Genomic DNA, 115,729 nt, shown 5'->3' on the forward strand with positions numbered 1-115,729 from the left:
AGGCCGGCTGACTTTCATTACTGCACGGAGCGACCTCGGGCCGGGCCTGGGAGCCAGGCCACCTCGTGGGCCCTCAGCTCAGGGTCCGAGGCCGGGACTCTGAGCTGGTGGCCACCAGCCACCAGGAGCTGCCCTCTGCGCCTTGGGAACATGTTTGGAGTCTTTTTAGTGCCATTCACTTAAAAACCGATCACAGATATACTTTTTTTTTTCATAAATAAAATCTGAGGCATATGCATATATTAAAACTTTCACCAGCCAGGGTGCGTGACACGTCAGGTTCCGTCCCTCCAGGTCAGCGCGGGCGCACCTCTCCCCTCGGTCTGCAGAGGCTGCAGCTGCCGCGAGTCACAGAGCACGGTTCGTGCACTTTTCTCTTTGATTTGCCTCTTCCTGGGATAAGCAGTCGCCCCACTAACCAAGGGCCTGACTCCGTCCCCAGAGGGGACTTGGGCGCCAGGCGGAGAAGCGACTCGGTGCGGGTTTGGAGCTGGTCAGCGCCGCCCTCCCGGGGCTGCGTGCCTTTCCCATCAGGGCTTCTCGCCCCCAAAGCGGGCTTTCTGGCCCCCGGGCTCCGACGCCCTTCGGACCAGCCTGGGGGGCGGCCTGGGCCGGTCACCTGCGGTCGCACTGTCTTCCCACACCGGGCCAAACTGGCCTTTGGCGAGCAGGGGCTGCCGGAGCACGCCGGGGGTCTGGGTGGCGCCCTCTTTGCTGCGGGGCGCCAGGGGGGCGCAGGGCTGCGGGCGGCCGGGGCCCAGGCCCGCCTCGTCCGTCCACTCCATGCTGCAGGGCTGCGGGCCCTTGGAGAACGGCTCGGGCAGGAAGCGCCTGGCGCGGGGCTTCAGGTTGAGCACGGCGGTCCCGGCCTCCGTGTCCGAGTCGCTGCTGCCGCCTGCACAGAGGGAAAGCACAGCGTGGGCCGGCTGCAGGCGGAGGTGCCCCGGGCCTGGGCGCAGCTGGCAGGGCCAGAGCTCCCCCGACTGGGGCCGAGAGTGGGCGTTTGCTTCACCTCCTGAGCCTCAGGCCCTTGTGAGTTCACACTGACTGGGAAGGGCTCTGACTATGCTCAGCTCTGTCAGCCGCGTTCACCTGCTGAGCGCGCACAGTCACCTGTTTCAGGGGAAGGAGCCAAGGCGTGGGAGGGGTCAGTGGTGGGGCTGCATTCACACTGAGACAGGAGCCAGGGCTGTGCTCGGACCTGCCCAGGGCCACTACCCCAGGAGGGCTCAGCTGGGGCCCAGGGCACAGGAGGGCTCAGCTGGGGCCCGGGGCACAGGAGGGCTCAGCTGGGGCCCGGGGCACAGGAGGGCTCATCTGGGGCCCGGGGCACAGGAGGGCTCAGCTGGGGCCCGGGGCACAGGAGGGCTCAGCTGGGGCCCGGGGCACAGGAGGGCTCAGCTGGGGATGAGCACACAGGAGGGCTCAGCTGGGGCCCGGGACACAGGAGGGCTCAGCTGGGGCCCGGGGCACAGGAGGGCTCAGCTGGGGCCCGGGGCACAGGAGGGCTCAGCTGGGGCCCGGGGCACAGGAGGGCTCAGCTGGGGCCCGGGGCACAGGAGGGCTCAGCTCAGGCCTGGCACACAGGAGGACACCAAGAGTTAGCTGCCATTAGGAGGGTTCCTGTCTTGATCTGGAATCTCATACACAGCTTTATTTTCTTCATATTTTTATAAAAGGGTCAAAACACCAATGTGCACTTTCCAAAGGAGTCAAGATGAAAACCAGCTCCCTGTCAAAACTGAGGTCCTAGGCCCCTGTGGGCAGGACAGCGGATGGACTTGCCCAGGAGTTGACAGCCTTGGGAACAGCATTTTCGCTGGATGCTCAGTGGTACCATGGCCACTGTTCTGAACACCCCGCATCCCCCTCTCCCCACCTCAGCCTCCACTACCACAGGCCAGCGTCAGACTTTGCTCTTCTTGGTTAAATAAACAGGCAAGGAAAAAAGGGGAGGGGGGTATTGTATTATTGTTATATCTACCTTTTAAGAACATGATATCCTAACACATTTCTGGGGTTTCACAGAAAATGGCTTGGAGTTCCCATGAAGATTATCATCAAATAAAGAAATATCAGACTTTATGTCAAAGCTTAAATGATTACAGAAGTAAATAATATGGCTGCCTTTATGAAAATATATTAGGATTATTGTAAAAAATTAAACCTGCCTTTGCACATTTACAGCTTTCCTGTTTACTTGCTCAATAACCACACAGTGATAATATTTGCTTTGCTATATCAAATAGAGTCATTATGAAGAACAACTTATTGAATTTTGTAATGTGCACAGAACTCCACTCAGAAATGTTGGGGCGCTAACAAAAGGCCCCTGTGTTGTTACTTTAGATCTGCAGGCTATTGAGCTCACTGTGCTTAATGAAGAAGCAGACTAGGGACATCTTTCTGGTCTATGCATGTTAGTAAATACGTTTCAGGTGTTTCTGCTCCAACTGTATTCAGTACCTGTATTAGAAATATTTTTCTTTTGTAGCTTTTCTGGAAGCTTTGTGTTTTTTGGTAAGGACAGGTATCGGGAGGCTGAAGTGGAAGCCTGTAGAAGAAACAGAAAACTTTAGACTATGCCGACGGTATTTATTAGAAGTCTAAAATCTTATGACAAACCTTGCTGAAATTAAAATTTTAATTCTCAATGACAAAATTACTTTGTGAGGGGCTTTAGGGATGGGGAAGAATGTTTCTAGCAATAATTATTTAATTTAAAATCACTAAACTGCTTCTAAAATATAGAAGTGAGGAATAAAGAAAAGGAAATAAAGTGGCACCACCTGGAACAATACCTGGAAACCACTGGGCTTCCTTAAGGAACAGCTACCGAGCCACCTGTTTGTGACAATATTGGTGAAAGAGCCTTAGAACCTTTGTGTATGCAGAAGATAGGTTAAAATTGTAGCATACTTTAGTTTTATTTACTTTAATAAGTCTTGAGAATGATAGAAACTATTACTACAGCTAATTGGACATTTCCATTGCCATTGTCTTTAGTTTCTTAAATTAATTTTTAATCAGTGCTGCCACATTGAACACAAAGAGAAAGATAATTTTGTTCACACGTAAAATTTTGCTCTCTCACAACCAAATACAGAATATTATTAAAGATGCATGACTGCTGAGCTAGATTAAGCAATCAGGACATCATTTTAAAGTGGCTTTTCTGATCTGTTGACAATGCCTGGACCCTGCAAGACGCTGAGCCGACTGCGCGTGAGCACGGCTCCCAGCCCCGCAGCTGGGGGTCAGCACGCGGCCGCCCCTTTGGGCCAGGGCCTGTCCCTGGGAGGCTCAAGTGCTACTTCCCGGAGAAGCCCAGGCCACGCTCTGTCTAAACCTGTGGCTGCCCGAGCCGCCCTGTACTCCCAGCTTCCTTCCTCGGCGATTCCTAACATTCTCCACAGCCCTTTCTGACCTCTTCAAACGGACATTTGCTGATTCTGTCCGCTGGCGGTCACTTTCCCGACGGGAGTGTGAATCCTACAGGGAGAGGAGCCTTTCCGCTTTGCTGCCCGGTGTGTCCCAGGGCCTAGAGCTACGTGCGGATCGTGAGAGGTGCCCAGGGAACACCCAAGAGGCTCTGACACGGGCTCGGTGCCAGAGCTCCTGCGGGCAGCCCTCGGCGGAGCGCCAGCCCAGCGCCTTACCCTGCGGCCCCGCTTCAGGCTGCTGTCCTTCCGGAGGCTCTCCCGCAGGCTGTGCCTGCGGCGGATCAGGATCTCCTTGGCCTGTCTCTCACTCGTGTCGGCCGTCAGGTTGTGTCTGTTGTATGACAGAGTCTGAAATAAAAACACAAGTGACATTTTACAAAACCAACAACAACAGAAAAACTGATCACTGCCCCAGAAATTCCAAAACTTGACTACGTTTCTTTGGCACTGCATCTCAGCGAGGTGCTTAACAACTAATGTGCAGAGAAAAAAAGTATGAAAGTTACCATGCTTTCCCATTTTGAAAGAATTTGTCTTCTAATAAAGCCTGTGAATAAGTACCCCCCTGGGGAAGTGTGATCCTTATCAATGAGAAAAATGATTGAATTCACCGAGTGCCTTTGCCAACCTAGAAGCACCTCGTATGCATTTCCCCATCATTAGTGGGGGGAAAAGACACACCCACTGCATCCATCCTCTGTGGAACAGCAATTACTGGTATAAAAACAAATCACTTTGAGCTACCTGGTGGTGCCATGTGCCTCTGATTAATTAACTAAGAAACATTTCTTCTTTTCAGCTGGTTGTCAAGCTGAGAAAGCCGCCCCCACCAGCAATGAGCATGACGTAGTATTTCAAGCAGTAAGGAGTCTCAAGGTGGGCTGTACAGGCATGTATTATTAGTTTATAAGCTATATAAAAATCCACTTCTTAAAACAAATCGTAATTTGTAATTAGGCTCATTTTCTGATTGAATTAATATCTACTTCTTAGGAATATTCCTGTGTCCAGACAATATTAGGCCTAGTAGAGATACGCAGAAGTAATTCAGAACTGGTTTCCATTCCTGCCTTGAGAAACGTAGCATCGAAGACTAGCGAAATAATACAAAGTCATGAAATGAAGCACTAAGCTTGGGTGGCACAGCGTGAGTTCATTTAAAGACAAGGCTGGGAGTATGTAAGGTGTGGGGGAACCTTAAAAGCAGCGATGGAGACGGGAGGACAGCCCCCAGGCCAGGGGTGCAGACAGAACCCGTACCCTGTTCGGGGTGGGGGAGGGAGGGAGGGAGGGAGGGAGGGAGGCGTGGGATAGGAGGGATAAAGTGGAACTTGGACACAGACATCCCAGATTCTGCAAGAGCAGTTCAGCCTGGAAACCACAACCGCTGTTTTGTTTCATTTCTGATAGAGGAATGCTGCTCTCAAGGGGTGCCTTAGGGAAAAGGGTGGGGGGGGCAGTAACGCAGGATGGAATGAAGGGGGAGGCCTTTGGGGGAACAGCTGAGAAGCGACAGGGATGACCCCAACACGAGTGAGGAGTGAAGGGGACTCCGACAAGCAGCGTGGCCCCTGGACCACTTCACCTCCCTGGGCCTCAATTTCTTCATCTGTAAAACGGAGACAATAGTAACACGTTTACTGGGGGGTTAAATGAGCTAATACGTGCAAGGCACCGAAATGGGGCCAGTTGTACGCATTTGCCAAATGTTGGCTATATTATTAGCACACCATCCGAATAAGGCCTTCACAGTGGAAGTGCAGCTGAAAAAACTCAGGTGACACGTTAAAGAAAGAAACTACAGCACTTTATGAATAACAAGGAAGGTTAAATACATTTTCAAAGTCTTCTAAACTATAAATGTAGTTCATTAAAGAATAAAAAAAAGCAATCAATTATTTTTTCACAATTATTTCACACGCACACACAGGTTTTAAATCTCCAGGCCCAGAGCAGCAGGGCTCCGGAGGGTTCGCGGGGTCCGGAGGGAAGCGGCACCCAGCAAGGCGGCGACCGGGCGCGGCCGGGGACACGTGCCTGGCGGCACCTCCGAGGCCGGCGGGAGGGCGGGACAACATCCCTACAATCCGATGCTACAGAACCGGAAGACCTATTTCCAGTTACGAGCAGTCATTCAGTTAAACAGCAAAAACGCTCGGTTGAGGAAATGGCTCTCACCCGCTGGCGGATCTGGTAGAGGTTCCGCGACAGGAGCTCCCGGATCTCGTCCATTTCGCCGGGCGTGAGCTTCCGTATTTTCTCTTCGCGACAGTCACTGTGAGAAGGTTAGAAAAAGAGCGTTTCACTAGTCAACGAACAGTCTTTCTTAGAGACATATCATCATTTAAGAGGAATCATCTTAAGTTAAAGCATGTCACTTAAGGGATAATTCAACGTTTTAAAGTAATTCCAAATTCTGAACATTTTATCTGAGCGCGAGGTCGCCCGGGCGAGGTTAACCAGGCCCGTGGTTCAACCACAGTGGCTTATGATGCTATCGCTTGATTATTTCTAATACGTCATAAAAAAGTAACATAGGATTGTTTTTCCCCAACAGAAACATAATTAGCTGTATTTTGCTCTTCTGGCCTGGGCTTTAAACATACTTCGTTAGATACATTTGCAAGGACACCACTGGTCATATGTATGTAAACACAGCGCATCCTCACTGAGGGATTGCGGCCAGTTCACCTGGCTGCTAAGGTGTGTTGTAAGCACATGATCAACAGGCCGGGCACTGTCCCGGCCACCCCCAGAGCTGTGCCAAGTGGGGGACAATCTGAGCTGACCGACAGGCAGGTTCCCAAATGCGGACGCACGCAGCGCTGCTGGCCCTCTGGGTAAAACTGTCCTCCTCATGGTCCAGCTAGTGACGGGCTTTTCACAGTTCGGCACTTGTTGTTGGTGACCTTGCTGTCTTAATTGGCCCTCAGCACAGCTCTGAGGCTAAAGAAAGCGTTGGCCAGGCTGCACGTAAGCACACGTTACGGTGCTGGCCACCCGTTCCGTTCTCAGGCAACAAGATATTCAACGAGGTGTTTTTAAACAGAACAAAATTACGCGTTGATTGGCTGATTAAAACATTCAGCGTTTGCAAACCAGCGTTCATGGGCAACCTTATAGAGCCATAAGGACTGCAAACAATGAGAACTGACTTTGTTTATATAGTTCCACTGTGTCTCCTTCAAAAAGACTTTGAGGGGGCTTACAAAAATATAAAGTACAACGAAATAAATAGATAAGAAAATAAATTAAGAAAATAAAGCTGGGATGGCTAATGTACATAAATGCATACAGAAGATGAGCCGAGGACACACAAAATACAGAGGTAGCTCTCTTAAATGCTGTTACTGTAAAGCAACAATCACAGTAATTACTGGAGTACAAACACCTATGCCCAGTGCTGATGGACACACACAAAGGCGTGAAGGAAGAAATGCAAGGCTTGTCAGCACGGACGTCTCTGTAGGTAGACGATTCGCTCGCTATTGCCTCAACCTCCGCTGCTTAGAGGACTTTTTCACAAGCATCTTTTTAGACTGAGATGTTGTTTAGGTAGTTGTCCAACTTTTTAGGTAGGTTTTTTGATCAGCAAATTAATTCACAGATTTTTAAAGTTGAAATGAACAAATAAGGTCAATAAACAACAATCTTTTTGGTGTCTGATTTTCTTGTACAATGTTCCACCAAAGTTTAACTAACATGCGTTTGCATAAGTCCAGTGACAGGTGCACAACTACCTCCCTTGTTTACACTTAAAACACCACTCTGATTATGAAATTCTGTATTTTACTTGTGGCTCTGTCAAGTTTCCGGTCATACATTTGAGGCCATGTTACTTATGTGCTAATTTCGGCTTGTTATGCCTTCTTACAGATTTGAAACTTTATCATTATGAAATGTATTTTTTATCTCTAGCAATATTTTTTCATAATGTTTACATTTTATGGCAATAATGTAATTAGACGAACTTCCTTTTGTTTAGTGCTTTAATGGTATAACCTTTTTTCAGTTTTTATTTGTAACGCTCCTCTGCCCTTACATATAAGTAGTATCTTTTATAAACAACATCTAGTGAGCGGTGTAGGTGTATTTTTATCCATTCTAATCATCTCTCCCTTTTAAATGGAGTATGTTCATATTTAATGTAATTTGAGTTTAAGACTATTCTCTATTTGCATTCTGTTTGTCCCATATGTTCTATGATTGTTTAATCTACTTTGTTGTCCTCTTAAAATTTATTTTCTTTTCTTATTTCATTTCTCTTCTATGTTGCTTGTTAGTTTCTTTTACTATTTTTTTTAGTGGTTACCTGGGATTATAACCTTAATTGTTGACTTATTAAAGTCCAAAATACATTTTTATTTTCACCACTTTCTGGACAATGCAAGGATTTTAGAACACAATAATATCATTCACCTCCCTCTCAATTTATAAGCTATTATTGTTGTTAGTTTTAAGTTGGTATAGATTTAAAACCCCATAGACATTATCATTTTATGCAATTAATACTCATTTACATTTTAGAGATATTTGCCATTTCCATGGTTTTAATTCCTTCCTTCATCTGCAATCTTTTCTATGAAACTCTTTATTTTATTATTATTTTTTAATCCTCATCTGAGGTTATTTTTTCCATTGCTTTTCAGAGAGAGTGGAAGGGACAGAGAGAGAAACATCGATGTGAGAGACACATCTATTGGTTGCCTCCCGCATGAGCCCTGACCAGGGCTGGGGATCGAGCCTGCAGCCGAGGGACGCGCCCTTGGCCGGAACCGGACCCAGGACCCTTCAGTCCGCCGGCCGACACTCTAACTGCTGAGCAAACTGGCTACGGCTCTATGAAATTCTTTTGCTTTTGTCTGAAACCCTTTATCATGTACTGTAATGTGATAGTTTTTATTTATCTGAAAATGATTTTAATCTACTTTTTTGAAGTGTACTTTAGCTCGCTCGATATGAAACTCTAGGTTGTAAGTTACTTCCAGAATTTGGAAGATAACAATGGTTTCCACCATGTTTGTTGAAAAATAATTGTCAGTTTTTTTCTCTTCTAAAGAAAATAGGTCTCTGATTATGTTTAAATTTTCTCTTTGTGTTTTTGATTTTTAGCAACTTTTACTATCATATACCTGCATTTGGTTTTCTTTATAGCTAATCTGCTTGGGGTCTGTCACATTTCATGTCTTTTACCTGTTTGGGGAAATTATAGGTCATTTTGTCTTAAAATATTGCTTTTACCAATTTTTCTCTCACCTCCCTTTGGGACTTTGACTATCTTCCATATGTTTCCTACTTTCTTTTCCACATTTTTCACCCTTCTTTTCACTTTGTGCTTCATTCTGGTTATTTTCTTTTTTCCTATTTCCCAATTAATCAATTATCTCTTCGGCTGTATCTAACCTGTGTTTATACCTATCAAATGAGATCTTAAATTTAGTTACTTTATTTTTAGCTCAAATATTACACTAAGATATTTTTATTCATATAAGCTCCATGACAATGCCAAAATGTCAATGCCATTAAGCATATTATTTTTATTTTAAAGTTCGTGTTTGATAATGCAATGATCTGAATCCCCTTTACCTATTACTACTCTGTTTTTATCTTTTCCTCAGTGTTTTCAGCCATATTTCTTTGTTGACTTGCTTTCTTTTGATTGGTCGCTAAACATTAGATACGAAAAATCATAGAGGTACTTTAGGGCTCTTTATAACCTTACTGTCCTCCAGAGAAGACTTAAATTTACTTCTTTAAAGCAACGGGGATGGGGTACTATCAGCCTCGGGTGTTAAACGGTCAGGGATTAAGATAACCCGAGGCTGGACTTCTCTGATGGGAGGCAAAGAGCAGAACTGTGAGGTAGCCCCTGCGGCCGGGCACAAAAGCTCCTCCTCCTTCGTGGGTCCTGAATTCCCATTTTATTCTCTAAGACCCATCCGTCCATCAGATCCTCTGTTTTAACCTTTTAGACCCCCAGACACCTTCTGTGTCACCAGGGAGACAGACAGCACCAGATGCCAGTTCCATCTTCTTGGACCTCGCTTTTCTCTGGGCTCTTGGCTAAAACAGTTCTTTACCATGTGGGTACTTCCAGCTTTCAGGCATATTTAAAAAACATATTTTGTACTTTTTTCCTAGTTATTCTCAGAAGATGGCCTGGTCTGTAACACTCAGTCCATTATTGTCAGAAACGCAATTCCTCACTGTCTCCCTTTGGCCTCTGCTCTCCCCTGGGTGACACATTTTCGGAGCGGCGGAATGGCCAGCGCGCACTCGCTCAGCCAGCCACGCAGCCGGCCATCAGCTCGGCTACCCGGGTCCTCATCCTAAACACTGCCGTTGCTCTGCCGTCTACTGTCCTCAAAGGAACTGTGAGCAGAGTGTAGAGCTGAGAATTCCCTCCTCTGTGATCCCGAGACAGCGGCCGCCTCTGAAAAACGGGACACCTGAGCTCTCTCTTGCTTCCGCTGCAAACGGCACAGCGCATAGGGAGGATTGTGAAACTGTAAAGCCAGAGGGAAGCTTAGGGAACAAGTGTAGCTTCACTTTGTACTTGCAAAACTCAATCTCAGGGCAATAAATGACCAACTTAAGGTCATACAGAGAGTTATTTGCAGAGTGAGACTATAAGTTAGTCATTTGGCTCAATTCACTGCTGTTTATGATGCAGTAAAATGCCTTTACCTCCAGGCCATTCTGATCACTATTTCTTTTTATTCTGGATTGCATAAACTCCCATAACTTTTATAGGAGACTTAGAGTCCTAGTAAAAATCATGGTTCATATGGTTGGGTGTGATTTGAAGCTTCCTCTCTCATTTAAACTCTCCCACAATTAGAGTTTTAATTAGGTGACATTTAGTTTAAATGAGCTTCAAGCTCATCAGTGAAAGAAGGAGCCAGTGAAACCTGTAATTTCTGTGACAGGAAAGGAGGGATGGTTACGTGATGATGTAACCTCACTTGCCAAGTATTTACTGTCCTGCTGTAATTTTGCTTTAAGACTTCGGTAGATCCCTTCACGGCCTGGAGTATTCACTCCTCTGTTTTATAGCTAAGGAGACAGGCCAGGTCAGTGAGTCTCAGCCCGGCTTCGGTTAGAAACACTGAAGGGCTTGTGAAGCCGCCTGTGTCTGTGCTCAGCACCGAGACTGATCCCGGCGGTGCGGGTGGGCCCGCAGCCGGTGGCCTCACGCCCGGGCTGTCCCCGGGGCCGCCGGGGCCTGCAGCTCTGCGCTGACGCTCTTCCCGAGGGCGGAGCTGCACGCCGCGTGCAAATACGACACATCTGAAAATTTCCGCCTCAGCATGCCTGCTGAACAGACTCTAATTTACTTTCCAAAAGCGCCGGATTGCCCAGAGCAAATGTAATAAAGGCACAACCATCCCACACGGGACAAGGAGCCTCCTGGTTAGTCGATTCTGAAGTAACGCAAGGTGGCGAGACACGACCCGACGTGACATATGTAAGATGCACTTTGCTACACTTTCCCGGTTTAAGCAGAATCTCCTTCTTCTGTGAGATCTTAAGGCATCTCTCTAGGACATCGGTCAAATTTGTTATTATTACTGGTTTCAAAATAACTGAAACTAACTTTAAAGACACTCTCAGCACGATCAGCTTGTACCTGTAAACCAGCACTTACTTCAGGGACGTGAAGGAAGGCATGGCGCTTGTCATGCCGGTCTCGGCCATCTCAATGGCGTGCTTTATCTCCAGCTTTTTGTACAGGGACACGATGCTGGACTTGGGCTGGTTCTCCCGAATCAAAAGCTTCCGCAGGTATTTGTCATCAAACTTTTTAAACCTGGGAATAAAGAACATTAAAGCTTCGATTAACTAATACTACACTGACTAAGAAAAAACTTGTTTCCAGCAATAAAATCATTCCCACTACTCCCAGGGGAGAATGTAGTAGCAGTGTTTACTTGCCTGAGAATTATAATTATTTTTATATATGCAAACCTAAATACATATGTACATAAAATATGTACACGTACCTATAAAAATATATAGCACACACTGATACATTTTTATATAGTCATGCATACATGAGTCTAATATGTGTATTTCTACATTTCTTGTTTCTCTGCTTCCCCTTCCAGCAAAATGATTAAGAGTGTTGTTAATATTCTGTATCTATAATTCCTCTCCTTTAATTCCTCTTGAAAATTCACAAATCAGGCTTTTGCCACAATACTCCATTCCAACTACTCATACTGAAGTAATCAGGGACACCCCCCTTCCCCCAACAACATAAATCTGATGGCCAATTATTTAGCTCTCACCCTTTCTGACCTCTCCTGTTTAAACATTGTCTTCCGGGACACCACACCGCCCTGGGCCCCTGCCTCCCTCCCTCCTCAACCTCTTCTTTAAAATTCTCTTTCTCCTTCCTGCCCTCTTTGCGTAGGAGTGCCTCTGGTTCAGTCTTTGGTCCCCTGTCTGCCGCCACCCACTCTCCTGGTGAGCATGCCTGGTCTCATGGATTTTAATAGCATCTCTCTTCCAGTGACTCTCAGATTGGTATCTCCAGCTCCAACCTCTCTCCCGAACCCCAGAAGTAAATATTCAGCTGCCTCATCAGCATCTGCACTTGGATAGCTAGTAGACATCTCAACTCAAAATGATCCGACTGAAGTCATCTTTTCCTGTAATCTCCCCATTTCCGTTAATGACAGCTCCTCCAGGTCAAAGCCTGATGCCAACTTTGAGTCTCCTTCTCCCACTTCCGTGTTATGACTTGAATGGTGTCCATCTCAGTCTTTAGGTGTTGAAGCCATAACCCCAGGACCTCAGAATGTGGTCATATTTGGAGACAGGGTCTTCAGGAGTGACTATGTGAAAATGAGATCCTTTGAGTGGGCCTGAATCCAATATGTCTGGTGTCTATATAATGAGAAAACTCGGACAGATGTGTACAGAGGGAAGAAGACATGAAGAGGCAGGAGGAAGGCGTCTACAAGCCGAGGAGAGAGGTCCGCAACAGGCCCTTCCCTCACGGCCCTCAGAAGCAGCAACATCTACCAACATGTTGACCTTGGACTTCTAGCACACAGAACTAGAGAATACATTGCTGTTGTTTAAGCCACCCCAACAGGGGCACTTTGTTACAGTACCTCTAGCAAACTAATACTCCCTATCCACTCTATCAGCAATTCCTCTTGGTGCCACCGTCAAAATACTTACAGAACCCAACCACTTCTCACCATCTCTACTGCTATGACCATGGTCCAAGACATCATCATCTCTCAATGAAGTCTTGCAACGGCACCTAATTGGTCTCCCTGCTTCCACCATTGCACCCCTACAGCCTATCCTATTCTCGACACAGAAGCTGAGTGATCCTGTTAAAATGTAAGTCACACAACGAGACTCCTCTGCCTCTCACCTGCGTGGCTGGAGGCCCTGCACAACCTGGAGCTGCACCCCTTAGTGCTCCTTGCACGCGGGTCCCGCCTTACTGGTGTCCTTCCTGTCCTGGATGCTCACCAGCTGTGCTCCCACCTCTGGGCGTTTCTACTGACTATTCCTTCTACTGGGAATACTCCTTTACACGCCTGCAGGTGCATCCTCAGACCCTTCAAGGTGGTCATTTCTCCAAAAGGGCCTTTCCTATCCATCGATGCCCTTAGGATTGCACGTCACCCCCTCCACCAAACTTCCTATTCCACTTCACAGATACACTTTTCTCCATAGAAGTTATTTTCTAACATCTATGAATTTATTCTTTGCGATGCTTTCTGTTCTTTGCACAAGAATGGCCACCGTGGGCACAGGTGGTTGCTGTTTCTGGTATCACCAGTGCCTGCACGCTTGGGAGCACAGACGGGAGAATGGATCATTTGGTCCCAATTCTTTCCCTGTATCCACATTCTCTGCTCTATTACTTGGCAATGTCCTTCCACCACGGCCTAAGTGACCTGCCCTTTCCTGCTTCAATAATGTCACTTGCTTTGGTCAACGGGCGATTAGCAGACATGGTGATGGAAGCAGAGGCTTAAAATGGGCTTGCTCATTACATCCTGCCTCTTGGCTTCCACAGATACCACTAGAAGGATGTGAACAGAGGGACTCATTAGTCCCAAGACAAAGGGGATGCCACATGAAGCAGAGTGAAGTCACCACAGTCACAGAGCAGGCAGTGGGACCAGCTGACAGCCAGACAAACCCAGGCCAGACCCACCAAGCCCAGCCCAGAGCAGCTGGCTCTCAGCCTCTTAACTCAGGCGCTTTAGTAAGAAGTGACTGTAGATTTGAGCAGTTGACTATTGGGCTGTCTTGTTATGTAACATTACTGAGTCAATATGTAAACGAAACAGCATGCAATAAATATTTGTTGAGAAAGAAATAAATTTATTACACTGATCACCACGAGTCCAAGGAGTTTTATAGGCACACCTGTGCTATGGAAACAAACAAACAAAAAACAGTGTTAACCCACATTCTTGGTCCTAAATACTGGAGGGCTATGAACAATTAAAGAGCGTCACCTTAGTGTGCTCTACTAGTGACTGGCCACTACACTAAATACAGGGCCCTATGTTTTTCTAAGTTTGAGCAGGACTCCTGGCAGCAACACATCCTTTTAAACTTCTTTTATTATTATTATTGTTTTAGCTTTTAACTAGAGATAAACAAAATGAAGAATAAATATTAAGAACAATGACATCTGATCTATTTAGTGTAGGAGCTGTGTACTTTCTTAAAAAAAAAGTTTTTGTTGATTTTAGAGAAAGAAGAAGAGAGAGGGAGAGAGCGAGGTCTGCTGCCTCCGGCACACCCCTGCTGAGGGTCACCGAGCCCTGGCTGGTTCCTGGGTGGACGCCTGACCACTGAGCCACACCGCCCGGGCGGAGCTGCGCACTTTCATTTCTCTGCCAAGCTGCACATGGGCAGTTTGTTTCTCCATCGTTAGCTTCCTTCTGCCAAGTCTGAGAAACCTCCCTGCTGCCTTCCCTGTTATGTCTTCCTCAGAGGACCCAATGCCTAAAGGACTCTCTGGCAGGGCCACTAGAAATCCTCAGCATAAGGATTCCAGAAGGAAAGGGGAGGTACACAACACACCTAAAACAATCACTTCTATTTATGTCACTTTCAGCAACATCAACAACTCTTACATACCAGAGAGAGGATCTGAGCAGAACTAAAGCTAAAACGGCTTGTGTCGGTGCCGAATCTCTCCACACCCACCTCCCCGGCACATACAATATCGTGCATGGAAACGCTTAAAGGCTTATGAAGTAACCGAATGAAGCGTGTGCACTGCAGAGAACAGAGTTAGACATTTTAAAACAAGGTTGGCTCTCAGGGGTGAGTCTCTGCCCTTTATCACTCACAGCCCAGTCACCCGGCAGCTTGCAGCGTCGCCTCGAACACACTCACTGCCCGAGAAAAAGAGCCTCCCCTGAGACGGGCGGCCGGGCCCCCGACACCCTTCGCCTGCGCCCCAGACAGCCCACGCCTGGCCGCCATCGCCGCTCTCTGCCCTGCCCAGGGGCTGGCCTGACCCCGTATCCCCTCACATCTATTTCTTAAAAACTTTGATTGACTGATTTTTTTTTAGGGGGAGAAAGAGAGAAAGAAAGTGAGAGGAAGCGACAGACAGGCAGACACAGGTCTGCGCCCACTTTCTCGCGCATTCGGCCGCTGATTCTCACATGGGCCTGGCCAGGGGCCGAGCCTGCGCCGGCGACTGGGCCGCCGCAGGGGCCTCCCACCCCCTTTCCCTCTGGGAGGTGGGGAGTGAGGTGAGTCTTTAGCTTCACTTTTGCAAAGGAAGGAACTGTCCTGGGTTTCCCCTCACCTGCCATCTGCCGCCAGAGGGGAGTCGCAGGATCACAGGGAAGGCAGAGAAATGCTTGGGGTGAGGGGAGCGGCCGGGGGAGCAGCAGGGCCAGGGAAGCAGGGGACAGGAGGGTGGCCACGGAAGCAGGGGACAGGCAGGGTGGCCATGGAAGGAGGGGACGGAGGGTGGCCACGGAAGCAGGGGACAGGCGGGTGGCCACGGAAGCAGGGGACAGGCGGGTGGCCACGGAAGCAGGGGGCCAGGCAGGGTGGCCACGGAAGCAGGGGGACAGGCGGGGTGTCCACGGAAGCAGGGGGACAGGCGGGGTGTCCACGGAAGCAGGGGGACAGGTGGGTGGCCACGGAAGCAGGGGACGGAGGGTGGCCACGGAAGGGGGGACAGGCAGGGTGGCCACGGAAGCAGGGGACAGGCAGGGTGGCCACGGAAGCAGGGGGCAGGAGGGTGGCCACGGAAGCGGGGGACAGGAGGGTGGCCACGGAAGCAGGGGGCAGGAGGGTGGCCACGGAAGCGGGGGACAGGAGGGTGGCCACGGAAGCGGGGGACAGGAGGGTGGCCACGGAAGCGGGGGGCAGGAGGGTGGCCACGGAAGCAGGGGGCAGGAGGGTGGCCACGGAAGCAGGGGGCAGGAGGGTGGTGGTATCACGGCTTGGCACAGGCGGCATCGGTCTTTGTCAGGAGTCCCCAGGAGTTTGTCAAGGGGCTGAGCGGACGGTCACAAGGCAGACACCTGGGGTCCTCCGGGCTACCCCACCTCCAAGAACAGTGCACACTGCCCAAGATAAACGGCCGCTGCTCTCACAGTTTCACAGCGGAGAGTCTGGTGTGTTATTTTATTGCTTTACGTCCTTACGTGACAAGTACAATATTTCCCTTTCTGATGAGCCAGGCTCGGCCCGGCCCTTGCGCACCCGTGAGCGGCGTGGTCGGCCCACCGAGGCTGTCCCCGCACGTGGGGTCCCCGCAGCGCCCACCTACTTTGATTGATTGAAATGCCGGGCAGCCACTTCGGTCTGCGAGGCCACGTGACTGTCTGTCGCCCTCACTGTTCCGCACCATGTCTGAGGCCGAGTCTGCGGCTTCTACGTCTCATGTGGGGCGACGTGAGGCCCGAGCCTCCGCGCCCACGGCGGGCGCCTCAGGCCCCTCCTCAGCACTAAGGGGCAGGCCGGTGGGCTGCAGGGAGTTCGCAGGGCTGGGCTGTTAGTGCGGAAGGACAAGGCGGGAGGGCGAGAGGGTCCGGCAAGGACGGCTCGGAGCCGGTCTCCAGGGACCCGCCCGTCCGCCAGCCAGCGGTTCCGCCTGCCAGCCCACCTTCCACTTCAACCCTAAGGCCCTTGCGGACAGACACCCGATCTGATTTATCCCTTAAAGATAAAAACATTAGATAGATAGATAGACAGATGATAGATGATAGAGAGACAGATGACAGGTAGGTAGGTACATACAAATATAGGCGATAGACTTTTATGTAAGTGCACATAATCTTTCAGCTAAGTGTAGCTTTCAAAATGCGTTATTCCCGTTAGTCTATTTATGTCCTCAGGTGCTCTCGACATATTTGGGAGCACAAATAGTAATGGGCGCCCCAGTTTTTTAACCAAATAGACTGCATTCTTCAGTGTCCCCTGCAGTGAGAAATGTCCTATGACCGAGTCCTGGCTGTGACAGGCCGGGCCGTGTGCTACAACTGAAGAGCTGTGTGGAAAGTTGTGATTTCCCTGTTTAGGAGGAGGCTGGGACATGATCTTTGTCTCCTCATAGTCTTCTTCCTGCGTTCAGCCTGGACCGTGTGCATGTGGCTAATGCTGGGGGCCGTTTTGGTCCATGAGGCAACTTTGGAAATGGATAGTTAGTGGATTAAGTACACAGAAGGGTCCTGGGGCCACGAGGAGACTGTGGAGCAGAGCTCGCGATGGAGCCCACACTGCCTGCCTCTGGCTGTTTATATCAGAGAGAAAGAGCTTCTACCTTGTACAGGCCTCTGCTAGAGTTTCGCTTTATCCTAAGGGACATACTGTGGGAAGCTTAGGAAACACAAGCTCTGAAAAACAACAGAAGTCAGTAAGCGCTCCTTCCGGAGCCACCGTAATGTAATGGCATCAGGCCTTCTTACTTGTCTCTCCAAAAGTTGTGACCCCAGTGTCCACAAACATCTTCAATCCCAGTCTTCACATGATCAAAAAACTAAAATGAAAAAAGCAGGCTCATTGATTAATCTTTACCCAAAGCAGTAATTTCTACTCTATATCACGCCTAAACTTCAAAGACCGACAGCTTACTGAAAGCAATGAAACAAGAATTAATCTTCAAACAAATTGATGAGATGTTTGTCGCATGGATACTAAGCAATTCTTACATTATTTTTCTCATCTTTACCAGTTTATTCATAGTTTTGGAAAATAAGAGATACGGTCATAACTTTCTGGTAGAAACATGTCCAGTTGAAGAAGGTACTGAGGGGGTTCCCTGTCCCTGTATTCTTGGGGAGCTCAGTGGGCTAACTTGCAGAAGCCACTCCCCCAATTCATACCTCTCTCAGCCCCCCCTCTTTTTTACCATCTGCCATTTCCTCTTCTCGGGGTACGAGCACCATGACGTCAAACTGTGACGGAATCCAACAATATATTTAAACTGTTCTACACCAACACCTACCCGGCAGTGGATTTCTTCGCTGACAGCTTGCTGTTTCTTATTGGCCCTCTTGACATCAAGAAACTCCACTAGTGGTCGAATGGTTATTCCCTGCACGTAAAAAAAAGAAAGTGAATTTTCTTCTAAAATAAAATTAAAAATTCAAGAATAACTTTTATTTTCCTAAGTGTTGATAACTAACAAAAGATATCCTGCTCCCAAGACTGAACACAGTGTATGCAACACTGTGCCAGTTTTTCCTTCCTTTTCAACAGCGAGCATCCTCTGAGGGCCATGTCCTAACGTCTGCTACTAGAAACAAACAGTGAACATGATGCAAGAAATCAAAAGTGTGGTTCTAAGAAATTCTAAGAAATAATGAAGTATTATTCAAGTCAGAGGAATCACCCGCTTGTATTATCCATAGAAAACTTTTCAGCGATTCTTTCATTCATTAATTTATTGAAACAATTTTAATTGAGCATCTATTTTACACATGTCAGGAGCTTGGTCATTTAAGACACAAAAATGAATAGTTAAGGACCTCAGCTTAGGACTACAGTCTTACGGGGAGAAAAATACACCCAGACCAGTTGTAGCAGTTGTAGAGCAGGTTCAGGAAGAACAGGACACACAGGGAGTGGGGCAAGGAAGGCGTGGCACAGAGGGAGCACCGGAGAGGAGTCCTCAAACATGTTGGAAACTCAGCACAGCCGAGACCAAACAGGAGCAAAGGACCAGCAGTGAGAAAGGGAGAGAGTGGGTCTAGGCATGTTTCACCATGACCTTGGGGAATGAAGAGAACCACTGGATATTTGGCAAGCAAGGAACAGAAAAAAAATTTCCTTAATGTGATAAAAAATATTTGCCAGGAATCTGTAGTGAACATCTGACTTAATAATGAAACATTAACGGCATTTCCATCACAAGTAGGAAGAACACAAGGATCCTCCCGACCTGCTGTTCGACACGGCTCTGCATGTCCCAGTCAAGCAAATGAGAACACACAGAGGTGGAAGAACAGGCACTGAAAATAAAGTTACAGGATCTTTGTTGCTCATGGATCTCTTGTTTTTTGGTCCTAAAGTATCTAAGGCAATTATTTTTCATTTAAACGTACCAAGAAAGTTTAATAAAGTGATTATACATAAAATCAACATACACAAATCCATCCCATATACTAATTTAAGAAGGAATCAATAAACAGCTATACAATAGCAATGAGAACTATACTTATATCTATTTCTACATCTATATCTATATGTAGAGAAAGAGAATATATAGAATAGCATGTACTAGCATATAGATAATACATTAGATAGATAGTAGTATACTATATAGACATTAAAAATATGTGTGTGTACTTAAATGCTTTCTCTATATATGCGTGTATATATATATTCCTATCACAAAATGCACAAAACATTTACAAAGACAACTATAAAACTTAATATTTGAGTTTTAAAAAGACACAGTTTCTAGATGGAATTAGTTAACAATATTACGATGATAATTTTTATCTCAACATACATGCAATACAATCTCAACAATATATTGCAAAGGATTTTGAACAGCGTGTGAGAGGTCAAGCTGAGGCTGTTTCTAAGTTAGTCTGGAAGAGCAAATGTAACCAGAAAGGTTTAGAAAAAGAGTAACAAGAAACTTAGAGATATCAAAACAAACTAGCAGCTAATATATTTAAAATTAGGTGATACTATCATTAAAATAGGCCAGGCGAGGAGGGGGTGAGAATGTGGGGTCAATAAAGATCCCCAAGTTTCTTGCTTGGCATGAAGAATACATGCATAAGAGGGGTTATTGGATTTTGGGGGGCAGTGGATATGTTCAGATATGTTCCCTGCCATACATTTGATTTCTGTCTCATATTTCCACACTTCTTTAAGTCTTTAAGAATGCTTTTGATGAAACAAATTAACTGTGATAATTTATTAGAGTACTTGGCATCTGTGTCATATTAATTTCCTTAGGTTCGGTGTTATATTCTAGGAGCCTAGGTCTGTAATTGGGAGAGACAGAGGGAAATAAAAGAATACCTTTGAGAAGGCTCACTGGAAAATTTCTAATTTAAGTCACCCGGGGAGCAACCTGATAAGGCCTAGAAAAATAGCTCCCTACCTTGAAATTATCTCACACACACACTTTTTAAAATGAGGCCGTACAATATATTCCATCAATCTGGCTTTAGGTATTTTTCAGCTTAACTTTAACTTTCTGTTATGTTCAGTTCTGAAATGTGAACTGATTATGACCGAATTTGGCTTGACACACCATTCTTTGTATTGGTGTGGCTTTCAAAGTCTGCCGCTTTGAAATAACATAGGAGGTAATAAGTTTTCCAATCAATACATATTCTATAATTTACAAATTATGCAAATGAAAATAGGTGCGAACATGTCTTTTGCAGAGATGGACTTCATTGAGCCCAGATTTCACTAGTTTAATAATAACTCCAGGAAAAAAAATCAAGAAAATCAATGCAATTTTTAAAACTATATAGTGTTCTAAGGACATAAACTGTTGTTTTGTGTGCTGTTTTTGGGTCACTGTTCATTTAGTAAATAATAAGTAGTCCCAAGTATTTGTAAATATGGCACATAAAAATAAAGATGGCACACAGGGCCTACCCTAGTTCCTAGGTTGATTTCTCCCACTGGGGGAATAATCTAGAAATAAATGCACTGTCACTAATAAAACAAAACTGATCAACTACAGGAAGCAAGTGTGGCCTGGTGCCCAGATCAAATCAAGTTTCTAAAACTACAACGTACCTTATAATTAGTGTATAATTAATAAAAAGTATTGGTTATTGGCAATGGGTTGCTAGCACTGATCCCTTTAGCAGCCACCCCTTCTCTCCAAATTATCTGCAGTTGTCACGTCACGCTCAGGAGGAGCTGTTTGCTCAGTTCTGCCTTCCTTCCCTCCCTCCTTTCCTTCCTTCCTTCCTCAACCCTTCTGTTTTGGAACTTGGCATCTGTGAGCGTCATATTAATTTCCTTAGGTTCGGTGTTATATTCTAGGAGCCTAGGTCTGTAGTTGGGAGAGACAGAGGGGAAAAAGAAAGAATACCTTTGAGAAGGCGCACTGGAAAATTTCTAATTTAGGTCACCCGGGGAGCAACCCGATAAGGCCTAGAAAAATAGCTCCCTACCTTGAAAAACAAACGAACACCTTAGGCTTCCACCAGACCGCTGCAGAACATGCCTGCAAAGCCCGAGTAAGCTTTCCACCCGGGCCCTCGGCTTCGGCACAGCAGCTGCGCCACCTGAGAGCGGGGCCGCCGGGAGGGACGCGTGGAGGGGCCCGCGGGCGGCGGGCTGCGAGCCACCGGTCCCGCCGCCGCTCAGGGCCAAACGCCCGCCGCTGTGCTCAGTGCTGAGTGCTGTACTCTTTTGCTTTCTTCCTGTGGAAGAAACTGATTTCTTTGTTTTTCCTTAGAGTTAATTTTTTTTAAAGGAGGTGGAAGGAACTGCCTTATATTTCTTTGCTGCTCTAGCAGGCAATTTTTTGGAAACACTTAACGAAACTATTTTGTTAAAAAATATCAGCACTCTTGCTATGCCAGCCTCTAGAAGCCTTTGTCACTTTCTACGCCTGGTGACAGACCACAGCCCAGTCTGACAGGCAGCGTTTACTACGCGGGAGGGAGCTCCAGAGGAGCGGGAGGCCTCCGTCCCTGCCCTCCTGGGGACGGCTCCTCCCGCCTGCCCGCCAGGCCTCCCGCAGCCGCGTCCCCAGCGCTCCGCCCGGTCCTGTGCCACCAGCGTTCAGAGGAGCTGCTGTGGCTCCTGCCTTTCACAAGCAGACACATATTCCCCTGCTCCTCCCGGTTCCTCCTGCGTCACGCTGGCCTCCTGGCTGGGCCGCAGCCAAGCGGGCTCCCTCCTCGGGCCCACAGTGCCCTTGTGCGGACGCCATCGCCCCGCACCCAGCAGCGCCCTCATGCCCGCCTGGCCTGCCCAGCACCTGCACCTGTGGGGTGGCTGGACCGGCCTCCTCCCCAGCCCTTTCCCCTCCCGCCCCCCCCCCCCGCCTCGGGACGGCCCCTCCTGCTTGTCTTCCCGCTGTTCACCTTCCCGGCTCCTAGGCCGCTCCTCCCCGTGTGCTTGGCCTCTAAACACCGGCATGCCCTCTGCCCCCGCCCCCTGCCCCCTGCCCTCTGCTCTCTGTCCCCTGCCCTCTGCTCTCTGTCCCCTGCCCTCTGCCCCCTGCTCTCTGTCCCCTGCCCTCTGCCCCCTGCCCTCTGCCCCCAGCCCTGCCCCCTGCCCTCTGCCCCCAGCCCTGCCCCCTGCCCCCTGCCCTCTGCCCCCAGCCCTGCCCCCTGCCCCCTGCCCCCTGCCCTCTGCCCCTGCCCCCTGCCCTCTGCTCTCTGTCCCCTGCCCTCTGCCCCCTGCCCCCTGCCCTCTGTCCCCTGCCCCCTGCCCTCTGCCTCCTGCCCCCTGCCCCCTGCCCCCTGCCCTCTGCCCCCAGCCCTGCCTAGCTCTTCCGGCTCCCGCCCTCACGCCCTGTGCACACCCACACGCCTCACGCGTGCCTGTCCCCTCCGGCCTCCCCGCAGAGCCTAGAGCCAGCCCAGCCGCCCAGCCAGCGTGTCCGTGGGCGTCCAAAGGGAAAGGCGCGTGTCCGGGATGTAAACGGAACCCCCGGCCCCCAGCTTCCGGCCGCCGCGGCCCGTGGGGAAGTGTGTCCCGTTCCGTCCGCGGCTCCGTCCACGCCCGGCCTACCTGTCCCTGCTCTTGCTCTCTCACCGGAATCATTCGCCCGCACCTTTCATCTCGCTCATTCTGTCGCAGAGCCAGAATAATTTCTTCCCGGACTTCACAGAACTCTACTTAGTCACGGTCCGCGGGAATGAACTGCAGGAATGTGTCAGTATTACGCTACATACAAATATATAAACACAGGACCCTTTACTTAAGAAATTAAAGCTGCTTCGAAGGTTCCTCGCTGTCTATGAAGGGGTGAACACCGCACCTCAGTGCTGAGAGGCTAGGTCAGCACGCGGCGTGTCCGACTGTGGGGGAGCCCCACCGCAGGTGACAAGTGTCCCCGCGTCCCTACAGAGGGCGCGGGGAACGCAGCCCCGGCTGCTTTCACCTAGGCCATTCCCAAGGCTGCACTTGCAACGAGCTCCCTTAGAGACGAGGTGCTTACCCTCCGGACAGAGTGACAGACCTCAAGCCCGGTGCCTGCCTCCTGCTGCCGGCCCACTGTATGTGGGGACACTCCTCACAGGCTCTGTCACCCCACGGGGACCCGGGGTGTGCAAAACTGACACGAACCAACATTGCTCATGTTACCATCAGTAATAAAGTCCTGCGTGCCTGACCGAGGAGTCAGGCGCCTTCTGCAAGCATCTGGGGAAATTTAACAGGCTGACTTGTCCACCTGCTAGGAAGGTAAAATCCCAGCTGCTTCACAGCTCTGGACAACGACATGCAGGAGACGCAACCTGACCACGCGGTGGAGGCGACGAGACTGCTGTCCCCGGATTCCAGCCAACCTTGCTACCTGACGGGCTTCCAGGCAACCACTGACTGGATTTCCAGAATCCCGAGGCGCTGCTATGTGACCGAAGGGATGAATTAAATAACAACTCTGGGCGCTGATCATTTTTCCTTTCCAAGAAAAGTACATTGAAAGATGTTAAATCTTTCTTTATTTTATGACCATTTTTACTTAATGTTATAATTAACATTGCAAATCATCCAGTTCAATCATCAGGCTAGTAGCTGCATCCGCTACTGTGTTCACATTTCCTCCCTGTCACCTGGGAGGAGGGACCATTGTGCAGATCCTAGAGCTAAGCAAACTGAGGCTCACGGAGGCTGCTGGGAGCGGGGCAGACTATCACCCAGAGCCTGCTCCAACCTCGGTGCTTTCTAAACTGGACTCTACCTACGCCTGATCTTGAGCACAAGTGTAAGACAGGAGAGACAACTTACATTTTATATAACATTATCAGTGTTATTTAAGAGAAAATGAATTTACACGTCCAAGGAATCAGACTGTTCACTCAATTCACTATTCCACGACCAAGGCCGTATCCTGGTGGCACGTTAACATGCTCCAGAAAGAGGCTACTTTCTCTAATTATCAGTGGAATTCAAGGGATGCTCAAACTCTCATTGCAATCTTGGTACCAAGTAAGAAACCAGGTGTCCCACGGAATTCTATTTTAGGAGACCGTGCTAACTCAGCACTCTCAGGACAGAAGAGCTCTCAGAGAAAAACGACTGAAACCAGAGGGAAAGCCAGTTTAAAGTGCAACAAGAGCTCCATCAACATAAAAGCTGTTATTTGAAGAAGAATGCATTGCTCTTAATCAAAAGGCGGCGTTTTATGATTATAATTAATTATTTCTATCATGTTTTTAAACCACTAAGTATCTCCTTTCACGCTTCTTTCCCCAAGTTTCTTAATTATTGATGTATTCAGGGAAAAATACCCTTTGTGGAGAGGGCGTGTGTGTATCTGTACGTGTGGGCATGTGCACTCACGTGTGTAACAGCCTCTTGAGAGCCAGGGGAGGGCAGACAATGGGAGGGAGAGGATGTGCTCAGAGTCAGGGCACCAACAACAGCCACTGGTCTCGAATCCGTGCGCACCGGGGAGCGGGCGGGCGGCAGCCGAGGGGGGGCCGCGGCTGGGGCCACGGTGGTTCCTCTCCCCCATGGGCATCGGAGAGCGTTGCCAGGTTTCCCGGACCGAATCCGAGAGGACTGGCCATGGGGTTATGCTTGCAGGTTCAAATACTGACCCCCAAATACCTCCATCGCTGAAGAGTTCACCGGGTACGTTTACAGTCGCAAATATAGCCAACAGATCTAAACTATTTTGTTTGTTACTTTTGTTTTATCGTTTGTATATTAAAAACTTTCTTAATCAAAGTTAAATATTAATACAGATGGTATTCATTCCAAGTGGGTGTGTCAACTTTGGACATGGGGAATGCAATGGATATGGAACCTCGCTTGTATCTTTCGGTTGAGTCACAATCACAAAAAGCCAAAATATTGTGTCTACAATAGTGACATTGTACATGACTCACCTATGCACATTCGATGAACAATAATATACTTTTTCATAATACTTTTCTTCTTTCCTATGCTGTGTTTGTTCTCACTGTAGGATTGTAATTTTATTCTGTTGAATCTAATAACTAAAAACGGTAAGCTTGTATTTCACATGTCTCCTCCTGAACTACATCTTCCTATTATATTAGGTCATCGTATCGTATTTTACAAACGCACACGCCAGCGGCCTTGTGGGGAGGCTGGTGTTTCGCTGCAGATCCCTGAGAAGCACTGTGGACACCTAACAGCTGGTACGTGCATCTCCTAAAGACCAGTTCCCAGCTGCTCCAGACCCACACGACCAGTTTCCCGGATGACACCAGGGTCCGAGAGGAGGGAGAGGAGTCCCAAGCCCTGGCGGAGCCCTGGCTGCTGTGGGGGGTAGAGCGGGGGGGGGGGGGGGGGGGGGCAGTGAGCCACTCTCCTCGGCCTGACTTCCCCTCAGCACCGTGCCCCTGAGCGCCCCTAAGGGATGAAAATGCTGGGGGCCAGGCGGAGTCACGGATTCAGGGCGCTCTTGCCTCAGGCGCAGTGTGTGAGCCCCAAAATGAAGGGCCCAGCACAGGATCCTGCAAACAGCACGGAGGAGAGACGCGAGGACCCCTGCTTCCTCTCCGCGTGCGGGGAGAGACGGGAGGACCCCTGCTTCCCCTCCGCGTGCAGGGAGAGACGGGAGGACCCCCGCTTCCCCTCCGCGTGCAGGGAGAGACGGGAGGACCCCCGCTTCCCCTCCGCGTGCAGGGAGAGACGGGAGGACCCCCGCTTCCCCTCCGCGTGCAGGGAGAGACGGGAGGACCCCTGCTTCCCCTCCGCGTGCAGGGAGAGACGGGAGGACCCCCGCTTCCCCTCCGCGTGCAGGCGCCTTCCCTCCCGGGACACGCAGGGGCTCAAACCAACCTGCGATGACTGGACGCAAACTGGAAAGCTAACTATACCTGGAGGTGCTCCTCACATCACCTGGCAACTCTGCTCCTCTGAGCGAGGCCACCGCAGCGGCAGCTCCCAGCTGGTCTGCAGCCAGGGCCCCAGGTGCCGCTTCAGCTGCCACCATCTGCTAAGGGCTGTCACTGGCCCGTCTGCCTTCCCTCTCCGAGCCCCGCTGCTCCCTCCCTCGGGGGTTCTGGGCGGACTAGATGATGCCATAGGAGAGCCCGTCTGAGTGCCGCGCTCACCGAAGGGCACTGGGGTGCTGCCTACAAAAGTGCTGATGACAAGGACGGGAACAGGGGTGGCCACGGCTTAATTAGGAGAGGGCCAGGATTCCTTGGGCAGGACAACCCCAGGCCCCAGTGTTGGGAGGTGAGTAAATGAAGAGGAAGCGCTTTTTGGAGAACTGACTAGAAAGACGGAGTTGAAGCTCAGTGAGTTCCAACACTGAGCACTTTCCTCACACTACGCAGTCTACTAGGGACTTTATTTAGAGTTAGGCCCACACCGGTGTACGTTTTACCAGCTGTGTAAACCTAGGGAAAGCACTTACCCTCAGTTTCAGTGTCTCAGTTTCCTCATCTGTGAGATGGGAATGATTAGCGACTGCGCCGAGTTCTGTGCCGTAGAATTGTTGTGAGGATTAAATGAGCTACTGTGAAAGGTGCTTAGACCTGAGTTAGGCACTAGAAAGCATTTTGTGGCTAAACGGTAAACAACAGTTTTTAAAAATAAAATAAAACATCTCCTGTTTTCCTCCTTTGTCACCTATCACTGTCTACAGTCTCCTTGGCTGCTTTTCTCTCCTCCCCAGTGTCTTGACTGTCCCAGAGTCCAGTTTTGGGTCCTCTTTTTTGCTTTCACTACATATAGTTCCACTCCCTTGGCAATTACTTCCAGTTTCATGGCTTCAAATACTAGCTATCTGCTGATGACTGAGCTTTTTCCTGACCCCCAGCCTCACAGTATTTTGCCTATTTATCACCTCCACTTGTAGGCCTAATAGGCATCCTAACCCAGCAAGCTTCTCACTCAACCACCAGCCTCCCACTCTTATCTCCTTGACCCACAGCCCTCCCATTCCCACTGGAGGGCCAGTCTGTCTTTCCAGCTGCTCAGACCAAAACCCTGGTGTCCTCCATGACTCCTCTCTCCTTCACACCCCATGTCTAACCCATCAGGAGATTCTGTAGGTTTCACCTTCAGAATGTATTCAAGGCTCTCAGCTCATCTCACCATCTGTGCAGCCACCACACTGGTCTTGCTTGATGACAGCACTGGACTGAACACTGCATTTCCCATTTCTTCCCATCATCTCAACAGGCTATTCTCACAGTGGCCAGGGTGATCTTTTTACAAAGTAATTCCTCTAAAATCAGGGACAAGACACGATGTCCACTCTCAACACTCCTATTCAGCATGGTTCTGGAAGTCCTGGCCAGAGCAATCAGGTAAGAGAAAGAAATAAAAGGCATCCAAATTGGGAAGAAAGAAGTCAAACTGTCACTTTTGGCAGATGACATGATTCTGTACATAGAAAACCCTAAAGGCTCCACCAAACAACTGTTAGAAATAATAAACAAATACAGTAAAGTTGCAGGATACAAAATCAATGTACAAAAATCCACTGTATTCCTATATACTCACAACAAAATTTCAGAAAAAGAAATGAAAAACACACACCCAATTCCTTTCGCAATTGCAACAAAAAATAAACTTCACAAAGGATGTGAAGGCCCTATTACTGAAAACTGCAAAGCATTATTAAAAGAGATTAAAAAAGATGCAATGAAATAGAAAGATATCCTGTGTTCATGGATTGGAAGAATCAACATAGTTAAAATGGCCATATTACCCAAAGCAATATTCAGATTCAATGCATCTCCATCAAAATCCCAATGCCATTTTTTAAAGAAGTAGAACAAAAAATTGCCAGATTTGTATGGAACCACAAAAGACTCCAAATAGCCAAAGCAATCCTGAGAAAAAACAACAAAGCGGAGGTATCATGCTACCTGACTTCAAATTACACTACAGACCTACGATAACCAAAACAGCATGGTATCGGCACAGAAACAGGCACAGGTCAGTGGGACAGAATACAGAGCCCAGGTGTAAAACCACACGTATATGGGCAGATAATTTTTGACAAAGGAGCCAAAACCACACAATGGAGTAAAGAAAGTCTTTTCAATAAATGGTGCTGGGAAAATTGGAAAGTCACATACCAAAGAATGAAACTAAATTGCTGTTTGTTCCCACATACAAAAATTAATTAAAAATAGATCAAAGACCTAAATATAAGATCTGAAACGGCAAGTTACATAGAGAAAACATAGGTACTAAACTTACGGACCTTAGTCTTAGAGAACATTTTATGAATTTGACCCCAAAGGCAAGGGAAGTAAAGGCAAAAATAAATGAATGGAACTATATCAAACTAAAAAGCTTCTGCACAGCAAAAGAAACCACCAACAAAACAGAAAGGCAACTGACCAAACGGGAGATGATATTTGCAAACAATGGCGCCAACAAGGGGTTAATATCCAAAATATATAAACTCAGTACCAAACAAACAATCCAATTAAAAAATGGGCAGAGGACGTGAACAGACACTGCTCCCAAGAAGATATACAAACGGTCAACAGATACATGATATGATGCTAAACCTCACTAGCAATTAGGGAAATGCAAGTCAAAGCTACACTGAGATCCACCTCACACCTGTTAGAGGGGCTGTTACAATCAAGACAGGTAATAACAAGTGTGGAGAGGGTGTGGAGAAAAGGGAGCCTCATTCGCTGCTGGTGGGAATGTGGACTGGTGCAGCCACTGTGGGACACAGTCTGGCGATTCCTCAAAATTTAAAAGAGAGTTACCGTTATGACACAGTAATCCCACTTCTGGGTATATACCCAAAAAACTTGAAAAAATGTATTCGCAAAGAACTACTGCAGCATTATTCATGGTGGCCAAGACACGGAGACAGCCAGTGTCCTGCTACAGGGGACTGGATAGAGAAGATGTGGGGCATGCACACGATCTCATGCATACTCAGCCATGAGAAAGGCCGTTTGTGACAACACGGGCGGACCTCGAGAATATCATGCTAAGCAAAACAAATCAGCCAGGAAAAGTTAAGAACCATATGATTTCACTCATGTGTGGGATATAAAACTGAAATTCATAGACACAGATAACAGTGTGGTGGTTACTAGAGGAAACGGAGGGGGGTAAAGGGGGCCAAGCATATGGTGATGGAAGATGATTGAACTTTGGGTAGTGGGTACACAATGCAATATACAGATCATGTACCATCAAAATGTATAATTGAAACCTATATGATCTTATTAACCAATGTCATCTCATTAAATTTAATTAAAAAAACAAAAAGTAAGTCAACCCATCAGGTTTCTGCACACAACCTTCTGCCGGCTCCCATTTCTTGGAGGAGAGCTAAGGTCCTGCCAGTGGCCTGCACAGTCCCAGGGGCCTTAGGACTCCAGGTTCCCCCTCACCTAACTCCACCCCACTGCCCTCCAGCCACGCTGGCCAGGAGCGCCATGCTTGCAGACCTCCGTCTGTTAGTCCCATTTGCCTGGAATGTTCTTCAGCTTAGCTATTTCCTTCAACCCCACAAGCCTTTGCTCGTGTCATTTTTTTCATTGTTGCTTCCACAGTGGTTCTACTTAAAATCGTGACCCCCTCACCATGCCTGATTCCCCTCTTATTACACAGCATCTTTCACCGCTACTCTAATTTCCTAACTTACTATGTTTCCCGTCCATGTCTGCCACCCTCCCTGGATGCAAGCTTTGCAGGGGCAGGGATATTTCTGTTAGGTCACTCCTGATCCTAAGCTACCAAAGCATGGTCTGGCACAAAGCAGGAGTCCCGCACGTATTTACTAAGCGGATATCCACCAAATAAAATCTCCTAAGGGCTGGCTTACTCACTTAAAGAGACGGGTGAACTTGCTAAGTCAGGGTCCTGACGCAGGCCCGTGCTCTGCCTGCCATACTTTGCCCTCCCAGCATCAGACTCGGATTAGCCCAGCCCTGTTTCAAAGGACATCTGCTTAGCAGTCAGCTTGTGTCAAATAGCTGTTGAAAGGTTATCACACGCCAAGCATGCAGTGGGTACATGTTCAAGGTCAGAGAGACAAATGAAAGGATCAGCAAATGCAGTTCATACGCTTCAGTAGTAAGTTTAGGTCACGGAGCTGTGTGTCCTTCAATATTATATCCACCGTGAAACATCACTTCCCTGGGACCCTAACTGCCAAAGCCCGCACAGCTTTGGGAGGCCGCGTCCTGTGCAAGTTCCCTGAGACGGTTAAAGATCCCGTCCCCCCGGCGGAGATGGAGGCTCTGGGGGAGAAAAGCCCCCTACTCACCAGGATGAACACGGTGAAGAAGATGACGACGATCGCGGCCGTGATGAAGAGCTTCTTCCGCGGGAACACGGCGGCGGGCAGGAGAAAGACCAGCGCAAAGCAGATGGCGCCCCGGAGCCCCCCGTAGGCAATGATGAACTGGTCCTTGAAGGTCAGGGGGATGGTCCGGAACCAGTTAATGGCCTGAGTCAGGACAAAGACACCTGAGAAGGAAAACAGAGCCCCAAGCCAGACTGTGAGGCCGGGCGTGCAGCTCGGAGGCTAGTTTTCTGTGACTCTGTGACAGGGAAAGGACTTAGGACCCTGTCGCCGTGTCCCTCTGCCCGACTTGTGCTACTAGGCTCCTGGGTGAAAGCTCTTGGGTTAAAAATGGGGACTCAGAGGAGCCCAGAAAGGTTAACTTGGTGTATAACAAAGGCATGAAGATGCTCTCGGAAGAACAGATCAGGAAGAGGGAGAAGGGAAGAAAGAGGGAAAGAGGGGGGAGGGAGGAAAAAGGGGGGGGAACAGGAGCTGCGAGGAGCCGAGGCAGGTGCCGGGAAGGCCGACGCTGGGCGGCAGCGCAGCGGGAGGGCGGGAAGCAAGCCCCGTCTTCCAGGAGCTGACGGGCGGCCAGCTGGGGAAACGCGCTCATTACCCAGTGCTCTCCAGATCAGGCAGAAGGCCAGGGTGAAGCACACGAAGGCCCAGTTCCACTCGTGGTTCTTCCCCACGGTGGACACGCCCATGAAGATGAAGATCAGGGTCTCGCTGACGCTGCTCAGCATCTTCATGAAATACTTGATGGTTGTGTACGATTTCTGAGATACGTTTTCTTCCACATACTTGTTCATAGTCATTGCACAAGTGGTGATTCTGGAAGGAAAGATACAGCATCTGCCTGAACATGACAATGATCCTAATAAGGATAAGAGTTAGCACTTAAGAGCTAAATATGGCCACTCTTCTGCCCATGGCCACAACATTATCAATTTATTTTTTTTACAGGCATTTATTTTTTAATTTTTAATTTATCTTTATAAGTATTACAAAGGTCCTCTTTTTTCCCCTATTGGTCGCCTCCACTCTGTACCCCTACCCCTAAGCCTTCATGACACAATTGTCTGTGTCCATGGGTTATGCATATATGCCCGTAAGTTTTTAGGGTAATCTCTCCTCACCCACCTACCAACCCCCACCTTCCCTCTGAGATCCCTCAGTCTGTTTCATGTTTCTCTGTCTCTGGATCTGTTTTGTTCATCAGTTTATTTTGTTCATTACATTCCACATATGAGTAAGATCATGTGACACTTGTCTTTTTCTAACTGGCTTATTTCACTCAGCATAATACTCTCCAGGTCCCACCACGCTCTCTCAAAGGGTAAGGGACCCTTCGTTTCTGTAGCTGCATAGTATTCCATGGTGTAAATGTCCAAGAAGATGTTTGATATGATTTCAACCTTCTTGAACTTGTAGAGACTTGTTTTGTTTCCTAACATGTGGTCTGTCTTTGAGAATGTCCCATGTGCACTTGAGGACATGCCTACTCTGCAGCTTTGGGGTGCAATGTTCTGTAAATGTCAGTTAAATCCATCTGATCTAGTGCATCATTTAGAGTCACTGTTTCTGTGTTGATTTTTTTGTCTGGAAGATCTATCCAGTGAGGTCAGTGGGGTGTTAAAGTCCCTACTGTGACTGTATTGCTGCTGATCTCCTTTAAAGTCCTCCAGAAGACTGTTTTTTTTTTTCCAGCCTGTGCGAGTCTTTTGTTCTGAGATGGGTCTCTTGTAGGCAGCATATATTTGGGTCTTGTTTTCTTATCCATTCAGCTACCCCATGTCCTTTGAGTGGAGCACTTAATCCATTTATATTTAAGGTTATTATTGATAGGTACTTATCTATTGACATTTTAATTTTTTTAAAAAAATGTATCTTTATTGATTTCAGAGAGAGAAAGGGAGAGGGAGAGAGAAACATCAATGATGAGAGAGTTGTCATTGATCGGCTGCCTCCTGCACACCCCTGACTCTGGGATTGAGCCTGCAATCCGGGCATGTGCCCTGACTGGGAATCTAATGGCGATCTCCTGGATCCTAGGTCGATGCACAACTGCTGAGCCATGCTCAGCCAGGTGCCATTTTAATTCTTTATGCCTATGTTCCTCATTCTCTTTATTTCTTCTTATTACAGCACCTTTAACAGTTCCTTCAGTGCTGGTTTGGTGGTAAACTCTTTTAGCCTTTTTTTGTCTGGGAAGCTCTTTATTTCACCATCTATTTTGAATAATAGCCTTGCTGTATACAGTAGTCTTGGTTTTAGATCCTTGCTTTTCATTACCTTGAATACTTCATGCCATTCCCTTCTGGCCTGTAGAGTTTCTGATGAGAAGTCAGCTGACAGCCTTATGGGAGCTCCTTTGTAGGTAGCAGATTGCTTTTCTGTTGCTGCCTTTAATATTCTTTGTCTTGGATTTTTGGCATTTTAATTATGATGTGTCTGGGTGTGGGCCTCTTTGAGTTCTTCTTGCTTGGGACTCTCTGTGCCTCCTGAACTTGTGTGACTTTTTCCTTCACCAGGTTCCGAAAGTTTTCTGCCATTATTTCTTCAAACAGGTTCTCTAACCCTTGCTTACTTTCATCATTTTCTGGCACTCCTCTGATGTGAATATTGTTACATTTCATGTTGTCCCATAGCTCACTTAGACTGTCCTCCTGTTTTTTAATTGTTTTTTCTTTTTAGTTCTCTGATTGGGTTATTTTTTCTACCCTGCCTTCTAATTTGCTGATCCCATCCTCAGCTTCCCCTAATCTGCTGTCTATTCCTTCCAATGTTTTTTATTTTTATTTTTTATTTCTACTGTCATTCTTAATTTCCTTCATAGTTTCTGTACCTTTTTTCATGCTGTTGAGCATCCTTACAATCAGTATTCTGAACTCTGTATCTGACAGATTGCTTATCTCTGTTTCATTTAGCTCTTCTTCTGGAGAATTTTCTTGTCCTTTCATTTGGGGCTTGTTTTTTGTCTCCCCATTTTGGCTGCCTGTTCGGATTTGTTTCTATGTATTAGGTAGATCTGCTAGGACTCCCATTCTTTTGGATGGTTTCTGGTGCAGGCCAGTGTCACATGCTGTTTGTGACTGGCCTTGAGTGCTCTGTTTGAAGTTTTCTGCACTCCACAGCTTATGGTTTCCTCTGCTGGGGCTGGGTGTCTTTGGACAGGACCAAGATGTGCACCAAGGTCTGCTTTTTCAAACCCTGGGTCCAGAAGTAAATCAGGTGAAGATTCAAAGCACCCAGAGGCTGTTATTCAGTCTCCACAGGGTGGAGTGGATGATTGTTATTTAGTCTCTTAATGAGCCTCAGGCTGTAGAAACTCCACAGGGTGGGGTGAGAGGTTTTACAGCAGGGTGGGGCAGTTTCTTCCCTCCCAGGCAAAGCTGATTGGAAGGTAAGTCTGCCTGAGAGAGATGCCCTCTGCCATCTGGGGGAATGACTCAGCACAGGAATCCAGATGGCTGTCCTCTGAGCTCTTTTCCCCTGAGCCATCAGTCCCAGACTCTCCTCATACAGCTCCAGTGCACTCTGCCCTCTCTCTGCCGGAGCCCAAAGTGAGTGGCTGCACACGAAACTTTGTGCATTGGCTCTTTAAGAGGGTGCCTGTGGCCCAGCCGGGCGTGGCTCAGCGGTCGAGCCTCGATGTAGTATCCAGGAGATCGGGGTTCGATTCCCAGTTGGGGCACATGCCCGGGTTGTGGGCTGCAGTCAATCAATGACTCTCTCATCATTGATGTTTCTGTCCCTCTCTCTCCCTCTCTCTCTGAAATCAATAAAGATATATTAAAAAAAAAAAAAAAAAAAGAGGGTGCCTATGTTTCCAGCCATCTCTCTCTGGCAGATGTAAACCCTGCTGCTTTTCACAGCCAGATGTTATGTGGGAACCTTTCTCAGTTCTGGTGCTCTGGGATGGAGAGCCCAGCTTGGGGTTTAGGCCCAGAGTCCTCAGTGGGAACCTCCCACAGCTGAGATCTTCCTCTGGACCTTCAGGTGCTGCCTGTGGGAGCCCAGCCTGCCCTCTCGTGCCTCTGCACTTCCTACACGTCTCTATGTGGTCTCCACTTTACGTCCTGGGTTATGAGGGTGCTCTCCAGCTAGTCTTCAGTTGATTACAGGATGGTTTTTCTCTATTTTAGTTGTAATTCCAGTTGGTCCTGGGAGAGTGTCAGTGCAACTTCCACTCAATCTACCGCCATCTTGGAATCTCTCAATTGATTTTTATAATAAAATGTGATTTGCATCCTTGGAAACCCTACTATCTCTGGAGGTCTTCATCAGTACCCATGATTTAAACTCTTCGATTTCACTCAGCTTTGTTCCCACCGCTCTCCTTACTCCAGATCCACATTATCCACAGTCTATGGACACTGGCACCATCAGCTATCCTGTCAGCATCACAAAGAAAACAAGTTCCATAGTAAATGCAAAACCCATTATCTTTTTATAAAATCAGTTCCATCTTCTCTTTTACTCTAGTGCCCAAAATGCTAAGCTATTGCCTAAAATCCTCAACTTGAGACTGCCACGCCTCCTCAGTGCCCCCCCACCATCTCATTGGTCACCAGTTGTTTTCTATCCCTCATCCTGAGTATTCCTTTCTCTCCTCCCCCCTCCCGAATGCCTTAGTTCTGGGTCTCATTTTTATTTATCTACTGTATCCTCTTCTGGGCATTTTCTTTTTTTAAACTTAAAAAAAAAAAAATTGTCTTTATCGCTTTCAGAGAGCAGAAAGGAGAGGGGGAGAGAGAGAGAGATAGAAACATCAATGATGAGTCATGGATCGGCTGCCTCCTGCACGCCCCCCACTGGGGATCGAGCCCGAAACCCGGGCATGTGCCCTCACCGGGAATCCAACCTCGATCTCCTGGATCCTAGGTCAATGCTCAATTGCTGAGCCACACCAGCTGGGCCACTTCTGGGCATTTAAATGTTACTAGGCTCTTAGAATTCCCGAAGGAAAGAAACTCTTTAGCTTGTTTCCCCAGCATTTCCAAAACTCTGGGACCGCACGATATCTATTTTAATACAGCATCTTTGCACACTCTGGTAAAGGAAGGGCTCTGGAATCAGCTCCTAAGTTGGGCGCCTAAAGCTCTTCACACACTTTTCTTAGTGGACTATCCCAGTTTCACCTCCTATTCTCTCTCCACCCAGCACATGCCATATGCCTTAGCTGTCTGTAATTTCCCAAACATGCCCTGCTCTCTGCTGTCTTGCCTCACTGTGCACATGCTCCTCTCTTTCTGGAATGATACACCCAAGTCAAATGCCACCGATAGAGGGAAATTTAGTATGAGCTGGATGATATCTTATACCGGGTCCCACATGAACAGCCACAGTTACTGTAAAGTGCCAAAGGCCTGCACCACCAGAGGGTGCTGCAGAATGAAACAGGAGGGCAGGATCTGAGTGAGCTCCCCTCCCACTGAGCGAGGGCCATGCCACAAGCCAGCTGCTGGTCACGAGCTACGAAGCTTTCCACATTCTTACAACTTTAGAGTTATAATGACCCTGCAGGCACCCTCATGCCCAGACACTGCACGTAGTCCTCCTTACCCTGAGAAAATGTCTGATGCTTGAGGAAAATCCTCCTAACTGTGAGCACAAGGATAGGTAGAAGAATGCAAACCTAAGGGCTCTTTGAGTTAAGACATAAACGGGTAACCACAAACATTTCATCTCGAGGAACAAACCCGTTTCTTACATAAAAGACATATATGTTTATTTTTGTGCCCCATATTAAAACAAAACAAAACAAAACTCCCACCAAGCCAAGGACCATGCATTAGCCACAATGTCGCTGCTCCCCAAATGAGCAGGTATTTAGTCTAGATTTATATGCATGAGGAATACATAACTCACGTTGTTCCCAGAAGAAAGTGTGTCTTATTAAATAGGCTCATAAACTTGGCCACCATAAACACATAACAAAGGCTGTGAACAGCTGAGGGCTTGCACAATAATCGCTAGTGTTCACAGCACCTCTGCTCCATCTGCGCCAGGTACTGTGCAAACACCCTGCAGGATCACGTCCGTGAAGCCTCTTCACAAGCCTCTGAGGCGCCTTTCATCATCGCTGTCCTTTCACAGGTGAGAGCAAAGACGGCCGAGGTGCACCTGCTCCAGACCACACGGCTGCTACGCGCGGTGCCGGGCTCTAACCCAGGAACTCTGGCTCAAAGCCAACACTGTTAAGAGCTCAACGCTCACTCTTACAAGCTGTGCTCGGCCACTTATCTCTGATGTGAGGAAGGCCTTCCTCTGCCACGCCCTTGCTCTCTGCTTCTCAGTCACAGCCTGTCTGTATGAGTCTCCTGTGGCCGCTGGAAGAAATTACCAAGTCTTAGTGACTTGCAACAACACAAGTTTATCATCTTGCACTTGCAGAGCTCAGAAGTCCAAAATCACTTTCACTGGACTAAAACCCAGGTCCCACCAAGGCTGTGTTCTTTCCAGAGGCTCCAGGGGAGAATCTGTTCCTCATCTGTTCTGGCTTCTGGAGGCTGCTCACAGTCCTTGGCTTGTGGGTGCATCACTGAGCTCCGCCTTCCTGTTCTCACGTCCTACTGCAACTCTGACCCTCTGCCTTCCTCTCACCAGGACCCTTGTGATATCACTGAGCCCACCCGGATGATCCAGTGTCACCTCCCCATCTCAAGATCCTAACTTAATCACACTGGTGAAGTCCCTTTTGCCAAGTAAGGTAACATATTCCCAGGTTCTGAGGATGAGAATCTGGGAGCCACTATTCAGCTGCACACCCATTGCTGGCATTCACCTGCCTCGTGGTGGTGACCACACCAAATGCACTCCCCCAGGTGAGTGTGGCCAGAGCTGGTCGCGTGTACTTGGTGACAGCTCTGTCACACTGACTTGACAAGAAAGACTGGAACCTCCACCAGCCTGCAGCAGAGACTGGCTGGAGTGGAAAGTGGCGGCCCCAGCCTGCAGGGGGCGCCTCGCAGCCCCGCCCGCACATAAGCCATCGGTTCACTGCAGTTCTGACATCATCATCTATCGTATTTTGGGTTAATTTTTCTTTAACCAGATTTTCAAAAGCCGGATTTACCCAATACAAAATAATGAGGGCAAAATCCAGAATCAATTAAGAATATGAATCATAACGTGTTTCATGAAAAAAGACACAGCGACACAGAGGAGCCTTTCTGAAATGTGGCCAAGTTGAACATTTGTGACAAACAACGGCAATGGCCACACTACTCCTTGAAGTTCTCTAATCCTATGCAAAAGATGCTTCAAAATGACTTTATTATAAAGCATGTAAGCTTAGAGACAAAGATGAAGGAAAGAAACCAAATACCCACTACCCAGCTTTCCCCGGCACTTTTATTTTTTTAAATAAACCGTGAGCTAGAGAATTGAAACCCCTACAACTGTCATACCAACCCTATTCTACTCGCTTGCTCTTGGCTTCAGATTTTTTTATTCTTCAAAAAGTGATTTTTAAATGGCTAACGAATATTGTTTTTGTGAATGTGCTAAAGAGCTCCTTCTGAGATCATGTTCATATCAGCCACTGGATAAAAAGTGAACCAGGCAAAGAGTAATCTTCAGTTCACTGTGTGAGCAATTTAACAGAAATTTCCATTCAGAAATGACTGAAAAAAATATAGCTGTGGTGTAAGAATAAAAAAATGATTGAAAAAAGTTTAATATGTTTTTATTGATTCTAGAGAGAGAGAGGAAGGGCGAGAACCATCGACCGGCTGCCTCCTGCACACCCCTGCTAGGAATCCAGCTGTGACCAGGCCTGTGCCCTGACCGGGAATCGAACCAGCGACCTCTCAGTGCACGAGACGAAGCTCAACCAGCTGAGACACACTGGCCAGGGGTAAAAAAATAAATTTTACATGAATGTCCACAGGATCAATTTCCACTGCTTTGCATCTTTAACATGACACCAGGAGTGAGTCTCATGTCTGCCAGTCACCTCGTTGTAACTTAATTCTGTTTCCTTGAGCCCAGGTGAGACTCTGGAGGGAGAACACCCTTGGCAGGTTCCAGAGGCTTCGGTGCTGGGTGGTGCCCTGTTCGGGAGGTGTGGGCATGTCTATGACATGATGCATCATGTGGGCTGGGGACAGCTGTTCCAAACACCCCTTTCTGGTCTGTCATGTCTCTCAAGCAAAGGCCAGGAGGTGCTTTCACTGCAGTTTTCACTGGAGTGACTGTAGTCATCTCTGACCTCAAGTCAAACCACCTCGCCTCAGTCACACCCGAGGCACAGGAGACTACCAATGAGCTCAGTGCCCTTTCATTCCGGGAGGCAAACATAACACAACCTCCCAGGAAGAGAGAAAAGTCAAACCTTCTCTGTCCCCTTCAGATCATCTAGGGCTGACTGTCCTAAATGTCACCGTAAGTCTGACTCACCTTCACTTTTTTAAAGCACAAGAAACTGACAGTGCCGGGGAAGGGTGCCGTGGTGCCGACTGTCCTCAGCCTTCCTGGGTTTGAACTACGTGGGTGCAGGGCACGTCGCGGCACCCCACAGTCGTGCGCTCGTGGCGGGAGGTGAGACTTCTTTCTCCACCATGTAAACACGGGATTTCACACCTAAAGTGCACAGCCTGTCCCCCTTCTGAACATCAACAGTATGAATGCGACAGTCTGAATAACAAAATAATAACCTAACCGGACTTATTACATTTTAGAAAATTGTAGTTGAATTTCTTAACTCTAAAGATCCTCCCAATGTGAAACGACTGGCCTTCAGTATTCCCAATGAGACCTCACTTTCATCATATCCTCTCCCCTCCCCTCCCACGCATGTCTTTCCTTCAGCCTCTACGTTTAGTTAATATGTTTGGGAAAACGACTCAGTATCAGCCAGCATTTTCTTGGCACCTCCTCTGGGTCCAGCCTGTGCTGAAAGCAGGTAAGACGCAGCCTCTCCTTGCGAGAGTTCCGAGTCCAAGAGGACAAGTCACAAGAGATCATCGCGACAACCCTGCGAGTGCCCCAGGCGGGGTGGCGGTGATGCTCGGACGAGGGAAGGAACCCCCACTCCTGCCTCGCGGGGAGACAAGCGGGAAGCAAGTCAAGGGAGAGGGGAGGCCGCGCAGAGGCCGGGAAGGAGAAGAGGCCGGCGCACCGGGGACTGCGCGGCTGTGCTGCCTGGAGGAGAGGAGCCAGGGGAGAGGAGCTTATGGCCAGACGACGACAGACGATGCTGCTGTGTGTTTAGTTTAAACTTATTCCGTAGGCTGGAGGGAGAAGGAGAGATTATATCTTCGGTCATATAATTAGTATCTATTTTTCCAGCCCAACGGAAGATTCATGAAGGAAAAAGTGCCATCAATGCTTAGCCTCGTGCCATGTGTTTCGGGTCAGTGGCTGCGTGGACACATGCATGGTCAGCAGGAGTGGCAGTAAGAGCTCAGAAGGAGTGCTGAGGGCGGATTTGGGGGACATGAGCCTGGAGGTAGGAGTCATTTGTTTCCTGCAAAGGTTTGTCATTTCGTTTTCAAACCCAATGCAGCACCTGGCCCATGTAACGCCCAAGACGTGCCCATGTTGGACAGGCATCGGGGCCCGCTCCGCGGCACGGGGAGGGGAGGCGTGTACAGAATTCACCGGTGCACCTGCCTTGTCATCTGGCCTCACATTACATTTTAACACAAAAGGATGGTGACTGTCCCCAGTTTAGAGGCAGAGAAGCCGAAGCGCTATAATCAGTGGCTTTTACATTTACCAGCGACTGAGGTTTTCTTCGTCACTCTGTCTAAACTCAGCACAGAAAAACTTCAGGCCAGCGAGTGCCACCTCAGCTAATATGTCGACGGGGTGGGGGGACGTCAGACTTTCTATTTACATGACCTGTCATTTGACTGTTTTCCAAGTAGAAAATTCCAGCCAACACTTTTTCTGTAGTATCCATGCCTGCGTCCCAGCGGCCAGTGAAGCCGGCCTTCCGTGGGGCTCGTGGATGATGCTTTGAGAGCACGGGCGGGCATGCAGCGTGCTGAGCTCGGTTCCCTGCCTGTCCTGGTGCTGAGTGAGTGTTAAACCGCCGCTGGCTGAGCCCAGCTCTGTGATCTGAACTGCTTAGAGCTGAACTGATGGAAGAATGTTGTAAAGTTATTTGGCCCTGCTCCATGTCTGCGTGTGATCGTTAAGAGTATGGACTCGCCCGGCCAGCGTGGCTCAGTGGTTGAGCGTCGACCTAGGATCCAGGGGATCCCAGTTCGATTCCCGGTCAGGGCACATGCCCGGGTTGCGGGTTCCATCCCCAGTCGGGGGCGTGCAGGAGGCAGCTGGTCAATGACTCTCATCATTGACGTTTCTATCTCTCTCTCTGAAGTCAATAAAAAAATATATATATATTTTAAAAAAGGGTGGATTCAACTGCAAGAAAATACAGACCAAATAGTAGCATATGTTCTCCATAAAGACTGAGCCAAAGGCGAGGGTGTGCGCGAAGCACAGGCAGAGAAGCAGCAGGACTGAAAGGCGTCCCGCGCTGAGCCGGCCGGGCCTGGTGGGGACGCAGGCGCGCGGCCCTCTCAGGGCGCAGAACCCGCTCCTGGGGGAGGCCCTTCCCGGGGCACGCACTCCGAGTGCCGCACTGCCTCTTCCAGGTGACTACAGCCAAGAGAGTGAGTGTGACATACGAGAAAATGCAAGAAACAATTGCTTTTAAACGGGGATCCAAGTGTAAGAACTGAACCTTTCTTAAACGATCAAAACTTAAATTCAAACTATGATAAGCGCTCCATTTTTCACGTAGTCTTGCCCGTTGCATGGATTTTCCACATCTTTTGTTGTTTTTTTTTCTCATATGCTCACAATTCAATTCAACTAATGTTTATGAAGAATTTCCTGGAAACTAAAGCAGCCATGTTCTGTGGTGAGAGCAGCTCCTAAAGGACCACAACTCTTGTCAAAAGTGTGATGAGACACAGGCACCCAGGGAGCCGTGGAGCCCCCGCTCCAGCCGGGGTGCTGACCAAGTCCCGAGAGGCGGGGAGACTGACCAGGATCCGATGACGAAATGGAAGGCTCCAGCTGGGGACTCCTGCTGTGCTTCAAGTTGCTAAGAGCGAATGTTGAACTTCTGACCACAGGAAAATGGTAACTACGCGAGGTGACGGATATGTTAACCGCCTATTGTGGTGATCACTTCGATATATGCAATTTGAATTTACACACTGTTATATTTTAATTACAACTCAGTAAACCTTGAAAAAAAGGTTTATAATTTCAAATGTCCTCCTGCCATTTATGCTGCAGTTTAGTTTAGACAAAACTATATAAAGGCAAATAAAAGATGTCAGTCACTATAAAAGATATTAATGAATTTTTTGTTTCTTTGTTTTTTACTTTACTCCTGAACGTCTCCAGAAAATTAAGGGAGTGACGACTTGTTTCCCCATCACTTACTAATTTCCTGCCTTATTTTACTACCCCTCCCAACCCTACCATCTAGCACTTGGGTTTGGGTCTAGGGAGGCATAGAAGATCCTCGTTGGCAGGCGAACAGCTACTCCGGTGCGCTGGCCGCAGGATTAAGACAGTTCTCATGGACTCAGGTCTTTCATGGTCCTTTCTTCTGACCATGAAGAAGGGTGTGTGTGCAGCAGGGGGTGTGGTACTGGGACGGAGGCGGACTGGACGTTTACGTGTTCGGACAGGAACGGGCCGGTGCAGTTGGCTTGCTCTCTGTTCAGAGGGGCTGTGGGCCCGCTGGATGGGCCTGAGGCAGGCAGGGAGCGTGTGCACTGTGCATAGCCGGGCTGCACCCTTCGGACTGTGTTAGAGCTGCAGGCCACGGTCCTGCACTGAGAGACACCCAGCGAGCAGGAGCCAGGTCTGGGGGAGTGAGCGGGAGAAGCCTGTCGTACCCACGCGCGCGTGCGGAGACGCAGCCACACACAAGATGCTCCGTGCGTGCTATGAACTCCTGCGGAGCCACGTGTTCTTTCTGGAAAGACCAGTGCACCTGACAGCCTGCGACCGTGCACAGCTGGCACGCGGGGCTATGACTGTCTATGATCGTTCCTTGAAGAGATGGTCTTCTAACGTTACAGATGCTGGGCACAGCCAGGGGAGCCGGCAGAGCTTCAAAATCACAAGCAAAGGCAGGCTTTCCCACTTTTCTCAGTGCTAAGTATGTGAAAGTGACCCCCAGGCACAAACAAAAGCAGGAAGAAGAAGGAAGGTGCCTGGAAGCTTCAGCAGTGAGCAGCGACTGCCCCAGACCCCAGCACAGCCTGGAAACTCTGCTGAATTCTCACTGTAAAAATTCACGAACATGCACACGTCTGCTTTATAAAGGGGATATTGGGACATATTCTGGACTGGCTGATAACTGGAGACCCAGGGCCCAGGTCTCACCCACCGCCCTGTTTTTTGTCCACCTGGGCCTTGATTTAGTCACTCATAACGTGAGACTAATAATGACCATTTCTTTCTTTGCAATACTTCTAGAATAATTGAAACACCAAATAAACTGTATTTTAAGTACCCTCAAGGGAGGAAAGGCTAGGGAATTATTAATCCATGAAAACAAAACTAAGAAACACCAGTGCCTACTCTCCCATCTGAAGAACTTAGCCAGTTTTTGAGATTCCTGCCACACATCACAGAAAAATCAGCTTTCCTCGCAAGCTACAAGCTGCTGTGGAGACGGAACAGCCCTCTCTTCAGGACACTGTGTGCAGGTCCCATTGACAGCAGCGTGGGGATGTGTGGGGTCAAGGCAGGGACCAGAAAGGGGCCCGAATGTCCCCGAGGAAGAAAGTCTCACTTAGTTCACTGCGGGCGATGAGTTCAGGTGTCACCTGAGACATCTGTCAGTGTCCTTGGGTAAAAAGAGAGGACACGGGGGTCATCAGAGCTCTATTTCTGAGCATTTTTCTGAATGAAGCCAAAAACATGAGATAAGACATAAATTTCTAAAATCAACAACTATTTAGCTACCTCTATGTCCCCTACTACAGTGCTGTGAGGTTCAAAGGTGCTGATGCCACTGAGATGTGAAGTGTCTTGTTTGGGGGACTATAGGATCTTTCCCTTAGCTCTAGCTCCAGTGGAAATGCACCTGACACACACACACACACACACACACATACACACACATACACGCGGGCACATTCAAACACCTCTGCACATTCACACACACCTGCCCACACTCACACACACACCTGGGCACATTCACACACACGTGCACCTTCACACACACGTGCACACCCACACACATGCACACACCTACACACATCTGTGCACATCCACACACACGCGCATTCGCACATACATGCACATCCACACACACATGCGCATTCACACACACATTCGCACACACGTGCACATTCACACACGTGCATCCCCCCACACGTGCACACCCACACCCATGTGCACATTCACACCCATGTGCACATTCACACACATGTGCACATTCACACACACACACTTTCCCTACTGCAAAAAGTATCCCCCCATAGAACTGAGCAGGAGTATATTAGAAACAGGGAATTTCATCTACCCTCTTGGTGCCTGTAGCCAAACCCTCCTGAACACAGGGAGACGTGAGTGTCAATAATGCCTTAGTGTTAGATTAAGCTTAAATCATGAGGAGAACCCACTGAGGGAAACCAAGCCTAAGAATGCCCAAGTCAGCTTCCAGAGAACTGATCAGAAAGAGGAGGAGACGGCTCTAATTCCACCTTGCATAAGTTAAGGTACTTTTGTCATTGAAAATCATATCAAACCACAATTTCATGACAAAAAAATAACCAGCCACAACAGTGACTTCGTGACTGCCCGAGGCGCACTGCTTCTGGCATCTTTCTGGAGAAATTGATGCCTGAGCCCCACCCAGAGCTTTCTTACCAAAACGACCGGCTGCCTGTGAACCCAGACCCGAGCCTCCTGCTATGTAGAGGGACTTTCCTTCTTACCAGGCCTTCGTATTAACCACCCACTCGGTCAATGACCTCCTTCTAGAACAGGCTGCCCAGGGGCCACAGAGCGGAAGCTGGAGCCCAAGGGGCCGGGCACCTAAAGGCAGGCAGGAGAGGGGGGAGCCGAAAGGGAGAGGGGTGGGAAAGGCGGGGAGGGCGGCGGACTGGCGGGCAAAGCTCCGTAGCACGTTTCTGCTCCGCATTTTACAAACCCCGAGAGCGAGAGCGAGGGCGAGAGCGAGCTGACCTTCCTCTCAGGTCACGGCTCCCAACCCCTGGGCCCGCTTTGCTTTCCACGTGGCGCCCATTTCTCTTAGGCCCAAAGAGGGCACCGAGCGCTCAGCACAGCAGGCACATGCCTTGGCTCCCCTTCACCTGGAAATGTCTGTAAGCTGCAAAAGGAAGTGCAGTTAGCATGAGATGATCGGGATCTCTAAGCCCAGCGCGTTCAAATGCGCAATTACTAGTTCTGTAAAAGAGGTGAGCCATTACCCCATTCCCTGGGCCAGCGAACCAGGGAAAGGAAAGGAAAGCGACTATACGGGGCCTGCACACGATGCGCTTCCCGAGCGGGCGGAGCAGCTCTGCTGCAGGCCATGGAGAAGCCTCGACCATGGAGAAGCCTCGACCATGGAGAAGCACTGACCATGGAGAAGCCTCAACCATGGAGAAGCCTCGACCATGGAGAAGCCTCGACCATGGAGAAGCCTCAACCATGGAGAAGCGTCGACCATGGAGAAGCCTTGACCATGGAGAAGCCTCGACCATGGAGAAGCCTCGACCATGGAGAAGCCTTGACCATGGAGAAGCATTGCGTGGGGCACATTCGGACGGTGCGCTAATCACCCACGTGAGAAAATGGGGTCGCTTCTCAGAACAAACTGCAACATGGCTGTGCATGGAATTCTAGATCCAAAAATGATTAAATCTCCCGCGACAGCTTACTTTAGGGCTAGTCTATTATTTCAGTGCACTGTGTACAGTGCCAGCAGCAGTTTAAATGTACCCAGGGTTTTTTCTGTACATTAGATTGTAAAATAAAATTTACTTTGAAGTTGGAAACAAATGTAATGTTTTTCATCCACCCACCAATGTGGCCCTACTTGTTCCTGGTTCCCCAGTTCCCAGAGGGAGGGAACCCATGAGCCCAGAGCCTGCAGTGAATCTCCGGCCTCTGTGCACCCTGGCCTCACGGGCACTTCTAAGCAGAGGCACACCCAGACACCAACCCCATCCACACTCCAACTGTCCCCCACATTCTGGATCGTCCCGTCCCAATTTCTACCCTTAAGCACCAGGCAAAGAGACAACATATTTAGATAACTGTGTGGGTGTTCTAGAACATTTACATATGCACACGGTGAAAATACAGTCAAGGTTCTTACACAAACTGTTGCTAGATTGCTTCTGGGAAACGAGACACAAAGTCCACCCCCTAATTTTTTTAATGACCTTGTTACTAGCTGGTCGTACGCTTTTAGTGGCACTGGTCAGAGAGCGGTGAGGAGCTGGAAGTCACACAAACGATAAGAATAGCAACTGGGAAGATGCAGAACACTTCCCTACTGGGTCACCCTGGATTATAAGTTGCTTTATTTAGGTTCTCTGTGAAACAGAAAACCACGCACTCTTGTAACTCGTGGCTCTCATCACAGTGGTTCCCATCTCCTTGCGGAGAGGCATTCGACTCCCTCCACCACCTGCATCTGCTTCTGACGAAAAGTGTGGCAGGAGGCAGAAAAGACAGTCTTAATCAAAGCATCACCTAAATCAGATGGCAAGAAAGCTTCCAGAACTAGACCTATGTGTACAGCAGCCAAACTAAATACGCACAGCAGGCCCTGGCACAGAGACTAGCATACATTACACTGTAATAAATGTGTCCAAATATAAATGTTTAAAGGCATTCCATTGCTAAGTGGTTCTCAATGACCCTCTGCAGGGTGTGATGACACTATAACAGGCTTGTTTTGGAAGCTACAGAAACATCCTGTCCAGGGAGGAGCCTCCTTCAAAGTGACCCTCCACAGGCCAACACAGGTCCAGGCCCTGTCCTTCTTCAGCCACCTGTGAGAGCTTCGGGAACACCCTCCCAAGGCAGCCGGTGAAGGAGGCACTAACTGTATCTTTAATAAAGAAATAATGTCTTATACACTTCCTGCTTTATAATTGTGCTTCTATCTAAAATCTAAACTATAAGTACATGGTTACATGCCTTATCCATTGAATTTTGCTGTGAATGACATTAATCTATTGATTAAAATAAAATCTATCACCCAGAATGAAGGTTTTCTGCTGCTAAGATGATCCGAATGGCCTCACATAGCTAATTCCAAGACTCCGAATGCAGTTTGGGGATGCAACCTTGGAATAAGCTTACAGCCCCCTACACGGACACCACTAAATGGACATCAAACTCAGAAATTCATGGTACTTGGCAGCAACCCCACAGCTGCACTACTGTATTTCATATGAGACCCAACAGGCAACTTTTAAGTAGTTTTCCAGTTTAGCGCAAGATTGCTTTAGTACAAAGCTGGCCAATGTACATTTTCATTTCTTTGAGACAGAGTAAGGAAAATCTATTTTTAATTGTTCTTTAATTGTTCTACTTTTTATATAACTTATTTAACTTTAAATGTGCTTAACTTAGAATAGATGAATTTGATGAAATGTCATCATTAAGTGCTTTTAAAACGAAGAATTAAATACTTACGCCATGATACCTGAGAGGTGGAACATTTCAGCCGTAATATAGGATAAATAACTGTACAGGAAGACAAAGAGTGGTTCGATCACCCGTATGTTGTGTGTGAACCGAGTAGTAAATGCTGCTATAAATCCCAGGAAGATGCCAATCAACATGCCACCAATCCCCACAACAAAGAAGTTGGCAATCCCAGCGAACACGTCGATGATCTCAATGGTCTTCATCTGGCAGAAAGACTTGAACAAGTTGTACAGGACCTGTGGGAGAAACGGGAGCACGGTCAGCACCTCTTCCAGCCTCCCCATCCTCGCTGTGGCCACGGGACCCTCCACCTGGCCTTCTCAGACGGGCGTTTCTGCTGTGCACCAACGTGGGTGTTCGATGGCAATAACTATGTATTTATTATTTTAATATTATATTCAATAGTTAAACAAAAGGCTTTGATAACAGTGTGTTGTCAGGAAAACTTTCTAAAAGTAAGTGAGAGGAGACTTCAAAATTATTGCACAACTCACTCGTAAAACATCAATTTTTAGATACCATCTAGAAGATTCTTTTGAATGACTTGGTTGCCATCCAACACACCCAGCCTGTATTACTGATGCCTGTCAGTGGCGCTGGGAATTAGTGCCCTTTCCAGGCCCCACTGGGGGTAACACCGCCCGTCAGTACAGGTGCTTGCCTGAGGACATCCACCTCTGGCCACTGAGGTCCTCACACCACAGCCCTCCTCTCCCCGACCGCACACACACGCTTGGTGTAACATGAGACCCAAAGGAATTTTCTCAGAGGCAGCAACCTGCGCTGTGTGAGTGCACACTGTGCATATGTCTGGATGTGTGCTACAGCTTCATGCATATTTTGTGCCTCTAAAGGGCTAAGACTACACTGTTGCTTGGTTTCTACAGTCTTCACATAGTCTTAGTTTAACAGGCTTCAGAGATGCCAGGCACTTCATGTCCGTTGGTAACACGCTGTCCAACCCATTTCTGAGGGCCCTGAGCCAACAGAAGTGAGAAGCGGCGGCTTACACTACCACTATTTTCACAAAACCAGCAAGTGAAATACAAGCGAAGCAGGCGCCTTCCTTCTGTTGACTGAGGTTTACAGTCGGAATCACCAGAAAACCGGCTGACAGGACACTGAAGACACAACTGAGGACACAGGCCTTTTAGAGTACAGGCCATGCTGCCCCTTAGTTGGGTTGTGAGAATCTAAAAATTGAACCCATTTGTCCACAGTCACACAAAATGTCATAGGCGATACCAGAAGCCTGGCCCTGACCTTCTGGCAAGGCTTTCAATGCCGCCCGTGGGAGAGCGAGTCAGATTCTCCCCGTCAATGAGCGCGTCCTGGCAGGAATCCATGTCGCTGTCTCCCACCACGAGGGTCCTTCATAGCTAGCACGCTGCAGGGTTCGTGTCATTTTTTACTCCTTCCTACTGGGTCATAAGCTCCTTGTGGTCAAGGACCACAGCTTATCATGATGTACTTCTTCCAATAAATGTCTGTCGGTCTTGAAAGAACAACAGCGGGTTATTCCTTAGAAAGCGGTGGCCCTTCCTTTCTCCCGATTGTGGGTGTGACACTCAAGAGAATTGGGATAGTGCCGCCAGGAATGACCCGAATAAGAGGAGAAAAAGCAGCTCACTCGCCTGAGGGCTTAAATATCTTGAAGGCATCGTCACTGGCCAGAAAAGAAGCTGGCTTCAAGGAGTAGCCGCTGGCTACTTACAACCAGAGGCCTCTGCACACATCGGATTTCATCGGCATCATCGGCATCAACTGCTTCCTGAGAGGATCAGGGATGAGCTATTTATACTCTGCCGCCGACAGCCAAGGCCAGGAGGTGCGGCCACCTGCTGCCCGCGGAGACGGGCAGCCCTCCGGCCCCCTGCGTATACAGTGGGCGCTGCTTCTGCCCCTGCCTCCAGCCGCCGCAGCAAAGCACAGCGCGCCCTCGCCCAACGCCCTCCAGCGCCCGCAGACTCGTTTATTCCATTTTCACTCAAGTCTTCGACCGCCCGGCTCTGGGAAGGCTCGGCACACCTGGCACTTCTTTGTTTAAATTCTCTCCCACACCCCTCAGTCTGGGAGAGGGTTTCATCGCTGCTGCACAAAACACACCGCCTTATCAATTTTTTTGTCAATCCTCTCATGAGGGGGGCCGCAGAGAGAGGGAGAGAGACAGAGAGCGCCAAGTGAGAGACAGGCGACTGGTGGCCTCCTGCCCAGGCGGGGGCGGGGAGCGAACCCATAACCCCAGTACGTGACCTTGACTGGGAACTGAACCTGCAGCCCTTCGGCAAGGGGCCCATGCTCTAACCACTGCGGACACCGGCTTATCCTCTCCGGCCTCCTTCCTGCGGCTTTTCTTGGTAGAAACCCAGCTCCTAAGTCTAGGAAAACGGTACCTGCCTCCCCTGGCCCCGCTGAAGCTGCTCTTCCTCCGGGGCCTGCCGGCCTCCCACAGCCCCGCAAACCTCCCCCCGCCCTCCTGCAGCACAGATGACCTCCAGCCGCCCAGCGTCCCTGGCAGGCCATCTTGAGTGATGGGTGCCTCCTCCTGAGTGCCAACCTCATTTCCCCAACAGAACTACAAACTCCTGTGCGCAGGGCCCCTGTGTCCTCCCCTCCTCTCTGCCTCTCGCGTCCCACCCACCCCGTTCAGCCTGCTGGTGAGGCCTCCAGAAGGGGCTCAGGGACTCATTTCTAGGGAGCAGCAGGCACACAGTCATACTCTTTCCAGAGCCACTGTCCTGGCAGCTCCACCCACCCACTCTATCAGCGGTGCGCCTGTTTTTCAGATTCCTGTAGCTTTTGCAAAGAGCAACGCCGAGCGCAGGCTCTCCACCCGCAGCGCGGCTCCGGAGGCCAGTGAGACCATCCACCCCTCGGCTGCCAGGGCGACGTTCCCAGGGAGGGCTTAGGCGCAGGCGTTCCCTTGGCGACCGGAAAGCTTTCCATAACCTCCCTCCTGCTTTACACTGAACTTGATACCTACTGATCAGAACAAGATAAAATTCTTCTAGTTACAGCCCGCCATAACCCAGTTGCTTCATTCCAGTAAATCCTTTAATTTTACCGCAAGGGCATCTATAAAGGAAAGCGCTTTGGGAGTTATCACTTCTACCTGTAAATGTATGTGCTTGTGTATGTGGGCTGCAATTAGGCCTAGATGGTCTGTGCAGGGTTGACCTCACTGACAGGTGTATTTTTAGAAGACTGAAATGCCAGGGACGCCTGCTTGCTAGATTCTGAAATGGGCTAATTTGACAGCTGCATACTTCCAAATCTTTCCACTCACTATTATATCTTTAAAACACTTATAATACTAATATCACAAATTATCTAGTTTGATTTCAGATTTAAAATGTTCAATAATGCAGTAAAACCATGACAAAGATGCAAGCAATCCAGAATCCTTTATCAGAATATTTCTGTTCCAGAAAATAGCTTTTAGGTCACTTTTTCTGATGTGAAACACCAAGAATAATCATTTCTGGATAAGGGATTTTATATCTATTCTACTATTTGCAAAAGCAAAATAAAGCGCCAGGTGGTCACTGTGTGCCTTCCGGCTTCCTCAAGTTAAACCCCACCTCACACAGAGTGCACAGTGACTAGGCCATCAGGGCACGTCCCCGGCCTCTTCCCACAGAGCCAGCTCTCCTTAGCCACACCCAGTTATGGTACATTGACGATGTCTGAAGTCTTCTTGGAAAACGTATCAGAATATCCAATGGCTGCATTAACATGTTCTAGAAATGATGTTGGAAATGACCTACTGTGGAAATGGCAGGACTTCTCAGGTAACTGAGAACCTAAACAATCTTTGCCTACTAAGAGAAATTTTAAATGTTTTCCTAAAACATTCATTTTAAGGGAAAGCACAAAAATCCAATGAAAAGCTCACCTTTATTTTTTTGACTGTCATTCCTCCAGTTAATTTCAATCTACTATGACCTTAGACAACAACACAGAGAGCTTGACTGCAGCCATGTGTTATCAATTTATCTTTGCTTTGAGACATTTTATGGTAAGTTTTCCACGCTTCAACTCTTCTGGCTCAATATTTAATTTACCATGACTTGGGGAAGGAGTTAATTGTGCTGACCTACAATTTCACTCACCCTTCAGACTACATTGTTAATATTAATTCTCTCTGTTAATCTCCATCCTAATTGCAACTCATAGTGACTCACCATTTTCACTGTTTGCAGCATGGTCCATATATATATTTTTAAAATTATCTCCAAAATGAAGCAGCATTTTTAAATTTAACTTTTATTGTTATTTATTTATTTTTTAAAATTGATTTTGAGAGAGGAGAAGGGATAGGGAGAGAGAGAAACATTGATGTGAGAGCAAAACATCAATTGCTGCCTCCTGCATGCCTCCCCCCGGGGATTGAGCCTGCAACCAGGGCGTGTGCCCTGACCAGGGATTGAACTGGAGACCTTTCTGTGGATGAGATGATGCCCAACCAACTGAGCCACAGCGGCCAGGACATGGTTCATATTTTTATACCTTTTTCTACTCCATGAGTTCCTTACACCTCTCCTAGAGATAAGACTAGATGAGTGAGTCAAAAAATCTTCCATAAAACACGTCCACCTCTGTACTTTGGGGGCACTTGACTGGGAGACAATTTATAATTTTCATACCATTTTCAAATTCAACCCACTACTCAACCAGTTCAGTGAAAGAAATAGCTTATCCTTCAGCAGTAGGTAGGCAAACCACTGGGCAGGTCCCCTTACCTTGCAGGTGTGGATTTAAGGGGGAGCCCGGGTATGTAACCTACAAGGAAGGCTCTGTCATGTGAGACCGTAACAGTCATTCTGACTTACAGGCACTGGCTTGTGATCAGGCCTCCACACCTAAAGAACAGCCATGCCTGCCCTTTCCCTGCCTTGCCCTCCCCGCTGCATTGGGATTGGGATTGGGATGGAAGGCCTCCACGTGGGCCCTGGACCTCTCTGGGGCAGACCCCCCACCGATAGAACCACATCTGATGGCTCTGCGTCTCTTGATGGGAAGCACAGGATGTGCCTCTGGAAGGCCGGGGCCTTCACACACTTTACATAGCAGTTTCGTTGGATGGTTTCCTGAGACCTGATTCTTCACAAACTCAAAGAAGCGACCACTGAGGCATCTGAGTGAGAAATCTCAGAGAGGAGAAAAGGGCATGGCTCATCCTTCTGAACTGGCCTGACTCCCCTACCCTGTTCTGGAGGGAAGTGGCAAGGGGTGATGACTTCTTTGTAAAGTTTCCTTTACACTAAATCCAAGAATTCCACACTTAACTTCCCAAGTATCCCTCAACACGAGAAAAATCCATATGACCAAACAGAACTACAATGTGGAACCTGATGCCTTCAGAAATTAGACTGAGCCATAAAGGGAGTCAGTGTTATGGCAGTTTCCCCATTAAAATCTAAGGTCGGTCGGTTAATGACTAATCACTGTCAATGACTAATGGAATAAATGGGGTAGATTTTGTTACTTGAGGTAACTTAAAACTCTCTCAGCAGCTATTCTAAAAAACTGGGTTTCCTTATCAATAAATTATTTTCTACAAAATAATATCCACATAGAGTTAATGGACAGTCTTCAAGATGATATTGTATCCAGTTCTGGGGCCTGAATATAGGCTAACAGGGTGTTTGTTCCTATGTTAACTTCTAAATGAATCAGTGATAACATTTTAATAACAGGAATTAAAGGGGGTGATATAAATAAATTACCTAAGTTACTTAAATGCACTTTACTTAATAAGCTTTATCTCAGTTTTATTATTTGGAAAATGGAGCGACTACCTGTCTCATCGGTTGTCATAGAGACCCGAGCACAAGGCAACACTCACAGAAGGAAACGGCTTTGGCTGCAGACCCAGGGCTCGGGTACACAGCGCCACCCACGCTCCCCGACCGCTTGACCACCGCAGCCCTCTCGGCGAGCTCACCGGGTGGGAGGCTCTGCAGGCCTGTGCTCAGAAGGCAGGCCGAGGTAAATCCTGACAACATTAGGATCAGAACTGCCTCTGACCCTAATTATGTGTCAATCAATAAGAATTAAAAATAATTTGCGTTTTCTGAATAAATACCTACCAATGGGAAAATGGTGAAGACCAGAAAAATGTTGGCTGAGTGTCAACAGGAAGTGAGTTGTGTGGTGAAAACCTTGCCCACAATCATGAAATAAACAAACCCTCCCCAGAGTGAGAATGGCACTTAATGGGTATTAGCTCTTTACCTGTATTACACACATCATGTATTGACAGCACTGCCTCTCACAAAGACTTTTGGGACCTGAAGTTCTTTAAATTCTGATCCAAGGCCATCAATTTGAAAATGCTAAAATGAGAAACCTCAGTGACACGACAGTCATAATCACTGTTAGGCTCGTCTGGCCATTGCAGAGCCTGTACCCAGGGATCAGTGACACAGTTTGCATGACCCAGTGCAAAATAAAAACAAGGGGCCCACTGTATAGTAATAAATAAATACTAAACAATAAATAGAAATTTGACTAAGAATTTCAAGACAGAGTCAACAGAGCATCCAACCCTGTGGGGGGCTGTCACTGTCAGAAAGCGGATGTTGGGGGGGCAGCCCCCATGTGTCGGAGCGTACAGGGCGAACTCGTGACTCACCACTGTCACTGCATCATTCAGCAGGGACTCTCCAAAGACCAGGATGTAGAGTTGCTCGTTGACGTGAATGTTCTCAAAGACGGCGAGCACAGCCACGGGGTCCACGGCGGAGATCAAGCTGCCAAAGAGCAGATTCTGGAGCAGAGTGATGTCACTCAGGCCAAAGGCTTCAATCTGGCAGATACCGAACAAGGACACCCCAATGCCGATGGAGTTCCAGAGTGTCCCAACCACCGCATACCAGAAGATGGTGCCGATGTTCTCAAAGAACGGGCGAGTGGGCATGAAATAGCCCGCGTCGAGCACAATGGGTGGGAGGAGATATAAAAAGAACACGTCCGTCTTCATCGCAGGAGGGGACTTTTCATCAACTCCAAAAATAATCCCCCCCAGTAGAAGTCCAACCATTATGAGAAGGCAGCTCTCAGGCACGATTGTGGGCAACTTATGATACAGATGGAAGCCTGTTCCGAAAAAAAAACAAAACATGGAATGTGGTTTACACAGGAATTCTGGAGGAGACAACCTGTTTCTCTTTGACAGAACCAATGGTCCTATTTCAGGATCTCCCAGGTCAGTATAATTGACTATTCCGGACTATGATGGGAAAGTCTGATAACCCCCTTGAAGCTATTCACAAAGTACATTCAGGCACAAATTTAAATTTAAATCAGAAGTAGATTGCTGTAGCTACACAAGATACAGTACCATTTTTGTCTAAGTTCCAACTGTTTTCTTAAATAAGACACTGCCATGTTATATTTGGAGCAATATCGTGATTCCCAACCCCTTTTCTGATGTAGCATCTCGTGTCATCCTCATAAGAACCCGAAGGGGTAGACAGGCAGACACTGCCAACTCTTCTTATTTAAGTGGAATTGGAGGTTCAAAGAGACACAGGGTCTTGCCAAGGCGCCCAGATCACCTGCCAGCTTTCGGATGACTGCTGCCACCTCTGGTACTGAGAAGAGTTTGTAACATCTAATATGCTTACCTTCAGGTTCTTTCACTTGGAGTGTTGAATACATTTAATTTTTCTGATGGCTGCTCCTCTGGAGACAACCAAATCAATCCATCAAAGGAACACGGGTAACCACTACATGAGGGAAGTGAACTCGCACGATCTCCAATCTCAAAGAGCTCCAGTCAAGGCAAAGGACAGACGTGTTTAGGACCTACTGTAACACAGGCACCAGGTGATAAAGCCCCAGGCAGGTGCTGTGGGACAGAGCGGGAGGCTCTGCGAGAACACGCGGAGGACGCTGGGTCTGGAGGGCTTCTCTGCGGGGAGACGGCATGGCACCGAGCTCAGGGAGAAGGCCTGGGAGCCTCCCGGGTGCAGAAGTGCAGACAGGCACCTATCTCCTAACTCAGGGCGGGGCCGAGGCAGGGCTTGAATGCAGGGAGCACGTTAGGGGGGGCCCGCAGCAGCAAGAGAGGAGGGACAGCCGGCTGCACCGGCACATGGGCCACGTGGGCAGTAACTACGCACAAGCGGGCCACCGGCAGGGCTCATGAGGACGCCTCTTATTCGCAAGGCAGCAGAGGGCCATCCCGAAGGCAGGCCACACATTTTAGAGTGAAAGCAGCACATGGAAATGATCTGGGTCATAGGAAGATATCATGAAAATAAGGCAGCAAGTCCTTAAAGACTCACAATTGCAGAGTTTTAATAAGGAAATTCTTGGAAGCCTACAAACCATTCTCTAACTCATAGCATGAAATAGTTTGTGAACCAGAAAAACCACCACAATTTGAAGAGATTTAAAGAACTAATTTCTAAGTGATTAAGTTAACATCTGTTTGGTTATTTGAATCATCCCTCCAGGTTGGATTATTTTATTATTCATATTATAGCAGACTTCAGTAACTGGTGGGGAAAATATATATATTCACCTGGTTCAATAGGTCTTTTCCCATCACCTCTGGCCTGTTGACCTCTCTGTCAAACAGAGAAGTTAAAGATGTCCACCGAAAACCACGTCTTAGTAACCTCTCCTCATCTGACTGACTTCTGCAAGCAGCTTTCCCTGTACAATCAGGATGTCCCTGTAACAGCCTCCCTAGCCCCCTAGGGTCCCTGGCCCACCAGCTCCTTTCTGGGATGCAGACCTGAAGGCCGAACCTGTGTGCTGGGGCCTTTTCAGCTGCCACCAGACAGCTGCCCCTGGCCCTGGGTCCTGCTCCCCCACTCTCTGCCTGTGGCTGTGGGTAAGTTACTAACAGACTGAGGAGCAGTTTGTTCATCTGTAAAATGGGGACAAATGCACCTGCCACATAAAGAACTGTAACAATAACTGAGCTGTGAGCTGCACAGCACTGACCACTGTGCCCGCAATGCCACAGATGCCCCCAAATGCTGGTTTTCTCCCCTCTTGTACATGAAAAAATCAAGAGGAAACAGTTCTAAGGAAATGCTCAGAAGCCAGGAACAGGGTGCTCTGCAGGCAAACTGGGAAGTGGGGGAGGCCTGTTCTTTGGTTGGCCCTACTTTCCCTTTTCCTGCGTGCAGCCTCAGGAACCCAGTGCTCTCGTGTTGGGTGCCATCTGTCCCTGTGTTGAAAGGAGACCCTGATTCCTAAGGATAGAGGGTGGGAAACCAGGGAGATAGAAGAAAGGAGCAGACACTGCTTTGTTGCATCATATAGGCCAACACCTGCCACGCTCAGGTGCATCGCTGATCCTGACCAGGAGCCCAGGCGAGCAGGACACACCAGAGGAGCGAGTGGCATGCAGCAGCATCAATGCGGGATGCGGTGACACAGAGGGGCCACGAGGAAGAGGCCTGGAGGGGGCATGAGGAAGTGAGGCAGAGAAAATCGGGGAATAGCAAAGAGCAGGCAACACAGCAGAAAGAAAACAGTTAAGAAAGCATGTGCTTGTATTTTAAAATGCTGCTCTCCTTTCCTTCAGGAATGCACAGGCCACTCACATGGGTCTGAGTGCCCCTTGCTTGACTTGGACAACAGTCTGAATCTGCCCAGCTGCTCCACAGGGAAGAAGGGATTGAATGAAGGCAGTCACAGGAGATCCCTGCTCGGGGCTTTTGGGGGAACAGAGCAGACAGTGAGTTTTATAACGCTCTCTGCTGGCACAGACGGCTTTGCGCATGACGGTCTATACTTTTATGAATGAAAAGTATCACATCAGCAAGATAATTATTCAAAACAAAGCAAAACAGCCTTCTTAAATTTAATTGTTCACAGAATAAACAGAAAAGGACATTTATAAATAGGTATGCACTTGTGGGCCTGCCCCACCCCACCAAGTACTCCTTGAAAAGGAAATGAACTTGAATAGACAGAATTTGCTTTTCCCGGGTCATTATCCCAACTAATATTATCGAGAAGTATATCAGTTATGGGGGAAAATCAAATAAAGTTTTTCATGATTTTTCAAGGCTGCATATGAGCCACTACAGGCACCACCTGTCGTTTCATCCAGGGCCAGCGGCTGTTTTCTGGAAAGACACAGGTAGCAGGTGTGTTCAGCCCGCAGGCCGTCCTCTGCTCTGCTGTGAGTGAGCAAGGCTGTGCTCCAATAAACGTTACTTATGGGCATGGAACTAGAATACAATTTTATATGTCACAAAATATCATTCTTCTGTAAAAGTTGTTTAATCATTTAAAAATATTTTAAAAGCCATTCTCAACCCACAGGCCATCAGAACCAGGCTGGGGCCGTGTTTGGCCCTCAGGCTCTGGTTCATCTGCTCCAGGTTTAATTTGTTCTTTGTATTTCCTGCTAACTTCTATTAATAGCGTTTGGAACATTTTACTTCTGTCATTCACTTCTGGCTACTAGTACATTAAGTCTGTGAGAATGGATGCTTTAAAATTTATTTTATTTTAAGTGCAATAGAAATTCACTTATGGAGAGAGGAACAAGATTAGAGGTCTCTTGTACAAAATATATAGTTAAGACATTCCTCTCTTGGAGTCAATTTATTTTAATTTCTCTCTGTATATATTTCTGAAATTAAATGATCTAAAACCTAAAGATCTATGCAGAACTAAAGGCAATGCAATTAATTCACAAAATTTCCTCATTTTAAAATAATCTTTGCCAAATTCTGGGAAGGAAGCAAAGTGAGAAACACCAAAAGCTTCCAGATAGCACAATCCACAAATGAGCAACAGTGTAAAAATCTGAATCAGAGACCACCACCACCACCACCAAAAACTATACAAATTAAGTCTCAAAATATACACAGCAGTGAGAGAAAGCGGATACGAGCGAAGGTGATAAGGAGAGGGCACTAATTCTAGCTGAAGCCAAACACTAACTTTCTAGTAGATGCTCCATCTTCTTATAATTTAATTTTTTATTTTTAAAATATATCTTTACTGATTTCAGAGAGAGGAAGGAGAGGGAGAGAGAGAGATAGTAACATCAACGTTGAGAGAGTCGTTGATCCGCTGCCTCCTGCATGCTGGGGATCGAGCCCCCAACCCGGGCCTGTGCCCTGACCGGGAATCGAACCGCGATCTCCTGGATCCTAGGTGGATGCTCAACTGCTGAGCCACACCGGCCGGGCTCCATCTTTTAAGGCAGGTTAGAAATGACATTTATAAGGTCCACAAATATTTGCCACACCTGTGTTGAGCAGGAACAAATCAGTGCTGGCAGCCGCTGACAATGCCTGACCCAGAGCTCGCTCCCTGGGCTGCTCATTCCCAAGGCAACCCTGGGAAACTGGATTTTCAGTGAAGAACGGTCTAGACTAACTCAGGCTTATGTGGCGGGGGAAAATGGTAAATATTTACGAAATACATTAAATTTGTTCTTAAGTATTAAAAGAAATAAACACACTCATTCAGCCCAAAATGCTAATTTCATGTATCTCAAGTCACGTAATAATATATAATTTAAAATTTTTCCTTTTTATTGAATTTATTGGAGTGACACTGGTTAACAGAATTCTACAGGTTTCAGGTGCGCAGTTCCACAACACATCATCTGTACACTGCTGGGTGGTCACCACCCCCAGTCCAGTCTCGGTCCATCACCATTTATTCCCCCTCCCCCCTCCCCTCCCCCAGCCCTCCCCCCGCAATCAGCACACTGTGGTCCCTGTCCACGAGTTTTTTTCTCTTTTTTCCCCCTCAATTCCTCCACAACCCCCACCCAGTCCCACCTTTGAAGCTGTCAAAAGTTCATTTTGTTCATTAGATTCCACATACGAGTGAACTCATGCTACTTGTCTTTCTCTGCCTGGCTTATTTCACCTGACATGACGCTGTCTCGGTCCCTCCATGCTGTGCCAAAGAGTAAAATCTCCTTTTACAGCTGAGTACTAGTCCATTTGGGGTCACTGGGTCATGAGGCAGCTCTATTTTTATTTTTTGAGGAAACTCCACACAGCTTTCCACAGTGGCTGCTCCAGTCTGCATTCCCACCAATAGTAAGACAGGGTCCCCTTCCCCACACCCTCACCAGCACTTGTTGTTTACTGACTTGTTGATGGAGCCATTCTGGCAGGTGTGAGGTGATATCTTATTGTGGTTTTTATTTGCATCTCTCTGAGGATTAGTGACGAGCATTTTTTCATATGTCTATTGGCATCTGCATGTCCTCTTCGGAGAAGTATCTATTCAGATCCTTTACCTATTTGTTAATGGGATTGTTTGTTTTTTTGGTGTTGAGTTTTATAAGTTCTTTATAAATTTTGGATATTAATCCCTTATCAGATATATCAATGGTAAATATGTTCTCCCATGCAGTGGGTTTTTTTTTATTTTGTTGATGGTTTCCTTTGCTGTGCAAAAACTCCAGTTTGATGTAGTCTGATCCGTTTATTTTTGTGTGTGTGTTTTCATAGCCCAGGGCACTATATTAAAAAAAATAATTGCTACAAGAAATGTCCGAGATTTTACTGCCAATGTTTTCTTCTAGGTTTTTTATGGTTTCAAGTCTAACATTTAAGTCTTTAATCCATTTTGAGTTTATTCTTGTACATGGTGTAAGAAGGTGGCCTAGTTTAATTTTTTTGCATGTACCTGTCCAATACACCCAACACCATTTACTGAATAGACTGTCATTACCCCATTGCATGTTTTTGCCTCCTTTTTAAATTATTAATTGACTATAAAGGTGTGGGTTTATTTCTCTGTTCTCTATGCTGTTCCATTTAGTTATATGTCTGTTTTCATGCCAGTACCAGGTTGTTTTGATTACTATAGACTTGTAATATAGTTTGATATTAGGTAGTGTGACTCCTCCAACTCTGTTCTTCTTTCTCAGATTGCTGTGGCTATTTGGTGTCTTTTGTAGTTCCATATATATTTTCAAAATATTTATTCTAGTTCTGTGAAATACGCTATTCATATCTTGATAAGAACTGCATGGAATCCATAGATTTCTTTGGGTAGTATGGGCATTTTAATGATGTTAATTCTTCCAACCCATCAACATGGTATCTTCTTCCACTTATCTGTATCATGTTCAATTTTTTCAGTGTCTTATAATTTTCTGAGTACAGGTCTTTTACATCCTTGGTTAAATTTACTCCTAGGTATTTTGCTATTTTTTAAAAAATTATCTTTATTGATGAAAGTACTACAGATGTCCCCCTTTTTCCTCATTGACCCCTTCTACCCCACACCCACCCCTCGCCCCAGGCCTTCACCACACCATTATCTGTGTCTGTGGGTTTCACAGAAATGCATATAAATTCTTTGGTTAATCTTATTTTATTCTTTTTGAAGCAATTGTGAATGGGATTGTTTTCTTAGTTTCCCTTTCTTACAGTTCATTACTGGTGTATAGAAATGCCATCAATTTCTGGGTGTTAACTTTGTATCCTGCTACTTTACCGAATTCATTGATCAGTTCTAGTAGTTTTTTGGTGGAATCTTTAGAGTTCTCTCTGTATGGTATCATGTCATCTGCAAATAATGATAGTTTTACTTCTTCCATTACAATTTGGATGCCTTTTATGTTTTCCTCCTGTCTGATGGCTGTGTCTAGGACTTCCAGTACTGTGTTGAATAAAGTGGTGAAAGTGGACCACTTTGTTGTTCCTGTTTTTAAGAAAAATGGTTTTAGTTTTTGCCCTTTGAGTATGACGTTGGCTGTGGGTTTTTCATATATGGCCTTAATTATGTTGAGGTATGATCCCTCTATTCCCACTCTGCTGAGAGTTTTTATCAGCAATGGTGTTGGATTTTGTCGAATACTTTTTCTGCATCTATTGATATGATCATATGATTTTTGTCCTTCGTTTTGTTTATGTGATATGTCACACTTATTGATTTACGGATGTTGACCGGCCTTGCATCCCCCGAATAAATCCCTCTTGGTCGTGGTGTATGATCTTTTTAATGTATTGCTGGATCCAGTTTACTAGTATTTTGTTGAGGATTTTAGCATCTATGTTCATCATGGATATTGGCCTATAATTTTTTTCTTTGTAGCGTCTTTATCTGGTTTTGGTATTAGGATAATGCTGGAAGTGTTCCCTCCTCTTGAATTTTTCTGGAATAGTTTGAGAAGGATAGGTGTTAGTTTTTCTTTGAATGTTTGGCAAAATTCACCTGTAAAGCCATCCAGTCCAGGACTTTTGTTTGTTGGGTGTTTTTTGATTACTGCTTCAATTTCACTAGTTGTAATCTGTCTATTCAGATTCTCTGATTCTTCCTGATTCTGTTTTGGAAGACTGTATGTTTCTAGGAATTTATCCATCTTGTCCAAATCGTCCAATTTGTTTGCATATGGTTGTTCATAATCCAAATATACATTTAAAAAAATAGAATTATATGAGTAGTAGACAATCAGAAACAGAGAGAAAATAATAAGAAACACTATTTTGATCAGATACATCAACAAGCTTCTGAGTAATAGAATTTAATTCTAAAAATAAATATAATAAAAATTGAGTAAGGAAATAATAAATAAATAAATAAATAATACACAAAATAATAGCATAGAATCCAATAAATAAAGCTGAAAAAAGCTGAATTAACTGATGTCAATAATTCATTATCTTGGAAATGTAGATTTGTCACAACATTTAGTTCAATGTTGGGAGTGAAAGATACAGTTAATATTTACCCTACCAAAAATAGTGGAACTATGAATACAGAGGTTTTTAAAAATGTTCCATTTACGAGGTTTGCAAGTGACTTTTTCCAAATAACTTAAGCACTATTCTCTCCATGTGACTTGACCACTTGCAAAGAAAAAGAAAAAGAAAAACATAATGAGTTTAGCCTGTCCAAGAAGAACTTTAAAAAGGAACAGAGCTTAACCCTTAATTGGATACTTGTTGAGTACCTTTCCTGTCACAGTTTTGAGACCTAGAATCAGATCATGAAAGTACCATGTCTTCAGTGAGTTATATTTGGTACAGAACATAAGACAAGACCATAAGTATTTATGATACAAGATAGAAAGTGACAGAACTATTCAAGCAAATTATCGAACCTAAGGAGGGAACCATGGGAATCCCATGGGCAGTACTCAGCACACGTGGCAATGTGGGCAGTGTTGTTAGACTCAGCCCTTCACTAGTGGGACCTGGTGCCAACTCCAAGGAGATCATGTCAGAACAGAAATGAACTGTCAGATACCCAGTTTGTGTCCGCAGAGTAGTGGAGAATTGCTTGTTGTGTAAAAGCCTACACACTAGGTGGCCAAAAATAGTCTGTGAGTATATATTTAAAAAAAAAAAAGATTGAATCAAAGATGAATCCAAGGTTTGGGGCTCAAATGAATGGGTGTAGAGAAAAATTATTTACTGAGACAGAGGACAATAGTGTGGGATATTTCAGGGAAGAAAATCAAGATTGTAAACGCCAATTAGAATCTCCTTGAAAAATATCATGGAGTTTTAACAAATTGATAGTAGGATTTAGCTAGAAGAAATGGCAGAAAATTCCTATAGAACAGTATAAAAGAGCTATCACTTCTTAAAGGGTATAATGTCACACCTGTCCTACACCACTGCCCAAAATATTGCCATGTGTTTTTATTAAGCCCATAATGGTTCACACTGATGAAACAGTGAGACCATATAATGGCATATAGCAGTGCAACAGTCACGTGAAGATGCTGAACAACAATGGAAAAAGAGAGTCAAATTTAATCTGTGGTATTGGATGAGATAGGTAAAGAAGAAGAATCTACACACACCCTTAGTTTTTAATTCTGAGACTGTGGAAAATTCCATATAGGTGGAGTTTAGCATTAAAAAATAAAAAAGGAATTAAGAAAACAGAAGGAAATCCTATGCTGTAATCATCTTAGCTACAAAGAAGTGACATAATTAGTGACCAAAAAGTAAAGACTATTAAGATAAAATACAGGTATGCTGAAACCCACCTTTTCAAAGTTTGGCAAAAGAAAAGGTAAGAAAATTAAGATGAAAAAATAAGGTCTGCTTCTGGGAAGATGAAGTATGTATTTTTCTCTATTTCTCCCACTAAGTAAAAAAACCTAAAAAAGTAGAAATTATGTATAAAACAAACATAAGGACACTCTGAAAGGTGGAGAAAAGAAGGAAGACCAGCTAGGGACTTCAAGATCTGAACAACAAGGCAGTGAGTTTTCTAGGTTTCCTTTTTGCCTCTAATATTCCAGATTTGGAGCTGAAAGAGCCAGCAATCTGGAAATAACAACCAAAGCCCCACTGAAAGCCTGCTCTATCTATAGAAATGACTAGGAAAAAGTCAACTTAACAAGACAGAAAACTTTTAAATAATAACTGCTCTACTCCAGCCAAACACACAGAAGAAACTGTGGCCCCAGCCTCCACAGAGTGAGTGGGGAGTCTAGATCCCACCCTCACTGGACTGTAAGGAAATCCCCATCCTACTTTATTGGGGCAGTGTTAAAAATGAAAATGTAGGGAGGTGAGAATTTCTTCACTGCTGGGTGGTAATGACCACCCTCTCTCCCCCAGGGTGCCATGGAACCTGGACTTCTACCATCCTGCAATCACGAGGCACCCCACATCTTCCTCACTGGGGTGGGTCAGAGGATGTTAGTGAAGAGTCAGGACTTTTGCTGACACCCAATGGTGATGAAGCCAACACACCCTTGTGGTGCCAGGGATTCCACCAGGGGAGCTACAAAGAAGCACTCCTACCCCCTCTCAGCCGAGGAGGTATCAGAGAGACATAATAAGGATCTAGAACTCTCGCCCCCTGAGGTAAAAATGAGATCCATCCTCCAGGTAGTCAATGGAAGCAAAATGGGAAACCTAAAAATCTACCCCCAACTGGCAAGAATGATACATCACCTTTATTCCCACCCCTACTGCCAGAGTAGTGTCATAAGAAGTCAAATAAAACAAAAGGTATAAATAAAATCCAGAGTCTCATAACATAATACCCAAAATGTCCATCTTCCAATAGAAAATCACTCATCGTGCCAGGAACCAAGATGTCAAACTGAATTAAAAAACACCACACAATTAATAGATACCTCTATCATAACAACAGAAATGTTAGATTCACCTCACAAAAATTTTAATACAGCCATGATAAAAATGCTTCACAAGCAAATACACTTGGGACAAATAAAAAATAAGAAGTCTGAGCAAAGATAAAAAACCTCAGCAAAAATAGGAGATAAAAAAAGAAGTCTAAGAAATTTTAGAGCTCACAAATATAATAATTTATATTAAAAATTCAGTTGTGTAGTCTCAACAGCAGAATGGAGTAGACAGGAAAGAATTGGTAAACTGGAAGATCAAATGATAGAAATGATCCAATCTGAACAACAGAGAGAAAACAGACTTATAACAAAGCCTGATGGATTTGTGGAACTATAGCAAGAGATCTAACATTTACGTCTTCAGAGTCCCAGAAAGAGAAAAAAAGTAAAAGTACTCAAGGAAATATTTGCTGAAAACTTCCCAAATTTTACATAAGATATAAACCTATAGAATCAAGAAGATGAGCGAGCCTCAGTAAGGATTAACCCAACGAAGTCCACATCAAGATATACCACAAAGTTGTATGTATAAAAGGTGTCCCCCCCAAAATGTATACACACTGTAATAGTTGATAGGTCAATTTTGGAAATGAAATGTATTTTAACAAACACTGCCTTTATAATTATTCAAAGTGTGTGTATACATTTTTTGGGACACCCTGTATATAAACATCTCAATAGCAAAGAGAAAGGACACCGTAACTATAGGAGAGAAAATCAGACAACAGCAGATTTCTCCTCAGAAACCATGGAGTCTATAATGAAGTGACCACAACATTGTTCATGTGCAGAAAGAAACAAACTGCCAACCCAGAATTCTATACCCAGTGAAAATATCCTTCCAATATGAAGATGAAATCAAGGCATTCTCAGCTGAAGAAAAACCAAGAAAAATTTTTACCAGCAGACCTGCCCTAAAAATAATAGTTAAAGAAAATTCTCAAAACAAAAAACAGTAACATTTTGGACCATTAGAAAGAAAGAAAAGCAGAAAGAGTAAAAATATGGGCAAATTCCACATATTTTCCTTCTTCTCTTGAGTTTTCTAAATTAAGTCTGACCACTGTAGCCAAAATTATAACGTTGTTTGATGTGGGTTCTCAACATACATAAAGAAAATGTTTAAGACAACTCTACTGTAAGTGTGGGAGGGTAAAAGACATAAAGGGGGGTAAGGTTTCTACACTCCACTCAAACTGATAAATGACTGTACCAGCCAACTGCTATTAGTTATGTTTCTGTAATATAATACGTAGAGGAACCAGTAAAGGAACCATACAAAGAGATACCCTCAAAACCAGTACAGATAAATGAAAACAGAGTTCTAAAAATGTTCAGATACCACAGGAACACAAAAAAGGAAACAGAATAAAAAATAAAGTGGCATACTTAAGCCTAAACATATCAATAGTTACATGAAATGTAAATGGTCTAAATGCATCAATGAAAAGACAGCTATTAGTAGAATGGATTAAAAAGTATGAGCACTTACATGTATATATGCATAACCCAGGGACACGGACAAACAGTATGGTGAAGACCTGGGGTGGGGGGTGGGGTGCCAGGTGGAGGGGATCAATGGGGGAAAAAAGAAGGATATTTGTAATACTTTCAGTAATAAAGATAAATTTTAAAAGAGGAAATAATTCTACAGAAAGCATATTATGTTTCTGTTAGTTTAATACATTTTGTCTATTAGAGAAAAACATTATTAAATCAACATTTATTTTTAATATGTTTTTTAATTGATTTTAGAGAGAGGAAGGGAGAGGGAGAAGCATCAGTGAGAGAGTCATTGATCGGCTGCCACCTGCATGCCTCCTGCTGGGGATGGACCCTGCAACCCCGGCATGTGCCCGGACCAGGAACTGAACCAGTGACTTCTTGGTTCATGGGATGACACCCAACCAACTGAGCCACAATGGCTGGGCAAAACCAACATTTCTTTAGGTCTTCTCACTTTATATAATTGATGTCATCAAAGTTATTCTCTCTTCTCTGTCAATTTCTTGAGCTGAAAACTTGGTGACATAAGTCAATGAGTTTTGACATTTACAAGTGAACAAACACAGGGCAGTGCTGTCTGTGTAACAGATTCTCCAAAAACAAGAGACATATTCCAATAGCAGTTCTGTTGTAGTACTAGGTGGGAGATGGAAAAGATCCAGGATGAGTCAGTTAGAGAAAGACAAATACCATATGATTTCACTTATATGTGGAATTTAATAAAAATAAACAAAATTGAGACAGAAAAAAGGTATGACCCAACTACATGCTATCTACAAAAATTTTACTTCAAATACAGCGATAGAGGCAGGTTGAAAATAAAAGAATGAGAAAGTTACATCATTAAAACAATAATCTAAAGAAAGCAGAAGTGGCTATATAAATATATTTTAATATGCCTTCATTGATTTCAGGGAGAGTGAGACAGAGAGAGAAATATCAATAGTGAGAGTCATTGATCGGCTGCCTCCTGCACGGCCCCCACTGGGGATCGAGCCCGCAACCCGGGCATGTGCCCTGACCGGGAATGAACTGCCATCTCCTGGATCCTAGGTCGATGCTCAACCGCTGAGCCACAGCCGGCCAGGCCACAAGTGGCTATATTAATATCCAATTAAGTAAGCTTCAGAGCAAAGAAAATTACCAAAAAGGGAGGGACATTACTTAATGATAAAAGCGTCAATCCACCAAGACATGGAGAGTCTACATGTGTATGCACCAAATAACAGAACTATACAATATGTGAAACAAAAGTTGACAGAATTAAAGGTGAATAGACAAATAAGCAATTACACGTAAAGACTTCAATACCCCTCTCTCAATGACTAATAAAGTAACTAGACAATCAAACAACAGGATCTAATTCTATAGAAGACTCCAACCAAAGACAGCAGAATACGCATTCTTATCAAGAATCCACAGAACATACACCAAGACAGAACACATCCTGGGCCATAGAAACAAACCTCAATAAACTTAAAAGAACTAAAATCACACAGAGTATAGTCTCTGATCACAAACTAGAAATCAATAACATACAGAAAACAGGAAAATCTCTAAAGCTGGAGAAGCAACAACACATTTCTAAACAACCTGTGGGTCCTCACACCCCCTAGGATGGCTATAATAAAAAAGAAAATAGCAAACGTTCATGAGGATGGAGAGAAACAGGAGCCCTTATGCACGGCTAGTGGGAATGCAAATTGTACAGCCACATTGGAAAACCATTTGGCATTTCCTCAGAAAGTTATATACAGACTTTTATCATTTGGCCTAGACATTTCATTCCTAGGTATATACTCAAAAGAAATAAAAACTTGTCCACACAAAATCATGTACAGAAATATTCATAGCAGCATTATTCATAAGAGCCCAAAGGTGAAAATGATCTAAATGTCCATCAACTGGTGAATGGATAAGCAAAAGGCGGCAAAACCAAACAATGAAATATATGTTTTGGCTGTGAGAAGGAATGACATACTGACACCTGCTACAACATGGATGAACCTTGAGAGCATGTGCTAAGTGAAAGAAGCCAGTCACAAAACCACATATTTTATGATTCCATTTATATGAAATATCCTAAATAGGCAAAACTACAAGACAGAAAGTAGATTACATGGATTTCCCAGAGCTGGGGCAGGATAAGACATGGCGTAGTCATAGCTGAAGGGTGTGGAAGCTCTTTGGGGGATGAAAATGCCCTGAATTTTTCGTGGAGATGGTTGTACAGCTGTGGGTACACTAGAGACCATCAACCTGTTTCCTTTAAATGGGTGAAAAGTAACCATTGGCCCTTGAACAACATGGGTTTCAATAAATATTGTAAATGAATTTTTTTGTCTTTCTAACTTTCTTAATAACATTTTTCTTTAGCTGACTTTATTGTAAAAATACAGTTTATAATACATATAACATATAAATTATGTGTTAATTGACGTGTATGTTATAAGTAAGGCCTTCTGGTCAACAGTAAGCTACAAGTAGTTAAGTTTTTAGGGAGTCAAAAGTTATACACAGATTTTTGACTGCATGGGGAGTTGGCACCTCTAACCCCTACATTGTTCAAGGGTCAACAGTACTCTGCAAATTATATCTCAATAATGTTATTACAAAAATAATCCATAGTCAAAAAGGAAATCTCAAGGAAAATCTAAAAGTACACTGAATTGGATAAAAATAAAAATACAGTATACTAGAATGTGGGACACAGTTAAAGTAGTGCTGAGAGAGAAATGTATACCATTATATATGCATTCATAAGAGAAAAGTCTCAAATCAATAATCTATCTTTCACTTCAAGGACCTAAACAAAGAAGAGCAAAATAAATCCAAAGGAAGTAGAGGGAAGGAAATTATAAAGAGCAGAGATCAGTGAAATTAAAAACAGGAAAATGGAAGAAAAAGAAATGTAATTAAAAGCTGGATCTTTGAAAAGACTGTTAAAATTGACAAACCTCTAGCAAGACTGCCAAGAAAAGAGAAGGCGCAAAATATCAATAATTTGGGAATTAAACAGGGGCATCACTACAGACCCTGCCGACATGAAAAGGATGGTAAGGGAATACTATGAGCAACCCCACACACATATTTGACAACTTAGATGAAATGGGCCAGTTCCTTGAAAAAGCACAAATGGCCACAACTCACCCAATATGATTTATTTGAATATCACTGCAACTACAAAAAAATTGCATTTGTAATTTCAGATTCCCCCCCAAAAAGAAATTTTTAGTTTCAGATGATTTCACTAGTGAATCCTACAAAACAATACCAATTCTATACAATCTCTTCCCAAAAAATAGAAAAAAGGGAAACATTTCCCAATTGATTTTATGAAGCTAGTATTACCCTCATATTTAAATTAGACAAAGACAATGCAGAAAAAGAAAACAACAGACCAATATTCTTTATGAGTATTGTGATTTATAATAAGAAATATATTTGTCTGCCGGGGCCCAGGGCAAGCCACTCCAAGATATCCCACAATAGCATATGGATTATTCTGAATTAAAGTTACTTAAGAAACTGTCAATGCAAGAAGAAAACCCTGACCTCTCTGTCCACCTAAAAGCAAGAGATACATCTTCCATGTGATAGGCGCCCACTCTACTCCCAAGGGCCAAGAGACAACCTTATCACAAGAGTTTTTAAAACTCTAGATTCCAAAAGTCTCTTGTTAATGCCTCTTACTAAGTTCCTACCCAAGCCCAAACCTTTCTAATAAGCACTAACTTTCTTCATCCTGTCAATTTCTCACAAATTTATTATTTCTTTGTCTAAAAAGCGTAACAAGTTACCTGGTCCTATCAATTCTTTGAGCCTTGTTTTATGATCTGAGCATTGATCGTATTGTGATTCTCTCGTGCATGTATATTAAATTGGCTTTTTTTCTGTTAACCTAGTCTTGTGTCAATTTTATTACTTATTACTAGTCCAGCTGCAAGAACTAGAGGGAAGGGAGAGGTACAGAGCCCCTAAAACCTGTGTCTTTTCTTCTCTGGTAAGTGATGAGAGTGATAAAGGGTCTTTCGTCATGTTAATGGTGACTTTTGCAATGCCCCTAAGTCCCCTAAGGATGGAGCTGGTGGCCAAGACAACTTGCCTTGTGCATCTCTTCCATATGGCTGCTCCTGAGTCATACAGCTTTTTACAATAAACCAGTAATTTTAAGTAAAATGTCTCTCTGAGTTTTATGAGTTACCCTAGGAAACTAGTTGAACCCAAGGGGGAGTGTCACTGGAACCTATAATCTATAGCCAGTCAGTCGTCAGAAGCACTGGTGACAACTTGGACTTGTGCTTGGAGGCTGAAGACTGGTGGGGCGGTAGGGGTGGGGCAGGAAGGACAATCTCGTGGGACTGAGTCTTTAATCCTTAGAATCAGATGCTATCCCCAGGTAGATAGTACCAGAATTGAGTTGAACTGTAGGACACTCAAGTGGTATTCAAATATGTCTTGGTGATGGGGGGCAGGAATCCCTCCACACATTATAATTAGGTACAGGATTAGTGTAGATGCAAAAATCCTTATTAAAATATTAACAAAGAATTCAGCAATATATAAAAAGAAGTGTACCCCATGACCAAGTGAGGTTTACATCAGGAATACAAGACTGGTTCAAACCAGCTAGTGTCCTCCATCATATCACAGACGAAAGAAGAGAAGTCAGGTGATTGTATCAGCCGGCGCAGAAAAAGCACCTGGCAAAAATTCAACACCCAGCCGAGACAAAAACCTGCTGCAAGCTAGTAATAGAAGCGACTTCGTCAGCTTGGTAAAGACCGTCTACAAAAACTTGACTGATTCCAAATGCCAAGTTTTAACTACCGTGCAAAAAGTGCCCACATGGCAGAAAGGTGGCCTGCTCACTTATTACTTATTTTTAATATATCTTTATTGATTTCAGAGAGAGGAAAGGGAGAGGGAGAGAGAGAGAGAGAAACACCAATGATGAGAGTCATTGATGGGCTGCCTCCTGCACGCCCCCCACTGGGGATGGAGCCTGCAACCCTGCATGTGCCCTCACCGGGAATCGATCTGCGATCTCCGGGATCCTAGGTCAATGCTCAACGCTGAGCCACGCCGGCTGGGCTGGCCGGCTCACTTTAAAACCCCAGGTTGGTGCTCAAGACACATATGTTGGAGAAATGATTAAATCATCTGTAAATCATTAGCTGGAAATCATGTATATTATAGAAAATCATTGCAAAGAGAGCAGTCGTCCTCCCTAGAAACTAACTCAGCTGATCCCTTCTTCCCCCTACGGGCCCCAAGCACTCGCTGCCGTGAGGCGGGAGGCGCGGACACACAGCAGCAGCCAAGGCAGACAGGGCTCCGTCTCATGGAGTTTACCATCTACGGGGACAAAGGGTGTCCAAGAAGTCATTGCAAGGTCATGCAGGGTCAAACGGGATGGCCAGTGAACGGAACCACAGGGCAGGTCCTTTCTTGTCTGCGCCGTCAGGGAGCGGTCCTTAAGGGAGCGACGTTCCGCCTGAGCCATGACGAGGGGCAGGAACCGTCAAAGCCGAGCTGCGGGCGGGTCTTCCAAGCAGAAGGAGCAACAGGCAGCACTCACTAGACACCCCGAAGTGTGCTCCGTAGGAAGCACTGCAAGAGACCCAAGCGAGAGGGACACGGGGACATGCCCCGGTCTCTCATCCACAGTGTGGACTTAACCCACGGTGGTGGGGCGCTGTCACACCCACCATGGCGAGGGCACGAAGGAACAGGCGTGCTTTCCGTTAGGACATTTGCTGTTTTGAGGGCACAGCGAGTCTGCCCTCGGCAACCTGCCGGGGTCCAGCACGGCGCTCACCGCGGGGGAGTCCACAGGTCCTCCCGAGGGCTCGTTTCACCCATGAGAATGCACGCTCGCGGGGCCGGGGCAAGTTTTACTCACTTTTGCATTCCCATTATCTCAAAGTGCACAGCAGGCGGGCCAAACAGCAACAAAGCCCAACACTCCTCACTGCCCTGTGACCGTTCCCCTTGGGAGGTCTCACTCCACGCAGCGGCTGTGCCTCGGCCTGCAGACTGGGGTCCTAGTGCTTGAAACCTAAGAGCTTGTTCACCTTTGTCACAGTCCTCACCTTTCTAGCTCCAACTTTTCTGTTTTCTTTAATCTTTAATTTGCTCTTTATTTCCCAATGGAATGTACAGCCAACCGGTTTATGTCTGATTATGCTGAAGGTCATGCTTTTATCACTGCCGGTGGTTTCCACCTTCATCTCAATGTCATCAAGGCTGTAGGAGCTATACTGTTCCTCCTTGAAATCTTTATTTTCATCAAACACGAAAGAACAAGTGCTTCATGACTGCACTTATATGAAGTACCTAGAGCGGTCAAGCTCACAGAGACAGAAAGGAGTGTTACCAGGGGCAGGGGATGGGCACGGGAGCTCTGGTTTGATGGGCAGGGTCTCCGTCTGGGCAGTGGTGATGGCGGGACAGCATTGTAAATGCACTGCCTGCCGCTAAATTATGCACTTACAATGGCTGAAAGAGTAGATTTTATGTTAGGTATATTTTACCAGAACAGACGATACCTCCACTTTCGTTTTCACTTTCCCGCTCATTCCTATAACACCATTGCGGCTAAGCAAAAGGAAGTGTCGATGCAACTGCGTGAACACTGCTACGCCACAGCTCGAGAAGATGTGGCTCTGCTGATGGGCTCTGTCACCGGGCAGCGACCCAAAGCACTGCCTAATGGCCTGATCCACAGCCTCCGACCGGGCCTCTGGAAGGTAACTCTCAGAGTAGTGCCACGAAACACGCAAAGTGTGGGCTGTTCAAACATAAGCAGCAGCAAAAAAAAAAAATCAGACTTTTCTGTAATTTAAAGGGTCAAATAAGTAATTTTTACAAAAATGCTTATAGCAAAATGTTGAAGAAGAGGGGAAATGGTTGAGCAAATTATATAACATATCACCATGACGCGACATCCACCACGGCGTGTTCACTATAGCAGCTCTTCTAAGGGTTTATTCAACGTCGCGATCAGTGAGCGAGGGCACAGGAAGAGTAAAAACGGTTTTTATTCTACTTAAAACAGCTAAATTCATTGATTTTATTCATAGATATATTTTGAAAGGAAAGCGCCTCGTGTAGGGGACCTGAGAGCCCGCTGATATTCTAAGACCACATATTCTTCTTTGTCCGCAGCTTGCCTTGCAGACCCGGCGACCTTGCCGCGACCTCGGCACTGTAGCGCCCGCCTCCTGCCCGCGGCCCAGCCGGGCCTCCGCGCTGCCTCCTCATTCAGGGTGCGGGGCGCCATGACCGCCGTTCACTTCGGGGTTCCACGGCGGTCCCCGTTCTCACCAACGCCCGAGAGCATGTCACCGCCGTGATTTATTCATTCCTACTGATCGTGAGAGCGCAGGCATCCCAGACAGTAGACTCAGTGCCCCACCTCGAGCCTCAGCGTGTTTCTATAGCCCCCCAATAAAATCTGTTCCAGCGAAGTGGCAGCCAGGGGCCCGACTGCTACACTGACTAGTGGCTCCTTCTGTGGGCCAAACGCTAGATATTTCTCTAGGAATTTTCCAAGTGACTGTCATGTAATAAACTGGCTAATTAGCACCTATGTAAAGTGTACTCATCGTAATAATTTTCCAAAAAAGCAAAACTAAGGATGTCCTTTACCACCTTGACTGCTTCCTGCTAAAATAACCATCTTGGATTCCCTGCTACTGCGTCACCCTCTCCTCTGTGAAGCTGCAGGTGGGACAGGTTAGGAGGGCGGATTCCAAAGATGTTCAGTTCTTGCTCCCAGCGTCTGTGGTGCCGAGGACCACGAGGGACAAAGCCTTTCTCCCAGCTCCTGGGCTTGCTGGCAATCTCCAAGTAATCAAAGAGTCCAAAACACCGTTCTGCACCCTTCTCCCCACGCCTGCCTTGCTCCAGTAGTTGCATTGTATTAAGCGTACAGTTATTTGTAATTATAGTCTTTCCATAAAAATTGCTCTCCAGTGACATAGTATGAATCTGATAAAAAGTATATATCCACAGAATCCTGCTTTAGAGGTTTCCCCCAGAAGCACAGGAGTTCTTGTCTAATTACAAACAGGTTAGTGTGCACCAAACGTTTTTTTTTAAATGAGCAAAATCTACTGTGCTCTGTATCCAATGCATCTGTCCCTTCCTCCAAGAAATTACCAGACTGTCCTGTTCTTTGGGAACAGCCTACACAATGTTTCTTACCTGCCACCCATGTGCTTCTTCAGCTAATGCAACCCGGATTCTCACATTTACTCTCTTGGCAATTAACAGAGATAAATAGGTTCTCTTCAAAGAATCATTTTCGTATATTCTGTATCTTTCTGTCCCTCATTTCTTCCTCTTTCCAATCCATTCATAAACCCAAAACCCACACAACTATTGGCTGATCTTCCTCAACATGCTTCTATCAAAGTGTCAGTAAACAGTGGGAGCTGCCCAGCGCTCTGACCTAGGCCTGTGGTAGCTCGTGGCCTGTGGGCCACACAGCCCACTCGCTGTTCTCCCTCCAGGGTACACAGCCCGTGAGCCACCCTGTGGGGCTGGGGCTCCCTCCTGCCAGCTCTGTCAGGTCTCACCCATGGAGCTGCAGGTCTCAGATCTAAGGTCAGTGGCTGTCAGCCTCGTGCCACGGTCTCTGGAGGTCCACCCTGCCCCCCCAGCTTTTGAGCAGCCCCAAACTTGTGTTTCCATTTCCTCTCCTGGCCATTGGGCCTTTCCTGGGTAAAAGGCCTGCCCACAAGGCACATTTTAATGCACTTAGGGGGAGAAAAAGCTTCTATGGCAGGTAATAGAAGGAAAATCAGAGGTTTGTGTTACATGAATTGTGCAAAATGCCCCACGAGCACAGTGAAACCAAGGTGGAATACACACTCAGGCCATCAGACGGCCCCGAAGTTAACCCGGCTTCGCTGCACCCTCCCTGTTTCCCAAGGCAGCAACTCTGCCCCAGGAAATAATGATCCTGGAGAGCGTTCAGAGAATTTCTGCAGGTATGACGTCTGAGTGTAAGGTCATCCACAGGTGCCAGGGGAACAGGATCGGGCTGGAAAGGCCGAGAGCAGCCTGGGCACCGAGTGTTCTTACACAGGAAAGTCTTGGCCTCAGGTTTCATGGGACCTGCAGCCCCAAATGGCGCAGAACTCGTTTGAGTCTGTCAGGCTGCACGTCCAGGTGCTACAGCGGTGAAGCAGGTTGCCCGGCCCTCACAGGGCTCTAGGCATCTGCACCCTCCCCAGCGTCCCCCCCTCGTGGCTCTCGGCCTCCACCTTTGTCTGTTTTCTTTTTCCATTTAGTAACACCGTTTGATGAAGGGGTTGGAACAAGAAAAGGTTCGATTTGAAGAAACTGTCCTGAGGTGAAAACTTTCCAGTGTGTACACACTATTTAGGGGGAAGGAGGGAACTCGTGGAGGAGGTGAGTTCTGGTGACTAGTTCTGAATGGCCCTTTGCATCTGCAAGCTGCTGGGGAGAGGTGAGGAGGACTGTATACTGTAATCAGATTCAAAATTTCCCATGCAGGCCAGCAGTCAAAAGTAATTTTTATTTATATTTATTTATTTTTAGCTTACTTATTTTTAAATTTATCTTTATAGTTGAAAGTATTACAGATATCCCCCCTTTTTCCCCATGGATCCCCTCCACCCAGCATCCACCCCCCAGGCCATCACCACACTACTGTCTGTGTCCTTGGGTTATGAACATATGCATATAAGTTCTCTGATTAATCTCCTCCCCACTCCCCCCACCCCACCTTCCCTCTGAGATTCCTCAGCCTGTCCATGCTGCTGTGTCTCTGGATCTATTTTGTTCCTCAGTCTATTTTGTTTATTAGATTCCACATGTGAGTGAGATAGTGTGAAACTGAATCAGGAAGAATCAGGAAACCTGAATAGGCCAATAACAACTGATGAAATCGAAGCAGCTATAAAAAAACTCCCAGCAAACAAAAGCCCTGGTCAGGACAGCTTCACAGGGGAACTTACTAATTCTTTAAGTTGTAGGGTTAGCGAGTTCACTAAAAATTTTTCTTGCTTTTTGAGGTAGGCCTATAGTGCTATGAACTTCCCTCTTAGGAATGCCTTCCCTATGTCCCATAGATTTTGTGTTGTTGTGTTTTCATTTTCATTTGCTCCCAGGAAGTTTTTGATTTCTTTCTTGATCTTATTGGTAACCCATTCATTGTTCAATAACATGCTATTTAGCCTCCATGTGTGTGAATGTTTTTGTAGTTGATTTCTAATTTCATGCCATTGTGATCCAAGATGCTTGATATGATTTCAATCTTGTTGAACTTGTAGAGACTTGTTTTGTGTCCTAACATGTGGTCTATCTTTGAGCATGACCCATGTGCACTTGAGAGAAATGTATATTCTGCAACTTTGGGGTGAAATGTTCTGTAAATAGCAATTAAATCCATCTAATCTAGTATGTCATTTAGGGTCACTGTTTCTGTGTTGACTTTCTGTCTGGAAGAGCTATCCAATGAAGTCAGTAAGGTGATAAGGCCCACGACTATGACTGTATTGCTGTTGATCTCTCCCTTAAAGTCCTTAAGTTTATTATTGATAGGTCCTTATTTATTGCCATTTTATTTCTTTATGCCTATGTTTCTCTCTCCAGTTCTTCTTCGGATTACAGCAGTCCCTTTAACACTTCCTGCAATGCTGGTTTGGTGGTGATAAACTCCTTTAGCCTTTTTTTTTTTTTGTCTGGGAAACTCATTATTTCCCCATCTATCTTGAATGATAGCCTTGCTGGATAGAGTAGTCTTGGTTTCAGATCCTTGTTTTGCATTACCTTGAATACTTCATGCCATTCCCTTCTGGCCTGTAGAGTTTCTGTTGAGAAGTCAGCTGACAGCCTTATGGGAGCTCCTTTGTAGGTAACAGGTTGCTTTTCTCTTGCTGCCTTTAGATTCTCTCTTTGTCTTGAATTTTTGGCATTTTAATTATGGTGTGTCTGGGTGTGGGCCTCTTTGGGTTCTTCTTGCTTGGGACTCTCTGTGACTCCTGAACTTGTGTGACTTTTTCCTTGACCAGGTTAGGGAAGTTTTCTGCCATTATTTCTTCAAACAGGTTCTCTAACCCTTGCTTACTTTTGACCTCTTCTGGTATTCCTATAATGCGAATATTGTTATGTTTCATGTTGTCCCACAACTCCCTTAGACTGCCCTCCTGTTTTTTAATTGTTTTTTTGTTTTGGTTCTCTGATTGAGTGATTTTTTTCTACCCTGTCTTCTAATTCACTAATCCCATCCTCAGCTTCCTCTAATCTGCTGTTTATCCAATGTATTCTTCATTTCTGCTATGTCATTCTTAATTTTCTTCATAGTTTCCTTATCTTTTTTTATGCTGTTGAGCATCCTTACAATCAGTATTCTGAACTTTATATCTGATAGACTGCTTATCTCTGTTTCATTTAGCTCTTTTTTGGAGACTTCTCTTGTTTTCATTTGGGACTTTTTTTTTTTTTTTTGGTCTCCCCATTTTGCTGCCTATTTGGCTTTCTATGTATTAGGTAGGCCCGCTAGGACTCTCAGTCTTTTTGGATGGTCTTTGGTGCAAGCCAATGTCAGGTCCTGTTTGTGACTGGCATTGAGTACCCTAATTTGAGCTATCAACAACCTAAGGCTTGAGGTCCTCTCTGTTGGCGCTGGCTGGGTGCGTTTGGACAGGACCAAGACGCACACTAAAGTCTGCTTTTCCAAGGCCTGGGTCCAGGAGCAGATCAGGCAAAGACTCAAAGCACTGTGAGGTCTGCCTCTGGCTGCAGGCTGATTAATCTGATTATCTTAATGAGTCTCAGGCTGTAGAAACTCCAAGGGGTAGGGGAAGAAGTTTTCCAGCAGGGTGGGGTAATTTCTTCCCATTCAGGCAAAAGCTGCTTGGAAGGTAAATATCTGTCTCTGCAGTATGGGGGAATGACTCAGCCCAGGAATCCAGAGGCCTGTCCTTTGAGCTCCATGTCCAGAGCTCACCTCCCTAGATCCTCCTCACACAGCTCCAGGCCACTCTGCCCTCCCTCTGCTGGAGCCAAAGGTGAGTGGCTGCAGATGAAACTTTGTGCGCTGGCCCTTTAAGAGGGTGCCTGCATTTCCAGGCATTCTCTCCCTGGCAGACAAAAACCTGGATGCTTTTCACAGCCAGATGTTATGTGGGCCCCTGTCTCAGGTCTGGTCTCTGGGTTAGGGAGCTCCACCATGGGTGTAGGCCCCAGAGTCCTCAGTGGGAACCCCCCACAGCTGAGATCTCCCTCCGGACCTTCAGCTGCTGCCTGTGGGAGCCCAGCCAGCCCTCTGGTGTCTGCACTTCCTACACGTCTCTATGTGATCTCCCCTCTTCCTCCTGGGTTATGAGGGTGCTCTCCAGCTCGTCTTCAGTTGCAGTTGGTTATTCAGGATGGTTTACTTGTCATTCCAGTTTGGTCCAGGGAGAAGGCAGGGTAGCTTCCACACAGTCCGCCCCTATCTTTAATCTCTCCAAAAGCAATTTCTATTTTATTGCCCCAGGCTAGATGTTAAATCCTAGCATTTGCCATACTTTCAACCCACATGGTAGTAAATAATTTATGCCAATTTGGGTTTTGTTGTTTGCCTACTGCTCTTGTCAAGTTGGACAAAGTCACTCAGGGAGCCTACTCCACCCTCCTCACCATTTTGTGTTGGAATTTCATTTTCTGTTTGGTTTTTATACCTTTAAGAGCCTGACTTCTAAAAAACTTTACCACTGGCTTAAGATAAATAGATCAAAGTATAGTAAAATAACACTCCACGACTGCCAGTAACTGCTACCTAATTTCATTTTTCAGTTAAGTGTTGCTTATACTGAACTGCAGTCACTTGTCATTTACACGGAAGGAGCTCCTCGCACACTGGTGGTTGGGGCGACACTAAGAAAGGGCCGTAGGTGGTAAATGACACTGTTTTCCAAATTTACTAGAATCATAACACTTTTGTTCATTCTGTCCCTTTTCCGGCTTCAGATTACCAACTTGGTAGTCTCCGCATGTCCATGTTCACATACCTTCCCGTGTGCCTATTGTTGACAAGACCATACGGTTTCAGTGAGCATCAGGATGTGTGCATCTTAAGAATTCTTATGGTTCCACCTTCATAATAATTATTATGTTACTTTAAAATCAAACCTATAAATATATTTAGTGGGAAAGTGGAGGGCTGGAGGCCTGCCGATTATGGGCACTGGTTAAAAGATTTAGGAATGGTGACAACTCCCCTAGTTTCAGTGGCGTCAAAACACAACATTGAAACATCAAGACCAAATGAAAAGAAAAAGACCAAAAAAAGTCACTGAAGAGGAAGTAAAGTCATTAAATACATAAATTAGCTGTCAAATCCCTTTTGCAAAACCATTAGCACTCTGAGCAGAGTTTGGAATGTGAGAGCATGAATGACTGTCAGCAGTAAAGCAAATAAGACAGGAAGAATCAAAATAGATTGTGTACGTGAAACAACTGAAAATACAGGCAGCATTGTACAGACTCTAGTCATCACTAGCTTTACCTGTGTGCATTCTAAGCTCCACAGAGGGGGGACAAAAAAATGGGACACTCGGATCGGATCCCACCCCAGAGTCTCTACTTGAGGAGGGAGGGACAGTGAGTACACAGCTTACTAATAAACAAGTAATCATGTCAGATGGTGATAAAAGTGCTGCCGAAACTAAGCGTGGGCACAGAGAAACTGGGGCAGGAGCTTTTCCACCAAGCAGATATATTATCTAATTCCGTTAAAACTGTGAGCTCCTCGAGCTAGAGGCAGCGTCCTCCTATCTTTCTAGACAGGTCACAAGAGAAAGCACAAGGAAGATGCCATTCTCCTAAGGCCAAGTGACACTAAGTGAATCCCTCTGAGATCAGACATTTCAACCATAGGAAAGGAGGGGGCCACGGCGTCTCACTGTGGTGTCTCCTCACCATGCTGGGGTGTGGGGGAGAAGGCGTCCTCTCAGCCCAGGAGTCTCTCCTTTAGACTACTGGGAGGGAGAGGGCTGCCTGCCAGTCTCCATACCAATAATTCCTTTCAGCAGCACTTTGCTTTAAAACTCTTTCTTAGTGAGATTCCTAAAGAAACCCTATTTATACAAAAAGTGCCAGGGGACTTGGAAATCATCTGAAAAATGCATTTCCCCTACCTGTGACATGTCCGGGGACCCCGATGACACTGAGCAGCTCCAGCAGCCCCATGGGTGTGAGGCAGAGGGTCAAGAAGAGAGCTTGCACCTGAGAGACCCTGCATGTTCACGGTCTCCTGCCCTCCACACCCTTCAGAGCTGCACACCCTCCAGTTTCTAAGACAGAAACCCGGGCGAGAAGGAGGGCAGGCACTGCCTTCCTCTCCATTGCAAGCTAACTTACAAAAGCAGTCACATGAACTTTTAACTCAACATAATGTTGGAAACCAAAATACGTATGATTTAGAGAGAAACCTGTGCATAACACCAAAGGCAGGGGACAGGACTGTCTAGACAACCTAACACCTGGACAAAACAGACATTCACCGTGTAACGCTACTATCCTTCGGAGAAGGGAGCAGAGCTGTTCTCAACCGAGGCCTAAGCAAGCTTCCAAGGCCTGTAAGACGGCACATCCACTAAGAGCATCCGCTCTGTCCTCACGACCGCCCAACAGGGAGGCTACTGTTGGCATCCCACTTTACAGATGAAATAATTGTGGTTAGAGAGGTTTACTAACTCACCCAAAGTCCACAGGCAGTGAGCGGCAGAGCTGAGGTTTTAGACAACAGAACTTGTTACTGAAGTCTGTGCGACACGAGCATACGCACTGTAAGCAGTGACCAAGCAAGTTGTCAGACAGTGTATCTGAGAGCGAAAGGCATGCTATTAACACGTGCTAAGGTAACAAACGTAAACCGTGGACATCTTGGACAAACCAGGATGTGTAGTTAACTTAATTACCACATGATTAAATTGAGATGAAACAAAAGGTGTCTCTAAATATTTAGGTATTCATTTACTCAGTAATTATTTGTTGAGAACCTACCATGTGCCACACTGTTCTAGACAGTGAGTCAAACAGACACAGTCCCTTCCCTTCATGGAGCTACGTCCTAAGGAATGTCATTTATGTGTGCACATGTGTCTTCATGTGCAAGTCCATAAGTGTGCATGTATGTGAAATAATAAAGCAGTTTCACATCTGTCCTCCTGTAAATCTGTTGCGGTTGGACGTTAGCCTATGAAAATTATATGGGTTGAACATTTAACCTAAGACTCCTTAACATGATAAATATGTATTTCAAAAGCATTAGAATCCTAATTCCCTAAGTTATGCATGGTGGAAGAGACCAGACCAAGGTTCAAAAATTCTACACTCGAGTTCCAGCTCTGATACTCTCGTGAGTTAGGCCACCTTGCTGTGTATCGGTTCTTTCTGTCCTACCCAGTTTACAGAGTTGTTGTGAGGTCAGACTAATCTTAACTTTGGAGCTGTGATTGCTTCCACGTGTTATTTCAGTTGGTCCACACAATGACCCTGTGAAGTAGGCAGGATGTTATGACCACTGTTGTCTGATTTTACAATGAAAATCTGAGATGGTCAAAACGAGGCAATAAGGGTAACATGTGGCTCAATGCAGCCAGACTTCGGGCTCCAGGGTAAGAGCAGGTGACATAAGATACATCACGGTGCTCTGGCCACCACTGACGAAGGCCTAGGACTCGTGTGCTTCTCCACGAGAGGTAGGATGGCAGGACAAGACACAGTGGAGCAGTGACGCTCACGAGCCAAGGACCCCACCTCTGCCTCTCAAGAGCTGCAGTGCCTTGGCCAGGTTACCTGAGCTCTCCAACCTGCTCCCTCATTTCTTTTTTATACCCCGGGACAGTAACGGCCCCTGCCTCCCAGCGCTACTGTGAGGCTTGGCTGAGGTAATGAGCATGAAGCACTTGCCCAAATACCTGGCCCGGCGGAATGCTCCAGCGCCAGCTGCTGCCGTTTGATTACAGAAGCTGGGACAGGGATTAGCCCGTCCTAGCCGTCGGCACCTCCACTGCCACAACGAAAGCCTCCACTCGGGGCATCACGCTGCTCTGCTTCCCAGCCTGCGGGTCCCTCGGAAACGAGCTCAGACGCAGCATCCACATCGCCAGTGGGGGGCCACAGAGACACGGCTGCCCTGTGACCCCAGGAGGAACTTCCACGGGAAACAAAATCTCTGGGCTGTACTTTAGAGTGCGTTCACATGCAGCTGGGCACGCGCAATCCCCTTCCAGGTGAAATTTCTAAATATAACTGTGAGTTTTATTTTTCTTTTCTTACTCTTGCGAGTGAGCCTCCATATGCCAACACTAAGTCACAACATGAAATTCACATGTAGAATAAGGTCTGTCACAGCCACGTGGGGAGCAGTCGCAGCAGCTCCTGAAGAGACACACACATCTTCAAATAAGGGATGAACTTCTAAAATCAAGATTAGAAAGGGCTTGTTCAGTGATGAACAATGTGTAGGGTTATTACAGGAAGTACATAAATGATGATTCATTATATTTAAAGGATGTAATTGCAAGAGAGTAACCTATAATTGTGCATGTCTCATTTAGGACAATACGCCCCCACCTACACACCCCTTTAATATAATAAACACATGTTTCTCTTGGCTTAAGTTTCTTTTGCTATAAGAGTAAAACCTTTGTTATAAATTATTTCCTCCCTACAGAGAATCTCCTATTATCCCTATGAAACGGTAAACAGATGGAGCGGACACGCATCGCCACTTCTACTAATTAAATAAGAGAACCAAGTTGCTGAAGGCTTGCCAGAGGGATAAGACAAAGTTAATGGCAGAACTGGAGTTGCACCGGGCCTTCCTCTTCTAATCGGGGGCGATTTCCCAAAGCTTAGGTCCAACACTTCGACTGCAGGGAGATCTCTTTTCTGGACAAGTGCACAGGTGTATAAGGTAAAACACTGGCAGAAGACTCACCCTCCACAGCCTGCAGATAGCAAAACTAGGAAAGCACGTATTTTTACCTGGAATTAGAGAATCCATGATGATATTCTATGAGCAGAGCGTACCCATGGGCTTGGGACATTACACAGAAGCACTTCTTAAAGAGGGCCGTGCAAAATGCCACCGAGCCCTTCAACAGTGTGGGCCCAGGTGGAGCCACTGCTCACGCAAACACACCACGTTAACAGCGAGGCGTGCTCAACATTTTTTAACGTCTAGAAGGCCTGAAATAAGGAGAGAAATCAAGGTGGGAGATGCAGGTCGCATTTCAAGCCACAGAAACAGGAGAATTCCAGACACAGACACCACCTGCCTGATGTGCTAGGACCTGGCATTTGAACACCCACCTGAGGACAAGAAGTCTGACTTCAGACCAGTGAGGGAAGCACTCAGGCCCAAATTCCTGGGTATCGAAGAGCTACGTTGTCCTAAATAAACAAACAAAGATGCACATAGCCCGGGAAAAGTGAAAGGGGGCATATCGACTCTTCAAGGGCAAAGGAAAAATTCACCTGTAGGGAAAACTCAGCCGTGGAGTACAAAATCCAGACCTGTATGAGGCCTATATTTACTGTCCTTGAATCGCACAGGAAAGCCAAACTGAGAATCTAAAACTATAAACCAGCCACTGCAACCTGAGGTCCCAGAGGCAGAACTCACAGATGCATGTGGTGCGACCTTTTGGCACTTAGGGGACATGGCCCCCGCTGGAGCTGAGCCACTGGGGGGGGGGCCCTAAGGCGCAGCCAGGAGCCGCAGGGGTGACCGACGGGCCAGGGCCCGGGCACCCGGAAACAGCGCTCCAAAGGAGCAGCAAAACAGGCGGTTTAAATAAATACGATAATGGGGAGAGGAACAAAGCCTGTCGAGCACGAACCAGCCGTGGACGAACCTGAGAAAGGACCAGACGTGCTGGAGCGAAAAGACGATGAAGCAGCAGCTCCAAGGAGTAGCCTCCCGCAGACCAGAGCGCACTGAGCGCGGAGGCTGCAAGGCACAGGACAGCGTCAGCAAACTCGGAGGCGCAACACAGTCCAAGCAGAAACGGAAAACAAACTTATACTGAGGCACATCGAGGAAACAGCAGGCAACCAGACGAAAAATCTTAAACACAAGCAGAGAGAAGAGTCAGATTAACTCCAAAGACCAGGGAGAGTAACAAAGAAGTCACCTGAGCAACAAAAGAGGGCAGGAAATAATGAAACAATGTTTTCCCACTGATAAGTTGTAAGAACCCAACCCCTGTACTGTTATACAATCACTCAAGAGTATAATCAAAATAAAGACATTTTTAGACAAAGACCAAGGGAATTTATCATTCAAAGGCCTTCCTTGAAGTATCCACTAAAGAACTTATTTCAGTAAAAAGAAAACAATCTGGAAGCAAAGGGAAGATACAAGAAGTAACAACGAAGACAAACTGATAAGCGAGTTTGCAAATCTGTGTCAACACTGCTAATACAAATTAAAAGCTAATTTGGGGGAGGTTAGATACAAAGCAGGTCCAAATTATAGGACAAAAAATTCGAACTCTACCATTTGTGAAAACTTATCCATATACAAACTATCACGTTCACTTGATTTTACAGGTGAGCTTTACTACCCTCCAGGGAACAAATAAGTTTAAACAAAAGGTCTTTGTACACATCTTAGTGCTTTAAGATATGTGAAAGAATTCTGCAGTAAATAAATAGATCACAAACACAAATAAATAAAGCATCCCATTCATGATAAATAATATTGTAATTATTAAAAGTTGATATAAAAAGTAACATTTTGGTGTGAAATCTTATTTCATAATAATAATAATATGCTATTATTCTAAAAGGCACAAAAGTATTCCTGTGGTAGAGCACAGTGATAAAATTCTACAGAAAGCAGCTAAACTGGCCCTTAGGAAGAGTGTGAGAAAGCTGATGAAGTCACCCTGCAGACGGAAAGGAGAAAGTGCATGGCTGGCCTGGGGTGAGGGATGGAGGCCCGAGGCCAGAAGGGCCCAGAGCTGGCCCAGCTCCTTCAGGAACCAACGCGAGCCACCAGGAGCAGCCCGCTTAGACGTGGACTCCAGGCGAGGTGTGGGTCAGACAATAGGGGGGACCCTGGGCGGCACCTGACCACCCAGCCGGTGAGTGTCAGGAAAACCAAATATGACAAAGAGAAACAGATAAAGGACAAGCATTTTTTCCCAGAGATCAAGATCTGGGTAATTCAGGCAGGTATTATCGAGGGAAACTGGTTTCATGTTTCAAATTCAGGACAGCCTGGAGCACAGAGGAGAAACCCGAATGGAGTGCATTGCTTTGTCACCCCTTGAAATAATAGTACAAGCTACCTGATTTTAAGACAAGAAGATGGAAGGAAGCGGGGATCCTGCATCCCAACCCCAAGCTTAAGGACAAAGGAAATAAAAGGGGCACAGTGGGTGCTGACATCTGGAAGTGAGGCAGGCCAGCTGCACAGGACTTCAAGAGAAATGCAGGGGCATTGGGAGAACCACTGAGAACAAGGGAGGGGCCCCTGATTCTTTAAGCAGCCGGAGCCGGTGCTTTGGCGCTGAGCCCGGAGCAGAGGTCGCATGCAGGCCCAAGCCCACTCAGCTCAGGAGTCCCACCGACCCACTGCACAGGCAAGGAAAGTGGGAGAGGCCGTCTCAGGCGCTCCAGGAAACGTTTCTCTTCTGAACTCCTTGGCCACCTGTTTTCCCAGGCTGGAGAGTGCCAACCCCTTGTATAGGGTGAAGCAAAGTGGGCCTTTTTATTGTTAAAAAAAACAACTTACTGAAAATATGAACATTCAAAATGAAAGGAAGTGTGTGAGGCTTGGAGTGAAAGACCAATGGAGATGCTTCTTGACAAAATTTTAAAAACCTCCCGAAGCTGTACTAGATTTTCCATGTTCTTCTATTTATGTGACCTACTTCATACACACACATCCTGCTCATTTTAGGAAATTTTATTACTACAGAGCTTTTTTTTTTTTAACCAAATGATTAGAAAGTTGACTTTCCCTAGTAATCGGGTAAAGCGATGAAAAGTTGACTCATTCAACAATCTGCCAAAAATGCATTTCTCACTTCTGATTGTAATTTTTCTAGGTTTCTATTGTGTTGCAAACTAGAGAACTATTCTGAATTCACCACCAGGCATGATTTAAGTTATTTTTATTTTTCAGTCACAGTTGACAAACAGTATTATATTAGTTTCAGGTGTACAACACCGTGATTTGACCCTTCAAAGAATGTGGTTAGAAACGTCCTTTTGGGGCAATCTGCTCGACCTGGTTTAGGTTAATCACTGGTCATGTTTCTCCAGGACCTCTGGGGCAGGTAAGTTCAGGTACACTAGGTGCGTGACATAAAAACGCCCCAAACAGAAACCATGGCATTTTGCATGAGTTAATATTCCTGTCGCCTCATAGCCTCATGTCCCTCTGCACAGCTCAATTTTTCATACCCCCAATAAGAGCAAAATAAGACATACAAGTCACCCGAAAGAATAGCTGTTTTCATTGCAAAAGTTAAAGTAAGATTTGAATGACTAGAAGATGACTTAATGGGCCGTGAAAGTGTCCCACACTCCAGGACAGTCCTCGGTACAGCCAAAGAGGAAGCTAGGGTCCGAGGGAGGCAGTGGGAGATGGCTGAGCATTTCCAGGCTCCTCCAGGAACCGAGCAGCAGAGGACAGGGCAGGACTGCGCACAGGAAGAATCCAGAACTCTAGAGCGCACTTTCCACACAGCACCCTCCACTTCACCCCAGCCTGGCAGTCAGCCCCTCTTCGCTTAGAGCCTCCTGGCAGAAGGTGTGAACATCTGTCTTTGTTTCCAACCCTGTGCCCCTGATGGGAAAGAGGAAGGAGTAGCCGGAGAAGTTCAGCCTCTGGGGGAGGCAGACAGATCCCGGGAACAGCAAGTGCCAGGCAGCAGGACTCTATCTGCTAAGAAAACTGCCAACTGGCAGATCAATACACCTATGACCTCATAGGAGCCCAACGTCTTTTAATAAAATACCACACAATTAATGTGATAAGGTCATAGAGGATGAAGAGATCACGACAGAAAAAGTAAGTAAGAAAAAAGGCAACCCACAGAATGAGAGCACTTGGAGAAGGCGAAGCCTGAAACGGAGGCAGAGAACCGCAGGGGGCTGCGGGAAGGTGGGCGAGGAACGGGGCAGGGTCACTGGGCGCTCCACTCCCGCGCTGGCGGTCAGGAGGCCGGCGGCTGCTTACTGCGTGCCCAGCACTGTTCTAAGGCTGTTACATCAGCCTATTCCCGCTGAATTTTCACAAAACACGCTTCCAGGACAGACCCGCAGGTGAGACCGCAGACAGCCCGGGGTCACCCACCAGCCGGGCGGCCCCTCCATTTCCCAGTTTCCTTGAGGGAGAAGGAGGTGATCGTACCTGCCCGGGATGGCTGTGAAAATTAGACGTAATGATCTTGAGGGCCTGCTCGCCGCTGTTATTAGTGTAATTAATCAGATTACAATCGTGCGGAGTGAAGAGCAGAAGAAAGCGCTGTAATCCAATAGACGTGGCAGCAGAGAAGCGGGGGTGGAAACCGGGCAGGGCTGCCCGCAGCGGGGCCGCGGGGGCACCAAGCCTGCGGGCTTCTTGCCGTCTGGGGGCAGCACCCACAGACGCTCTGCCGTCGTGCCCACCTCCCCGGGTGGGGGCATGGCTGTCTGCCCTTCCTCCAGGGCGGGGCTGTGGTGGGGACCGCTTGAGGCGGGCAGCCGGGTTTATGGACGCGGGTTTGTGCGGAGGAGCCTACCGGCCTGACGGGGCGCCCGCTTCCCTCCCTCCATCCCCCGGCGGGCGGAGAGGGCGCTGTAACCACAGACGGCAGGTGGTTACCGGCGCGTCGGCCGCCGCTCACAGCGCAGGGAGTTCCACCGCCCGAGGCCCCCGCGCGGCCCCGCAGCGCGCTTCCGTCCCGCCCCCGCCGTCCCGCTCGCCCCCCGAGCAGGGGCCTCCTCCGCCAGGACGCGCCGGCCCCGCCGGGCTGGGACCCTCCTGCTCCGGCCCCCGCCCGGGCCTCCCCGCACCCGCGCCCCGGGAGGGCGGCGCGCTCTCCTCCGCGGGCCCCGCCTGGGCGCCCGGCTGGGCTCCCCGCAGGCAGAGGTCTAGAGACCGCAATGAGCACAGCAGCCGACGGGTCTTAAGATAAAAAGTATCTAAAATACAAAGTAAAAGCAGCGCGCAGTCCCGCAGTCGTCACAGGAGCCGCAGGGCGGGGAGGGAGCGAGGGGCGCGCGGAGGCTTCTGCGCCCCGACGGGAGCCAAAGGTCGTCCCCGCCCGGCCGGTCCTCCTCAGTGCGCAGCCGGCGCGCTGGGCGCGCCGCCCGGGGAAACGCTTCCCGGGGCAGAGCCGCGGCCCCGCGGCGGGGAGACGGCGCCCCCTACGCGCTCGCGCCGCCGCCTGCCGCAGCACCCCCGCTTCAGCGCGCCCTCCGGGCCCCCGCCGCGCTCCCGGGGGTGCGGACACGGAGCCGGGCCCCTTCCCGAGCGACGGGCCCGCGCGCACAGCCACGGCCGGCTGCCCGGGCGGGGGGCGACCGCTAGGCGAGCGGGCGGGTACTGGGGCGATCCGAGGCCGTTGCCCACTTAAGGACCCAGAGCGGGAGACTGTCCCCCGGGGCCCTGCGCCTCCAGACGCCGCCCCACCCGCCGCCCGGCGCCGTCCTCGGGGCGCACGGCCCGGGGGCCGCTCTCGGGCGTCCCTTCCCCGCTGCCCGCCTGCCCCGGGCGCGGGCTCGCTCACCGATCTTGGCCAGGGAGGCCAGCAGGATCCACAGGGTGATCTCGAAGGGGATCTGCACGTGCGGGTAGTCCAGCGTGAACACCGGCAGCCGGCTGTCCTCCGACGGCGCCGCGCCCGGAGCCACCACGCTCGCGGGGCTGGGCGGGCTGGAGCTGGCGCCCATGGCCCCGGGCGCGTCCAGCAGGGTCCCGGCCAGCGCGCCCGCCGGGCCCGCCGCCTGCAGGAGCAGCAGCAGGAGCGGCCGCACGGGCAGGCTCCGCCCGGCGCGCGCCGGCTCCATGGGCCGCCCGGGGCGCCACGCAGTCCCGCGCTCGCCCGGCGCTCAGCGCATCGCCGCCGCCTCGCCCGCAGCGCGCGGGACAGCCGCAGCCCCGCCGCCCCGCCGCCCCGCCCCCCGCGGCCCGGCGTCCGCCGCGCGCCCGCTCGGTCCCCGCCGCGAGCCGCGGCCGCGCTCAGCCGCCCTCCGCCTCCGCCCGCCGGCCCGCGCCCGGCCCCGGCGCCCGACCGAGCTGCAGGCCCTGCCCCGGGCGGCCCGCGGGCGGGGCGGGGCGGGGCGGGGCGGGGACGCGCGGGGCCGGGCACCGCGCACCTGCCGGAGCCCGCGGGCGGCGCGGGGCCGGGGTGGCTGCGGGGGCGGCGGCCGCCGGGACCCGCCGCCCGGTAGCCCGCGAGCTGGGGGCGGACTCGCCGCGCTGGGCCGAGGGGCCGGCGCTGTCCCCGCCCCGGAGGCCGCGTCGGGCGTCCATCCAGGGACGGGCCGCGCGACCCACGCGTGGCGCCCTCTCCGGCGCAGGCTTCTCCGAGGGGACAGCGGGCGGGCGGGCGCCGCCGCCTCGGGGTCACGAGGGGACGCGGGGCGGCGGGGCGGGGCGCTGCCGGCTCGGCTCCGGGCGCTGGGGCAGCGGCCGCCTCCCCCGCGGGCCCGCCCGCCGGACCTGCTCCCCGCGCCCCCCCGCGCGCTCCCCTCTCCCGCCCCCGCGCGGACGCGCAAACCTCCCCTCTGCGCCGGGCTCGGGGGCGCGGGCCGGGGCGGGGGGACCAGGGGCCTGTCGGGGAAGCCGGGGTTTGCCTGCTGGGCTCCCACTCGCTCCGCTAGCTGCAGGTCGGGCTGCGCGGCCCGGGCTGGGGTCCGGGGTCCGGGGTCCGGGGTCCGGGGGCGGGGTCCGGGGTCGGGAGTCGGGGGCCGGGGGCCGGGGGCCGGTGGCCGGGGCGGGGGACGGGGTCTCGGTCGAGGTCCGGGGTCGGGGTCCGGGGTCCGGGGTCGGGGTCCGGGGTCGGGGGTCGGGGGTCGGGGTCCGGGGTCCGGGGTCCGGGGTCGGGGTCCGGGGTCGGGGTCCGGGGTCGGGGTCCGGGGTGGGGGTCCGGGGTCCGGGGTCCGGGTCCGGGGTCGGGGGCGGGCGGAGCGGGCCTGGCGGACGGAGCTCGGGCCGCGCGCTCGGCACTTCCTCGCGGGGTCGGAGAGACCCGAGCGCAGAGCAGCTACTCCAGCAACCGGAGCCGCGCTCCCGCTCGGTTCAGGAAATAGGAACTTTATCTTTTCTAAAATGTTTCATGTGTCAGAATGCGGCTTCCACTGTGAGAGCCCCGGCGATACAACGTTGAAGGGTTTGTGTGTGTGCGGGCGGGGAGGGCGGGGTTCCCCCCAGTTCTAAGGGAGCCAGCGAGCTGCCAGCAGGGGGTCCCCGAAGGACCTTGGAGGGCAGGCGGGGACGGCCTCGATGAGATGGGAGAGGACACAGCGCTCAGTTAACATTTTATAAAAGCACAAGTCCTTCAAAACACAACATAATCGAATGGTAAGGATGCGTTAGCTCTTAAGAAGAATCAGCGAGCCCTCCGGAAATCTGCTTCTCCTCCTCTGTCCCCTGGAAAGTTTCATGAAAGGCATTTGCTGAACGTTCCCTTGGGAGAAAACAAATAATTACTTTAGAAAATGCATATCTGTGCAAGGAGCTCGTACTTTTGTTAACACAGAAAAACAGACACACAGACATTCTTGTACCCATTTTATTAGTGAAGACGTACAGATGCAGAAGTGTTTAAAAACAAGCAAGCGTACAGACTTCCCCAGGTGCACCCAGTAAGGGTCAGCAGGAAGTCCAGTCCAGGCCCGGGAGGCTGCCCTGCTGCGCTTCATCCCACCCTCCCCCAGACTAGCTGCCCCAAACAGCAGGTGGTTCTCTCAGGTGCTTGCCGCAGAGTGGGGGAGAAAGTTTTAGGGATTGTTCACAAAAGCTATGGTAGATTAAAGTTTTATTTAGAGTAAGCAAATCAGGCCCTTTCTACAGGTAGAGTGAAACAATCAATGACAGGGCAAGGGCACGCTCAGACAACAGCTTCTAGTTCGAGTCACAGGACACTTTTAAAAACAATTGTGCACCATGAGTGACGAATCTCCCACCGTGGCGGGAGAGACTGTAGGTGCCAGCGTTGCTTCAGCTTCAGGAATCTATACTAGTGTAGGTGAAGGTGAGCAACTTTTTCTTACATGTGGCAAACACTGTTTAGCTTATTCTTATAAATGGAAGAGAAGGGCTTAGTTTTAAAAGACACGCTGTTTTTGTCTTTTCCAGAAAGCAGATGAGAAAGTTCAGGTGTACCTCCACCCCAGGCACACTGGGCCAGGCCACCTCTTAAAGGGCCCTGGAGGAGGAGCTCAGCCCCTGAAAGTGATAAGACACCAGGCATTGCCGTACCCATGGGCCGACTGAAGGTGAGGTCCTGTCTCTATCCAGTTAAAATTCTTCAATGGCTTTCATTGCCATTGGAACGACTGAAATCTCCTGAGTTGACCTTTGCTACTTACTCCCACCACCTCACTCAGGTGGCCTGTCCCCTGGTGCTCTATGAGCTCTGACCAAGAGTGTGCCCCTGCTCCCTCTCCCCTCAGGGCCTTTGCACGTTCTGTTCCCTGTACAGGGGAACGTTTTTCCTCTCTGCCCTTCACCTTGTTAACTCAAGTCAGTTACCTCTGAGGAAGGCCTCAGTTCAGAGGTAACTGACTCAAGGAAGTCTCACCTGGCACCTGACTTTCTGGACTGGTCAGAATCCCCATTTAAGCCCTTCGAGCTCCCAATACCTTTCCTTCTTAGCACTTAATCATTTTACTTTCTGCCACTGGGCTGACAGCTCCACAGGTAAGGGCAGCCAGGAAGCGAGGACACCGGTCAGAGTTACCCCTTTATCCCCAGGTCCCAGCAGAGTGCCCAGGGCACGGTGAGCGCCCACTAAGCACGTGTTGGATAAATGAATGTGATTTGACCAGAATCGACAGCTCTCCTGCCCTGGGATCTGGGCCGCAGGCCTTTCTCGGGCTGCCCCGCCTGCAGGATGGAGACGAAGGTTTCCATGGGAAATGTTTCCTCAAATGGTCCTGGTTCGTATTTGGGGATCTCACATCTCCCTTGTCCCTTTCTACTCGAACGGTGGGCCGATCCAGTCACCGGACAGGATTTCTAAATATCCTCGCACATGGCGATCAGCTGAGTGGGCAGACGTGCCCACAGCAGCACGGCGCTCCCCGGAACTGAGGCGGCCTCCGCAGGAGCTGCAGCGTCTTTCCTTCCCTTCCACCTGAAGTGGTCCGTGGACCAGGAATGTGCGTAAGGGGCCTGCAACAGGGACCGCGCCCCGAGGCCTCGGCCCGCGCAGGACGGAGTCTCTGACTTAGCAAAAGCACGAAGCAGGGGAGTTAGGTCGGGAGACGGCACCCGGGGAATAGGGAGGGCTCTGCAGAGGAGGCTAGGGTCGTGGGGGCGAGGCTGTCCTGCATCGCGCCCGAAATCCTGCCCTGGAAGCTCGGGAGGGCCCCCGTTTCACCGAGCCTCTGGGCTCGCAGAGCCTGGAGCGTAATGAAGTTGTTGAACGTGGACCCCCGCCCCCAGGGGCACCCTCTGCGGGAGGGAGCAGGCGGAGAGCTCCGGGGGTGGCGGCTCACCCACTCTCCAGGCGCAGCGCGGGGGCGCGGGGAGGGCGCGGGCTGGGCGCGCGGGGCCGGCACCACAGGGGGCGCCCGCGCTCTCCGAAGGGACCACTGGGGGGGGGCAGCCCGCGCTCTCCGCGGGGACCGCTGGGGGGGGGCAGCCCGTGCTCTCCAAAGGGGCCCCTCCTTCCCCCCGGCCCCCCCCAGGCAGCCCGCACCCCTGCAGGCACCGCGCCTCAGGGGAGGCAGCCCGTGCCTCGCAGGCACCGCTCGGGGGGGGGGGGGGGGGGCCGCGGGCAACCCGCGCCCCAGCAGAAACCACTCCTCCGGGGGTCAGCCCGCGCCCCCGCAGGGGCCGCCCCTCCCCCCGCCGGACCGCCCCCCCCAGGCAGCCCGCGCTCCCCCACTCCCCCGGACCGCCCCCCCCAGGCAGCCCGCGCTCCCCCCCTCCCCCCGCCGGACCGCCCCCCCCAGGCAGCCCGCGCTCCCCCACTCTCCCGGACCGCTCCCCCCCCGCCGGACCGCCCCCCCCAGGCAGCCCGCGCTCCCCCCCTCCCCCCGCCGGACCGCCCCCCCAGGCAGCCCGCGCTCCCCCCTCCCCCGGACCGCTCCCCCCCCCCGCAGGGACCGCCCCCCGGGGAGGAAGCCCCCGCAGCACCCGGGCGGTCGGCTCCGTCCTGCGGAACAGGGACCAGTCTCAAGCGCCTTGTAATAAACAGATAATAGAACTGATATTTCACACTTTTCTTTACTCGATTTTCTAATACTCACACTAACTCCTTCCTTCTTTGGCATCTACGCTGCACCAGCACCAACCCCTCGGTAATGATGTTTCAATCGAGCACCCTTTGCAAGCAGCCCCTGGAGCGCGCGGAGCTGAGGCGGCTGGAGCGCTCCGGTAACCAAAAGGTGGCGGCCGCGGTCCCAGGCCCTGCGCCCCGGGGGGCCGGTGGTGTCTCCCCCCGCCCCTCTCTATCCATAAGCGTACCCTCCCGTGAGAATATAAACGTCAGCACTCACATTATTGTTCACTTACTGATTTTGCTATTGCAGTGGGAAGTTCTTAAAGTCTCCATTAGCCTCACTTTTTTAAAAAAAGAGCAGCCCAGTCAGTGGTATGAATGTGTCATTGATGTGCATGGAATCACATTCTCTTCTTTCAGCCGGACATACTTGTTCCATTTCAGCAGAGAAATGTTTTGCTGATAAACTACTTTCTGCAGATTCAAGGTTATACATAAGAGCTGTACTTTGTTGTTGTTGTTAATCTTCACCTGAGGACATCTTTTCCATTGCTCTTCAGAGAGTAGAAGGGAGGGAGGGCCGGGGAGAGAAAGAGAGAGGGAAAGAGACAGCGATGTGAGAGAGGTACAGATACCTGAACTGGTTGCCTCGGGCACTCCCCCAACCGGGGACAGAGATCCAACCAGCAACCCGGGAATGTCCCCTTGGCTGGGAATCAAACCCGAGACCCTTGAGCGCTTGGGCTGAGGCTCTGACCACAGAACCACAGGGGCCAGGGAAGTTCTTTTAATATTGAAATCTCCTAGTGTGTTTAAATGAAGTTCTGCCTTCAGATATTTAACCACTAAGCTTTTCAGAGCCTCAGTTTTCAAACTCTGTAAAATAAGAGTTGGAATAAGGAATTTTGTTTCTTTATAAAAAGTTTTACAAATCTAGGATTTGAATCCAACCTGTCTGTGTAAAAGGGACACACACCCGCATCTTGATTCCCTGTCCTCAGGCACTGTGATGTCACATGTGGGAGGAGATACTTCCTGTCCTTCAAACTCTCCCAAGTTATATCTGAACTTTGATGTGCAATGAAGTCACAAAGCAAAAAAGACAGCCAACCCATAGGACCCTCTAACTACTATCCATTATTACATGTAAAGCACGCTCATTCATCAATTTAACAAGTATTTAGTCTGTACAGTTGGTAGGCACTCTCATCGAAAAGCCTCTTAGTACCTTTGGGAACCCAGTAAATACGAACACTGATTCAGAGAAAGTCTCTGTCTGCATTTTCTATTTTTCAAATGCCTAAAGCTGGAAATCATCGGTGAACCAAAGTGATAGATTTTGGGGTGGTACATTCTGCTACCCTTCAGGATCATGGTTTCTAGAAACAGGAATTGGAAATGAGAACATTTGCAAATGTATATTTTGTTTAGTATTCTAGAATTTAATCAATTTGCTACCATACTAGAAATAGACAGAAATCTGACCAAAGCCAAACTTGGAAATAAAGGAAGCAGAGTTTAAAATGCCAGTCTTCACCCAAGCATCTTCATCCATGTGCTGCTGCTCTTTGGTCTTGAGTAATTCCTTAAAGTTTTTTGAGTTTCCATTTGTCTGTCCAAAGGTCACTCTATAACGCATGCTTGTGCAGATCTAAAACTTTCCCAAGTGTAGATACTTTTGAACCTCCATGCATTCTACTATCCCTGACCGTCTACAGTTCTGATGATCAGCCTTAAAAGTTGCAAACATTTTGAAGAGGCATTAGTTTAAAACTCAGTGTGTGCTATGTTTTCATTTATCCATTCATTAACTTATTTTTACAACCAAACATCAAGTATTTATTTAACTTTTTGAGAATCTACTCTGTGCTAAGCATTCATTCCTGCAGGAGGTACACAGATGGACCATACAAATTTTGAGAACTATGTAGCATGAGAGACGAGCTAGAATAATATCAATAACTAAGATTTACTGGGTGCACGCAATGAGACAGGCCCATTTTCAAACAGTGTATCTGTCATCTCATTAAATACTCATAATACCTTAAAATTATAGACATTATTAGTACAACTTATTTCAAAAATGAAGAAACTAAAGAAAGAAAATTATAAAACTTGCCCTATATGTCACACAACTAGTCAACATTTGAATACAGGTAACTTGAGCCCAGAGGCAACACCATAAACACTATGCTATAGAACAACAATGGTGAGGACGAGAGTGATGGTGATGGTGGTGGTGGTGGTGGTGATGGTGATGGTGGTGGTGATGGTGGTGGTGGTGGTGGTGATGGTGGTGGTGGTGATGGTGATAGTGGTGGTGGTGGTGGTGGTGATGGTGGTGGTGATGGTGGTGATGGTGATAGTGGTGATGGTGATGGTGTTATCATGATGGATGATGGTGATGATGATTGTGATGATGATGATGGTGGTGATGGTAATGGTGGTGACGGTGATGATGGTTGTGATGGTAATGACGATGGTGTTGTCATGGTGGATGATGGTGATGATGATTGTGATGACGATGATGATGTTTGTGATGATGGTGATGATGGTGGTGATGGTGGTGATGGTAGTGGTGGTGATGATGGTGATGGTAATGACGATGGTGTTATCATGATGGATGATGGTGATGATTATGATGGATGTTAGTGATAATAATAATAACGATGGATGGTGATGATGATGATGGTAATGGTGATGATGATGATGGTAATGGTGATGTCAACATGAATTTAGAGCTTTCAATGTTTTTTTACTCACTAGTAACCTCAAATCCCATATGATGAGTAGTATTTCCCCCAGTTTAGATATATGCATATATGCATAGCCCATGGACATAGACAGTAGTGTGGTGAAGGCCTGGGGTGGGGTGGGAGCTTGGTGGAGGGGCAAAGGGGAGAAATGGTAGACATCTGTAATATTGTCAATAATAAGAAATAATAAATTTAAAAAAAATGTGAGACTGAGAAAAGTTAATAAAGTTAATCAAAAGCTATTCAGTCTCTAAGTGACTGAGCTGAAGCTAGAAGTCTCTCTCCACTCCTGCTGGAGCACCCAGTTCAGGTGATCAAAGAGACTGCACCACCGGACCCCACAGGACACCTTCTACATAAGGCCACCCCATGAAGACTGGGAATCATAGCAGCTTTATCTAATACATAGAAACAAACACAAAGAGGCAGCCGAAATGGGGAGACAAAGAAACAGGCACCAAAAGAAAGAAGAGGAGAACTTTCCAGAAGAAGAGCTAAATGAAATGGAAGCAAACAATCTACCAGATACAACCAGTCCCGAAAATGGCACAGAAATGGCATCAAGAAACTCCCATCATAAAGATACAATCCTCTTAAGGGAGTGGACCCCAAGTTGCAGAGGAACATGCGCTTTGCCAAGAAGCACAAGAAGGGCCTGAAGAAGATGCAGGCCAACAAAGCCAAGGCCATGAGCGCACGTGCCAAGGTCAAGCCCAAGATCTCAAAGGCGGGCAGCCACAAGCTCATTCGACTTGTCTACATGGCTCACCCCAAGCTTAGGACACGTGCTCGTGTCTGCATCACCAAGGGTCTGAGGCTCTGCTGGCCAAAATCCAAGGCCAAGGCTCAAACTAAGCCCCAGGCTCTGGCTGCAGCTGCGGCTCAGGCTCCCAAAGGTGCCCAGGCCCCCATGAATGCTCCAGAGTAGAGGCCTCTGTCTGCCGACATGGGGCTGGAAGGACTGGTGTGTCCTCTGGGCCGCTGTCTGCATGGGACTGGTGCCCTCCTGTGCTGTTCGTACAAATAAGACTGGGGCAAGATCTGCCAAAAAAAAAAAAAAAAAAGATACTTATGAATAAAACATAATCATAGATGCTCAGGCATAAAGAGATTCCATACTACTGGATTGGCATTATGAAACATTATATTTTAATCAAGGTCAATGAGATTTAGGAGAAAAGGGTTAGCTCAGGACTCAAGAGAAACTCAAATAATTTTTCCGATCCCAAAGAATGTAGGAGCAGCCTGATCCATTCTCCTGGCCAGAAAGAATTGTGAAAAGTTCTTGTTGATTTTCCATGAAAATACAGTCTCACTGAGAAGTTGAAATCAAATCTAGCTAAAGCCAAGAGACTTTATTTTGAAATACACACACACACAGCTCAGCATGGCCTGATCCTCGGCAGGGAAGCCAGCCAGGCAGGGCCCCTGCTGACACCAGCACCTGCTGCCTGTTGTGCCCTATTTTCGAGACTCATACAAGCTCGCCTGCCCCCCTTCAGGGAAAACAGCTGCAGAAAGGAGGCTTCAGCGAGGAGGCCTCGCAGTGCCCACGTGGCACAGCCTGGGACGTGGGCAGCTGGGACAGGAATCTCCATCGTGTTGAAAAGGAGGAAACAATTAGAAAAGAAATGTCAGCGCAGGTTTCTCCTCTGCTCTCCACTTACTCACTTAATCATGTCATTCCTGTTCTCAAACTCTGGGTGCCTAATGACAAGCAGAAAAATTTTAAATTATCTAGATTAATGAAATAAAAGAAAAGAAGTGGTTATGTCAATTATCACACTTTTACTAAATTACCTGTATAATTTGCTTACTTTCCCATTTAGTTTTCTGCTGAAGACCTGACCTCCAGTATAACCCGACCAAAGTCAGTCCCTCCTTTCCTATATGACGCTCTGCTGCTGCTAAGGCCCACATGAGGAGCTGTATTTAAGCACATAATACGCATTCCTAAATGTACTCATCTCTTCAGCAGTTCTGTATGTTTATTATGTGTTTTGTCTTCACCTTTATATTTTTGCCCAAGAGGTGAGGAAACTAATATCATCCCTTCGGGTGGGCAGGGCCTGTGGCATGTTTCCCTGCCCCCTTCCTCCTTCCCTTTCACATACACACGTAAACATGCAATGTGCGCGTAGACACACAAAACTCAGTCCGAAGCCATGTGTAGAGAATTAAATGATTCCGTCTCATGATATATCGAGATCCAGCTCGCCAGCTCATCTGCCTACTTGTCTACCTACCTACCCGTCTCCATCCCATAACTTTTCCACATGTAAACAGGAGGCAGGCTTCCTTTTCTTTATAATCCAGCCCAAGTCTAATCTGCTCCAGGGTTTTACTGTGTTTTCAGCTGGTCAGAAAGTGCTCTCTGTTTACTCTCAACTTTTTCACATCATTAGCATCCTTTGTTATGCTCCTAGGGAGGAGGTGTTACAGGACTTGGGCTTGTATGATGACAAGGAATGCCTGGAAATAAGGCTACAAGGGAGAAAGGGGCATGCCCATTTCCCTAAAAACAGTAGGTGAGCTGCAGTCACATGACAAATTATTTGGCTTATATTACATCATTTCTAACAACTGATGGGGCTCACTGCCTGAGTCATAGTTGGATTGAGTGTGAAGGCAGCCCAAGTATATGAAATATTTTGATTCACTCACCTTGTGTATATTCAATTCAAGGCAAGGGTTAGGTTACTTTTGAAAAACATGCCTCCAGCACTGTCCAGCTCTTACTATTTAAGAACCAGTTCTCACAAACCTGCTCTTAAGACCTGGTGTTTAATTCAGACATCAAACAAAGCCGTAGAACCAGTTCCTCTATTAGGCTGTAACAAGAAGACAAGAGCCTACTTTTATAAATTTTTTATTAGGTTATCTAATTGCATCTGTAAGTAGACCTACGTTCTTCTACTAGTACCTGGGTTCCATGTTTAGAACTAAATTGTTCCTACTTAAACAGCCCCTCACATGCTGGTCACAAGATGCTTGATAATCACTTATGCATTTAACAGCATCCTCACGTTTTCCACCAGCCTCTTAGTGTTTCTCTGTCCTGAGAGGTGTTTCTACCTGGGAAATGGGAGGCTGCTTCCTCAGGCCTGGCTGTACCTTGACCAGAAAGGCAGTGCTTGAAATGATGCCTATTTAAAGGTGTGTTTACTAATTACAGGTATTAACATATAAAATGTTTATCTATGCACATTTTATCAAAAATGTTGAAAGTACTATGCTAAATTAGCATCTCACTGTATGTCCCTAGGTATTTGGACATAGAAAACAGGGAACACAAATAAATTCACTGTTTCTGTTGAAGTCCCCTGAAAACAAACATAAGGATATCAATAAGAGATTGAGCAATTAAACATACATTGTTAGGGGAAAACCAGTTGGTGTTTCTTTTTTAAAAAAAAATTTATTGTTGAAAGTATTACAGATGTCCCTCTTTTTCCCCCATTGATCCACTCCACCTTGCACCCCTCCCCTCACTACACTATTGTCAGAGTCCATGGGTTATTCATATATACATATAAATTCTTGGGTTAATCTCTCCCCACCCAGCCACCCCCCCAGCCACCCCCCCACCCAGCCACCCCTGCCTTCCCTCTGAGATTCCTCAGTCTGTTCCATGCTTCTATGTCTCTGGATCTATTTTGTTCATCAGTTTATTTTGTTCATTACATTTCACATATAATGTGATACTTGTCTTTCTCTGACTGGCTTATTTCACTCAGCATAATACTCTCCAGGTCCCTCCATGTTGTCTCAGTGGGTAAGGGATCTGTCATTTTTATAGCTGTATAGTATTCTATGCTGTAAATGTCTGAGAAGATACTTGATATGATTTCCAACCTTCTTGACTTGTTGAGACTTGTTTTGTGTCCTAACATGTGGTCTGTCTTTGAGAATGTTCCATGTGCACTTGAGGAGGATGCATTTTCTGCAGCTTTGGGGTGAAAAGTTCTGTTAATGTCAGTTAAATCCATCTGATCTAGTGTGTCATTTAGAGTCATTGTTTCCTTTTGATTTTTTGTCTGGAAGATCTGCCCAATGAAATCAGTGGGGTGTTAAAGTCCCCTCCTATGACTGTATTGCTGTCGATCTCTCCTTTAAAGTCCTCCAGAGGTTTTCTTTTTTATTCAGCCTGTGTGAGTCTTTTGTTCTGAGGTGGGTCTCTTGTAGACAGCATATATTTGGGTCTTGTTTTCTTATCCATTCAGCTACCCTGTGTCCTTTGAGTGGAACATTTAATCCATTTATATTTAGGTTATTATTGATAGGTCTTTATTTATTGCCATTTTATTTCTTTATGCTTATGTTTCTTTCTCTATTTCTACTTCTAATTACAGCAGTCCCTTTAACAGTTCCTGCAATGCTAGTTTGGTAGATTAAACTCCTTTAGCCTTTTTTTTTTTTGTCTGGGAAGCTCTTTATTTCACCATCTATTTTGAATGACAGCCTTGCTAGATAACCTTGGTTTCAGATCCTTGTTTTGCATTACCTTGAATACTTCATGCGATTTCCTTCTGGCCTGTAGAGTTTCTGATGAGAAATCATCTGATAGCCTCATCGGAGCTCCTTTTTAGGTAACAGATTGCTTTTCTGTTGCTGCCTTTAGATTCTTAGTCTTGAATTTTTGGCATTTTAATTATGATGTGTCTGGGTGTGGGCCTCTTTGGGTTTTCTTGCTTGGGACTGTGTGTGCCTCCTAAAGTTATGTGACTTTTTCCTTCACTAGGTTAGGAAAGTTTTCTGCCATTATTTCTTCAAACAGGCTCTCTAACCCTTGCCTACTTTCAACCTCTTCTGGCACTCCTATAATGCAAATATTGTTATGTTTCATGTTGTCCCACAGCTCCCTTAAACTGTCCTCCTGTGTTGTTGTTTCTTTTTTCCCACTGCTTTTCAGAGAGAGTGGAAGGGGAAGAGAGAGAAAGATAGAAACATCAATGTAAAAAAGACACATCAATTGGTTGTCTCCCCAAGGTGCCCTGATCAAGGCCATGATCAAGCCTGCAACCAAAGTATGCGACCTTGGCTGGAACTGAACCCAGGACCCTTTAGTCCACAGGCTGATGCTCTAACCCCTGAGTGAAACCAGCTAGGGCTTTCTTCCTGTTTTTTAATTGTTTTTCTTTTTGGTTCTCTGATTGAGTGATTTTTTTCTACCCTGTCTTCTAATTTGCTGATCTGATCCTCAGCTTCCTCTAATCTGCTGTTTATTACTTCCAATATATATATATTTTTTTATTTCTACCATACCATTCTTAATTTCCTTCATAGTTTTCATTTCTTTTCTCATGCTGTTGAGTATCCTTACAATCAGTATTCTGAACTCTATAGATGATAGATTGCTTATCTCCATTTCATTCAGCTCTTCTGGATAATTCTTTTGTTCTTTCATTTGGGGTTTGTTTTCTGGTCTCCCCATTTTGGCTGCCTGTTTGGATTTGTGTCTAAGTATTAGGTAGATCTGCTAGGACTCCCAGTCTTTTGGATGGTCTCTGGTGCAGGCCAACATCAGATGCTGTTTGTGACTGGCCTTGAGTAGCCTGTTTGAAGCTTTCCATACTCCACAGCTTGTGGTTCCCTCTGCTGGGACTGGGTGTGTTTGGACAAGACCAAAGGTCTGCCCCAATTAGTATTTCTTTACCATTGAGTAAAGATTTGATTATTTTTGAAAAGCATTCAAAATAACTAAAATTCTGATTTTCTCAATCCATTTTAGGGAAATCTATAAATTACAAAATTAATAATTGGTTTTGAGCAACATAAATTCAATATCCTCAAATCTCTTTCTCCGTTGTCCTTGGCAGGTACTGCACTTGGCAAAACTCTTACCTAGATTAAGACAAATGTCTTGCTTTTTCTGTACAGGCTCCTAAAAGCAGATGCTAAACAGCACAGCTCTGGGGCTTGGAGTCAGGATGCATTTACAATACCTCACCACCCCAGCCCCTCGTGCTGCCGGAACAACAACTAGCTTTTCTTAGTTTTCCCTCCCAATTCTTGTTGTTTTTTCAAACCTTCTCTGCTTTCCTCAAGCATAATACTTCCCCTCCTCCTCACACCACTCTACTTCCTTTAAAAAGAAAGGAAAGAGAAGAGAAGAGATGTCTTCAACAGGAAATTGCACACACAAACCAGGTCAACCAGTTGTTTGCTTCCGCGCCCACTCTTTCTTTTTTCCTTCTGAGTGGGGCCTCAATTCTGTTCTACATTTCTTCCTGTATCTCAGCTTCAAATATAGTTCTCTTGGGTTTTGTCAAGCAAATCACTATGCTGCTTAGTCCCTTGCTCTTCACTACTCAGTCTCTCCTCCCTGCCAGCAGCCACCCACACTTCCTCTGTTGCTTTCCTCCTAGAGCTTTGGCTGTACATCCTGAGGCCTCCTGGCAATATCCCCTCCTTTGTGCTCTGTACTGCTTATCATCCTGCCCTCTTCATGTATTCTCCAGGGGCCTTTCACCCTCTTACTTGGTGTTCAAATCTGACAATACTTGTATATGTAAATCTTCCACCAGCCTTAAATTCTCTACTAAACTTCACATTCACACCTACTTCCAACTACAAGATAATGCCCCACAGGTTTTAACAAAACAAGACAAAAAGCCCCCAAATAGAGTTGCTTATTGTATGCCGCATATCACCAAATTGAGACTTCGTTACTTTCAGCTCCCCCCGAAATGGGATCTTAAACCAGTGAATCAGGAATCACCTGACGGCACTAGTTAGGAATTGGCCTGACAGATGTCCTGCCATCCACTAAAGGAAAGCAACCTTGCTGTAGCCAGTCCGCGTGTTTGCCCAGGATGACTTTCTCACACCTGCTACCTTCTGCCTATAAAAATCTTTTATTTTGTAAAGCTCCTCAGAGCTCCTTTCTGTCTGCTACCTTGGATGCTGCCTGGTTTGAATCCTTTTTTGCTCACATAAACTCTTAAAAGACTTATCGTGCCTCAGTTTATCTATTAACATAGTTAATCAAATTTTTTTTCCCACTGATTTCAGTGAGAGGAAAGGAGAGGGAGGGAGAGATAGATAGAAACATCAATGATAAGAGAGACTCATGGATCAGCTGCCTCTTACACACCCCTGGCCGGGGACTGAGCCTGCAACTCAGGCATGTGCCTTGACCAGGAATTGAACTGCAACCTCCTGGATCCTAGGTCGACACTCAACCTCTGAGCCATGCTGGTCGGGCTAATCAAATATTGTTAAAATAAAATTTGTCTATTCCTCTTGTCAGTCCAATGTGGCCCTTTCCTTTAATCCTTATTTTATTAATGCAAGACTGATCAGGAAACGCTGGCATTATATTGATTTCTTACTCCCCCTTGCATCTTACATAAAATCTAACTCCAACACGTCTCATTGTGCTCCCCAAATACCACCGGAGTCCACTCACATCTCTCCACCCCTGCTGAACCTACCTGTTCATCCTGCCATCACCTCTTTCTTAGATGCTGCAATACCCTTGCTTCCCGTTTCTCCGCTCCCATGGTCCCCCCCCATTCTGTGGCCAAGTGATCTTTCCGCTAACTCCACGCTCCTCTGACCACTTTGACACCTAACCCACACACCCTCTGCTGCCCCCGCGCATGCTGCTGCGCTCTTTTCCACCCTGGCTTTTTCGACTCGTATTTATTCACCAGACTGGCTCAGGTGTCGTTTTCTCTGTAAAAGCTGTCTTCACGCCCTGAGTCTGGGGAAACTGCCCTTAGTGGGTTCCTCTAGCATTCCACTGAACTGAGACGTCCTACTCAGTTGTCCATATCCACTCTGAATTCTGGAAACTCTGCCAGTCTTGTTCACTGCTGTGGATCTAGAACCTAGCACAAGTAACTGGCATGTAGAAAGTATTTTAGATAATTTATTTAAATTCATGAATTCATGAGGGGTGAATTGTTTTAGGACTTACTGAAGATTAAATGGAAATAAATTAGATTGAAGGAGAGAAATCAAGTCCTCATCAAGACAGCAAATGAAGGTAAAATATTCTATATATTATTTATAATGTCTATTTAAAAACATCCTCACCCAAGGATACACTTATTGATTTTAAAGAGAGGAAGGAAGAGAGAGAGTGAGAAACATTGATCTGAGAGAGAAACATCCATCAGTTGCCTCCCATACATGCCCCGACCAGGGATCGAACCCGCAACCCAGGTTTGTGCTCTGAGAACTGAGCTCTCAGCTCTTGGTGTATGGGACAATGCTCTAATCAGCTGAACCACCTGGCCAGGGCAACGTCAAATTTTTATCATAAATTCTTTAAAATGAATTTATAAACTTATGACTTTTACATGTTTGTGGTAGATTTCATTAATTCCATCCTTCACTCCTCTCTGTGTCTATGCCATTTGTCAAGGAATTTTGCAAAGGTCTCTAACTGTGGGCGGGCATGTTTCCCCACTTTTTAGCTCTGCTTTCACTATTGAAAACATACTTTGGTCAACAGGTTGATTGAAAGTAATGCTATGACGTTCTCAGTTTAACTCAGGAGGCCTTGCATGTTTCTGCAGTCCTTCGGTAGCCCAGCCATTGCCTTGGAAAGAGAATGGCTGTGCTGACCCACTGATTCCAGGAGGAGAAGGAGAGGCCCATGGAACAGAGCTACTCCAGCCAAGATGTTTCAGCTACACCCCACCAAGGGTGCTGACCCCACCTGGCCTGGGACTCTTGGTTGCAAAATAAGTGTTTATTGGTTGAAGCCAGTCAGCAGTTTTGAGTTATATATGTATGTATTTCTCCTCTCCTCTCCTCTCCTCTCCTCTCCTCTCCTCTCCTCTCCTCTCCTCTCCTCTCCTCTCCTCTCCCTCCTCTCCTCTCCTCTCCTCTCCTCTCCTCTCCTCTCCTCTCCTCTCCTCCCTCCCCTCCCCTCCCTCCCCTCCCCTCCCTCCCCTCCCCTCCCCTCCCCTCCCCTCCCCTCCCCTCCCCTCCCTCCCCTCCCCTCCCTCCCTCCCCTCCCCTCCCCTCCCTCCCCTCCCCTCCCCTCCCTCCCCTCCCCTCCCCCTCCCCTCTCCCCTCCCCTCTCCCCTCCTCTCCCCTCCTCTCCCCTCCTCTCCCCTCCTCTCCCCTCCTCCCCCCTCCTCCCCCCTCCTCCCCCCTCCTCCCCCTCCTCCCCCCTCTCTCCCCCCTCTCTCCCCCCTCTCCCCCCTCTCCCCTCTCTCCCCTCTCCCCTCCCCTCCCTTCCCCCTTCCCCTCCCCTCCCCTCCCCTTCTCTTCTCTTTTCTATTGATCCCCTCCAACCCACACCTGCCCTCCCTACCCCAGGCCTTCACCACACTATTGTGTGTGTCCATGGGTTATGCATATAAGCATACAAGTTCTTTGGTTCATCTCTTCCTTGTATACCCTCCCCGCTTCCTCTGAGATTCTTCAGTGTGTTCCATGCTTCCATGTCTCTGGATCTATTTCATTTGTAGCTTATTTTGTTCATTAGATTTCACATATGACTGAGATCATGTGGTACTTGCCTTTGACTGGTTTATTTGAATAAACATAATACTCTCCAGGTCCCTCTAGGATGTCTCAAAGGTTAACAGATAGTCCTTTTTTACAGCTGCATAGTATTCCATGGTGTACATGTACCACATCCACTCATTTACTGATGGCATGGGGCTGTTTCCAGATTTTAGCTATTGTAAATTTCACTGCTATGAACATAAGGGTTATATATTCTTTCTGATTGGTGTTTTGGGATTCTTAGGATATATTCTTAGATGTGGGATCATTGGGTCAAATGGCAGTTCCATTTTTAATTTTTTGAGGAAACCTCACACTGTTTCCCACAGTGGCTGCACCAGTCTGCATTCCCACCAGCAGTGTACTAGGGTTCCTCTTTCCCCACATCCTCACCAGCACTTGTCATTTGTTGATGGAGCCATTCTGACAGGTGTGAGGTGAATTCTCATTGTCATTTTAATTTGCATCTCTCTGATAATTAGTGACATTGAGCATTTTTTCATATGTCTCTTGTCCATTTGTACGTCTTCTTTGGAGAAGTATATATTTAGATCTTTGCCCATTTTTTAATTGGGTTGTCTTCCTTTTGTTAAGTTGTATGAGCTCTTTATATATTTTGAAAATTAACCCCTTATCAGATGTTTCATTGGCAAATAAGTTCTCCCATATAGCAAGTTTCCTTTTCATTTTGTTGATGGTTTCTTTTGCTGTGCAGAAGCTGTTTAGCTTTTTGTAATCTCATTTGTTTATTTTCTCCTTTCTTTCCCTTGCCCTAAGAGATGTATTGGCAAACATATTGTTACAAGTGATGGCTGAGATTTTTGGCCTATGGATACAAAATTAACATCCAGAAATCAATGGTATTTTTATATAACATCAATGAACTCTCAGAAAGAGAAAGTAAAAAAGCAACCTCATTTACCATTGCAACAACAACAAAAAATAAGATACCTGGGATTAAACTTAACCAAGGAAGTAAAAGAACTATACTTGGAAAACTACAAGACATTGAAAAAAGAAAGAGAGGAAGATACAAACAAGTGGAAGAATATACCATGTTCATGGATTGGAAGAACTAACATCATTAAAATGTTCATACTACTCAAAGGAATATATAGATTCAATGCAATTCCTATTAAAATACCAACAGCATATTTTAAAGATCTAGAATATATACTCCAAAAATTATATGGAATCAAAAAGACCCTGAATAGCCACAGCAATCTTGAGAATGAACAAAGTAGAAAAGATCACAATACTTGATATCAAATTATACTACAAAGCCACTGTAATCTAAACAGGCTGTTATTGGCATAAGAACAAGAATATCGATCAATGAAACAGAACAGAGAACCCAGTAATCAACCCACGCCAATATGGTTAATTAATATTTGACAAAGGAGTCAGGAGCATACAATGGAGTAAAGACAGTCTCTTCAATAAGTGGTGCTGGGAAAATTGGACAGATATGTGCAAAAATTGGACAGATATGTGCAAAATAATGAAACTAGATCATCAACTTGTACCATATACAAGAATAAACTCAAAATGGAACAAAGACTTAAATATAAGTGGTGAAATCATAAAAATCCTATCAGAAACCAGAGGCAGCAAAATCTGAAGTAGTTTCCTACACCAGAGTTTTGAGGCCATAACTACTTGGTATGTTGTTCACGTGAATATCTGGGTATAGCTATTCCATAGAATGGTTATGATATATACTTGCCATGTTCATTAAAAAATGATAAATATTTGGAAAAAGTATTTATGATGCATATGTCTGACTAAAGAGCTGAATCCAGAATACATAAAGGTCTTATAATAAGCAGTAATAAAAAGATAAATAACCCAATTTAAAAATGGCAAAAAAAAATCCAACTCGAGTTAACATTTTACAAAAGAAGATATTCAAAAAGCCAATAAGCCCATGAGAAGGTGCTCAACATCATTAGCCATTGGGAAATGCAAATTAAAACCACAAGGAGATACCATTTAACATGCAGTAGTAGCTATTATGAAGGCACCTTAGTAAAACAGATGCTAGTGAGCATGTGAAGCAACTGGAGCTGCCGTCTGTTGCTAGTGGGAGTAGTAAAATGTCCAGCCACACTGGAGAACACCTGTGCAGTTAAACTTACCCCACGACCCAGAAGTTCCACTCCTAGGCATCACTCAACAGAAGTTAAGACTATATATGCCCGTAAAAAGACTGGAGAGAATGTTTATAGTCGTCTTTCATAATTGCCTCAAATTTGAAAGAGCCCAAATGCCTATCAACAGGATACTGGCTGAAGAAATAGTGGTGTCATCTTGCAGCAGAATGCTTCTCAGTAAAAAGAAATGAACTCCTGACACATGCAGCATTTTGGATCAATTTCAAAAACATTGTATCAAGCAAAAAAAAATCACAAATTCTATAATTCAATTTATATGAAATTAATAAGGCAAAATGAATTTATATGCTAGAAATTAAAGTAGTATTTTTTCTTGGGGGAAGGGCCCAGAACTGAATTTTCTGGGTTTTTGGAAATGTTGGATGCATACAATTGGCAAAACTTCAGACTGAACACTAAATCTTAAAATCTATGATCTTATTGTATGTAAATTATGCATATACATCAAAAAATTAAAAAGATTGCCCTGGCTAAAGGGGGTAGAAAAGTTATACAGAGAGTGGAAAAAGAGAGACAGAGACAGACAGAGAGAAAGAGAAATAACCTACACTTCAAGGAGGCAGTTGCTGTATTTTGCAACCATGAGATATGGGGAGGTGCTCTCCCTATACAAAATTTAATAGCAAAAAGAAATAGTACTTTCACAGAGTGCATTTGGTATTTGTGAAATAAATGAATGCTACCAATGGTCCTGAGGCAGCCACAGCGAGATCTTCCGAAGATCTGGTGTTACATTCAGGGCACTGAAGCTCACAGAGAGCACAGAAGACTCCAGGTTTGGCACGAGGTGTTGTCCAAGGGGCCGGCAGCGCAGTATTTCCCTACCTGACATCCACATGGGCTTCAGGTTCCCTTGGATTGAGTAGCTGCCCCCTGGGCCCTGCGCCTGGCAGAACACCAGGCCGTGGGCCGCTGCTCTGCTGACTCTGGAGCAGATGTTTTTATTTGGTACAGTCTCTGCTCACTTGTTTGCTTGCCAGTGTAGGGAGGGAAAGAATTCTCTCTGCGCTCCAGGGTCCTCCAGCTGGAGTCTGATGAGGAGACGGGAGAAACCCAGGGTGTTAACAGGTGGCCGCGCATGCCCGGGACTCGGAGGGGAACAGCTCAGAGCGCTCAGAGCGGCAGCTTCTGTAACATTGGAGACTGCGTATTCAGATTCTCTGCACTAGCTGCTAAGGGGATGGGTTCACATTTATGCCCAAGTCCTCGCTTTTACTAATCTTGGAACCCAGAGATCAACAAACTTTATTCCTCATCACTCTGTTTCCTGCTCTCAGCCCTGGGCAGCACTGTGTGTGTGTGTGTGGGGGGGGGGGGGGGGGGGGACCACGGTGTAATATTTTTGTCAAAAAATGCCCTAGTCCTTAATCAGAGCTGAGATTACTGCTCTCTAGATGGGTTCACTATAATAACTCTTCCATTATAATGTATATTTAGTTTGCTTAATACTATAGATAAATTCCTGAGAAATCGTATATAAACCAGTTATCAAATAATTGTTATGCACTGGAAAGGATTTGCAATTTAAAGACTATTATACTTAACATGTATATAATTGGGGCAGGGTCCCTGCTTGCAAGCAAAGGATTACACTGATTTTTTCCCCGAAGAGGAAGTGAATGCATTGGTAAGATATCTGAGGCTCAGAGCAGTGACAGCTCATGTTGTAAACCAGACCATGGCCACAGAGCTCCGGGGCACTGTGTGGCAAGGACCCTGGCAGAGTCACAGTGCAGATGCCAGAAACACACACAGCAGCTGGCACTCCGATGGCTGTGGCCTCAACCAGTGCCTTCACCCCTGGGTCACTTAAGCAGCAGCTTTCATTAGAGGGTCCAGCTGTCCAAGGGAGTGTCCCCCATGTGGGATGCCGCAGTTTCCACAGAGAAATTTGGACTCTACCTCTTACTGCAGACACAGGATGGTGCCGTTCTCATGGGGCTGTCCTCGGGTGACTAGGAAGCGCCAGAATGGAGGGTGGTGCTGAGCAGCAGAAAACTGACGAATGTCAACTACAACTTTATGCATAAGTGATGGGTTTTAAACTGATTCAACATGTAGCTGTGGTTTCTTTTACCTATAAGACTGGCACAGATTGAAAGGCCCAGTGTGAGTACTGGTACTAATGGTCCTGCAAAGCAGTCTCTTAGTCTGTGGTTCGGCATGCAAACTGATTTAATTTATTTAAGAAGAAATTTGGCACTTTCTAGCAAACTTAAACCTGTGTAATTTCTTTGAACTCAAAACGGACTTTCTAGGACTCTATCTAGAGCTATCCTAGCACACATCTGCAAAAGGGATTGCAAGGCTGACTTCATGAAGCAGCAGACAGAGGAGAAACCATTTAAATTGTGTTCAACAGAAACAGTGTCAAGTAAATTAGTCTGCTTCCAAAAAATGAAACTTCAATTAGCTTTTTAAAACTTTGTAGATATTAAAAGATCTCCAAATAATTTATAAAATTTTATTTATTGACTTTTACAGAGAGAGAGCGAGAGAGAGAGAGCGATCGATCTATTTGTTATTCCACTTACTTATACATTCATTGGTTGCCTCTTGTATGTGCCCTGAACCTGCAACCGGGATGATGCTCTGATCAACTGAGCTACCTGGCCAGGGTTTTCCAAAGAGTTTCTTCTTTTTTTGTAAAATAGATCTTTATTGATTTCAGAGAGAGAAAGGGAGAGGAAGAGAGAGAGAGAAACACCAATATGAGAGTCACTGATCGGCTGCCTCCTGCACGCCCCCTCCTGGGGATGGAGCCCACAACCCGGGCATGTGCCCTGACCGGGAATCGAACCCCGATCGCCTGGATCCTAGGTCGATGCTCAACTGCTGAGTGACGCCAGCCGGTCCCAAAGAATTTCTTAAGTGATGAAAAGCAAGTTGCAAAAGAGCATGCATAGCATGTACACACTTGTTCAAGTCAAATGTTGAAAACAGCAGATTGGATAGAAGGGAAGAACATAGACCTCTAGGCTTGTATATCTGCATAGACATTTTCCTAAAGGGTCCACAAGAAACTGTCATCAGTGTTGCTTCTGGAGAGGGTTTGGAGTCAGAAATAGACCTTTCATTGTGAATCCTACTTAGTGTTTTTAAAACATGAATGTGTATTTGTTTTTCAAGTAAATAAAAAAATTTTACACTGCATCTGTTTGTAAGCTGCATACCCAATGTCTTATCTTTTACTGAAAGAAATACCTCTAGTAGTTGGTAGAAGAGTAGTCAAACTTTTAAGCAAATGTACATTATTACAAAATCCATAATCATTCTAAGCACTTAATATTTATGTAAATTAAATTTTATAACTTACATGGTGTTTACTAACAGAAAACTCCACCTTAGAAACTTGAGAACTGGGAATTGGAGAAGTTAAGTGAGTGAGATGTCAGGATGAGCCAGGGTGGGTCAAGAATTTTCATGGGTTTTGCAAACTCTTAATGAGACTGGTAACTCCGCTTTTGTTCCAGGCTCTACTACTCTGAGATAAACTTTCTCTGTTTCTGTCTAAGATTCAGCACAAGCTTAATTAGAATAAATTGTGTAGTTCCTCTCAATACTGATGAGCTGATTTCCATGTCACTTTGTGAAGAAACTTAGAACGAATGGACTAAGAGAATTGGCTCCTCCCATTGACCAGTTAGTTTTTTAACAGATTAGTAAACAAAAGGAATTTTATATTCAAAAATTTCTTTTGGTGAATTCTATAAAATTCTTGATGTCAAATCAAGGATTAATTTTGAAATCTAAAGTATTGGGAGTAAATGTTATTACAGATGCAAAATTTCAGTTTTATTTTTTATTTTATTTTATCCTTTAAATTTATCTTTATTGTTGAAAATATTATAGATACCTTCCCTGTTTTCCCCCATGGATCCCCTCCACCCCGCACCCGCTCCCCCAGGCCTTCACCACACTATTGTCTGTGTCCTTGGGTTATGCATATATGCACATAATTTCTTTGGTTAATTTCTCCTCACCCTTCCCCCACCCCCGCCTTCCCACCGAGGTCCCTCAGTCTGTTCCATGCTTCTGTGTCTCTGGATCTATTTTGTTCATCAGTTTATTTTGTTCATTAGATTCCACATATGAGTGAGATCATGTAAAACTGAATCAGGAAGAACCAGAAAACCTGAATACGCTGATAACTGATGAAATCAAAGCAGCAATAAAGAAAACTCCTAGCAAACAAAAGCCCTGGTTGGGACGGCTTCACAGGGGAGCTTTCTAATTATTTAAGTTGTAGGGTTAGGCAGTTTACTAAAAATTTTTCCTGCTTTTTGAGGTAGGCTTGCAGTGCTATGAACTTTTCTCCCAGGGCTGCTTTCCCTATGTCCCAAAAATTTTGGGTTGTTGTCCCAAAGTCCTTAGGGTTATTTTTGATAGGTCTTTATTTATTGCCATTTTATTTCTTTATGCCTGTGTTTCTTTCTCTATTTCTAGTTCTGATTACAGCAGTCCCCTTAACATTTCCTGCAGTGCTGGTTTGGTGGTGATAAATTCCTCTAGCCTTTTTTTTTGTCTGGGAAGCTCTTCATCTCACCATCTATTTTGAATGATAGCCTTGCTGGACAGAGTAGTCTTGGTTTCAGATCCTTGTTTTGCATCACCTTGCATACTTCATGCTATTCCCTCCTGGCCTGAAGAGTTTCTGATGAGAAGTTAGCTGACAATCTGTGGGAGCTCTTTTGTGGGTGACAGATTGCTTTTCTCTTGCTGCCTTTAAGATCCTCTCTTTCTCTTGAATTTTTGGCATTTTAATTATGATGTGTCTGGGCCTGGGCCTCTTTGGGTTCTCCTTGCTTGGGACTCTCTGTGCCTCCTGAACTTGTGTGGCTTTTCCCTTGATCACATTAGGGACGTTTCCTGCCATTATTTCTTCAAATAAATTCTCTACCCCTTGCTTATTCTCTTCCCCTTCTGGTACTCCTATAATTTGAATATTGTTTTGTTTCATGGTGTCCTGCAGCTCCCTTAAACTGTCCTGTTTTTAAATTGTTGTGTTTTTTGTTTTTTTTTATCTCTGATTGAGTGATTTTTCCCACCCTGTCTTCTAATTTGATGATCTGATCCTCAGCTTCCTCTAATCTGCTATTTATTCCTTCCAATGTATTCTTTATTTCTGCTATGTCATTCTTCATTTCTGACTGGTCACTTCATAGTTTCCATATCTTTGTTTATGCTGTTGAGCATCCTTACAATCAGTATTCTGAACTCTATATCTGATAGATTGCTTATCCTTGTTTCATTTAGCTCTTTTTCTGGAGACTTCTCTTGTTCTTTCATTTGGGACTTGTTTTTTTGTCTCCCCATCTTGGCTGCCTATTTGGTTTTTTTGTCTGTAGTAGGTGGATCTGTCAGGATTCTCTGTCCTTTTGTAGGGTCTCTGGTGCAGGCTAATGTCAGATGCTGTTTGTGACTGGCCTTGAGTATCCTGTTTGGAGCTATCTACAACCCACGGCTTGTGGTTCTCTCTGCTGGGGCTGGGTGCATTTGGACAGGACCAGGATGCACACCAAAGTCTGCTTCTCCAAGGCCTGGGTCCAGAAGCAGATCAGTCAAAGATTCAAAGCTCCCAGAGGTCAGTCTCTGCCTGCAGGCTGATTGATCTTAGTCTTTTAATGAGCCCCAGGTTGTAGATCACAGCAAGGCATAAACTCCACAGGGCAGGGAAAGAGGTTTTCCAGTGGGTGAGGTAATTGCTCCTCCCCCCACCCCCCAGGCAAAAGCTGCCTGGCTGGCAAAGGTCTGCCTGAGAAAGATGCCCTCTGCCATATGGGGGATGACTCAGCACAGGAATCCAGATGGCTCCCCTCTCAGCTCCATCTCCAGAGCCCCAAACCCCAGATTCTCCTCACACAGTTCTAGTCCACTCTGCCCTCCCTCTGCTGGAGCCCAAGGTGAGTAGCTGCACATGAAACTTTGTGCATTGGCCCTTTAAGAAGGTGTCTGCATTTCCAGATGTCTTTCCCTGGCAGACAGAAACCCAGCTGCTTTTCACAGCCAGGTGTTATGTGGGCCCCTGTCTCAGGTCTGGTGCTCGGGGCTGGGAAGCCCCGCCTGGGGTTTAGGCCCCAGAGTCCTCAGTGGGAACCTCCACAGCTGAGATCTCCCTCCGGACCTTCAGCTGCTGCCTGTGGGATCCCAGCCAGCCCTCTGGCGTCCACACTTCCTACACATCTCTATGTGATCTCCCCTTCTCCTCCTTGGTTATAGGGGTGCCGTCCAGCTCATCTTCAGTTGCAGTTGGTTATTCAGGGTGGTTTTTCTATATTTTAGCTGTAATTCCAGTTTGTTCCTGGGAGAGTGTCAGTGTAGCTCCCACTCAATCTGCTGTCATTTTTAATCTCCAAATTTCAGATTTTTAGAACTGTCTTTGAGAATACTTATTGGGTTGAATGTGAAGAAAGAGAAAATTAAGTCGTCCATCTTGATTATGTGTGTAAACAGTGACATTGAGAAAACAGTGTTTAGTGAATAGAAAAAGTTATTAAACAATTAAATTAGCTCAATTTATTCTTCCTGCTGGTAGTAACTGAGCATGACAGGAACAATTCATCTAGAAAAAAAGGCAACCAAGTGGCTTTGGTGACAGCATTTTCTTCCTAAGCATCTCAATTTAGTTTAAAATGTGGTACTAAATATTTTAAGTGTTTAGATATATTTGTGAACTTTATTTTAAAACATTGACTATTATGGAGCCAGATCTAAAGCATTCAATGGAAAAACACTTAAAAAAATCTGTGCAATGCATTTATTCCAAGTGCCTTTTCATTAATAATTAATGCTTTAAAATGCTATTGGACTCCCTTACTAGGTTTTCACGTTCCATTATATTGATGGAGGCTCTGTTTTAAGATATTAATCTATGTTTGTGTTCAATTACTTTATAAGGTACCAAAAATGGAGAAGCAAGAAAAACACTGGTATCTACAAACAGTGTATATAGGTGAGCAGCCATGACTTGCTTATATATTGATTTATTTACATGCATTTTAAAATAAAACCTGCTGTAGTCCTCAACTGCTCCCCAAAAGGCTTTCCCATCAAATATTTTACTTTTTGAGTTGGGAAGAATATTTTCCCCTTGATGTTCAATGTAAGTAACTATAGCTGTGATATGTCCGAGCTGGCTCCTGCCTGCAGTCATATGTTTTGATCAGTACTATAAACACGCACAAATGTAAGGATTTGCATTTCTATATGAGGCTTTCCCCCAGCGTTGCCAGATTTCACACATAAATATGGAGGGTGCCAGGCCCGGTTATATTTGAATCACAGATAAACAATGAATAATTGTTTAGTCGGAGTATGTCTCACTTGTTTATCTGAAATTCAAGCTAACTGGGCACCCTGTTCATAGGAGTATTTAAGGAAAAGTCCTATGAAACTTTGTATTAAGATATTGCTGAGGACATTGTTTATTCTATCAGGTAGTTTCTTTTCCTGGTCTTAATACCAGGAAGAGTTAGCCTTCTGTCTGTGGAATTCACGTGCTTTTATCTTGGAGTCTGTAGAGAACTTGACCAGGCTCCTCTCTTCCCCTCGGCTGCTAGGAGGCTCCGAGCCGCACTGTGGCCCGACGTGTGCGAGAGCACACAGGTCTGTGCTGCGCATACTCTGAGGCTTTTTCCAGCTCCATTTCCTGGCCCCATCTGCAGTTTCCTTTTTCTGTTGCTTCTACTTTATTAGTGTTATCTTCTCAGGTTTTAAATCCTTTTGAGGGCTCGTCAAAAGCCTTGGGCACAAGGGTGCGTGCGGAACAATAAATAGACCAAACCTGCAGTCTTAGAAAAATAGTTTGGTAACTTGATCTGGAATTCTTTGTTTTGAATTCCATCTAAATGGTTCTGCAGTTAAAGGTTTATTTATCGCTATTAGGAGGTAAACGTAGGCTCACTTTGAAGGGGGTCCCACAGCCGAAGCCCAAACCCAGCAATGGAGTGAGGGTCCTGTGTTCATTTCTCATTTGGGGAAGAGAAAGTTTTAATTTTCCACCTGGATTTTTGTATGCTCTCAAAAAAAATATTTTGCTCAAAAAAATATTTTGTTCAAGTAACATTTGTATTAATATGGCATTTTTATTCAAATAAACACTCTGTCTCCTGTATTTTTCTTTTTCTTTAACCTCTAAGTTATCAGCATGTAGATAATCAATTTTATAGCTCTTTAGAGAGGAAATAGGACCACTGTCCATCTGGGATGCCTCACATGAAGCCCCATTTGAAAGTCGAGTCAATTAGGCAGAAAGTTAACTGATTAGTGGGTGCAAAGGTCGGAGCTGGAAGGCTCCCTTTAGAGCTGGACTCGGATGTTAACTCTCAGCTG

At 46.8% G+C, this 115,729-nt stretch overlaps 1 protein-coding gene and 1 pseudogene across 2 annotated transcripts; one reads left to right on the plus strand and one right to left on the minus strand.

The window, feature by feature from the left end:
- Positions 1–530: 530 nt before the first annotated feature.
- SLC9A2 (solute carrier family 9 member A2) lies at positions 531–88,612 on the minus strand. 2 transcript variants are annotated; one of them, XM_087823888.1, is made up of 12 exons: positions 88,333–88,612; positions 53,630–54,093; positions 46,978–47,228; positions 30,944–31,161; positions 30,307–30,509; positions 17,908–17,997; positions 17,369–17,439; positions 11,092–11,253; positions 5,622–5,718; positions 3,660–3,791; positions 2,481–2,554; positions 531–915 (listed from the first exon to the last, which is right to left on the minus strand). In XM_087823888.1, exons 1-12 carry the CDS (start codon positions 88,610–88,612, stop codon positions 531–533), a joined length of 2,427 nt encoding a protein of 808 aa, XP_087680014.1. The 2 variants fall into 2 exon arrangements, with proteins under 2 accessions (XP_087680014.1, XP_087680015.1); XM_087823889.1 differs by having other exon boundaries at positions 531–895; positions 2,467–2,554.
- A 2,418-nt stretch (positions 88,613–91,030) lies between these two features.
- LOC107532695 (large ribosomal subunit protein eL29 pseudogene) lies at positions 91,031–96,681 on the plus strand (annotated as a pseudogene).
- The last annotated feature ends 19,048 nt before the right edge of the window (positions 96,682–115,729 follow it).

The sequence above is a fragment of the Miniopterus natalensis genome, chromosome 13 (assembly GCF_054644295.1).
Source record: "Miniopterus natalensis isolate mMinNat1 chromosome 13, mMinNat1.hap1, whole genome shotgun sequence".
In the NCBI taxonomy this organism is placed as follows: Eukaryota; Metazoa; Chordata; class Mammalia; order Chiroptera; family Miniopteridae; genus Miniopterus; species Miniopterus natalensis.

Coding starts and splice junctions, on each gene's coding strand:
- SLC9A2 (XM_087823888.1), bottom strand. CDS start 88,612: ATGGAGCCGGCGCGCGCCGGGCGGAGCCTGCCCGTGCGGCCGCTCCTG. Junction 17,440..17,907: donor GCGAAGAAATCCACTGCCGG/GTAGGTGTTGGT, acceptor TTTTCATTTTAG/TTTTTTGATCATGTGAAGAC. Junction 916..2,480: donor GAAAAGCTACAAAAGAAAAA/TATTTCTAATAC, acceptor GCCGGCCCACGC/TGTGCTTTCCCTCTGTGCAG.